We start from the raw sequence: 104,147 nt of genomic DNA, 5'->3' as shown, positions 1-104,147 counted from the left end.
GGATGTAGGGTATTACGCTCTGGCGGCCCGAACCACTCTAACCCTGCTGTGTTCATCGCGTTCTTGAGCAAGATCGAACTAGTCGCTAGCTAACCCCCGAGTACTCACCCTCTGAGCTTAGGCGGGTGCATTCCGCCACCCGGCTGTGGTTTGCCACACCACGACAGGTAGGAAAGACCAATCGGTACCACAGAGGCTGCCACGCTGACGCAAGGTGGCAGCTCCTTTAGTACCGGTTGTTCTTTCCAACCGGTACCAATGAGCTTTCACTATTTTGCCCAAATCCAGTTTTGTTTGTTTTATTTATTACTGTTTATTCTTTTATAATTGCTAAGTGCACTCGAGCTCTACAATACTATACGTTCATTGGTCGTATGTATGTGTTCATTTTCAGAGAATATCTGAAACTAACTAAAAGTGAAATGCGAACATATACTTAAGCTAATTAGATGAACTAATATATTTACAAATATACAAACATCAAGTCATCACGTTTAGAAATATTTACAAATGTACAAGTCATGTTTGTAGTCCAACTACTGGGCCGCCCAGGAGTTCGATGGAAGTCCTCTATGGATGTCACTGTCGTGATAGAACTCGCCTCTAGGATCCAGGATCTTGTTCAAAATGAATCCAGCGAGCTGCTCGCACACGGCGTTGATCCGATCAGTAGAGTAACATTCATCCCTCATTTGAGACATCTATCATTTAGAAAAAAGGACTGATATATTAACATCATGTGCGTTAGTATAATTATGAAAATATACTAGTGAACGGTTTGGACGTACTCTCATGTCCTCCGTAGTAGGCTTCCCGCGTGGAGTCATGATGTGCAAGTAGTCGCATACGTATTACCCGCACCAATCAGTTTCTTGTTGTTGTCTCGCACACTTAAGAAGAAACAAATAAATTACTCAATTTAGAACAATTTGGGATTACTTAACTAGACAAATCTTTGTGAATCAACATACCGGATAATCCATTTTAACGTTCAGTTCGGGCCTCCACTGACCACGTCCTTTTTTTTCCAAACCCTGCGCTCAAAGTTAAGTTTGATATTCAGAAATTGTTATTAACAGAAAAAAGATTTGATTGTGCAAACTGAACTTACCTGTTCAAGGGGTCCAACAACAATCAAGCAAAAAATTTGCTGCCATATATATTACTCCTTTTGTTTCAAATTGTAGGTTGTTTTTAAAAAAATTAAATATATAGTTTTTGTTATGTATCTAGACATATGTATATCTAGCTACGTATATAGAAAAATTATGTATCTATTTTGCCAAAACGTATGATCTATAATTTGGAACAGAGGGAGTACTACCAAATAAAATGCAAACACATCGCAACTATTTTCCAATCTGTACATAGTTATTTCAGAGAGCAGCAATATCATACTTGAAATGCAAAAGCTCTTCTTTTCTTTTCTGAAAGTAATGAACCGGCAGAGCAACGGAATTTGCAGCTATTATTACGTTACCAGCTACAATGCTACCGGTATTTGCAGCATTAACACCAAAGAGCTATATATGCTGGGTAGCAATTAAATCAACCAAGCACCTATAAACACCTTGCATATATGCTCATGAATAATACTTTAGAAAATTTCTTTTGAGGACCTACCTCCAAGGTAGAGCTAGATATAGCCATACAACCATAGCCAGATACAGAGCACACCAATTCTTAAACTAATAAGCTTTATTGCATCAAAAGCCAGCGATCTTTCAAATCATTCCTATGTATATTTAATATAAGTACCAAATGGATCAGAGTCAAGGACGGATCAATGAGATCAGCCAGTATGGTTTCGGGGGGGGGGGGGGGGGGGGGGGGAGCGGAATCTGATTCTCCTGGTTCATTCAGACACTTAACTAATAATCCCTCCTGAGCACTTCATCATCTTGATCTGTTGGTCTCCAAGAAGAACCAATTAGCACGAAAGCGATCGGATTGTTGACTCTCAAACACCTGACCAACCCCGGCCCATTACCATTTCATCATTACAAAACCACACCAATAACCCCCAAGCGATGCAGATTGGATTATGTGGCGCCCACACCATACAGTAGCTTAGTGCAGTACACTTTGCCGGTGGCTGGCAGTGTGTGACAAGAGCGTACAGAATTCAGTTCTATTACCTGTTGCCTAGGATCGAGCCTGCACGTACGCGCATATACGATACAGATCATCATCATGCGAGATGCAAGACACGCATACATCATGAGCTACCACGCGATTGGGATCACATCAGCTCGCCGTCGCCGTGCGGGCCGTAGAGGAACGTCGGCGGCGAGAAGACGGAGTAGCTGTTGTCGATCAGCTGCGCCGCGAAGCTGTCCTCGTCGTCGTCGTAAGCCGCCGGCACCGACGACGAGGCATGCGCCGCGCCGGCGGCCGAGGCGGCGTCCGACGACGGGGTGCTGACGGGGCTGATGGGCAGCGCGCCCGCCTTGCGGCCCCACCGGGCTGCCCCCGCTGCTGTCGTCGGCGCGTCGACCGCGGCGCTGCCGCTGCCGCTGCCGCTGCCGCTGTACTTGTACGGGTCGGCATGGCGGCCGGTGAGCTCCTGCACCAGCGCGCGGAAGCCCGCCTCGCTGGTCGTCACCCGCATGGGGTTGCCGATGTACACCACCTTGATCGGCGGCTTCTTCTTCCCGCCGCCGCCACCTGCAGCAGCCTTCCCCTTGCGCTTGCCCGGCGAGCTGCTGCTGGCCGCCGCGCCCTGGTGGGCATTGCCCTTGGAGCCGTACCGCTTCCTGGGAATCCCGTCCATGGCCGGCCGATCTACGGATCAGAGAACCGAGCTGATCAGGCGGGCTACTGGCGAGGAGCCGAGGAGGCGAGCTCTGTCCGGTGGTGCAGGTGCACAGGGGATGGTGGAATGTTGATGGTGATGTGGCGAGCGAGGAACGGGGAGTATATAAGATGGTGGATGAGTTTCCCGATTTAGTAGCCATGAAAGGACAACAGGAACGGAAGAATTAGCGAGTATCGTACGGTGCAAAGGGGGTGTTTAGAGACGGTGGCTCTCTGGTTTGGGAGCTAAGTGAAACTCCCTATGCACTGGGAATACAACTGGTATCCATGTGGAGTGGGGGACTGGGGAGGAGATGGAGGGAATTGGCTAAGTCTACCCTGAGCAACTCTTTTAGTTTTTAAAATGAATTTGAAGGAAATATAACATCCGGTCTCTATCAGCAATAAGACACCATGGCATCAAGGGTACAACTTAATCAAAGAAGACGGATACTAAAATTGACTTGCGTAAGAAGACACCTATTTGGTCCATAGATCAACTTGAAACACAGTTCAAGATCCATATGTAGCAGCAGCAACGTACTCATGATGATATACTCCACCCGTTCCAAAATGTGTTGCCAGTCAGTTTCATCCAAAGTCAAAATTTTCTTTAACTTTTTAATTCATTGAAAGTATCCAATATCTAATTAGTTCCTCAAATCCACCATGAAATATATCTGGAGAACATATATATTCTTATCATAGAATATAAATGTTAATACATACATTTTTCATAAACTCAAGCAAAATTTTTGAACTTAGACTAAAATTAATGATCTAACGTCTTGGAATTGAGCGAGTATTAGTTCGTCGTAGTCGTCGAGCTAAGTCGTCGCTGAGCTCGTGGAGTGCTTTAGGGTGAGCCAGGGAATTTAGCGGTGAGAGCAAGGGGCATCTGATGCGAATTAACACGGCAGGATACAAGAAACGGGAACAAAGGCATGCGGGAGCGACCCCATTGCACTGAATACACTATGCGGCCCACGGACACGTGGACCGCCCCCATAGGGTCTCAGCACGCCCGTCGTCAGCATCGGGGCCCGCGCTGACGCTGGAGTGCAACCTATCGGCACCGGCTCTTTTTGTCACCGCCCGCCACCGCTTACCCGCGCATCTGTACTCGCCCTCCCCTGCAACTGACAGGTGGGGCCGACTCCGACGTGGCCTCCACGGATTGGGGTCCCGGTGGAGGGCGATCGGGACTGAACGGCCAAGCCCAAAGAGCAGACCGGATTTACCCGGGCCCGCCGGGCAAGCGCCTAGTGGGGCGCTGTGCTGTGAAGGCGTGCACTGCCGATACGCGGCGACAGGACAACCGACTCGCGGCACAAGCAAATGGAAGGTCAGTTCGTGGATAATTGTTATGAGGTTCAAATATCTTCACCAACAATATTTTTGAAAATACTACTCTTTATTAAAATCGATACATAATTTTATGGTACAGTTATCAAAACTGAGAAGTGGTTTGAGTTTCATAGGTGAAACTCCTCTTTCATCCGATAAAATTCCCTCCTCCTCCTTTGCTATATCAGCAAAATTGATGATGTGGCATATGTATAATTTAATGATATGAAATTCTCCATAAAACCTCCCATGGAGACTAGCCTAATTAAAATAAAATATAGCCTTTTTTCCTTTTAGATCAGGGAGGACACCATGCCACCAAACTCTGTGGTTTGCTTTCTAACTTTATCCTAAAATGTAACAACTTTTAGATTTCGTCAAATATAAATATTTCTACAATTTTAACTAATGATACTTAAAGAATAATTATTATAAAATAGAAAAAGTTGTTTCATTATGAATAAACTAATATTATTCTATATTGTTAGTTTTTGTGTTTTTTACCGCCTACAATTAAATAAAGTTTAAAAGATCAGACTTGAAGAAAAGCTAAAAATAGTTAGTGTTTTATTCCTTTTTGCAGCGCTGTCTCTCCAAAAGGGTGGATGGCAGCTCTTGTAATTGGTCTTATTCAAGCGAAGAGACACGGACGTTATTTTAAAATAGGAGGATTTTTCGGTATTGATACACGTTGATAACCTTCCATTTAGTAGCACCTTAGGATGGCATAACCTTAACGTTAATGACGAGGTTCAAAAGAGAAAAGGCTTGCGGTGGATACCTAGGCACCCAGAGACGAGGAAGGGCGTAGCAAGCGACGAAATGCTTCGGGGAGTTGAAAATAAACATAGATCCGGAGATTCCCAAATAGGTCAATTTTTTGAACTACCTGCTGAATCTATGAGCAGGCAAGAGACAACCTGGCGAACTGAAACATCTTAGTAGCTAGAGGAAAAAAAGCAAAAGTGATTCCCGTAGTAGCGGCGAGCAAAATGGGAGCAGCCTAAACTGTGAAAACGGGGTTGTGGGAGAGCAATACAAGCGTTGTGGTGCTAGGCGATGCGGTTGAGTGCCGCACCCTAGATGGCTAAAGTCCAATAGCCGAAAGAGCATCTCCAGCAGTTCCCCAATCCCCAATTCAACTACCATATTGGGAGAGTAAATAAGAAACTAGTGCTGTAGAAGTCTCTCAAACCTTTCCCTTTTCCAATAATTATTGGGACATCCCAACAATTCACCTCATCTCTCCCTGAATAAAGGGGGGAGTGGTGACTCTCCCAATAAAGTAGTTGGATCGGGAGAAGATTATTAGGAGACTACAAAAGTAACTTCTTTAATAATCCTAAAACTGCTATTGGGACATCCCACAATACCAGTTATTAGGAAAAGATTATTGGGAAGCTGCTGGAGATGCTCTATGTATCAATACCGAACAATCCTCCTAAGGAGCTCTTTCCCAAAAACTTGTGTTTCGTCTTTCTAAATAAAGCTAGGCTAAAATATAACAAGAATTTATATTCTTTATTTGCAACGGAAGCATTTGTCAAATTCCTGCATGCTTATACAGTACTTCCTTCGTCCTGAAATGTAAGGCATTCTGAGAGTGTTTTACTGTGTCCAGATTCATAGAATGTTCAATGAATCTGGACATACAGTTTGTCTAGATTCAGAGAATGTTCAATGAATCTGGTAAAATGCCAGGATGCCTTACATTTCAGGACGGAGGGAGTATATCACATAGAGTAGTTAATTAAAATGGCTATGCCACGTAGTTAGTAAAGTGACTAAATAGTTATTGTGATAGAAAGGGACTAATTAACTGGTAGCAGCGAAATCATGCACCCAATCTTGGTTATATGTGATATTTTGCAATGAGAGGTTCGGCTATAACAAAACAAGATTCTTTTATCCATAATGCAGAAATTTTAGACCCTGTTTCTCATGTCTGCAATTAAGGAACTGGCTGCCATAAATTTAGCCACAACCTATTGACGTCTCTTTACCATTTTGATGAATAATTGTTCGGCTGACTGTGGCTGGTGGCTGGTGCTGATTTGTTGTGAGAAAAATACTGCTGGCTGGCTGGTTGCTGATAGCTGGTACTGATTTGGTGTGAGAGAAAAATACTGTTGGCTGGTTGGCTGATAAGCCAGTCGAACAGGGTTGTCAGGATATGTTGGTGTGAGAGAAAAACACTATTGACTGGTTGGCTGATAAGCCAGACAGAGTTGCAAGGATATATGGCGACTTTGCTACGGTACTCCTATTACCACCTAGAAGGTAAGACCCGAAATCAATCACAGCCATCTATGTTTGAAATAAATAAATATTAAAGTAATTAGAATAATTAATGGGAAAACGTAAATCACGGAATCATGCAGCTCCTCACGCGTAGAGAAACAGAAACACCGGCAATCTCGGATCGCAGCAACCAGGCGTCCTCCTCCTGACGCACGGAGAGAGAAAAATACCACCTATCACGTGTCACCATGTGCATAATGCAACTAGTTTTTTTAAGTAATGTGCATAATGCAACTATCAATTACATAGAAATATTGTACATATCATGTCATTATAATGTCTCGCTCAAGGTGCAACGATCACTTATCTGAAAAAAATTTGATTGTACCTAATCACGATGTCACCTAATGTCACGTTGCCATGTTTTTGCGTCATTAGGTAAAACAAAAATGTCACGTTGACAGTATGTCAACGTTACATCACGTTTTTAAAAAAAACAAAGGGGAAAACATGTCACGTCACTTGGTGAGGGGAAAAAATTCAGTTAGATCTAATAGAAGATATTTTTAGCTATTTTTCTCGTTTCATAACACAAAAATTATATTCAACATATTACCTCGAGGTAATATGCAATAATAATCATCCAGATCTATCTAAATGGACGGTCTACACTCATTTCGGAGTACTAGGGAATTGCCCAAACCGGTATATATAATTACACCGTTGGCAAAAGTTTCCATCAAGCATTCATTCGACTTTCTATAATGGTGGAAAAATTGAAAGAAGAAGCAAAGTAGTAGGGATGTACACAATTGTGAAGTTTGGACCACGATGCAGTCATATATCATAGCCATAGAGAGCGACAATAATTGATGATCTGTCACTGTCAGCACACAGCCGTCACCATCCAAATGGAGCAATGCAACCATGGTAGAAAGCTAATGCGAAGATTTACAACTGGCTTAACCTGCAATCCAAAGGTTCCGGGCCCATCCAAATGTAGCCATCATGCTTCATGCATACTACTAGATCCAAACTTTTTTTTAATGAAAATATGACTGGAGCCCTGCAGCAGTTCATTCATTGTTGCGCCATCTCCGTCTGAGCGGCGATTTGTCTTCCGGCTCCTTAACGCGGTGACGAGACCAATACATCAGCCATGGCGTGCAATAACGAGGAACACCAGCATTATGATTTAGTATTGAATTTCATCATTTACAAAATTTAGTATTTCGTCAACAATGTAACAAAGGAATGAAACCCAAGACGTACTTCAGTATATGAGATTTTCTTAATTTCATATTTATATGCAAAATTACTCATAGATTTATTACTCATAGATTTATTACTCATAGATTTATGCATTATGTTGAAGTAGAAATACATAATTGCGAGAAGCTTGTAGAAGATTAGAGAGTATGCATGAACCATGGTTACCATGCTTCATAGTGAAATATGGAATACTCTAGAAATTAAATATTTGTATGGCTAGATAAGTATGAGAAAAATTTTAGAGTTAGATATTTGTAAAGAAGTGTGTACAAGATGGCACATGGCAAAACCATATGAGCCATGGAGTCCTATAAATAGGGGTATTCCCCTCCCCTCTTATTATACCATGGCATAAGAGTAGGAGATGACAAGGTTGTCATGTAGTATAGTAGTGTCATGATAGGGTAGCAACACATCTAAGTGATGGATGCAACACATGCTTTTATGATCTAGATAAATTTGTTGGATAATGAATATGATAATAATATAATCGATTTAGATTTAACTAGTTTTTTGGCATTAATATTCTCAAACTTTTTTTCGTAAGTACATTTACCTTTATGCTAATAAATAATTAGGTGGAGGTTGCTGGAAGCTGACAAGGGCATATGAGGTACATTGGTTACATCAAAAATAAAAAAAACATTTCTAGGACTTAGCAAAATGAAAGACGATCAAAAAGTGTGTACAAGGCTACAAGATTTTTGTTGAGTACATGAGAAAGAAAAGAGCATTTACTTTCTTCCTAGACCACTTACGATTCAGTGCTAGTTCATTATAGCATTGATTGTGTTCCAGACCTAGGGTTATCTTTGTAGTCTGTATGAAACTAAGATTCATATTTCCTGCATGCCGTATATTAATGTGGATTATTCTAAAATGGCAACTGAAACCAGTCAATAAATAGATTCACACTATTTGTTGAGTGTAGTTGCTGATCTCACTTCATCAATACATCATCTTATGCAAATAAAGTAACAATGGTCACAGAAGTACCTACATAATTTTTCTTTTCTTGAAAACAAGTATAAATTCACCTCAGGTATAACGGCAACTGAAGCAGTCAAAGCTAGATCATCTTATTACTTTAAGTAAAGGCACAAATAGGTTTATGTGACGAACCAGCATCGGAACCAATCGTTGGATGGTCACTATTTTTGAACATCTCAGAATCTTTGTATAAAGGATGCTGCCATCATGACAGTTTCTTGTGATTTATAAATGCTTGGAACCATCTTTTGAACATATTCTTATTTAAGAGTCATCATTTAGCTTGTTTTTTAAAAAAAAATGTAAACTCAGCAGTTGTAGTGTTTACAAGGAGGGGGAGGGGGGTATTGGGTGCTATAGAAAAACTGTATGGATGTTAAGTGATTCCATTATTACTCATTGAATCTTACCAGCTAACTTTATTGTAGACCCCCTGCATTGATCAAGAAACTATATCTTCAAGATGGACTTTGAAGGACCTTTGGTACTAAGTAAACTTATAAGTATTTTTCTGCTATAGGATATCAAAGATTTTCTGCTGATCACATTAGTTTTATTGCAGTAGTTGCACTCCACTGATGTTGAAGAAATAATAAAGGTAAAGTTGAGCCCTACTATGGATCATTTCAAGATCAGCAAATCACTTGGTAAGATCTTTTGATATGTATGTATACATTGTTAGATCAAAACAATTTGCAATCACTCTTAGCCTCTTACAAATGAAATTTGTGATATTTGTAACAGGTGAAGGAGCCATTGTCAAAGTATATCAATTTGCTTATGAGGTTGGTTGCACCAATGATCAGTATGCGGTGAAAATTAGGGAATTAAAGAAAAGTGATGACATTGATGCATATAATAACAAGGAGCCTAGGTTTGTGAGTTTTGACCTTCTCATCCAAAGTTATTCTTCTTTAGTATGACAGTTTCTATGTTTTCACATTCTAGGGAGGTCCTTATAATGTCTTGCTTTAAAGAACCCAGCATTGTTACATTTTACTAGGTACGTTTAATTGTTCATGCATTTCTACAAGTCTGTTTGATACACTAGTTTCTAGGTGTTAACTGCTAAAGATTGCTAAAGTATCATGTTGACACATTTATTTAGACATGGACAGCGAAGAACTAATATGTAATTGAACTGGATGAAGGTAGAGACAAATATCTAGAAGCCAGAGAGGAACAATCAGATGATTCTGAGTCTGGTCTACATGAACCAATACATTTGATTATCCAAATGGAAACCTGTATGAGGCAGAGTGGTTTATATACACATATATTTGGCTAAGGGTCGGGAGTTATATTGATCTTCTTAAGAATTTAAATAGTTTACTCTATATCAATTGTTTAATGCTTGTTCAAATCAGTTATTCACAAGCTGATGCACTTGGCTGTATACTCGTGCCTAAATGAAGATTGTTGTTTTCATACAAGTAGTATTGCTAAGTCCCCATTTTGCAAAAATAGCTACACAGTTCTCCAATTGGTGAAGTGCTCTACAACCTTTACTAACGAGAATATCAGATACTACTACCTCCATTTGTTAACTAGCCAACATCAAATAAAAAGACATGTGTTTTTTTATTGAGTAAAGTCTATTTTTGGCCATCCAACTCTTGCCTCGGTTTGGTTTTGGCCATTGAACTCCAAAACCGGGTATCTTCGACCACTCAACTATGAAAACCATTCATTTTTTACCATCGGGTTGTTTTGGTGGGTGGTTTTGCTGACGTGGACGCCACGTGGCAGTGGGCCCACTTGTCAGCGTTACCCCTCTATCTTCTCTCTATCTCCCTCTTTCTCTCTCCTGTTTCATCTCTCCTCTCTCCTCACTCCTCCCTGCTCGCCGCCTCCTTGCTCACCGCCGCTGCTCGTCCCCTCCCTCCTCCTCTCTCTCCGCGCCTCCGGCGGCCCTCCGCCCCCTCCCTCACTCTCCGCCCTCCCTGCTCCCATCAAGCGGCTCGAGGTCCCCGCACACGAGTCCCCTGCCCCCGACCCCGTGACTCCAGCGGCCGCCGCCATCTGTCGCGCTTTCACCGGCAGCTCCAGCGACCAATGGGTCCCAGGCCCGTCTGTGCGTGTTGCGGGGCCGTCCCATCCACGCGCTCGCCATGCCGGCATCAGCACCGCCGCCGGGATCCTTCTGCTCTGCTCCAGACAAAGCCACGCCACCACTCTGCTTCCGCCGTCGCGCGCCGCCTTCCCTGCCAAATTCGCCACCACCACGCCATTGTCTGTCGATTCCTTCGGTGGACAGCTCCACCACGACCCCGCATTGCTTCCCCGCCAGTCATCCTGGCTCGTTGACCGATGGGAGGAACCGGCGGCGGCAAGACAGGAGTTCTTCGGCCGGGAGGGTGAGTGAGCTGCGCCTCCACAGGCAGGCGAGCTCCACGCTAGTCGCGCGTGGGCGAGCGCCTCCTCCCGACGGCCATGGGCGAGCAGCGGAGATCGACGTGGGCGCGGTGCGGCGACGGAAGCGAGCGGTGCGGAGGCGGAGCCCCGCGCGCCGGCGGAGCGGATCGAGCAGCGCAGGGGAGCCTCCTGCCAGGCCCAGTGCTGGGACTCCGGCGGGCAGGCAGCGTGGATCCGCTCCGCCCTCCATCGGACTGGGCGCGAGGCAGGGGAGGCCGAGCCGCCAGCGCCGCCGTGACCCACTTCTACCGCCCAGCCAGCCGCCCGCCCTAGCTCCGGTCTCCCGCCCCAGCTTCAGTCTCCCACCACCGGCCGCCCCACCGGCCGCCCGCCCGCCGGCCGTCTGAAGGGAGGAGGGAGGAGGTTTGCAGCGGCGGCGAGCAAGGAGGCGGCGAGCAGGGAGGAGGGAGAGGAGAGACGAAACAGGAGAGAGAAAGAGGGAGATAGAGAGAAGAGAGAGGGGGTAACACTGACAAGTGGGCCCCACTGCCACGTGGCGTCCATGTCAGCAAAACCACCCATCAAAACAGCCCGATGGTCAAAAATGAATGGTTTTCATAGTTGAGTGGTCAAAGATACCCGGTTTTGGAGTTCAATGGCCAAAACCAAACCGAGGCAAGAGTTGGATGGCCAAAAATAGACTTTACTCTTTTTTATTCATCTTGATCTTAGATTCTTGAAAATACTGGTGGCTATGTAGAACGTGTATTTTTCTTCATGAATGAATGACATAGCATATTAAATTTTATTTGCAGGACTATCAAGGATATTTCACCTATTGGTAAACGTGAAATAAATATGGAAAAGACATGGACACTTTTTGAGAAAATAACTGAAGCTGTTGAATGTATACACCAAAAGGGTGTTATGCATCGGGACTTGAAACCAGGCAACATTTTTTATTGGACAAAGTGGAGAAGTAAAGATTGGTGATTTTGGACATAATTGTTGGGCAGATAGTTACATTGATGGCAAAGAAGGGACACCAGGCCATGGTACCAATGTATATGATGCACCAAAATTTTATTCGGGACAGATTACATACAAGGTATATTCATTTTGACTTACAGGCAATCTGTTAAAACTACAACAACTTTTTCTCACATGCAACTAATAGTTGTCCTTAATTTAGGTGGATGTTTATAGCCTTGGTATCATATATCTGGAAAATTTTCATCCTTTTGGAAGTGGTTTTTAGAGAGCCAAGGTTTTCTACAACGTGAAATTGGTTACATATCCAAACGATTGGGTCGGTGAAACAGTGCTACGGGAAAAAATGACTGCCTTATGCCCCTCAGATTGGCCCTGTTTGTTTTGCGCCACAACTTCTAGCGCTCCAAGAGAATCTTGCATGCATGAAGTACTAAATGAAGTCTATTTGCAAAACCTCTTCACGGATGGGTGTAACTTTACGCGACGAATCTAATGACAGTAATTAATCCATAATTAGCTACATTAATGCTACAATAATCATCCTCTGATCATGCGGTCAAAGACTTCATTAGATTTGTCTCGTGAAGTAGTGTAGGGGTTGTGGAGTTAGTTTTATATACTGACTTTATTTAATATATTTAATTAGCGGTCGAAATTGTGCTAATGACTAGCGTAGCACAAACCAAACAGGGCCATTGTGCATCGGTGAATGATTTATTGGTAACTACTCTAATCTGAACCTTATTTTAGTATTTAGTTGCTTTCGAAGCATTGCAACCAAATGCAACATAAATCAAATATTTTTTTAGTTGAAGCTAGAGAAGTGCATCAAATATTACCTTTTATCAATAAATAAAAGAAACTACTCTCCCCATTCCAAAATGTAGATCACTGTTGACTTTTTTTTACTACTTTGCATGCTTGTTTTATGCAAAAAAAATTATGTAACTATTACTTATTTTGTTACGACATTTTTCTCATCAGAGGTATTTAAGGATAACTCATATTTGTATTTATTTGCCCTAATTTTTCAATAGGATGGATGGTCAAAGTTAAATTCAATAACTTAACAGTGTTGCCGGTGGAGTACAAGAATTAACCAGAAACCTACTGAAGCAAAAAAAAAACTCTCTCTACAAATATTGTGCAGTCAAATCAGTTGTAATTTTTTTCTCACATTTGGTTATTATCCACAATCCCTGCTCAAACCTTTCCTTATTTGGCATCATCCATAAGATCTGGTTATCATTATGATGGAAAACAACAAAAGATGTAAGCATCCATTATGTGATAGTGCGCCAATAATCAACCAGGATTTGGCAGCACATGCCCCCTTGCTTTTGAATCATTCATGTTTAGCTGCTCTTTTCATTCAGAATTTTGAGAAATCGATTTCAGGTTTGCCATTTTCTCTTTTTGTTTACTATCAATAGTTACCTGATCCAAATTTTCCGTGTTTGATCTTAGACATAGCATCCGCTCATAAAAAAAATATAACTAGGACTTAAGTAATAAAAATGGTAAAACTTGATGGCTCCTGTCGTGAGCCTTTATTTTAGAACACAAACACATTGACCTGTAATGAATAAAAACTTTCTTTAATCCGTTTCAACGACATTTGGTTACCCCCCCCCCCCCCAACCCCCCAAGCTCTAGGCCTCATAATTGATTTTCTGTAGCATCTCATTGAATGTATAAGCGGCCTATCAAGTACGCAGGGGTTAATTTCTGTTTTTTTTCCTCAGGAGTACATCGCTGAAAGGCGGAACTTCTGATGGTCTGCACAGGAATCATCCAGCAAATGCAAGTATCCTAAGCAAAGGGAATTCTTATTCCCTGGGAAGGAGCGAAAAAAAGCTTAGGTTTAGAGCCATTAAAGCAACTAAATGGCGAGAAACAAGTGGTTGACTTAAGAAAAACACTTGGCCAAATTCTTATTCCCTAAAAAATGGATAATTATGTTTTCTTCTGTAGAAGGATGAGTTACTCAGGTACCTCTCAACGAGGTTTTGCATTGCCCCCCCCCCCCCCCCCAGTCTCTAAATCTGACCATGATCTTGTTGGTGCCAGTTGGGGTATTGTGCGCATTCGTTTCATTTTGGGTGTTAGATTGTGCCCTCCAAACATATCAATATTGAGCTTTGAGCTATTAAGGGCGCGTTTAGTTCCCCATCCAAAAAATTTTGGATGTCAAATCAGCACTTTGACCGGATGTCGGGAGGACTTTTCGGACACTAATTAAAAAACTAATTTCAGAACTCACTTGGAAACCACGAGACGAATCTTTTGAGGCCTTTGACCGCGTCATTAGCACATGTGGGGTACTGTAGCACTTATGGCTAATCATGCACTAATTAGGCTTAAAAGATTCGTCTCGTCATGTACATCGAAACTGTGTAATTAGTTTTGTTATTTAATTACATTTAGTGCTTCATACATGTGTTTAAAGGGCAGGTGAAAATTTTTGGGTGAAAATTTTTGGGAACTAAACGGGCCCTAAACAATAGGAAATGGATGCCCTACCGTAAAAGCTTAAAGGCAACTGGCGAGCCTCTTAGTGTCTTACAGTTTTTCCTCCTAACACATTTGTAAATAAACACCAATGGTACTGGTAATTAAAAATTCGGAGTGATCCACACCTCTGTAGGTTGAAGGTTGATCCACCCCTTAGTATCACAACAAAAGGGAAGAGCATGACCAAACTTTCTTCATTTCAAGTCGTACATTCTCACGCCTCCCCAACCACAATGCAATCGATTAAACCATTGACACGTTTGTGTCACCCAAGGAGCACAAAAATAGATACACTGAGCCTTTGGGCCAGGAAAATTCTTGATGGGTAAACATGACGAGTGATTCAGCCCAAGGAACAGAGCATGATCCACCAAATCCTTCCTTGATACCTTCTTGCATCCATCTGGATCAACCTTGCAAATTTGGAACCTAATACCATCCGGGTAGCCACCTACGAGAATAGCTGAGACCCGCAGGAGATCGCCCCATGGTGTAGGCACCAAATGCCTAGTAAGGATAGGTCCTACATGGTGTCTTGCGGCAACCACTACCTCCTTTGTTGGGTAATACTCCATCTATAGTTCGGACAAAGGAGTCCTTCAATCAGGTATAGTAGTTATCTATCCAAAGAAGTTTTTTTTTTCCACATTTTCTCAAAGAAATCTGGAATCGAATCCACTCTGACACGCACCTTTCCAAATGAAGAAACCCATGGTTTGGGGCAAGATCGAGAGTGTCAGAATTAGAGATCTTCTGGAACCGAGCACAGGTAAAAACACATAATACAATGGCTAAAAGGCCTCAAAGTTTCAGAAACCGATCTCGTCACGCAACTGATGTTATGAGCGACGTAAACGTTGATAAACTGGGATTTTTTTTTATAAGGTCATGCTATAGTCCAACTGGTTGGAAAAACAACCAAAATCTGGGCTGTCATAGATCTTACGGCTCCAGCATCACCTTCTTCCCCCGTCCGCTCCTGCCTCCACCCGCCTCCGCCATTCCCAGCGTCCTCCCCCCCAGCCTCCGCCAACGCCGCCGGATTCGCCACCGCCGCCCGCAAGCACCGCTAGGCCGCCCTACCTCCCCCGGACCTCCTTCTCTAAGCCCATAGGTGACAATCCATTCCAGCAACCCCCTTCCCTAGCCCCATCGCCTTGTCCCCCTTCAGACAAAATCGGTTGAACAGAAACAAGATTGAACCAATTGAAACAAAGTAAATATGTTTTCTATATTATATACAACGAGAACGTCTACAGTATAACATTTTTAGAAGGTGACATGTGAGATTCTACGAAACAAATACATCTTTACTGCAAAAGGAGACACTAATAAACACTCAGTTTTGCAAGGGACGAAAAATCTGATTTAATCACTACATCTTTCTGCAATTGATTGCAAGGTCAAGGCAGACTTACTGAGGGCAACCTAGGAGAACTCGTCACTTAGGGAGGAATCGGATCCAGGAGGCGAATCTGGAAGGGTTCCTCCCATACCCATCAGCTAGGAAGGGAGTAAAGAGCCAAATATGGTTGGTTCTCCTCTACATATACAATCACGAATCCTCTCTCCTCCGGTCCGTGGTGGCTGCGAGCAAGAGCAATCGGCAACTCGAGAGAGCACTGCTTGGGTTCTTGGCCAACAAGAGGGAAAATCATCGGCCGATTGGTTCGTCAGATCTTCCCCTAGTAATTTCTCCTCCCCTCCCCTCCCCTAGTAACATGTGGGCTTCTAGGCTTCTTTGAGCCGGGGTGGGAGAACGAGTCTTTCCATCCCACATTAGCCGCTTGGCCCGAATTTGACTGGTACAGCACAGTGGATAGCCGTGGTCCAGCGCAGTCACGTTGCCCCTGCGATTCAGTTGTCTCCCCAAATAATCCGAGGCCATGCCATGCGGCTGCTGATTTAATTTGTCCGGATGATAGCCTACCTGATGAGAGCCCGAGACCTGCAATAATTTTCGCAAACAGTAGGATCGACGAGACGACAAGGACCATGACACCATATGGGCACCGTATCCTATGGAAACCAGAGTTTTGGTGGAAACTTTGGAAACTCCAACAAAAGCCACTGGATCTCCATCCGAGGGCAGCGGAGAGATCTAGGAAATTTTTGCATCTGGCCGCCCGCCACTTCCCCCACCGTGCGTGCATTTTTTGCACATTCCCCCTCCGTCCGTCCGTGAGCCTCCGTCCGTTCCCCTCCGTCACGCGGATCCATGCGCCGGGAGTCGGATCCCCTCCGAGGTCCTTCCTTCGGTCGCCGCCGCCGGCCTCGATCTGGGTCGTCGCCGGCCTCCCTTGAGGCGCCGCCGCCCTCGGGTCGCCTCCGCCGGACTCGACTGCGCCGCCGCCCTCCACTGCACAGCCTGCCTTCGTCGCCGCCATGGGGTCGCCCCTGCCCTCCACTCGCCGCTGCCCTGGGGTCGCCGCCGCCCTCGTCCCAAGGTTCACCGCGGCCCAACAGCATTGTCGCCTGGCATTGGAGCTGCGCCGCCACGGCCAGGAGGACGGTCGGTCAAGCGAGCCGAGCAGGAGCAGGATTGTAGCTTCGCCCATTTTCTGTGGAGGATCCCATTTTCTGTGAACTGAATTGTGATGGATGGTAGCCTATTTTCTGAAATTTTGTATTGACAGAGTGACCATGTACAAAGATTTCATTTGAAAGGATTTAGATTGAATTGTAATCTATCATCTGAAAATATGTAATGCAATTGTGTTCTGTCATTTGATAATGAGTTTGACTAATTGCAAACCAGATTCTTGCTTGTGGTGACACTTTGATACAGGTTCTGATTGACTATCAGTTTCATGTATTGTCAAATATTGATGGCAAACATGTCTCAAACTAGGATATTGCAAGTTTCCAGATTCTGTAAAGGATCATTGCAGGTTTCATTGCAGGTTTCAGAAATTATATTGAAACAATTTGGTGTGCATAACAGCAGTTGGGGGTACTACCCAAAGGAGTCATGCAAGCGTGGCTTGATCATGTCTAGTTTTTGCAGCCTCTGATATTTGTCCATCAGGTATGTTGACAAGCTCTGAGTGACCATAAGGAGCTGCTATATGTGCTGGATTAGATGCTTGCATTTTCGTTGGTTCTCCAACTCTTTGCAATATGTGCTGAGTGACCATCATGGCCGGCCTCCAACTCCAACCGGCGCCCAGTCATGATGCCGGTGGCCGGTGCTTGACAATCAGGTGATAGAGTACAATTTGACAGGTTCATGGTTGATTCATTGTTGTATAATTCTTTGAAAATGTAGTCTTCTACCTGAATGCAATCTGACAGGTTAATCACAGAGTTCTATTGCTTGCAACATATTAACATATCAACATATTCACAGAGTTCCCTTTCAGGTTAATCACAGAATTGAAGAACTGAACGACTGAACGACTGAAGAACTGAACATGGCTTCTCAATTCATCACATTTTCACGACAAGCCTGATATTGTGGGAAGATAAACAATACATGACAATTTCACGTGAAACATTCAGTCCATCATAGTATCTACCTTGAGCAGCCTCATTCAATCAGTGACTGGCCTGCTGGAACTGTCACATGATCATGGCCATGAACAGAAGAAGATGGTCAGCATTTTTGCTTTGCTGTCCAGCAATGCAGGAGGGAAGAAAAACTGAATCTTGCTTAACAGTAGTAAAAGAACAGCTGTATATCGGTGTCCAACAGTACAGTGATAAGGGTCATAATGAATGTTTAAAAACATTCGGCAAACAGTATATTGCTTAACAGAAGAAGAAAAAAAAGAGCCCAGCAACACATAAAAGAAAGGCAAACCATCCACCTAGCACCAATAAGGTTACAGGAAACTAAAAAATCAGCCAACCACATTGTTTGGGCAATTGCGTGCATCATGATCAGCTACTTGCTTACATTTCCTACACTTGCGCTTCTTCTTAACCTTACTTCCACTTCCGGTCTTAGGCTCCTTGCTCTTCTAATTCTTTTGGATCTCCCTTTCGACCTGATATCGTTTGGTGGATGTATATCGACTTCAGTTGGAATTCTATTACCTAGGAAAGATTCATATTCATCCTGTTTATCAACTCTCGTAGCAGGCGTGATCTTCTGGAGAGGTTCTACTAGGTTCGATAAACTCGAATATAAAAAGTCCATCCCTTGTTCAGAGTTCTTGGCCATTTGGATAAGGTCTTCAAACTTGCGCGATTCTGAAATCTTTTTCCGCATTGCCACCTCCCTAGGATCCTTTGGCTTTTCATCCAGTAGGTTACCTTCATGATCATAGAATAGTTCCCTGTAAAATTGAAGAGGTCATTAAGACTGATAGTATAAAATATAAAAGGGGCTGTACATAAGGGAAAAAATACAATACACACCTTTTACATCTTGTCTCCCATCTCTTCAAAATATAACTTGATGGTACCTCATTTTGCTTCTCGGCGCGAAGCACTTGTATGATATGCCGACACGGGATGCCATAGGACTCATATAATTTACAGGAGCACCTACCGAACATGTTTGTCTTGTTCATCTGAACAACTCGCTCTTTTCCAGATAGGCTACTGATGGTGAAACATTTTATATCTTCACACTCTTCAATACCTTGAACAATGCAATGGTCTCTTGCAACTACGATTTGTTCCTGAAATTTACTAAAGACTTCATGTGTATATATCACACTACATTGCTTCTCCATGGGCCATGGTGTCATCATTTTAGGAGTGGTGTGAAGACTTACATTGTCGGCTTTCAACTCCTCTTGGCGCTGGCACTCCAAAGCTGTGTCAAACCTTAGCCAGAACTCAACAAAGCTCAACTTCCTATGAATGAAACCAACTTGATTAATATTTCATCACTTGAACAATAATACCTCTTGAACAATAATACCTCTTCCTTTTTTTCCCAGATTCATCACTTGCATTTGGTACGTTCTCCTTTCTATACCCTTCCCTTGAACAATAATACCTCTTGATTAATATTTCCTCATTTCCCTTCTTGTGCTGACCAACACGAACGGAGAAACCAACTTCATGTGCATACGACTTGTAGAATTCCTCCACATCTTTGAGTGTATCAAAGATCATTCCAAGTTTTGGCTTCAAATGTTCTTTGGGATTTGTGTTGCTTTTGTCACTTGTACAAGAGACCTACGGAAGTGATAAATTGTATGAACTCATAATAAAATCACTCGATGCCATGAAGAGAACAGTTGAGGAACTTACTGCTATACTCAAGTGTTGTGGTGTGCTTGGACGGTCAGGGTGGGCTTCAACTCCGGCGTCGACGTTGATGCCATCATGATCATCCACTGTAGGCATGCATGCATATTAGCAATTATCAGATTAATTTTGAACAAAAAAATAATGCCGGCATGAATGGCTGCCACTACCAACGCCGAAGTTCACGTGGCTGCCGGGCGCAGGCTCCATGGCGGACGGCCGCTCCATGGCGGCGAGGAGCTCCATGGCGGACGGGCGGCTTTGAATGATGGGAGCGTCGAGAGCAGCGCTGTTAGGTGGATGGCTCCATGTCTGTTGGGCGGCGACGAGGCAGTCGGAGCTGGCGCCTTCTCCCGAAGACGCAGCTCCCAACTCCATCGCGTTGCCGGCGGCCGGCGGTTCCATGGCCGACGGCAAGACCACGGGCCGTGCGAGAATGGACGTTCTGATGATAGACATAGTAGAGGCTGCAATTGACAAGTGCTAGTCAGTTGTATACTGGAGAAATCTCATCAGCTCGTTCAGATGAAGTTTGTTATAAGGAGCAGTGGTTAGTTGAACTGATTGTTGAGAATTGAGATGGTCCAACTGACCTTCAGCTTGGGCTTCAGAGACTCGACAGCAGCCTTTGTGCTGCTATTTGCAGCTTGCTGAAAGAGGGATCCGAAGAACCAGGATTAGAATGTTAGAAGATAGATAAATACAGTCTGAGATCTGACGATGCCGTGCCTGAATATTGGTGTGAGGATATTTTTGCTCTGTTCTTGTCTTACCTTGCCGAGCACCCAGTCTGCTGAATCGAAGTACGCGCGCTCGTGGTCCTGCATTAGCAAGCAAGAACGCGGTGATGAAATGATCAAAGCTGCCAGGTAGATTGCTTGTTGCTTCTACAGATTGTACTGCAGTACTAGTGATGAACTACACTGTCCGTACCTTGGATATCAAAGGCTTCTTGGGCGCAATTCCTCCGTACTTCTTCTCAACACATGCCTGCAAAATCATACGTTCAAGGCATCAGAAACTCATGAGCAGAGCCTGCACAGAATGGGATGCCGCACAGAATATGCGTAACCGGCGGCTCCCAACTCCATCGCGTTGCCGGCGGCCGGCGGTTCCATGGCCGACGGCAAGACCACGGGCGGCGGCGACCCGTGCGTACCTAGGGCTCGCGCGGACGTACGTGCCCAGGAACCGAGCTTCGATCGTTTTCGATCGGTACCAAACGGAGGGCGACGGACGGCACGTCACCAAACGGAGGGCGACGGAGGGAGGCGGCGGCCCGACACCGGCGGCGGCGGCTCGACGCCGGCGGCGGTGACCCGAGGCAGGCGGTGGCGGACTGAGGGAGGCGGCGAGCCGAGGGAGGCATTGGAGGGCGGAGATGTTGTCGCCTGTCGAGTCCGCCGGCGGAAGACGCCAGGCAGATGCGATCGCCCAGTCGCGTGGAGGAAACGGTGACGGAACGGAAGGAGACGGAACGCTCGTGACGGCGCGTGGGTTACGGACGCAGGGGGGATTTTGCAAAACACAAAGGGAACGGTTGGGGGAGCTGCGGGCGCCTGGATGAAAAAAGTCCCCAGCTCTGTCCACTGCCCTCGGATGGGGATCCAGTGGCCTCCGTTGGAGTTTCCAAAGTTTCCACCGGTATCTTGGTTTCCATAGGATACGGTGCACTTCTATTTTATATATACACCCGAGTAACATACACACGACAGAACAAATTCGACACCCAACCGATTGGCATTTCACTTCCCATGTATCAGAGCAGTGTGTGTCTATTTAGAGAATGCATGCGTTTGTTGCTTCTCGATCGGTTCCAAATATATCCGTTGACGACCGCCGCCGTGCACGCCTCGATCGTACGGCTGTCACAGGACGACGTCGCGCCGCTTCCTGGGGTTGGACGGCTGATCCGGGTCCCCTTTCCTCATCATCGCCGCGAACTCGGTGTAGTTGATCCGCCCGTCCTGCACATATATTATTTCAGTGGGAGCCCATCCGTCAGGCAGCTAGCAGATGATGAGCCATATGCATGCATGCATGCATACAAGTCCGATATATATAGGGCTATCCTGGGGCGGCTTAAATTATCATTACGTTGTCGGCGTCGACCTCGGCCACGATCTCCTTGATGTCCCGGCCGTCGAGGAGCCCCTTCTCCCTGAGGGCCTGCTCCAGCTCCTCCATGGTGATGTACCCGCTGTTGTCCTTGTCGAAGTACTGGAACGCGGTGTAGAGGTGCTCGTCCCGGCCCATCCGGTTCATGTGCATCGTCGCCGTGATGAACTCCTCGTAGTCGATCGTCCCGTTCCCGTCGGCGTCGGCCTGCCACAAATCAACGCGCGATTCAGGGCTCGCTCGCTGCGGGGGATGCTATTGCTAGCTGGGATTCATGGCGCTCCGCTCTCCTAGCTTACAGCGTCCATGAGCTGCTGGACTTCGGCCTCGCTGAGCTTGGTGCCCTTGTTGGCCAGCCCTCGCCGGAGCTCGTCCACGGTTATCGTGCCGCTGTTGTCGCAGTCCATGCTCTTGAACATCTCCTTGAGACCCCTGATCTCCTCCTCCGACAGGCATCCGGCGATAACCTGACAAATAAAATTGAGCCCATCCCACCATGATCAATTGAGCATCCTCCCAGATTTTCAGACTACTGACAGGGGGGGGGGGGGGGGGGGGGGAACCAACACGCACCCGTAGCGCCGCCTTCTTGAACTGGTTCATAGCTCTGAACTGCTTGAGCCGACCGAGGACAGCGTTATCCAGCGGCGTGTCGGGCGCCTCGCCATCCTCCTTGATCCACGGATGATCTGAAACATCAAACAGATACAGTTTCAGTATAGCAAAAGGCACCGGCCACCTGTACATACAGTACAACTACAAATTTAGCTTCGTATCTGCAACGTGTTCATCTCATCACAAATAAAGTGGAACACTCACTGAGGACGTCGTATGCAGAAATCCGCTGTTTGGGGTCAGGGTTGAGCATCTTCCTGACGAGGTCCTTGGCGCCATGCGAGATGCGCGGCCACGGGTCGCTGGTGAAGTCAACCTGCCCTCTCAGGATGGCATTGAAGATACCGTGCTCCGATTCTGTGCCGCCCGGCATCATGCATTGATGGTTCAGGCAATGCGATCGAGCAAGTTCATGCGTGAACCGTTTGCTAAAAAAGCTCGATGAATTGAAGCAAGATAGGATAGCTTGCCTGCCCAGAAGGGCGGAACGCCGCACAGCAGGATGTAGACGATGACGCCGACGCTCCAGATGTCGGCCTCCGGCCCGTAGCTCCGCTTCAGCACCTCCGGCGCGATGTAGTAGGCGCTGCCGACGATGTCCCTGAACACCTCCCCTGCAGCAGCAGCAGCAGCCGTGCAAAGTTTATTTTAATCTGAAGCAAATGCAATTCTGACAGACACCGTTGGCTCTTTATTAGTCAACTCAAAGCTTGCTTGAGAAACGGGAGCAAGAATTGACGAACCTTCTTTGAAGAAGACGGAGAGACCGAAGTCGGTGGCCTTGAGCGGCGCGTTCTCGTCCTTGCTAACGAGGAGGAAGTTCTCGGGCTTGAGATCCCGGTGGATGACGCCCATGGTGTGGCAGGTGTGGACGATCTCGACGATGGTGCGGAGCAGCGACGCGGCGGCGCGCTCGGTGTAGTGGCCCTTGGCGATGATCCGGTCGAAGAGCTCCCCGCCGGCGCAGAGCTCCATGACGAGGTGCACCGAGCTCTTGTCCTCGTAGGCGCCCTTGAGCTCCACGACGCCGGGCTGGCCGGAGAGGTGGTACATGATCTGCACCTCGCGGCGCACGTCCTCGATGTCCTCCTTGGTGGAGAGCTTGCGCTTGCTGATGGTCTTGCACGCGAACTTCTCCCCCGTGGCCTTGTGCGTGCACAGCGACGTGACGCCGAACTGCCCGCGCCCGAGCTCCTTGCCGATGCTGTAGGTGCTCTTGACGTCCTCCATCGGCCGCCCCAGCACGGGGCCGACGGGCGCCGGGGGCTTGGCGGGCGTGGGCGCCGTGGTCGCCGAGACCCCGCCGGCGGCCAGCGGGCCCCCGCTGGAGCCGCCCCCGGGGCGGCTGGACCCCGCGGAGGCGTCCGGCGGCGCGGGCTCCGCTGACGACGACCCCCCGCAGCAGCAGTTGCCCATGTCGGCCGGCGCCGGCGGCGAGGGGGCACGCGCGCCGGGGACGCGGACGCGCAGCGAACCGGGGAGATTGTCCCGTCCGGGTGGGCGACGGGGGAACCTAGCTTTTCCGGGAGGGGCCGGCGCGAGGGGTGGCTGGGCTGGCCATGAAAGGGAAGGCCGGGAGGGAATGGCGGGAAGGTAACGGCTGCTTGGTTTGGCTTCGGTTGCCTTCTCTTTGCTCAACACAGAAAAACAACAGAAGCTTCCGTGGGCACTGGGCCCACGGGATATCTTGCTGTGCTGGCCCTCACGTCGCACACACCTTGGGTTGGGCCGCCGGCGCTATCAATGCCGCCGCCGGCGTGGACGAGACCACGCGCAGGGATGCACGACCCGAGGCAGCAGAACTGCTTGGCGCGCCGTGCAGGTGCGCGGCATTCTTGCCACGCTTCGTTCGTTGCATCCCCATTGCATCTACCCGTCCACCCACCGGTGCGTGCTCCATCCGACCCCTTCGCCATTGCCTGGTGCTCGATAGCTTTGAGTAGCCGTGGACTCTGCGAGTGCGAACGCTCCCTCAATCAGGCTGCGGCTCCTGCGAACTTTCAGTGGACAGATTCCTCAAGATTCTCGGTTTGCGTCAGGCCCAGCAAACTCTTGGTACCTAATCCACACGTCCCCGTTTCAGCCCTGTTAGATGATTAGGATAAAAGTTTCAGAGGCACATGCTGCTATCCCACTATGCTACGGCGTGGACGACGTAGCTGTTCATCGAGGACTGCAACACGCTCGCTGTGGAGGGGAAAGAACTTTTGCCACTGCCTGCACATTTTTGTGATAGAGTTGCATTCATGGTGGTCACTGAAGGCGTGTTTTGGACGTCGGACACGTATGGCAGGCCTAGAGATATTACTAGGGAATATATGTTCTACGCAGTGTGCAGTGTGCAGTGTGCTACTTATATACCATTTGTACAGACTACAGAGGCTTCAGATTTCACAAGTTACAAGCTGCGCATACCCCATCTAACTCGCTCGGTTTTCTGGCATCGAGCAGTCTGCAAATCCGTTCTGAAGACATTACCAACCGAACACAGGTATGCTGCTAGATTGTCAATTCGCCCGTGCAACCAGGTTTTGAGTTTTTTTTTCCCCTGAGCAAGTAGGTGTAATGTGCAGCTTGGTTGGCATTCTGTTCTCTTCAGAGTCCTTGTTCAATCCAGCCAACTAATCCCCTTCAGTCACTAGTAAGAGTAAGTTGTCCCTGTTATATTCTGACCGTATCTGGTGAATTGGTGACTATTCCAAGTTTCAAGAATGAGATACAATGGCTGCATTAGACGTTTATATGGTTCAAATTTATAGATTTTTCAATCTATTCTTTGCATTGGAAGTACTGCAGCCTGCAGCACCTGAAGTTAGCTTCAGTCAGAAGTACAGCTAAGTGGAGCACAACCAAATCTAGCAGCTTGAGTTACAACAACAGGAAACTCTCAGATCTTGGAAGAGTCTGAGATGGCTTATGCAAGCCCTGGGACTGATACATCAACGGATCTAGATACCGACGAGAAGAATCAAATGGTACTTACCGTTCTGAAAACATTTTTTTTGTAAAATTTTGTAGATGGCCACTGACTTACTAATGTGAATGTTACCTTTCATTGTGAGACACACCATAAGTTTGACACGAGTAGAACTTGAAAGGTTTGTGATAATTATATCTTTTGAAATTTCAGTGCATCATTCCTAAATAAAAAACCACCTGATGGTTTTTTTCTCTATTCTGATGCTATTACAGTATCCATTAGTGGAAGCGAGTTACTCCGATTCTTGGTATATCCTGATCTTGTTTACTTATCAGTTGGAACTAGGACAGCTTGCTTCCCTTGCAGCTTCTGGTTCTGGTGACAAATCAAAGGACAAGCTTGGTCAAAAGGTATTTAAACTCTACATGCTCACTGAAGGGATCATCTGTTACATCACATACTTCTCTTTTTACTGAGTTAATTGTAGGCACTTCGTCGTCTGGCCCAAAACCGTGAAGCGGCTAGGAAAAGCCGTCTAAGAAAGAAGGTAATTTCATGTACCTGATGATGGATCTCATTAGTATTTTCCTTGTGCATAAGGAATGCTCTGGAACTAAACTATTTATCCATTTCTTCATTCTCAGGCATATGTCGAGCAACTTGAGAATAGCAGGCTGAAACTTGCTCAACTGGAGCAGGAGCTCCAGCGTGCTCGCCAACAGGTATGTCTGCCATCTTTTGGTTTTTGGAATCAACATAAATCTGCAGCACCTGTTGGCCAAACTGATTTTTTCAACATTTCCCTGCTTGTTCAGGGCATTTTTATTCCTACTCCGGGGGACAAGCCTCATTCAACTAGTGAAAATGGTAACCTACTATTTCTTTGGTGTCAGATGCTCAGGTCACACTGTACAGTATCTTGAATTAAACCGTTATTCGTATTTCTAGGAGCTTTGGCTTTTGACACGGACTATGCACGATGGCAAGAGGATCACAACAAGCAGATAAACGAATTGAGGGGTGCACTCAACGCGCATGCCGGTGATGATGATCTTCGGCGCATTGTTGATAGCGTCATGGCACACTACGGCGAAGCTTTCAGGCTTAAGGGTGTAGCAGCCAAGGCAGATGCTTTCCACGTGCTGTCAGGAATGTGGAAGACCCCTGTTGAGAGGTGTTTCCTGTGGTTAGGTGAATTTCGACCGTCAGAGCTTCTTAAGGTTTGTGGCCTGTCACTTGCTCCTGTTGTGTCGATGTACTTGTCTCAAAGCTGAAAGACTTTCAGGTCTCTGTTCTTACACTGATGCCTTTTTCTTTTCACCGCAGCTGCTTGCAAGTCGTCTGGAACCCCTTACTGAACAGCAGCTTGCAAGCATATGCAACCTGCAGCAGTCCTCGCAGAAAGCTGAAGAAGATCTTTCTCTGGGGGTGAAAGCACTGCAACAGTCGGTCGCGGAAACCCTTGCATCAGGATCCCTCTGTCCCGCAGGTTCCTCTGGTAATGCTGCAGACTGCTCGGAGCAGATGGCAGTGGCGATTGGGAAGCTTGGCACTCTAGAAAACTTCCTACAGGAGGTGCAGCTTCTGCAAACCATGGAACTTGTTCCTTCACTTTATCTTGTTTCTCGCTGATTAATGTGTTGTAGTAATTGGTAAATTTACACAATCATCTCTTTTTTTTTTGTTTTTTGGAAACAAGATTAACGCTCGGCATTTGCAGGCTGATAATCTGCGGCTCCAGACTCTGCAGCAAATGCAGCGTGTGTTGACCACCCGCCAATCTGCACGGGCGCTGCTTGCGATCAGCGACTATTTCTCCCGGCTGCGCGTTCTGAGTTCTCTCTGGATTGCCCGTCCCCGGGAATGAGTTCAGCTGGCTCATCAAGTATTCGACATCTTCAATAAATCTTTCTTGTGAAACAGGAATTTAGTCATTCCTTTCCCCGTGTACCAACTACGTAAAACGGGAACGTATATCAACAGTAGATGTGCATGTTCGTACTTGGTGATGCCTTGATGTGCATGTTGTGGATCTTGCTCTCTCTAGCAAAGCGTGTGATTTTGATCGTCATTTCAGTTCACCGTTTCATTGTTGCATAGACCCAGCAAATATAGTGGACGAGTAAAAAGATGGAACAGTTGGATACTGAACATCAAGAAAAACAACCAGTAATTGTCAACCACGGTTTTATTACCACTGCAAAAACACGATAATCTAAGTTCAGAAAGAAGAGGAACTACATAAGAGACGCTGCACTGCTGCTACTGCTGCACAATACAAAACTTCAGTGGAGTGAATAAACTCAGAGTACATCACATTGAAGTAGCAAATCCGCTGGAGCTGAACCCTATATCCGTTTCAGAACCTTCTCAGCAGCCTCGATGGTTTTCTCAATATCCTGGGAGGTGTGCGCCAAGCTGGTGAAACCCGCCTCGAACTGGGAGGGGGCCAGGTAGACACCCTCTTCCAGCATGCCCCGGTAAAACCTTCCGAACTTCTCGGTGTCACTCTTCTTGGCATCCCCAAAGTTGTGAACTGGTCCGCCAGTGAAGAATACGCCAAACATTCCTCTGATGTGTCCTCCACACATCTCATGCCCTGTTTTGGCACCAGCATCCAGTATCCCATGGACGAGGTCACCAGTGATCTTGTCCAAGTATTCGTAAGTGCCGGGCTCTGTCAGACGCTTGAGGGTGTGAATTCCAGCAGTCATGGCAAGTGGGTTTCCACTGAGAGTTCCTGCTTGGTACATCGGCCCTGCTGGGGCGACCATCTCCATGATGTACCTCCTCCCACCATAAGCGCCAACAGGGAGGCCTCCACCAATAATCTTACCCATGGTTGTCACGTCAGGGGTGATCCCAAAGTACTCTTGAGCCCCACCATAAGCCAAACGGAAACCAGTCATCACTTCATCAAAGACCAGGAGTGCACCATTCTGTTTGGTCAAGTCGCGGAGGGCATTGAGGAAACCAGGTTGTGGCGGAATGAAGCCAGCATTGCCAACAACTGGCTCAAGGAAGACAGCAGCAATCTCCCCTTTGTTGTCCTCGAACAATTTCTTCACCGCCTCAGCATCATTGTATGGTGCAGTTAGAGTCTCGTAGGTTGCTCCCTTGGGGACTCCAGGGGAGTCTGGGAGACCAAGGGTAGCAACACCACTGCCAGCTTTGACAAGGAAGGAGTCAGCATGGCCATGGTAGCAGCCCTCAAACTTGATAATCTTCTCTCTCCCAGTGTACGCACGTACAAGGCGGAGTGCTCCCATGCAGGCTTCTGTCCCTGAATTGACAAAGCGAACCATTTCGATACTTGGTACAGCAGATATGACCATCTCAGCCAATACATTCTCCAGCACACATGGAGCACCAAAGCTAGTTCCTTTCTTCAGAGTTTCAATCAATGCAGCATTCACCTGAATCAACAAGATATAATTATGATGATTTTGATTTAGCTCTGTCAATTCTCAAGCAAACTTATATCAAATGTTACTGCATAAAGTATATTTTTCCCCCCAATATTCAGTGGTTCAAAAATCATGCTATAAGTTGACAAATATTTGAATGTGAAGTAAATTCATAATGTTTTACCAGTCTGGTGGACAAAATTTGACTACAAAAATTAGATGCATGTAAAGCTCCATTGGTACATTCATAAGTGGGATGGAGGGTAGTCAAACTACTCCAATTAAGTACTATAGCAAATAGAAGCAAGTTTCTCTATCATAAAACACACACTCTTGCATAGGAAACACAGAAGCAAACTGACAGATTAACTAGCAAAAGAATTATAATGAAAATATTTCATACATCTCACGTAACACGTTTACACAGATTATCAATGCCATACCTTATCATCTGCATGACCGATGATTGCAGGACCCCAGGAACCAACATAATCAATATATTCATTCCCATCCACATCCCACATACGAGAACCCTTTACAGAGTCAAAAACTATAGGTTGCCCACCAACAGATTTGAAGGCACGGACTGGCGAATTAACACCTCCAGGCATCAACTCCTGAGATACAGTGAAACATCAATTAGTAAAACATCCGGAACCATGGGAAGAAATGACGACAAACTGACTGAGATCTCAAATGGTGAAAGATCCTAAAACTGGTCCAGGTGCTTGTAGAATCTGACAACTCATGATAATGTTATATCCAATCAGGGTTGTACTCACATCTATCAGTGCGGTTTACCAACTTCTGATCCAAGATCTAAATGATGACTCGAAAAGGAATGGCTACTAACTGCACAAAACTACATCTTTCAAAAAAAAAAAAACCTGCACAAAACTATGCTATTATTTAGACAGCTTTGACACATTAAAGTAATGGGTGCGGCACCTAAGCAATTCTATCCCAGCGTAATTGCTTACAGCGATCATTCCATCCGCATGAGTGTGTCATGTGTCAATTTGGTCCAGGAGCGTAGTTGACCTTGCTAACAGCTCACAATGTCGGCCCAATTCCCCAATCCAGACCTTCTCCAGCCCCCGGTTTCCATGTTCCAACCCATCTTTGACAATCCACCTCTAATTGCGTTACCAGCACTCCATGGGCGGAAATAAATAAAGAAAAGGAAAATCAAAACCAATCGGCCCCAAACCCACAATTTCCACAGGCGAACCATTCCCAAAGCTGGCCGCAAGCGCATGTCTCTTTCTCCAGAATTCACACCTCAAAACAGGCCACAAGGCTCTCCCAAACGAAAGGGAACCCGGGCCGACGGCATTAAGGAATCCGCAAATCGAAATAGTCGGAGAGGACGGTACCTTGGCGGCGTTGAAGATCTGCTCCGACTTCTGCACCGTGTACGCCTTCTCGCCCTTCTCGACGGATATCGCGGCCCGCACGACCGGCACCCGGGCGCGGCGGCCGGCCGGGGCCCTCCTCAGCGTGGCCGGCCGGGCCGAGATCCCGGACGCCACAGCGGCGGCTGCTGCTCCGGCCATGCTCGTGCTGGGGCTCTCACCTCTCGCGCGAGGCCGGTCGGAGGGGGAGCAGATAGATGAGGAGGGGGATAAGAAATTGTGGAGGGGTTTGGTGTGATTGGGTCTTAAAAGCTCACGCGGGCCCACCAAAACCACGACCTCGTCTCTGTTTTTCTTTTTCCTTTTGATAGGAAAGAGCAAGGGGGCTGCTTGTGTTTACCTGCCTGTGCCGAAATTTTATCCCACATCGCTTTGCGAGCACGGGGGCAGCGGGTTGTTTAGGCTACGTTTGGTTTTTAAAGTTTCAGGTTCCTTCACATTGCACGTTTAAACATCAATTAAAGTGCTAAATATAGATCTATTACAAATTTAATTTTTATAAGTCACGACTTAATCACGAGACAAATCTATTAAGACTAATTAATCCATAATTTATCTACTAATTTCTAAGCAGCCATCTGCTAATCGCACATTAATTATACTTAATAGATTCGTCTTGAGTCTTAATTGCAACTTATGCAATTATTTTTATATTAAATTGACATTTGAACATTCGAATTCACATCCGAACATCCGATGTAACATTTACTTAAAAAACCAAACGAGGCCTTAAAGGCGGGCTCGTGGGCTGTCGCTTCGCCTGGGCGTTTGAGTTGATGTACAACCCATTTACAACGCTAAGATTAAGAATGTCAATAGAATGAATTTGTATTGGATGGAGTGTCTGGGCACCCAAACTCGAAATCTGAAAAAAAAAATCCAAATCCATCCTGACTACCGATTCGGATGAAAATCCATCCCCAAAATCAAAACATGCAGATTGCCAAAACCTGATTGGATATGCAAAATCATTTTATATGGCAACATAGTAAGAGCAATAAGTACTTCCTATAAAATACATAATATATATAATATTCACATGTATAAACAATAAGCAATAAATTATAAATAATTTTCTAAGTTAACTTAGAATAAATTTAATAGTTTTAAGTAAACAAAGTTATTATTAAATATACTATAAAATATAAATTTTATTTCAAACTATTATCCATTGAATATCCACATATGAAAAACCCAACTCGAAAACCGAATCCGATAGGTTTCAGAGCCCCAAACCAGAAAACCATGGATAAAAATCATCCCTGAACCCAAACCGTTAGATCCGAAATCTGTAGATATTCAACCTGAACCCAAACTACTGCCATCCTAAGATACAGCTGCATTCCACTTGCAATGTAAGAGGAAAAACATTTTTTTGTTGAAATTTGTACTTCTCTGTTGACATGTGCTATTAGGCCTATTTTCTTTTAGAGAATACCTAGAAAAGCTACGTAAGAAGAAAATATATTGTTTAGTTTTTATAACGCCAGTCAGAGGCGCACGCACACCTCGACCAAAACTAAGGACTATATGGCACTAAGATACAACCTAAGAACTCGCGGGCCATGTGCCGTTAGGCATAATAGCTCTCTTTTTCTTGCATAGCAGGAAAAAAAAACTGGAGAATACTTGGAAGTGCTTAATATCTGTATTCAATACATGTTTTTCCCCTTCAGTACTTCAGTAGGAACTAAACTGCATTTTTAATGGAAATTAGAATGAGATGTAGAAGAACTCATGCGGCATTTGTCAAATGAGGAACATAAAGCCAAATCCATAGCAGAACAGAGAGATTTACTACAATCTACTGCGTTTATTCGAGCAACTGTACTGTTAAATTGTTAAAGCAGCAGTGTGTGAGCTATTTCCCTGTAAATGCTCAGAACAGGAGAAGCCGACCCCCCCCCCCCCCCCCCCCCCCCCCCAAACACACACAAAAACATAGAAGACAAGCAGGTGTGAACATGAAGCGTGGTAGGCAAGTGTAACAAAGCACGCTGCACGCACACCATCAGGTAGTTATCCACTGTGCTGAGACTTCTGTGCACTTGATGAAATCAATGATATAAGTGCTGAGCAGCTGTATCCGGATCAAGATTTTCCATCTAATAATATCCGGCCGTGGAGCATGCTTGACTAGTCACAGTATAAATCTTACATGTTCCTTTCATTACTGGTCCTTCCAGGAAGTTGCCAGGAGCCCACGATTGATTCCTTGCTTGAGTACATATGAGTAAGCGCAATTATACATGACCACTTGTCCCCTTCTGCATGGCTGCACAAAGTCAGCAATTATAGTTACGGTGCTTAAGAAACAGATATTGGAGTAAATAAAATATACCAAACAACTCAAATGAATTGTGGAAATCATAAAAATACATGTATTGCAGGATCATTTTTATGAAATAAACCTTTCCGATATATCTTGGCTGTCTGGTCGAATTGAGTGTAATATTAACAGACGTCACCAATTAGATATAAGTTTTTTCTATAACCTATTTGCCAGCTGTTTCAACAGCATGGCAAAAGAGAAACAGATTTATATTGGTTAAATTCTATTGGCACTCTGGCAGCAAGGGCAACGACTTCAGAGTCAATGGTATTGGAATATACTCTGGCAGAGTAAAGGAACGACTTCAGTATTCCCCATTTGCTTCTCGAAGTGTGCCCTCCAGCCTCCTCATGAGTATTCCCCATTTGCTTCTCTAGGAGAGAGACAGTAGACAACCAAAGAAACTATGCCGATCGGAGAAGCTGTGCTGTCTGCCTTCATGCAAGCACTTTTTGATAAAGTGATTGCAGCTGCTATTAGTGAGCTGAAATTCCCTCGAGACGTCACGGAGGAGCTGCAGATCCTATCAAGCAGCCTGTCGACAATTCAAGCACATGTTGAAGATGCTGAGGAGCGACAGCTGAAGGATAAGGTCTCACGAAGCTGGCTAGCCAAGCTCAAGGAAGTTGCATATGAGATGGATGATTTGCTTGATGAATATGCAGCTGAGGCCCTCCAGTCCAAACTAGAAGGCCCATCCAACCATGACCGTCTGAAAAAGGTTAGGAGCTGTATCTGCTGCTTTTCGTTGGACAATTGTTTACTTAACCACAAGATAGTGAAGCAAATAAGGAAGATCGAGGAGAAGCTTGATAGGCTTGTCAAAGAAAGGCAGATTTCTGGTCCAAACATGATCAGTGGCACTGACAGGCAAGAGATAAGAGAGAGGCCCAAGACAAGCTCACTCATCGATGACTCAAGTGTGTTTGGAAGAGAAGAAGATAAAGAGGCAATTGTGAAGATGTTGCTGGCTCCTAATAACTCGAACCATGCCAACTTTTCCATTCTTCCCATAGTGGGTATGGGGGGGCTAGGAAAGACAACTCTAACACAGCTTGTCTACAATGATGCAAGAGTAAAGGAGCATTTCCAGTTACAGGTGTGGTTATGTGTTTCTGAAAATTTTGATGAGATGAAACTTACAAAGGAAACCATTGAATCAGTTGCAAGTGGGTTCTCATCAGCCACGACGAATATGAACTTGCTTCAAGAAGATCTCTCAAGAAAGCTGCAAGGTAAAAGATTCCTTCTAGTCCTTGATGATGTATGGAATGAGGACCCTGAAAAATGGGATAGATATCGCTGTGCTCTAGTTACTGGGGAAAAGGGAAGCAGGATTATAGTTACCACACGAAACAAAACTGTTGGGAAATTGATGGGTGGGATGATTCCTTACCACCTGAAGCAGTTATCAGACAACGATTGCTGGAAGTTATTCAAGAACCATGCATTTGTAGATGGTGACTCCAGTGCACACCCAAATTTAGAAATAATAGGCAAGGAAATTGTGAAGAAGTTGAAAGGTCTACCGCTAGCTGCTAAAGCAATAGGCAGTTTACTATGTGCCAGGGATGTGGAGGAAGAATGGAAGAGCATATTAAAGAGTGAAATATGGGAATTACCATCAGACAAGAACAATATATTGCCAGCTCTGAGATTGAGTTACAGTCATTTGCCAGCCATATTGAGAAGATGTTTTGCATTTTGTTCCGCATTTCCCAAAGATTATGTGTTTGAGAAACGAAGGCTGGTCCAGATCTGGATAGGCCTTGGGTACATTCAGCCTCAAGGAAGGAGAACGATGGAAGAAATTGGGGGTGGCTACTTCGATGAATTGCTAAGCAGGTCCTTCTTCCAAAATCAGAAGATTGGGTATGTGATGCATGATGCCATGCATGACCTAGCACAGTCTGTTTCTATTGATGAATGCCTAAGACTGGATGATCTACACAGCAGCAACCCTGCAAGAAACGCCAGGCACCTATCTTTCTCTTGTGACAATAGAAGCTGGACCTCATTTGAAGCTTTCCTTGGATTTAAGAGAGCACGCACACTTCTACTACTAAATGGGTATAAATCGATGACAAGCCCTATCCCCAGTGATCTGTTCCTCAAGTTAAAGTACCTTCATGTGCTTGACTTGAACCGAAGAGACATTACTGAGCTGCCAGATTCTATTGGGAATTTAAAATTGCTTCGATATTTGAATCTTTCAGGCACCGGAATAACAATGTTACCTTTATCAATTGGTAGGCTCTTCAACTTGCAAACACTAAAGTTGAAAAACTGCCATGCACTGGACTACCTCCCAAAGAGCATAACCAATCTTGTAAATCTTCGATGGCTAGAAGCAGGAACAGAGTTGATTACTGGCATAGCTGGAATAGGGAATTTGACTTGCCTTCAAGAGTTGGAGGAATTTGTTGTCCGTAAGGACAAAGGATACACAATCAGTGAGCTGAAGCCAATGAAGAGGATCACAGGACATATTTGCATTAAGAATCTTGAGAGTGTGGCTAGTGCGGAAGAGGCAAATGAAGCTCTGCTAAGTGAAAAGACATACATCAATGTTCTCCATCTTGTATGGTCTCATAGGAGACGCTTGACTTCGGAAGAAGCAGAAAGAGACATAGAAATACTTGAACACCTCAGACCACATCATGACCTCAATGAGTTGACAGTCAAGGCATTTGCTGGCTTCTACTTTCCAGATTGGTTAAGTAGTCTTACTCACTTGCAAAGTATCCACCTGTCTGACTGTATGAACTGTTCGAATCTACCAGCGCTTGGAGTGCTGCCTCTACTCAAGTTTTTAGACATTGGGGGTTTTCATGCCATTATTCAAATCAACCAAGAGTTTTCAGGGACCAGTGAAGCTAAGAATTTTCCATCACTCAAGGAACTCATATTTGAGGATATGCCTAATCTCAAAAGGTGGGTTTCAGTGCAGCACGGTCAATTGCTTCCGTCACTCACAGAACTTGTAGTGTTTGACTGCCCGCTTCTAATGGAATTCCCATCCCTCCCATCGACATTAGTGAAACTCAAAATTTCTGAAACAGGGTTCACTGTTCTTCCTGACATACATACTCCAAGCTCTCGATTTGCATCGTCATTGGCATGTCTACACATTGATCAGTGTCCAAATCTTACATCCTTAGATCAAGGTCTGCTTAGCCAGAAATTACTGGGTCTTGAGGAATTAACAATTGCCGACTGTCCAGAGCTAAGTCACCTGCCAGTTGAAGGATTCAGATCCCTAACTGCTCTTAAGTGTATTAACATTTATGATTGTCCAAAACTGGCACCATCACAACAGCATAGCTTGCTGCCCTGCACGCTTGAAGATCTTCGCATCAGCTCATGCTCCAATCTAATTGAGCCTCTTCTTCGAGAGATTAATGAGATATCATTGACAAACCTTGTCATCACTGACTGTACCAGCCTTCATAATTTTCCAGTAAAGCTACCTGCAACTCTGCAAAAACTGGAGATCTTCCATTGTTGTAATCTAAGCACCTTGCCTCTTGGTCTAGAAGAAGCATCATGTTTAGCAGCTATGACAATTTTGAATTGTCCTCTTATACCATGCTTGCCAGGACAGGGCCTCCCACAATCATTGAAAGAATTGTACATCAAAGAATGCCCGATGCTAACAGAGAGTTGCCAAGAAAATGGCGGAGAAGACTGGCCTAAAATTGCACATGTACCAACCATTGAAATAGATGATAGCACCACACCCAGCTGGAGTATAAGAAAAAGATTATTGTGAATGCCTGATAGCAACACAACAGAAAGGTAAGGCCTACATGACTGTTTTGCATATGTATGTCTTGTCAACCAACTGTGAACAGTGCTCAAATTTATCCTTGGGAAGCACTTTTGCATGTTAGTACATACTGACCTTTAAATGAATTTTATATCTCAGGCCACCAGCAGCAAGGAATATACTAACTAGAAACCCATACTAAACATCAGTAGCAATGGATATATGTGACTTTTGCATTTGAGGAAAAAGCAACAGATTAAAATTGGAATTAGTTATAGACAACCCCAGTACAACAAGTAAACTAATATGAACCAAACAAGGAGAATATTGTTTACTTCTTCTCTCATTAAAAATGTAGTGTTTGATGTTCTAAATAAGCTTCCTGTCGACACACATATTACTTTACATCATCAACGATAGCCAATTCATATCCTCTCTGTAAACAAAAAATAATATTTCAAATGTGTTACAAATAAGTTGACCATGCTTGCATGTATGCCGGCAAGTTTACAGAATATACTGTCCTGAGAACTAACAAATTTATCAAAATATTGATGAAAGTATACCACAATTGAGTATTAATATTACTGCAGCTCCCTGTTGAATATGCACGAATAGTCTCAAAAGGATTAAATTTCAGATATATTTGTCTTTTTTCTCAGGTAAGGACTCTGTGAATTCTATTTGGACAATGTTGATGCTTGAAGACTGAAGAACATTATATGTTCCATTTGCTACCGTCATACAGTACCCTAATGTGCAAAATTAGATGTACTTCAGCCAATTTTTTTGGAAAAGTACATTAGGAAGCTTCAGAAACCGAAATGAAGAAGACGATACTGGCAGCAGGCAGACGTTTCAGTTTCTTTCCGTTTGTGTAACTGCATCCAAAAATTGGGAATCTGCGCTTCTGATAGAATTCATTACGGCTATCACGTCAATAGCAACTTTTTATGGTTATCCAACTACTCCAATAGGCCACAGCAGTTTTCAACAGTTAATGGACCGTCAGAAGTTTTGTCATGGAAATCAGTTTTATTGCCCGTTGCCCTTGAAGGAAACTGACGCATCTAATTTCAGTAATTAGAATTTAGCACTGTATATAATCTGAAAAGCAAAGGCGACCGATTCCTCGTGGTCATCCCATAGCAACTATGGCTATGCTTGGAGGGGAAAAAACTGAGCAAGGCGGAGTGCATCCAACAGCTCCAACAAAAATAATGCATCGCTCGGGAGGAGGAGGAGGCCAATGGAGACCCTGGGTCTCCTCCCTACGAATCAACAAAACTGCGAATCCGCGACTAGCGAGGAAAAAAGATCGGAAAACTCACCTTCTCAAAACCGAAGGGCGCGTTGCAGATTTGCTGCCCTTCTTACTCTATCATCCGAAGGCGGCGAGCGAGTGGCGATGCACGCCGAAGCGGCTACGGGACTGGCTGGGCATCGCCGCAATGCCGCATCGGAGCGACGGTGTTATTCTTTTTTAACAGAAAAGGGTTTCCCCATATCTGGTAGAAACTGCAACCTCGTGAAAACTACAAAAAATTCATCTAAATTCATTAAAAAAATCACATATATAGATGATATGATGATACACAATCTTATAAAATATTTTGTCCAAACTCGACTTCATTTGTGAGATATAAAAATAATAAATTTCTAACTAATCATCTTGACAGTTTTCTGACTTAAAAATTGTTATTTTTATATCTCACAAACGGAGTCGAGTTTGGACAAGATATTTTACAAGGTTGTGTATCATCATATCATCTATATGTGTGATTTTTTTGATGAATTTAGACGATATTTTTGTCGTGGTTTGCACGGATTTTCACGAAAATTATGGTTTTCACTAGATATGTTCCCATTTATTTATAAACTTAAATCTTTCTCATCACATGCTACTTGTTTCAGTAATCAAAAGCGCTTCTCTGCTGCTAGTATAATGGTGCCTTCTTTTATTTACTTTTTTTTTTATCAGTGATGTGGCCACATGACAAACGCACAGCCTGATCCTATCACGACTGTCTATCTCCTCGATCTTAGCTACTACCATTGGCTAGTAGTAGTAACATATTTTTTATCTGCCAGCTCTTGCAGTAATGATGTCCACTGTACAGTTCAATTGACTCAATTGTTATTTTGTTAGCTTCCCTACTTTATGATCCTTTTGGTCGTTTGTTGCTACTATATTTAATTTTGTCGTCTATTACATGGCCACATGTCTCCATGGTCTATTTTCTGTTGGGAAACAATCAATCCAAGTTTCTTGCTTTTTGGAAGCTGGATCTCCATAGTGTAGAGCAAAAGATTCTGTTCAGAATTTCAGCAACATATGTTCATGTTCAACTATGATGAGCTTACTATACCAATTACGGCCTGATCGATATTGTCGTGGTTACTGATCTGCTTGTGGTGTTAATTTTTTTTGAGCTTATGGTGTTAATTGTGAGGTACGGTAATGTTTTGTAGCAATATCGGCAACAAACCTTTGAAATAATTTTAAGGACCCTCTATGGGCAAGAACAGGGAGGTATGAAGATTGCGAAAAAGGGTTAGGTTGGACATGCAGTGGCCTTGTGTTTGCATTGGGTCTGCGGACATGCACGTTCAGACATCACCAGTAGGCAGTAGGTGATGGACAGTCTCCAGACTCCACCGAGGATGAAGAAACTTGCGGTGCTTACTCTTGCTCTTAACCTCCAACTATGTGATCCTCATCGTTGGCCCAACTCGACCCCCCTCTCATCATGATCACTGCAGGCCAGGTGATAGTCTAATATACTGCAAAGTCTAGAATTATCTTGTTTATTTTGACTAATAATAATATAATCGTGAAGGTGCTTTTAGAATTTTGGTAATATAATAAGATATATGTGTGGTAAAACATGTTAATTATTTGTGTAGCTAGTATTCTATAGGTATGCACGATACGTAGCTTGATATACAAAACGATGAATATATTTATATTTATAAATAGAAATATATTTTAATGGTATTGGTGGGTAATTTATAAATATGTATATGTGCATTTTAGGCTAATTTTTGTAATAACAGTGTTGAGTAATTTTATTTTTTTTGTTTTTTTTCGATTAACATGAGAATTTCTAGATTTTAAGAGCGAACATAAAGACTGTATTTGTTAGTTAAATAATAAAATAATAGATGGAAAGAAACTTAAGTTCACAATTCGGATCCAGACGTATCCGAGGCGCAGCCGCTGCTAGTGTTTTCTTTGCTTTTTGTTTTTTTTTTTTGAAAGGGACTGTGACTGATCGATGCAGAGCGCGCGACCCCACTTCCTTACCATTTTGCTTCCGGCCCTCACGTACAAGCTGTTTGACGAAATTTTGTGCGTCCATTAATATAAATTTATCAATCATTTGCATTGTACGCTGATTATATAAACAGACTAAAGATTAGCTGTGTAGATATCACGGGAGCTAAGCTAACGTGTGAAGCCCCAAGCAAATCAAGAGAACATGCAGGGTACGCATGCACGTGAATGGTGTGTGTGAAGCCCATGCTACTATACGTATATGCAGGGCCGACGTGTACGTACGAGAGGCTGTGTGCACCTGTTCATACTTGGCACGATAAGTGGATGAACCGCCATGTGGCCGGGCCCACGCGGCAGCCGGCGCAATTTAGAAGATTCCAGAAGCATCAAGTCGACCCCCTGAACTCTCTCGCGGTGACAACGGCGCCTCCGCGCATTGGCTTGTAACAAGATATGAGAAGCGTTTGTTGGCTGCTCATGCACGTGTACAAGGGGGTTTTCTGGGACAGGCCCACGATGCAGTGAAGTCGGGCGGCCTTGAGCCTAGGATGCTTATCTACTCCGTTCTGCACGCGAGGGGCCGGGGGGATAAGCACGCCAGCGGATTTCTCTCAACAGAACGGGCGGCGGCTGATGGCAAATCTAGCGAAAGCCTCATCTGAACCCGGCCTATATAAAGGCACCTACCCCTCCGTGCTCCAGGTTCCGGAGGGGAGGGAGTCAAGAAGGCAGGTGCGAGGGAAGCCAAGGAGATCACGTCTGCCTGTGTCTTCATCTTCCTCGCCGCCGTCGCCTTCATCCACACCACGCCGGCGGCGACCTCGTCAACCTCGTCGACGCCAAACAGAGGCCGAGAAGCGAGTCAAGGGAGCCGGGGAAGAAACCATGGCGCCTCGCTTCGTCTTCGGAAGCGCCGCAGGTTAACCTTCTATCCTCTCCCAATTCTTCTACATTTTTGCATGCACACACACGTCCACTGGCGTTCGCTGGGTCGTCATCCATCCATGTCGCCGAAGAAGTGTTGTACGAGCACGTGATGGAGACGCCGAGCAGATGATGAAGCCTGAAGGTCCGGCCAGCGACGACACCACACCAAGCCCGGCTGCCGGCCGACGCTGGCGCCACTACCGGCGATGACACCACCCAGCATCGTCAAGCCCGGCTGCCGACTAACGACGACGGCGCCGCGAGTACACTGAGATGGCCGGCGACGACGACACCTCGGTACGACTCCGAGCCCGGCTACAGGCGACGACACCCCGGTACGACTCCGAGCCCGGCTGCCGACTGATGACGGGGTCGAGTTGCCGCCGCCTCCGATGGCACCGTGAGGACACTGAAGCGCCGAGCGACGAAGCCGGTGTTGCGCCACGAGGCCGGCATGGAGCCGCCACCGACGTCGCCGCTAGGACGCCATGGCAAACCGTGGCGACGAGGGCGCCGGTGATGACGTCAGGCTGCCGTGTCATGTTGAAGGACACGCGTGGAGCCGAGAAGCCGAGGCCCACATGCAAGCCCAGGCACACGCCGTCACCGTGCAAGTGCACCTGTAGAGAAGCAAGCAAGATACAGTGCCATGCAAGCACGTGCTCCACCAAAGAACAAGCTGCATTGCAAGATTCAAGTGCCCTGCGGATGGGAATTTTCCCGCAGAACTACTTTGCCTACGATCTGCTGCCACGACTCTTCATCAACTCCGTCCAGCTCGCCGACTCTGCATCGACTACCCACCTCTACTACGACTACGACGCCGTCCGAGACCGACGAGGCCGGACGACCTAGGCGGGCGCCGCTGATGTCCCAGCGACGCTACACCGGCTCATGGACACCGACGAGGTCATGGATGATGCCGACGCCCACCTCTACACCACCACCATCATCATGCATGGAGAACGTGAAGCGAAGACCGAAGACGACGACTACAGCAGCTTAATCGGAGGTGCTCCGGCAAGCTAGTCTTGCGGAGGTAATTAACCGGGAGCTTTCCGAGGCCCCGGGAACTAGAAGACCACTTTCGCCCAAGTTAGATTTGCCCAACGGCAGGCTATGGAGCGCGCACATATGTATGGGAACCTGTATTTGTATTTTATAAAAATATGAATAAAACTTGTGTTCCCGTCTCTTGTTTCTTTTGTGTATTTTCTATATACACTGCACGCCCGCATCTTCTTTATTTTCCACGCAGAGGAAATCTTGTGTGATTTTTCTCTCAAAACACAAGCTAGCCCGCGCAGGTGATTATGAACCTTCTCCATAAAAAATATTTTATTGTTTTCGTACCGTCTTGATTTTGAATATTGATTGTACCATTATGCTCTACTCAACAAAACAAATAAATCTAGATCTCATTTACATATATTTTGAAGATGTTTATGTTGATACCAAGTTATTATTTGTCATACATATAAGTTGCTACAGAAAAGATAAGATACACATAAATAGCTACACATATTAGATTAAAAAAAGTAAATTGCACCCTAAGTCCCCAAATTTGCTCTGAAATTTTTGACTGGCCCCTGACTCTCAAATCGTGCATCTAGCTTCCTAAACTATGGTAAGTGCTATCTGAGAAGTCTCAAAATGGGGATCCGAGCGCTCGGGCGGCTTGTGCCTCCACATGCAGAGCAGCCGGTCACGGTTCGAGCGCTGCTCGGCCGTGATTTCCACCGGGAACAGTAGGTTCCCTATTTAACATCTGCAGCCTCTCACGCGTGGAGCCACAGAGGGAGAACGACGTGCCCGTCGTCTACGGCGCCATGGATGGTTCCGGTGATCTCTTCAAGGACGCGGTCTTCCAGTCTGAATGTAGTTGTAGGTTTGTTTGAGTACTCGTAGTGTGTGGGGTGTGTGCGTGCGTGAGGTGTGTGTAGTAGTACTTGAATAGATGCTACAACTGTACCCAGATGAGAGGCAGTAAAAAAAAAAAGAAGTCTCAAAATGCGTCGTACCCAGGCTTACACACATCAACACACACGCACGCACCGCGGCACTCAGGTGCGGGACGGAGGCTCGAACCCCCGCCGGTACGCTACCACCGGACCAGAGGCCCGTCCGCAACAAACAGACTTAAAACAGCAACATAAGCGACGACCTGACTTCTGAATATTTTACATTTAAACCCTCAAAAAAGAAAAACTTAAAAAGTCTAGCGGGCGTGAACCTGAAGCGTGCTAAGCGAGTGTAACCAAGCACGAACCTTCATCCATCACGTATCGCAGAGAAACCGGTTCCAATCCACTGAGCGGAGACTTGTGTGCGCCTGACGATTCCGTCAATGATACCAACTGTTGAGCAGCGTGTGGCCAGATCTGCTTTTCAAGACTTCCCGTCCAATACCGGCCCTCCATGGTTGACTAATGACAGTAGAAGGATATATATAGTCCAACATGTTCCTTTCGTTGGTGTTTCCAGGAAGTTTGCCAGGATGATTCCTTCACTTGAGTTCATACGAGGAAGCAAAATTATGCACGACAGCAAGATTGTCCACCAGTGCGCTTGGCTGCATAAGTCGTCAATACTTGCAGTGCTTGAAACAAAAATATCGGAGTGAGATATATCAAACAACTCAAATGAACTATACAAGTCAGAGAAACACATGTATTGGATGGATCACTTTTATGAAATATAAAACCGGGCCCTAATGTCGTGGTTGAATTGAGTGCAATATTAAAATCCGTCAACAATCAGAAAATACTTTGTAGAACATGATTGCCAGCTGTTGCATTAGCATGACAAAAAAAAACAATATCAGATTTCTGGTTAAGTACTGGCAGTCTGGTACCAAGAGCAACGACTTCTGAGTCAATGGTAGAGAAATAATTAAGTGTGTTCTCAAGCCCCCTCCCTCACGAGTTTCCCCATTTGCATCACTAGGAGAGAGACGGTAGACAACCAAAGAGGGAAATAACTATGCCGATCGGAGAAGCTGTGCTGTCTGCCTTCATGCAGGTACTTTTTGAGAAAGTGATTGCAGCTGGTATTGGTGAGCTGAAATTCCCTCCAGACGTCAAGGAGGAGCTGCAGAACCTATCGAGCAGCCTGTCGACAATTCAAGCTCATGTTGAAGATGCCGAGGAGCGGCACCTGAAGGATAAGGCCGCACGCAGCTGGCTTTCCAAGCTCAAGGAAGTCGCATATGAGATGGATGACTTGCTTGATGAATATGCAGCTGAGGCCCTCCAGTCCAAACTAGAAGGTCCATCCAACCATGACCATCTGAAGAAGGTTAGGAGCTGTTTCTCCTGCTTTTGGTTGGATAATTGTTTATTTAACCGCAAGATAGTGCAGCAAATAAGGAAGATCGAGGAGAAGCTTGATAGGCTTGTCAAAGAAAGTCAGATTTTTGGTTCGAACATAATTAGTGGGACTGAAAGGCAGGAGATTAAAGAGAGACCCAAGACAAGTTCAATGATTGATGACTCCAGTGTGTTTGGAAGGGAAAAAGATAAAGAAAACATCGTGAAGATGTTGCTGACTCCTAATAACTCAAATCATGCCAGCCTTTCCATTCTTCCCATAGTGGGTATGGGAGGACTAGGAAAGACCACTCTAACACAGCTTGTCTACAATGATGCAAGAGTAAAGGAACACTTCCATTTAAGGTTGTGGTTGTGTGTTTCTGAAAATTTTGATGAGATGAAGCTTACAAAGGAAACAATTGAATCGGTTGCGAGTGGGTTCTCATCTGCCACAACAAACATGAACTTGCTTCAAGAAGACCTCTCAAAAAAGCTTCAAGGTAAAAGATTTCTTCTAGTCCTTGATGATGTATGGAATGAGGATCCTGAAAAATGGGACAGGTATCGCTGTGCTTTACTTACTGGAGAAAAGGGAAGCAGGATTGTAGTTACAACACGAAACAACGATGTGGGCAAACTAATGGGCGGAATGACTCCTTATCATCTAAAGCAGCTATCAGACAATGATTGCTGGCAGTTGTTCAAGAACCATGCATTTGTTGATGGTGACTCCAGTGCATACCCACAATTGGAAATAATAGGCAAGGACATCGTGAAGAAGCTGAAAGGCTTGCCACTAGCTGCAAAAGCAATAGGCAGTTTATTATGTACCAGGTACATAGAGGATGATTGGAAAAACATATTACACAGTGAAATATGGGAACTGCCATCAGATAAGAACAGTATACTGCCAGCTCTCAGATTGAGTTACAGTCATTTGCCTGCCATACTGAAGCAATGTTTTGCATTTTGTTCAGTCTTCCCCAAAGATTATGTGTTTGAGAGAGGGAGATTAGTTCAGATCTGGATGGCCCTTGGGTTCATTCAGGCTCAAGGAAGGAGAAGGTTGGAAGACATTGGGGGTAGCTATTTTGATGAATTACTAAGCAGGTCCTTCTTCCAACACCACAAAGATGGATATGTGATGCATGATGCCATGCATGACCTAGCCCAGTCTGCCTCCATCGATGAATGCATAAGGCTTGAGGACCCTCCAAGAAGCCCTGTAAGAAGTGCTAGGCATCTGTCATTCTCTTGTCACAATAGAAGTTGGACTTCATTTGAAGCTTTTCTTGAATTTAAGAGAGCTCGTACACTTCTACTGCTAAATGGATATAAATCGACGACAAGTTCTATCCCCAAAGATATGTTCTGCAAGCTAAAATACCTCCACGTGCTTGATTTGCACCGGCGAGACATTACTGAGTTGCCAGAGTCTGTTGGAAATTTAAAAATGCTTCGATATTTGAATCTTTCTGGCACTGGCATAACAAGGCTGCCCTCATCCATTGGTAGACTCTTCAACTTGCAAACACTAAAGTTGCAACACTGTCATGTGTTAGATTACCTGCCAGAGAGCATAACCAATCTTGTAAATCTGCGATGGCTAGAAGCAAGAACAGAATTGATAGCTGGCATAGCAGGAATAGGGAACTTGGTCTGCCTTCAACATTTGGAAGAATTTGTTGTCCGTAAGGACAAAGGATACAAGATCAGTGAATTGAAAGAGATGCAGGGGATCGCTGGACATATTTGTATCAAGAATCTCGAGAATGTGGCTAGTGTGGAAGAGGCAAATGACGCTTCGCTAAGCAAGAAGTCATACATCAACACTCTGCATCTTGTATGGTCTGATAGGAGGCGCTTGACTTCAAAAAAAGCAGATAAGGACATGCAGATACTTGAATACCTCCAACCACATCATGAACTCAGTGAGCTTACAGTCAAGGCCTTTGCAGGCTTCTACTTTCCAAATTGGTTAAGTAGACTCACTCACTTGCAAACCATCCACCTGTCTGACTGTACAAACTGTTCGGTTCTACCAGCGCTTGGAGTGCTGCCCTTACTCAAATTTTTAGATATTGGGGGCTTCCATGGCATTGTTCAGATCAACCAAGAATTTTCAGGAACCAGTGGAATTAAGGGATTTCCATCACTGAAGGAGCTTGCATTTGAAGATATGTCTAATCTAGAAACGTGGACTTCTGTTCAAGACGGTCAGTTGCTTCCAACGCTCACAGAACTTGCGGTGATTGACTGTCCACTACTAGCAGAATTCCCATCTTTCCCATCATCAGTAGTGAAGCTCAAAATTTCTGAAACAGGATTCACTATTCTTCCAGAAATACACACTCCAAGCTCTCAATTTCCACCATCATTGGCATGCCTACAGATTCATCAGTGCCCAAACCTTACATCCTTAGAGCATGGACTGCTTTGCCAGAAATTATTGGCGCTCCAGCAATTAGTCATCACAGGCTGTCCAGAATTAACTGACTTGCCAGCTGAAGGATTCAGAGGCCTGACTGCTCTTAAGAGCATTCATATTTATGATTGTCCAAAGCTGGAACCACCCCGACAGCATAGCTTGCTGCCCTCCATCCTTGAAGATCTGCGCATCAGTTCATGCTCCAATCTAATTAATCCTCTTCTTCAAGAGTTTGATGATATCTCTTCATTGACAAATCTCGCCATCACTGATTGTGCCAGCCTTCACTATTTTCCAGTAAAGCTCCCTGCCACTCTGCAAAAGTTGGAGATATTCCATTGCAGCAACCTGAGATACTTGCCTCCTGGCCTAGAAGAAGCATCATGTTTAATAGCTATTACCATATTGAAATGTCCTCTTATACCATGCTTGCCAGAACAGGCCCTCCCACAATCACTGAAAGAGTTGTACATCAAAGAATGCCCGCTGCTAACGAAGAGTTGCCAGGGAGAAGATTGGCATAAAATTGCTCATGTACCAACCATAGAGATTGAAGATGATAGTATGACGATTGAATGGATCATAAGAAGAAGATTATCCTGAATGCATCATGACAATATGACTGAGGTACGAACTAGATGCATATTCTGCTTCTGTTCTGTACATATAACAGCGAACTAAAACCTATCCTTGGCAGGCGCTTATATACTCACTTTTTGTGGACCATGCACATGCTGCAAAGGCGTGAATGGGCCAACAATTGCTTCCGTGCATTGCGCGAAAGGAACTTGGAAACAGCTTTCCACCTTTGTGTGGAGCGCCCAGTCACAAGAACAATCTGGGAGGTGATCGGGAACTAGGCAGATTGCAATTGTTTCAAGCCAAGTTCCTGGGAGACGTACTCATGCATTATTGACTGGTTCCGCAATGTCATAGGAAGAACCAAAACCGGAGCGCATTCGCTGGCAATTCTCATCATTTGGAGTGGTTGGAAGGAGCGAAACAAGAGAATTTTCAGATGGCAAGAAATCTCCATACAAGCCTTAGTGGGAGGGATCCAGGATGAAGTGAGGAATTGGTGCTCAGCGGGCGACAAATTGCTTAGGCCCCTAATCGTAAAGCCCATTAGTGAGTAATCAATTACTTTCATTTGCCCAGCTTTGTGGTCTGCAAGGCAAGGACTTCATTACGCTCCTTGCGCATGTAATTCTATCTTCTCCTTATTAATATATGCTGGCGAGATTATGTCCGGGTCTTACTAAAAAAACTTCGTCTATTTGTCATGTTAGCACATACTTAAGTTTGTATGCATTTTATCTGTCACGCCACAAGCAGTAAAAACAATTCTATAAACCAGTATCAGCAGCATTGTAGTACATGCAAACAACGACACAACTGGAGAAATAGCCATTTACAGTATAACACCACTACTAACATGAAAGCATAATGTTTAATGTTTTGAAAAGTTCCCTGGTCAGCAACTGTTTAGTTCAGGCTAAATCATATCTTCTCAGGAAACAAACAAAAAAAAAGATTTTTAACTATGTTACAAGCAAATTGTTCATGCATGCATGCCTAGCAACAACTTTACAGAGTATACTATATTACTATCCAGGGTAGTAACATATTTGTCTAAAAATATTTATAAAAAAAACATATTTTTCTAAATATCTGGTACTTGAATATTGAAGCTATTAGCTAATTGCAGCTCTCTGTTGAATATGTAAGATCTGTCTAAAAAGGATTTAGAATTCTCATTTGTATACCTTCTTTTCTTTATTTACATATAACCATTTGGACTCTGAATGTCTATACGACAATGCTGATGTATTGTTATAGGCCGCCAGACTGGAATTTATATTGCAAAAATGAGAGCAAGTTTGCAAGAAAGCAGAAATTAAAGGGTGGACAGCAAACAACGAGTTATCGACCAGTATATGTTCGGACTACACTTATCCTGAAATTTCCACCTATTTTCTCTTCTTCCTTCAGATTTCAGAACCGCAGAATTTCAAAAAAGATATCGCCTGGTACTCAGCTAGTCAAATGTCATTGCAACTTTGAAGAGCTAGCCATTACCCAAAATTTTGTTGGAAAAATCCATTTTACTCCCCGCGTTTACCAAATTCATTACCCCAATCCCCTTGATGATAACGAGCACATATAAGTGCAAAATTTGCCATACAGAGATATTTTTACCACTACTATAATTTAACTGGGGAGGGGGAGGGAGGATTCTTTACCTATAATCTGAGAAGAGAAAATAAAGGTGATCGAATCGTGATCCTCCGGTCCTCCCCAAAGCAACAGGGACCTGTGTGTGGCAGCCAGTAGAACAAAAAAAAAAAAGAACCCTTATCTCTCGTAGGAAGGCATCGGAGATCAGGGTCTCCCTACGAATCAGCAAGTCGCAAATCCCCGAGGATGGGATGGGGTGGGTAGGGTACCCGACGAACTCACCGTCTCCAAAGCGAAAGGCGCCTTGCATTGGTCGCACTTCTTTCTCTCTCATCCTCCCGGAGCTCCAGTCTGCGGCGGCGACCGGCCAGAGCGGCAGAGCCCGGTGACGCGGGCCGAAACGGCTGCGGCCCGCGGGGCGGCGGGTTTGTTTAGATACCAAAATTTTAGGTCAAAAAATATCACATACATATGCATGAACTATTAAATAAAATTTATTCATAAAACTTTTTGTATGTATGGGCTATAAATCGCGAGATGAATTTAATGAGTCTACTTAATTCATAATTTGCAACATGGATGCTACAATAATTATCCGCTAATTATGCATTAATTATGAATTAATTAGTCTCATTCGATTCGTCTCGCGATTTACAATCCATCTGTGCAAAAATTTTTGTAAATAGGCTTTATTTACAAATTAGCAAAATTCTCTTTCAAATTTTTTTTGCCAAAATGATCTAAACACACTACGCCACGCGAGACGAGGAGTGTTGCTTGTGGGCCGCCCCTCTCAACATGTACTCCCACATTCTTTTTATCTTTACCAGGTGAGTGAACTCTTGCCCAATCAACAAATTTGTATTTAAACTTCATGATTGAGAATGAAAAAATTAATAATTCAAAAAAACTTAAATTACTCCCCTCAACTATAGTCAAAGTCCGAATAACCTCCTAAATTATGTTTGGTTAATTTTACAACCCAAATTATGTTTTTTTTTCAAATTACCCCTAATACAATTTGTCTTTTTTCATTTTTCCATGCATAGGTGGAGTTATAAGTTGAAATTTTACAAGATGATAATACACATCATAACACATGTTAGGAAAAATACAACATAATTTTCTATCATTATTTTGATAGGTTAATATATTTAATAATAAATTAATCATTGGAATTCCAAATTATGAACAATAATGATGTGCATTGTGATGTCCACTACTACCCTGCAAAATTTGAAATTAGGATTCAATTTGTGTAGGGTGAAATGAATTAAATAGCATAATTTAGGGGTTAAATTGAACCAAATTATAGTTTAGGGGGTTATTCACACTTTAGCAATACTTGAAGGGAAATTGGACTTTCTTCTTCTTGATATAACAATCTATGAGATACACTACTCCCAGTACCATAAACAAATTGTATACATGAAAATAGTATTTTCTAACTTGTTTCTTCCTCCCATAGATTTTGCACGTTATTGGTTCTGAAAGTTTCATATCAGGCAGAGTATGTTCTTCCTCCATCAATTTAGCACTATGGCTGAAATTTGAAAAAATTGGCAAATTTTTTGTTTAGACCTGCAGCAGGCTTATCAGTTTATATAACAGGATAGCTTTATAGGATATAACACAACGTGATATGACACATATCTAAATCCACATTTGACAGTGTAAGGATATGGGAACATGGCAACAATTGAACCTAAACTTGTGAACAAAAATACTTTATTGATGCTTATATTTTACTCTCTTATTTTTGTCTCAACTAATGGACCTTTGTACATACGGTTACCTTCTAAACACGAGGAACCAAGAAAAGCATTGAAAATGGCATAAGCATTGGCCAAGAAACAAAGATATTTGCACCAAGAGTTTCACCCGAGTAAAAAGCAGAGGACAGTGGAACTATTGCCTCTTTGATCTTGTCTATGACAGCTTCCATGACTGAATTCCTCGTCAAGTGTTAACCAGAGAAAAGAATTAGTACACTTGCAATCAAGAGGATCTGCATCCTTGTGACACAAATTTGGACATACATACATACAACACTTTGAGATGTGCAAAGAAAGAAGAAGAGATACACCAGAGAAGAAATGTGATAGCATAAATAATCACGCGTAATTGATAGATATATTGATGTAAACTAATTACATATATATAGGTCGGCAGCCAGGGTAATCCTCCTCTGGAGGTTACAGACTGGGCCCACACGTGATCACACTAGGCTTAGGCGCAGTCTAGGTGTGCCGATCAATATAGCAGCTGGCTATCCATATTTGCTAACACAATGGTTTTCCTTCCGGTATGCAGGATATAGCAGTTGTCTCTACAGACTCACAAACTTTGCCTTGTAATCAGTAACATGAACTATGATCCATGCCAATGATGCATCTCAATAAGTGAAAAACATGACTTTACTATATGTGAAAAAATGAAGAAATTGAGTGAAAGAACAAATTTATTCTCCTTAGCAAATGGCTAACTACTTAAATAAAAATTTTATACTGATTGTAATTTTCAGATGACTCTTATACTTATGTTTCACAGAGCCCAAAAAGGCAAAGACGACTCTTATACTTATGTTTCACAAAGCCCAAAAAGGCAAAATAAGAGAAATCATAGAGCCCACACATATCTTGTTAATACAATCAGAATCGAATAGACAGGGAGGACTTCACAGTAATGAACCAATGCAGGAACAAAGAGAGATGATAATGCAGCATAAGCTCTTACTCAAGTAATTAACATGGGCAGAGAAACAAAATTGGTGCAGGTTGGACACAATGAATCTGACTTCCCATCTTCCAGTAGATACTGCCATGTTGCTGCCGGCTCCCTAAGATGGGCAGGTGGCCACAACCTTACTGATGTTTATGTTTTGTTCTAGCTTGTCGAGCAGCATCTCCAAAGTTTCTAGCCTCATAATAGTTCGTGAAATTATGTGGCTATTGTCAGTGAAATCTCTGTACAGCGACCTATTTTGTACTGTGGCGATTCAGACTTCAAGTCCAAAATAACAACTTCTAAAGCCACTATAGCTAACTCAGTGTTCAGTACAGTGGATTTTAGTTACCAGTAATAGGAGAATGGCATTATTAGATTCAAGTCAGATGGTAACCATACAATTTAGCATGACAATAAAAGGAGTGCAGATGATCAAGTAGGCAATGACATCCTTGATAGATGGTAGATGAATAATTTGTCTGGACCTAAATGTGTATCTAGCTAAAAATTTTGCGGACCGTAACACTATATAAACTCATTTGTTTCTGAGCATTTGCACATTCACCCTTATGTAATGATAATAACTAAAGTATCACTCAATCTAAGTTTTGCAACCATTCTAGTCCCAACCTGTGTTTTGTGCCATAGACAATATAGATCAACTAGGACAATTAATACACGCGCTCCGCTGCGTGAGTTCCACTGAATTTAAAGAAAGATAGCACAAAAGAAAAAAAAATGAAAAGGGAAAATAAAAACTGCTCCAGCTCAATTCCATCGAAAAAAATTCAGCCCAGGTCCACCGGCCGCCGCCGCCAACGGCCGGATCCGCCGCCCGCGCGCCTCCTCCTCGACGCCGCCGGCTAGATCCACCACTGTCCAGATCCGTCTCCTGCACGCCGAGTTCCGCCAGGGCGGAGGCCTGCGGCGACCGGGATGGAGCGGGGGGAGGGAGAGGGGACGGGGGCGGGGACCTCGACGGACGGCGGAGCGGACCAGATTCACGGCCGGCACGCCGCGGGTCGGATACCCCGCCGGCGGTAGGGCGGAGCGGACGGCGGGGGTCGCAGGGTCGGCGACGGGGGGCGGCGGGGGGGCGGGGGGTGTCGAGAGGTGGGGAACCCAAGACAGGGCGGTGGCCAAGGGAGGCGACCGGCGGCGGCGGAGGAGGGCGAGGGTGGAGGAGGGCGAGGCGCAGAGGGCGGCGACCTGCGGCGGGGGCGGAGGGCAGCGGTGCGGCGGTGGGGGCGCTAGGGTTGGGGTTAGGGGAGGGGGCGGGGGAGGGTGCGCGGGGGTGGGAGGGGTGTCGCGATGACAGATTTTTTGCAAAAAAATATGGACGACGGGTTTGATTAAACACAAACTGAAGGGTCTACTTGCAAAAAAACTAAAGAGCGGCCTGGATGGACCTCCTGCGACGGATCTGACGGTCCGCGTCGGGCGTTCCCTCCAGTGGCTCCACGCATCGCTCCCGAGGGAAAGGAGCGCGGAGAGGGCTCCCTCTCCACACTGTATAGAAGTTAGAGTATAGGCAAATGCTTAAGTGTAACTAAAAATCCACTAAAGCTGAACCGTGATTGAATGCACACCTAGATTCATGAAGATCAAGTTTGGTCCTCTCGAGACTGCCCGATGGATTTCTAAAAATGAAACCTACTGCCAGGAACCAAATGTATATGCAGTTATTCATGGGAAAATTAAGGGACTAAGTGCATCATAAATGGTTTCCACCGAAAATGAGCAAATGTCTCTGCACTCATTTAACAAAATTATGATAAAACATGTAATTTCAGCTCTACTAATTTATGCACCTGATTTGTAAGTCCAATGGAAAAGATTCTTGAATATGTGATCATGTTTACTACACCACCTCCTCTTAGCTCAAAATAATCATATTATGCACTCTGAGGCTTCATGCTAATAATGTCTAGGTGTAATCCTTATTTGCTAAGGCTGATATGATATCTTAATAATTTTCAAGTTCAACTCTTAATCAGTTGTCCTTGCTAATACATTATGATCCTTATTTCGGAAACAATCTACTTGCTCATCTGGTTGCATTTGTGATGAGCTACAAAACTGGAAAATCAAGGAACTCTTGTTGAATCACCTCCAAGAAGTAGAGATCACTAAGTTTAGGGGATCCAAACATGAAGTTAACTTTGTGAAGCAGAGCCTTATGCAGAGCTACAGATGTAACTACAGGCAAGCAATAGACTTCGATTCTACCTGTTCAAGTTGCAAAATATCGAAACTCAAGTTAAAAAAAACTACACCAGAATCAATGCTAGTATTGGTGCCATTGAAAAAGGACCAGTCATGGGTCAAGGCTTTGCTGACTTGTGCACACAAAGTTTTGGCGGTGAGGATGTTACCGCTGGAGAAATGAAAAAGTGGGTTTTGGTGATCAAATGACAATCTAGTTGAAGTTCTAATATTTATTAAGCATGAGCGCAGATTATATTTGTAAAGGATGATTGGTGACCCCTCCAAATTTGAAGAAAAAAGGACGTGCGGCTCTTTACTCAAATAAGTGAAGTTTTAATTTTGTTTCTGTTTTGGTTTTGAGTATAGGATGCCGTATTATCATGGGGATCTCAAGTGTGTGTTCTGCAGGTGTTTCAAAGCTCAATAGTTTCCTAACTCATCCAAAATCACTTTGCACTTAAACATGTTGAGTAGATGTTAACAACTCTTAAGTAACTATTTTAGATCGTCAAATCCTTCATAAATGCATAAAAGGTGAACATCAACCTAGTGGTAGGGGTTTATTACTAACCATTTCCAAAAGTGTTAGTAAATATTTGTACGCAGGCGTAATAGGGGAGAAAACAAACCTCAAGAGCATGGAAATACACTCCTCAATCCGAGCCAAAAGGCGTCGACCAATCAGAGCGCGTCATTCAGCCTCACATGGATCCATGGGCCCACCAGAGCATGCTACCAACTTAGGACAGTGTGGAATCAGGCATAACCAATCTAAGGGTCCACCTATCACCCCAGCCGAAGATGAGCTTGGTCGGAGCCAACAATCGGTTGGCCGACCAAAGTTCAGCTCCACCGACCTTCCCCTTGCATGTGGCAACTCTACATTGGCTCTCCATGTCGGCTCCAAGTGACTCCACTCCAATCCTCGGCCGAGCAACCCATGGCACCCATCTATAAATATGAGATAGGGGGCTCAAATGAGACACACCACCAAGTGTTACAAACCAGCCAAGAGAGGCTTAAGGCCTTGATTAGCTCATGCTACGAGTAGGGAGAGAGTAAGGGGGTAGTTTGGGAGAAGTGCCGGGGTGTCGGTGCTCTTCTCTCAGCTTGTACCTCTATGGATGCGGCTACATTCTTCAGTGCTAAGTAAGCATTCGTGGTTCCTATTTATAGTGTTATACTTGTTGTAGTATATGCTAGCTAGTAGTGCTTGCAGTTGCGTGAGTTCAGTTCTTGTACTCGTGGGTAATTGACTCCGTATTTATATGGAGTGTTGTAGTTTGTGACGCGGTTTCAAATGTAGTTAGACTGCAGTAGTAATCAATAGCGTAGATGTGGTGTATAGGCTAGGGGTTATTCTTTGTTTGCCTTATATCTCATAGTTTGTTAGAGGTAGGCCGTAGATGGTGACAACCGTATTGGTCCTCTGTGATCTGTTGGCTAGAGTCACCTAACAGACTAGGTGTAAGCCGGTGCTCAAAGCAAATTGTGCCCGAGAGATCGACTGTTAATTCATCTATAGTGCTATCTTAGGAATCCTTTCTACCCTTTCCATCTATCTTGGTGTGTCCTTGGATCGACTAGAACAAGAGTTTGTGCACACACATTCCCTTGGATTCAATAACCCTTGGAATACTTTGAGGTGAAAGGTACAACAATGTCCGTGCACTTGAGGATTCATTTGCTATCGATCAAATACTCAACAAACTTTCTGACGCCGTTGTCAGAGAATGGTTGTGTATCTCTCTTTTTAGCTAGTCGTCCTTGTATATTTTGCTTTTCTTTTCTGCTACCTCTACCCCAGCTATCATGGAGTAGCTATCCTTTCCACGGCTCTCTACCCCAAGGGGCGAGTTCAACGAGTCACCACCATCCATTTCATTTGGCTATGAACTCCGATCCAACCTTCTCACTTTGGTTTGGGAGCTTTCCTTCTCTAGGTTAAGTAGCGAGAACCCAGAGCACCATCTGTGGGAGTTCGAGCAACTTTGTTCGCACTTTGCCTCTGCAAGCATGACACAAGATGTCATCAGATGGAAGTTGTTCCCTTTCTCTCTTAAAGGGAAGGCTGAGCAATGGTACACGCCTGCTGCAGGCGAGGCAAATGGAAGCTAGGACCACATCAGAAGGAGATTCTCTATTTATTTCTTTCGGTGGAATGATAAGGAAACTTTAGGCGCAGTATGGGCTAGATATTCACTTTTAGTAAAATCTGACCCTACCCGGTCGACACTCCATCCTTTGGTGCTACACAACTTTTACAATACTCTCAATAAGGGTTTCGCTGATTATCTCGACTCCATCACTGGAGGAGGACCCTATTTAAGTTCCCAACTAAAGTTAATAAAATTCTAGATTATATTACCAAGTATACCTCCTTGTCAGCCGAGTTTGATACTCTCCGAGAGGAGTATGAGTCAACCCATGAGAATTTTCTAGTAGCTGAAGCTATTCCTTTACCTTTTCCACATCTTCAGATTCAGTCATAGAAATGGAATCCAACATCAGCTGAAACTCTCAATGTTAATATTGATGGTGCTTTCTTGTTGGAGGAAAAATCTGGTGGATGGGGATTCATTTTAAGAGATAAGAATGGGGTTTTAGTAATCGCCGGTGCAGGGAGATTAGATTCAGCTCCTTGTGCTGAAGCTCTAGCTTGCCTGGCGACTTTAATAGCTATGTCGGCTCAAGGGATGACAAGAATTCAGCTGGAAAGTGACTCGTCTAACTTAGTTTCTGCCCTGAAGTCAAGTGCCTTTGATCAATCACCGGCACCAGCTAGTGTTTTGCTTAGGGAGGCAAGACAACTGATCCAATTAGATTTTGTTGATGCTGAGGTTTTGTTTACCCCATTCTTGTAATTTATGTGCACATGGGTTAGCTCGCATGAGTTTGAGTTGTGACTCAGATCAACCGTGTGTTTGGTTTGATCTACTCCCAGAGTTTGTAATCTCTTTAACTGCTTGCGATTTTTTCTAAGCTCCAAGCTGGCAATGAATAAAGCGAGCAGTTTTAGTTAAAAAAAACTTCCCCAAATATTCACTCTCCCTCTCCCACTCCACTTTAGAGCACATCTTTGACTTAGATTTGAGTGGAACTTTTGAGCTCATGAGCATTAACTCCATCCTTTGAGCTTTGAAGTCATCAATCAGCATCACTTGGATTTTTACTCTAGGAGCTTATTGGGCTCCTAGATGGTCAGGTGTCACCGTTGAGCATCCAACTTGTGTGGATAGCCTTGGCAAGTTTGTATCATCCATCCTCATGTAGGATTTCATAGTAAGCATCTCAATCTTGATCTTTGTGTGTCGGTACTTTTACCGCTCGCCTATCTTGGGATGCCCTAAGGTAGGAGATTGTTGGGAGCAGATCGCCGAATCTGGAACTTGAAGGTAAATGCTAGGACACAAGACACAAATTTAGACAGGTTCGGGCCGCCGGAATAGCATAATACCCTACGTCCTGTGTGGTGGTTTGGTATATTGCACCCTGCGCTGGGGTGTTGTGCTTTGTTGAGCTATTGGTTCGTCTTCTGCCAATCTAGGTACCCGACCCTACTTTATATAGTCCAGGGGGTGGAATTCTAATCGGTTTATAAGGTAGGAGTCCTAGGAGGGTTACAGAGTAGAGTCCTAGGAGGAGTCCGGTTTCTTCCTTCCTTGTGTGTATTCGGAATCTTCCTCACATCTATGCGGTGTACACAGTCCCATGGGCCCGGGTCTGACATTGTGGTCGGTTGGGACAGGTAGCTCTGTGGGGACCTCAATGGAGATGTAGCTTCCTTTTGTGTAGTGAACTTTGGATCTAAATCTTGTGTCTCACTTTGTTCTTCATGTTTATATACTTGTTCTTGTTGACATGTGGGCGTTCTAGCCCGATCTACTTGTTGAGAGTGTTTTGAGTGTAGGTTGTCTACGGATCTATAAGCTTACATCTCTACAAGGCTATGATAACTCTTAGATTCAACTTTCATTGGTTATATTTGCGTGATAATTCAAATCTGTTTTTGCAAACCAGCTGAACCTGTTCAGAGAGGCTGAACCTATTGTAACTAGGTTGAGCCAACTTGAACCGGCTGAGCTGGTTTTCTACTGTCCGCTGCTTTTTGTTAAATTTTTTAGGAATGCGTATTCACCCCCTCTCTACATCAGGACCTTTCAACAAGCCATCCTAAAAAATCAGCCACAATTTGCAAGCATCTCCTTTTGTACTGTCAATGTACCTAGACCCATGTATACCATAATTTTCCAGCTCGCGCTGGTTGCATCACGCGCCTGGTTTAGCGCTGATGCAGCTAGGGCGCTAAATGACAATTCTAGATCTTTGGTGAGCATACGAGTTCTTGCGTTGTCGACACAACAAGAATCGGCCCGGGGTGCAATAACATAGTGTTTATATCATATATGCAATCTTAGATCGTGGAAAGGCATATGCATATTTGTATATTGCGATATGAAAATGCCAAACATTAAAAGGTGGTCTTCTTTGGGCTCCAAAAATGATATCGATTTTGTATAGATGCTAATCTAAGTGCACCCTATTTAGCTTCGAATCGACATCATAGCTATTACATATTTGAAATGAAAGTTCTTAAAGATATTTTTATACTTTCAATTAAGTTGTTTGGCTTCAACATGATTGATGAGGACATGACATCCATGGATACGGTCATGGTTGGAGAATGGCATGGAGTCCTACAAGGCCATCTAGGGTGTCCAAATCAAGAAGGAGGCCCGAGATTGATTCGGTTCGAGTCTCCAAGGTGGAGGCCCAAAGAAACTAAAGTTCGAGTCCATCTCGGAGTCCAGAAGCAGCTGTCACTAAAATCGACTCCCAGGCCGCAAACGGAGTCCGTTTTGGATGTTATTTATATGGATGGGAAGATAATTTCAAGGATCTTTTAATGGCACTAGTTTGAGGACCAAATTTGTACAGAGTTGACGGGAATCATCGAAACAAGTGAATGTCCAGAATCTGTCAGGCTGCCGCGACACAATCTTTTGAGCCGTTCTCCCGTGTATCGTCTTGGAGCCCATAGGGGCGTTTACAGGGGATCATCCATGACCTAACCTCATATATTCATTAGCCACTGCCACTTTAGGGTTCGAGTTGTGTTTGAGTTTAGTTTTCCATCGAGAAATTAAATCGTTCATTGTAACTGTGTCGATTAGTCCTTTTACAGTGATCCAGGGCCCCCTGTTCTTGTTCTTCACGACTGTGTCGATTAGTTCCTTCGTGCTAATAGCTTGAACCTCTTCAATTCAGATTCACTTCATATATATTCGCAATTTCATATTGCATCTTTACTGTGTCCTTGCTTGTGTTCTTCGATTCGCTTGCAGGATCATCAATCGAGTGCGCTTGGTTCATTCTCGTTGGAGCAACGGTGTAACGGTTGTGGGTTTTGAATCCTCGCTGATTAGAAGCCTTGATCGTGAGTTGAGTGTTCCACAAATCGAACTTATCATACCTCTCAGAAGATCGCCGCCCGCGACTCTATCAATTGGTATCAGATTTGATCGGGTTTTCTGTGAGGTATATTGCTGTTTTCCCCTCTTTAGATTAGTTTTGTTTCAGTACCTAAAGTCCACAAAAATCCCTAAAAAAATTGTTTTCCCTGTCCTATAACCCCTTTGTGTCGTTGCAATTTTTCTTTTCAGATTACTTTTCTGAATTTTAGTCCCTCACGTGTGTCTTTGTGTTGTTGTGTCTAGGTCGATTGATTCTAGATTGAGTGAAGTCCTGATCCTTGTATTGCATCAGACCAGATCGGTTTTTGATATGTGCACATGAACATATTGTTTTACTCACATATTTGCTTGTGCATAAATAAATCTATGACTGCTTATTGCTTGCTGTTTCTCTACGGCACATAATTCGCTGAGTGTGCTGCTGAACCGTGAGATTTAAATTGCTCATGTGTGCAGATCTTTTGTTCCTAGAACTTGTAATTCATATTATCATGCTGCAGTTCTGAATTACACAAAAAAGAGAGTAAAATGTACTGGTACCTAAACTATTACGTGGGTACCAGATAGGTACTCCAACTCATAAACGTAACAGATAGGTACTCAAACTATTTTGTAGGTACCAGATAGGTGCTCCAACCCAAAAACATAACAGTTAAGTACTCAATCTGTTTAGTCAGCTAGCATGCTGCTGTGTGACGTCCGAGCGAGTGCGTTTAATGTCGAGCGCATACGAAATGAAATCATGCATGCGACAATAGTAAACGGTGGTGGCATCTAATTCCTATTGATTCATGCATGCTGGTCGAAAATAATAAAAGGCACTGGCACTTTTTACAACAGCATTGCAGGAACCGTGTCAGGCTAGTGTTATTAAAAATTCATAATATTCAGCCGTGATGCAAGAATATTTAGGCAAGTAAATTGTGCAGTTTTTTTTCTAAACTATTAATCTGGTGAAGCACACGAATGAAAAACAAACCCTATATGAGATAAAAAACAGTTACTAACTCCACCTGATTCTAGATGAGGAAATCTTTATTATTAATATTATAAATTTGTCCATAAATAATTCCAGACAAGCCCTTGCACAATAATCTCAGGATGAGGAATTGCCTTGTTATTATCATTTTATTTATCGATGAGGAAAAAAATACCACCACCGTTTGCTACTGCCGCATGCATGATTTCATTTCTTTTGCGCTCGACATTAAACGGACATCATGCAGCAGCATGCTAGCTGACATGTGATCAACATAAATAAACTAAGTACTTGATTGTTACGTTTCTGAGTTGGAGTACCTATCTGGTACCCACAGAATAGTTTAAGTACCTGGCTGTTACGTTTCTGAGTTAGAGTACATATCTAGTACCCATAGAATAGTTTGAGTACATGTCTGTTACGTTTCCGAGTTGAAGTACCTATCTGATACCCAAGTAATAGTTTAGGTAACCAGGGTGCATTTTACTCAAAGAAAAACATAGAGAGAAAGGAAAAGGCAAAGAGGTGCTAAAAGTCGCATCTAAAAAAAAGAAGGAAGAGAAGAGAAATTTCAGAATTGCATTGGATCCTTTCAGTCCTTGGTTTAGTCCTATCATCTTTGCTTGCTTGAACTAGGTCTCAAACGAGTTTAGGCTGGCAATATAGACTAGTTTGGGACTACTTTTTAGACTTGCAATTTCTGAATTAATTAGTTGCTAATCCTTGCTACAAAATATTGTGTCTATCCAAGCTCCACATCCTTCTAATCAGTACAGGTTCACCTTACAATTGTTACACTCAAGTGACAATGGTATCACAACCCACCACCGTTTGCATCACCTGTTGCTTTGGTAAGAACACTTGCAAGCGCGTGGTAAGACGCTTGAGAGTTGAGTGCCTTGTTTCCTTGTCCACATAGTAGATTATAGGAAAATATACACTTGTGTGTTTTCTTGTTTGCTACTAACAATGACAGGTTACAACACTCATGGGTACGAGACAACAAAGATGCATGATACACGCTATGGCTGCTACACCTTCTGCAGGTCATTCTATTCTTTCTTATCCACCCACTTATGATGGTATTGGTACTAATGAGTATATTGAGTGGGAAGTTGCAATTGATAATATTTTTTCACAATGTCGAATGTGGGAACATAGAAAAATTAAGAATGCCAGTAGTGTTTTAACAGATAATGCATTAGTTTGGTGGGATAATTTGTATGAATTGATAAATCTAGATCCTGGAATGACATGAAAACTCTTATGCGAGAAACTTTTGTTCATATATCTAGTTGTGAGGATAAAGAAGATTCTTTAGAGGAGGACAACCATGTGGTACCTCTTGTTTTGTCTAAACTTTTGCAGGACATTCGTCCATATATGGTTGAGGACAAGCCTGACATGCTCATTGCTTCATGTGAAAATTCTGAAACTTCATCTCATGATTCACCTTCTTTTCCCACTGCCAAGGACAACAATGGCAATGTTCTTAGTGCTACATTCACGGAAGGTGAGAGTTCTCTTGATGTACTGAAGTGTTCCACCAATCATGCTATGGTAGAGCAAATATTAGTGGAACCCTCGCTCGACACTTGTGCTGAAAATCGATATTTTCTTCACATTGCTAGTGATGCTGATGAGCTAAAATTGTTGTCTTCTTTAAATACTTTGGGCTACATTGATTTTGATGTTTCGTGTAACCTTAGTTATTTGAAGGAGAAACTTTTTGCATATGTTGATCTGCCATGTTTATCTCACCATACATATCATGTTATTGGTAGATATAACAACATTGGGCAATACATGATACATCGAGTTTATATTTGTGCAAATCTGAATTCTCCTTTTGTTGCACACAATTGTGATCCAATAGAGGACTGTACTAGCAATAATCTTGCCATGCAATGTTCCTCTAATTTTTCTTTAACAACACAAGTTAAATTCAAAGAATGGGAGCATATGTTTCTTGTTAGTACTAATCTTTTGCAGGATAGTATTGAAAAGGATGGTGTGCATCATGATCACGGAACATACAAGTTTGCTAACATCTATAATAGGGAACACATCCAAACCAACTGCATATATGGTCATGTTTCATCTCAAAGTGTCAGTTTCCATTATTTTGGCCACCCGTTTTGCTCTCGTGATGTGCAGCATCAGTTCCAAACACAATCAACGCCGAGGACGACTTTTCGTCAAGAAGTGAAGGATGATAAGGACATGACATCCATGGATACGGTCATGGTTGGAGAATGGCATGGAGTCCTACATGGCCATCTAGGGTGTCCAAATCAAGAAGGAGGCCTGAGGTTGATTCGGTTCGAGTCTCCAAGGTGGAGGCCCAAAGAAACTAAAGTTCCAGTCCATCTTGGAGTCTAGGAGCAGTCTGCACCAAAATCGACACCCAGGCAGCAAACGGAGTCCATTTTGGATGCTATTTATATGGATGGGAAGATAATTTCTACGAGCTTCCAATGGCATTGGTTTGAGGCCCAAATTTGTTCGGAGTCGACTGGAATCGTCGAAACAAATGAACGTCCAGAATCTGTCAGGCTGCCGCGACACAATCTTTTGGGTCGTTTACCCATGTATCGTCTTGGAGCCCATAGGGGCATTTCCAGGGGGGTCATCCATGACCTAACCCTCATATATTCATTAGCTGCTGCCACTTTAGGGTTCGGGTTGTTTGAGTTTAGTTTTGCACTGAGAAATGTAATCATTCATTGTAACTATGTCGATTATAGTCCTTTTACAGTGATCCAGGGCTCCTGTTCTTGTTCTTCGCGACTGTGTCGATTAGTCCTTTTGTGCTAAGAGCTTGAACATCTTCAATTCAGATTCACTTCATATATATTCGCAATTTTAGATTGCATCTTTACCGTGTTCTTGCTTGTGTTCTTCGATTCGCTTGCAGGATCATTAATCGAGTGTGCTTGGTTGATTCTCGTTGGAGTAGCGGTGTAATGGTTGTGGGTTTCGAATCCTCACTGATTAGAAGCCTTGTTCGTGAGTTGAGTGTTCCACAACTCGAACTTATCATACCTCTCGGAAGATCGCCGCCCGCGACTCTATCAATGATTTTCCTACAATTCAGAAAAACACCTAAATTCATGAATTGAAGAGTGTTTTATGGACAAAATTACAATACTTAAATGCAAGTTTCTTCACAAGACACGTGTTTAAATTAAGTTCTTAACTTGAAATCAAATTCAAATGCTTGCACCAATACTGAAAAAATAAAACAGAATATTTTATATCCTCATGGATGACCCATTTAGGATTTGGAGTCCTTAGAGCATCTCCAGCAATAGCCTCCAAATCACAGCCCTCATATAGTTTTTGGGGGCTGGTCCCCATCTCATACCTTCCAAATAATACATCCAACTCCAGCACAAACCCTCATATATGAGCCCTCATCCAAGTCTAGAGGGGCTGGTGAGTGGGGCCCACGGATGGAGGGCTCCCTAGAGACCCCAGGCCTAGGGGGTGGAGGGGGAGATTTGGAGGCCTCCCTAGTTTAGGGACTCAAGTAGAGGGCCTGCTGGAGTTGTTTTTCTTGATTTCACCCTTCAAATTTGAGGTAGGGGATTTGATAGAGGGTCTGCTGGAGTTGCTCTTACAACTCAGCACTCCCGGGCCGGAGCTCAACACAAGGCTATGGCGGCAGCATCCAACAGGTCGGATCCTTGTTTTCTTTTTCTATTTTCTCTTAAATTTTGCGTGTTCAATATCAACTTTGCTTCTGAATTTTTCTAAATTCAGTCTCCAATTCTTTCTGTAATTTTCATTGATTTTTGTCTCTTATGCTTTTTGTTTTCCAAAATCCAGAGTTTTCGCTTGTCTTTTTTCTTTCTTAAAGTATGATTATATAGTTGTACTTGTTTAAGCTAATATTTTGTGTTAATTCATATGTTTGTTTATATAATTTTGTTAGACAATTAGTCTGTATAAATTTTGTTTTATGTGAAGAATCCTCACTCTAGTTTAAAATGGTAATTTGTGTTCTGTTTTGCAGATTTGTTTACCTGAAATAATGTTTTTGAATTACTTCTTTATATTTTTAACGGGAAACTTCGTACAGCCTGCATGATTGGTCCTCGAGGCAGTCTATCCTGGTATGCTGCGTGTAGTCCCGTAATCCCGTTAGACCTGCGAGCGCGTGCCGACTTGTCCACTTGCAGGAGGGCCCCTCATCGACTCATCGTACTTACACCACATGCATCCGCTAAAGAGGAAGGAAGCGCTAAAGTGGAAGGAAGCACCCCCTGCATGAGGGACGGGATAAGGTGCAGTCATAGTAGCAACTGCAACTTTAAAAGTCGCGGCAGCGATGCCGCCCAACTGTGATTCGACGGCTCCGTGTAAAAGAGTATTGTTCAACTTCTTCCTTTCTCCCACGCAGCAGATGCTGTTTGATTGATTTTGCTGCAGATTCTAGAGGCCCAGCTCAGATTGCCTCCCGCTCCCCAGTGGCATCGCCGGCGGCAGCAGTGTTAGCGCAGCAGGAAGCCGCCGACCGCGCCGGCCCCGAGATCGAGCAAGGACGACGTTGCGCCAGCCATCGCCACCAACAGCTCCCGCCTCGCGGCGTTCCTGGCCTTGACATCGCTCGAGCCCAAGCCGCGTGCTCGCGCTTCGCAGCCGCCGGCGCAGGCCGCGCCTTCCTCGTCCCCCGCCGCCATGGCGACTCGGAGCCCCGCGCGCGACCACGGCCGCCACCAGCACTACTCCGACTTCTCCGACCCCACCTCCCCGAGCGCCAAAATCCAGCGCCGCTCGCCTGTGCCCCCAAAGGGGCCGTCCTACACCCACAGGACCAACCTCCATGCCGCCTCGCCCCTCCCGCCGCGCTCCGGCGCCGGCATCGGGGCCTCCGACGCGCACCACAGTGGCGGTGCCCTCCCCCACCACCACAGGTATGGTCCTTGTCGGTAGAGAGGAGAATAGCGTGGGAGAAAGAAAGAAGACAAATACTCTTTCACACGGACCCGTCGGATCATATTTGGGTGGCATCGGTACGACTGCACCTGATCCCGGTCCCTGCATGAGCACTGAGGTTGCCTTTGTGGGGCAGGCAAGCAGCCATGAACGGCCTTCTCCCACTAATATTCCTGCTCCTCCCCGCGACAACCAATGCGGACGACCTTGGGTACTACATCACCGGCGCCTGTTCGAACAACATGAACTACACGCGCGGCAGCGCGTTCCAGGCCAACCACGACGCGATCCTCTCCTCCCTCCCCGCCGCCGCGGCCGCGTCCTCCGGGTTCGCCGAGAACGTCACCGGCGCCGCGCCCGACCTGGCGTACAGCCTCGCGCAGTGCCGCGGCGACGCCAGCGCCTCGGAATGCCGCTCGTGCCTCGACGGCGCGGTGCGGGACATGGCCGCCTTGTGCCCTGTCCAGAAGAGCGCCGTGCTCATCTACGAAGGCTGCCTGCTCCGGCTCTCCAACGCGAGCTTCTTCGGCCGGGTCAAGACGTCGCGCACCACGTACGTGTGCAGCTCGCACAAGGCGTCGTCGCCGGACTTCAATTCGTCGCTCGGCGCGCTGATGAGCGGCCTCGCCGAGAAGGCGTACGGCTCCCCGCGCATGTTCGCGGTCGGCGCCGTCAACCACACGCCCTACGAGAAGATCCACGGCATGGCCCGGTGCACGCAGGACCTCAGCCGCGACGACTGCCACAGCTGCCTCGCCAAGGCCGTCAGGATAATCCCGGACTGCTGCCCCGGGAGATCGGGCGGCCGGATCTTCTTCTGGAGCAGCTCCATCCGGTACGAGGTGGGCCCTTTCTACAACATCCAGCTCGCCGAGGCGGCCATGTCCCCGTCGCCGGCGCCGGCGCCGGCGCCGGGAGGCGGGCCACTCTTCAACGGCGGCGACCACTACCCCGTCCCACGTTGCAAAGGTCAGTCAACCTCTCGCTCTCGGTCCTCTGCGGTCTTCCCACCCTTCAGTCCCTAGCGTTGACTAAGGCCTAATTGTTTTTTTTTCAGTTTAAAGTCATAAGTCTCGTCACATCACATATTTAAATACTGATTAGGAGTACTAAATATAGATTTATTATAAAACTAATTTCATAAGTCATGCTATAATCATCAGAGACGAATCTATTAAGCCTAATTAGTTCATAATTTGACCACTAATGACTACAGTAACCATCTTACTATTACTAATTGGAGGCTTCTTTGGAGTCTTCACGTGAAGCCACCTAGGATCCTACATGGACACTCTGAAAAAATAGAGAAATCCTATAAATTCTCACAAAAATCAGAAACATCCGGCCATCAATCCAACAACTTTGGATCTGTTATTTTTTCTAATAAATTACCCACCTCTGCTATTATGAAAATAGACTAAAGTAACTCCCTAAACATGTATCTAAATTACCCACCTATGCCATTATAAAAAATCTAAAATAACCCCCTAATCTTTGTGTAAATTACCCATCTATGCCATTATAAAAATAATACAAATACTTCCCTAAATTTGCATATAAATTATCCAATTGTGTCATTATTACTACAAGTTAAATTACTCATAAATCTGAATCTAAATTATATAATTACAATAATATATTAAAGTGCACCAATATAAATTTCTAAAATTACTATTTCTATCATTATTAATATATTATTTATATAAAAATACTACCCAAGATATATGTCACCATATATTCATGTATGATGGAAGAGATAAGAACACCAATTCACAAACAAAATAGTTCAACTAAACATATATTGAATACATATGGAGGTCACAAAATGAAATCTATTGTAACTAAATAATAAAAATATATATTTTAGAGTATGTGTTAGAATATTTAATAGATGAAAAGGGCGTGAGATGAATAATTATAATTATTAATTTTATTTTTATATTAATTCTAATTAGCCCGTGCGGTAGCACGGGTTGACAGACTAGTCCACTAAATATGCATTATTATACTTAATAAATTCATCTAGATCCCTAATTGCAACTTATGCAATTAATTTTATATTAAGTTGGCATCCGAATATTCGAATTAATATCCGAACATTCGATGTGACATCTATAAAAAAAAACCAAACGAGACCAATCGTTGGGTACTCTACCAATATGAACTTGACCTTGGGTACTCACGCGGCGATCCACAATCGTGCACGCAGCATTTTCATATTACAGTCCAAATGATGATGAATGATATTCAAAGAATCTGAAACAATTTAGGCTGTGTTTAGTTCGCGGAAAAATTAGATTTTGGTACTGTAGCATATTTTGTTGTTATTTGGCAATTAATATCTAATTATAGACCAATTAGGTTTAAAAAATTTGTCTCGGAAACAGTTAAACTGTGTAATTAGTTATTTTTTCAACTACATTTAATACTCCATACATGTGTCCGAAGATTCGATGGTTGTAAATTTTATTTTCCACTACGGCAGGTTCAGGGAGCAGCCGCACGGTCAGGAACACAGCTCTCCTTGTCTCAATTCCTGTTGCTATATCGCTGCTGCTGCTGCTGCTGCTTCTGCTTGTTACTGTCTGTATTTGCAAGAACAAAAAAGTACACAAGCATGTGCTGATTGCAAGAGACGGTAAGTGCTGAAGCAACGTCATCAGCATATCTGAAGAACAATATGACGCAGCCTTCAGGCTTGAATCTTCCATTTCCTATTGTAAACAGGATATGGAGATGATGAAGAAATGAGAAGTTCAGGCCCGCTCCAGTACGATTTGAGCACTCTGCGAGCTGCCACTGACAACTTTTCAGAAGAAAATAAGATCGGGAAAGGCGGGTTTGGGCCAGTCTACAAAGTGCTCTTAATCCTCGCTCTAGCCTGGAAATTGATAGAGTATACTGCTTACATGCCTAACAGTCTCTCTCACGAGACGTATGATGGTCTGACTGACCTCAACGTTCTTCAGGGTACGCTAGGAAATGGGCAGGAAATTGCAGTGAAGAAATGGTCCAAAAGCTCACAGCAAGGGCATGACGAGATGAAGAATGAGGTCGTCCTGATTGCAAAGCTCCAGCACAGGAACTTGGTGCGCCTACTCGGCTTCTGCATCGAGGAAGGAGAGAAGCTCCTTGTCTACGAGTTTCTCAGCAACAAGAGCCTCGATAAATTCATTTTCGGTGAATGAATCAGATGGACACAATCCTACCATCATCTCGAGTCAATCGGTCATTTTGTTTGCTAAGTGAAGTACACCATACTTTTCAGGTCCTGCAAGTCAACAGGAGCTTTTTTTTTTAGATTAAGGAAAGTTTCGGCCTTGAACACTCTCAAAAGAGAGTGTCTACAGCCAAAAGAGGGGTCGGACCCTCGAGTTACAAGAGTTCCTAGACTCTAAACCTCAAACGAGGAATTTCACGAAAACAATAAAAACTAAAGAACAAAGAAAAAAAACTAGAAGGCTAAGTTTCAATCTTCTTCTTCGTTCCTGCTTTAACCTCAACATCGTGCTTGTTACTCTTTAGGTAAACCTCCACCTTTGGGATCTCCATAAGCGACGCCTCCAACGAGGAAGCGACACCGAAGGCACCGTTGTCGCCAGTTCAGAAAACTGAACACGGTTTTCACCGAGAGTCCCGATTGACGAAGAGGCGAGGAAACGGCGCCCATAGACATCGTCATCATCAGTTGTCAAGCTAGGCTTTCGCCAAAAATCCTCCCGCCCCCCTGCCAAGTAGAAGGTTACCGCGGTGGCGGCAACTAGAGCGGAGTACGACATCCCCTTGGCCGCCGTTGCTCAGGGCGAGGCTCTGGAGCGCCGACCACCGCCATGAAGCAGGTCGCCGCCGGTCTTGAGATGCCCAAGATGCAGGCGGGCACTGGGCAGTGAAGGATCATCCGCCGCCGCCACCATGGCCAACCGGGGAAGGAGGACTGGGCGAATCCTAACCTTGCCGCCGTCCTCCCCACGCTGCAGGGCCCCGGATCCGGGCGGGCGGAACTCCGCTGCCCGCCGCCACCGCCACCATGGCCAACCGGGGAAGGAGGACATGGCGAAACCTAGCCCCGCCGCCATCCTCCCCATGCCGCGGGGCCCCGGAACTGGGCGGGACGGAACTCCGCCGACGCCGCAGCCTAGTCCGCCCGCCGCCGCCGCAGCCCCATCCGCCCGCCGCCGCCGCCAAGACTCACCGGAGGAGGAGGCTCGAATGGAGTCTAGCTCCGCCGCCGCCCTCCTCACACTTGCTTGGACCCCGGCTCCGCGACGAGCGTCGGCGAGGACAAGGAGGATCCGGCCGGCGTGGCGGCGGGCCTCCCATCCCGAGCACGACGAAGCGAGCCCCGCCACCGCCTTCCTCGCACCCGCGCGGACTTCCGGCGGAGCGCTCGAGCGGTGGCGAGGGTAGGAACGGGGAGGTGGCCGGCCGCCGACGGCGGCTAGGGTTTTTGCCCGAGCCGCCCCGAGAAGGCAGCGCGGGCGTCGATTCCTGGTCAAAAAAAGATGGAGCCTTTGGACTAGTACAAGTCAACAGGAGCTAAGCTGGGGGCAGAGGAAAAAAGATCATCGAAGGGATCGGCAGAGGGCTAATGTACCTTCACAAAGATTCAAGGCTCAAGGTCATCCACCGCGATCTCAAGGCCGGCAACATCTTGCTTGATGTGGGCATGAACCCTAAGATCTCGGACTTTGGCTTGGCAAAGTCGTTTAGCATCCACACGAGCCAAGCAAACACGAAACACATTGCTGGAACTTAGTAAGTTTAATCAACAAAAAAAACTTAGTGAGTTTGGTGCCTCCGAGTTCCTTTTGGTTTCTACTCTAGCACAAGTGCCACTGTAACACCCGGTTTATAAAAGGACATAAACCGAACAATCATATACGTGCCAGGATCAAGTCACACCTATATACAACAGAATGAACAATATATCACAGCACATATCACGTAAAAAGATATAATAAAGCGAGTACGGAAGTTATTTATTATATTAATGACAAAATGTCTGATACAGCGGAAGCGAAGTACAAATACGATAAAACTCTCCGTAGCTAAGCAGGGCGCCACAGGAACGTCGACTGGGAGACGAATACCTAGAAGTCCTCGTAGTCCTGGTAGCGCTGAGCGAACTCCCTCGCGTCGGCAGGAACTGAGCAGCAGTAGAGTATCCAAGAGGAAAAAGTAGAGAAGAGGCAAGGGTGAGTACACAACTTGTACTCAACAAGTATAACACAAACTATGAGGCTCTAGGTTGGCTGACTGACTGCATTAGCTTTTAAGTCTTGGCAGAATTTTATTAAAACTATTTACTACAAGTTGGTGAATTACCATTAACACAGTTACATAGTAATTAATCAAAATTAATCATGTTACTACTGAGAACCAAACCAAAACTACCAAGGTAACCCCGAGAGGCACCCCCCTCGTCGGAAGGAGATAACCCCTCTAATCAAAAGGAGGATCTGGGCCGCTCATAACCGTGAGCACGGCTAGTATACCAGTTTTACACTCTGCAGAGGTTGCACATCTTTACCCACAAGTCGTGAGCTACGCTAGTTGTTCATCACACTTTCTTAGGTGAGATGACTAGCAAACTCACTACGAGGCCGTTACAAAGGACACGTTGGTAAGGCGTAACCGCTAAGGAATTAGGCTCCGCAACGATGGTAACCACCTCGAGGGGTACGCAGACCAAGCCTCGTAGCCTGGCCACCATTGAAGCTCACCACCCCCCATGCCCCGTCGGTAAGTTACTCCCGAACCAAAATGACCTAATTAGTAAGCCAAGACCGTCCCATTCCAGTCTTGTGGTAGCGCTGTTGTCCCAGGTTGTCGCTCTATGAACCGGTCCTTATGGAGAGTGGCCAACCAGGCAGTAAGCACCTTGCTGGCCCCCTAAACCATGTTTCTAACAAAACCAATTTTAATGAGAAGTGAGCCGCTCAAGCCACACAGAGGGCCACTCTCAGAATTAAGTTGCATATACCATTACTCAAATTAATTAAAAAGGACCAAGTGTGATAGCGCGACACCTAGCACAACTAACCAAAATGCAACCCAAGGTAATTATATAAAGGATAAATGTGGCTAGGAAATCCTTATAGGCATACAGTATTAAAATGCAGTATGAAAGTGTATTTAAAAGTGATAGGTTGTTCATGTTGTACTTGCCTTCCTCAAACTGTTCCTGCTGCTCGAACTGCTCAGAAGATGGCTCCTGGTACTGGTACTGGGGCTCCTCCGGTAGCTCAACGTCTACTCACGAACACACGGCCAAAAACAAGGCACACAATAAGCATACAAGAAAACACTAACAAAAGCTAAGGAACAGTACATCAATACATAAAAACAACACACTAAACTAATCTAAAACTATTCTACGCATTACAACGATTCCGTGGACATAAAGAACGCCTAAAACGGAGCTAAAACGTAAAATCTAGGCCAAAAACAAGTTCCAGGGACTTATTTGTAAGAAAACTGGAGTTCCAGGGGGTTTCTGGGCAAAACCGAGGACTAAAATGTAATTAATGGTTAGATCTAGGGTCTAACACACAAAAACTATAGGTCTGGACGGCAGGTTTGATTTCTGGAAAGCTTGGGGAGGTTTGTGCAAAATTTTAGGCCTAACTGGAATTACTTTTGAACTGGATGGACTGCGGGTTGATTTCAAAGAAAGGCGAGGGCTCTTTAGCAAAAGTGACAGGCCGAAAGGGTACGGGTGGATCTCAGCCGTTGGATCACAATCCGGTGGCTCAGATCTGATCTTGACGCGATCTGATCTCGTCCGCAGAAAACAAATCGCACGGCCAGGCTCGAGCGGGTGCGCGGGGCAGCGGCGGAGCTCGCCGGAGCTCTGCTCCGCGGCGGCGAGCTCGCCGGAGCAGGCCGTTCGACCGTTACAGGGGCTCGTTTGGGTCACGGTCTGGTGCAAAAGGACGAGCGAAACACGTGTGATCCACTGGGCCCTCGTGCGTGGGTCGGGGATGGCCGGAGCGTGGGGCTCGGCGGTGGAGGCGGCGCTGCGGCAACGGGCTCACCGGAGTCGGGCGTTCCCATCCCGGGGTGGCCTACGGGCTCTAGAGTCTAGCGCAACAGAGAGAGGGGATCGGGGTTTGGCTCACCGAGGCTCGAATCGTGCAGTGCCGGCGTGCAGGGGCGCCGACGTTGATGGAGGGCGGCGGCGTGCACGTCGGAGCACGGGAACGGGCGCTGCAGCAGTCGGAGCAGAGGGCAGCGGCTCGGGGAAGATCCGGGCGTCGAGGTGGAGCCGGCGCGCTGCTCGGCCGGGGGCTCCGGCGTGGCCGCGGCGGCGCGGGCTCTGCTCCGGGCGGAGCAAGGCGAATCTCGGGCTAGGGTTTGGGGCGGCGTTGCGAGATGGGGGTTGGGGTTCCAGAGGCGCGGGGCGCTATATATAGGGCGGCTCAGGCGATCCTGGGCGTGCGCGCCCAGGGAACAAATCACGGCGAGATCCCCGGCCGATTTCTGTTGCGCGAGCGGTAGACGCGGGAGGAAGAGGGCGAAGCTGACGTGTGGGTCCGGGAGCGTAGCGAGAGGAGTAGGGCACGGGCAGGCGAGCGCGCTGGGCGAACGGGGCGTGTGTGAGCGCGCTGTCGTACGGGCCCAGGTGAAAGGGAATTGGCGCTGGCGCTCGCAGCAGGACGCGGGGTGCTCGCTGATCGATGGGGCCAAGCGAGCAGGGGTGGTGTCGCATCCGCGCGGGCGTTTGGACTCGCTGGCGGGTGGACCCGAGGTGCGTCGTCGCGCGGAGCGCGGGGCGGGACTGATCGGCGTGCGGGCCGAAGCGGGGTAGACCCGGGGCGCGCGCGAGTTGCTGGGCTTGCGGGGCGAGCTGGAGCAGGCCAGGGAAGGAGGCCAAGGTGCTGGGCCAAGGCGCTTGGGCTGGGTTCGCTGCGGGAAAACGGGACGTGGGCCGGACGCGTGGAGCTTGCCTGGGCTGACGGTTTGGGCTAGGAAGAAGGTTTGCGGGTTGGGCTGCTGGACTGAAGGCAAGGAGAGGGAGAGGAAAAGCTGGGCTGGGTTGCTAGGTTTGGTTGGTTTCAGAGTTTCTATTTTCTGGTTTTCCTTTCTCCTTTTCCTTTCCTATTTCTATTCCTTTTCAAACTCAACTATTTGAATTCAAACTCAAATTTGAATTCAAACTCTATGCACTCAACCAAATAAAAAGAATGCACCAGCATGAAATGCACAAACATGTTGAACTAAGATAAATTTTATTTACTTTATGAAGCAAAAATAAATTATAAATGCAAGGCATTAAATCCTAGAAAATTAAATAAAACCAATTAAATTTATTATTAAATGCTGAAATTTAAATTAGGGTGTTACAAATTCTACCCCCTTACAGGAATCTCGTCCCGAGATTCTGGGCCGGCTAGCAAAGAGAAAAAGGATGGGATTAAGTTCTACTCATGCTTGAGTCAGATTCTCATACCCATATGTCTTGAGTTGGACACACGTTGCACCTCATGCTCCATCTGCTTTCCTGACGAGGTCTGGACCTTTATCATTCTTTTGGTAGGTTGCATCTCAAGTTTGTTTCGAGCTGACCAGTCTTGACCAAGAATGATGTTGATCCCTGTTGACTCCATTACAATAAGGTTCTCAGGGAAGGTTGCCTCGCCTATCCTTATGCTGACTCGAGGACATAAGTAACTGGAGATCTGTTCTTTTCCTGATGATTTGACGACCATTCTCTTCTTCATGGGCAGCTTTAATATTCCATGCTTAGCAGCAAACTGAGTGTTGATGAATGAGTGTGTAGCACGAGGATCTATCAACACTGAGGCTAGAAATGAGTTGGCTAGAAGCATACCAAGAATGACTGGACTATTATCCCGAATGGTTTCTGCTGACACATGGTGAACTCTACCCTAGAGGTACTCTTTTGGTCCCTTCTCGGATTGCTCATGCTTCGTACGATCACTGCTCACTGGTATCACATGTTGATCATTATGGGCATCCTCCTTGGAGCAGTTCTCGGAAATAAGGTGGGTCTCATCACCACTGGTATGCGGAACTGGAGAAAGGTCCTGGACTGGTGCTACCGGTGACAGGCGCTTCTGTGGACAACTTTTGGCATAATGACCTTTTTGTCCGCATTTGTAGCATTTGCGGTGGAGGTGAATGACGCTACTTGGTTGACCTCCCTGTGAACTTAACCTCACATCTTGCATTACTTCTGTTGCTTGCCTTTTGGACTCCTTGCGGCCACGTGGCTGAATCACCTTCATAGTGATAGTCAACCCATCAACATAATCATAGAGAGCTTGATTCTCAACCTGTGTATCTCTAGAGCACTTAGGATCCTTTCTCTTCTGGATGGTCTGTAGCTCTTCGACCGATGGACCGTCGAGGAAAAGGGAATCCTCTGCTAGCTGCTCCTGATGAGACCTCTTCCTCTTTGTACTGGAGAACAACCTCTGGTTCCTCCTAGTTGTGGCTTCATCTTCAGTCGCACGAACTTGACGACAAGGAACGCCATAGAATTGGCAACACGGGCAAGTTTTCTCACCATCACCCATTGCACTGTCTCCAAGGTCTTTTTGTTCTACCGACATCTGAGCTGGGGCAAAGAGGAAACACAGATTGGTAAGGTCAAGGAAGAGAGAAAAACTCCAGATAGGTGTTACATAAATCCGGGAAAAAGGAACTATAGCATAACTCTTCTGTCTCATCTGAGAGATTCTCAAATTCTCCAGCGCTATCTGTAGGCCGGGGTGTCACATCCCTACCCCCTTACAGAAACTGACGTCCTCGTTGGTGAATCTCTGGATATCACCTTCTCTTCGCGCTATCCTTCTTCTCGACGAGTAAGATAGAAGAAACCCAAAGCATGATAAGGTAGAGAGGATAGAGTGGATGGTTTTACCCACCAACGATCTAACTCATTTTATTAATTAATTAACTTTAACTTAAGACTGATTTTCTTTAAACAAATTTAACTACTAAACTATGCAATCAACCAAAGATCCAAATCAAACATTTGCATAATATCAAACATTCAAAAGTTCATACTTTAGTCGAGTTTAACACACAACTCGACTAACACAACGCGTTGCAGAACGTTCTATCGTGCTGAGGTCAGGGAACCCTAGACTGAAAAGGGTCGGTGAGATACTTCAGGGCCAAAGCTACGGAAACTAATTCTATAGAGAAAAATCAAGGGAAGACGAGTAAGAAATTCAGGATTCAAGGAGTATAATAGCAAAATAGTTTCAGCCGACAAGGCTGAGAGAGAAGAAGACTTAAAACTCGACCAGTTTTATCTAGGCTTCGTCCTACAGTCGATATGGCTCTAATTTAAATTTCAACATTTAATAATAAATTCAATTGGTTTTATTTAATTTTCTAGGATTTAATGCCTTGCATTTATAATTTATTTTTGCTTCATAAAGTAAATAAAATTTATCTTAGTTTGTAACACCCGGTTTATAAAAGGACATAAACCGAGCAATCATATACGTGCCAGGATCAAGTCACACCTATATACAATAGAATGAACAGTATATCATAGCACATATCACGTAAAAAGATATAATAAAACGAATACGAATGTTATTTATTACATTAATGACAAAAATGTCTGATACAGCGGAAGCGAAGTACAAATACGATAAAAACTCTCCGAAGCTGACCAGGGCGCCACAGGGACGTCGACTGGGAGACGAACGCCTAGAAGTCCTCGTAGTCCTGGTAGCGCTGAGCGAACTCCCTCGTGTCGGCAGGAACTGAGCAGCAGTAGCGTATCCAAGAGGAAAAATTAGAGAAGAGGCAAGAGTGAGTACACAACTTGTACTCAACAAGTACAACACAAACTATGAGGCTCTAAGGTTGGCTTACTCATCTGCATTAGCTTTTAAGTCTTGGCAAAATTTTATTAAAGCTATTTACTACAAGTTGAAGAATTACCATAAACCCAGTTACATAGTAATTAGTCGAATTTAATCATGATACTACTGAGAACCAAACCGAACCAAGCCACCCGGGGAAACCTGCCTCATCAAAGGAAGATAACCCCACTAATCAAAAGGAGGATCTGGGCCGCTCATGACCGTGAGCACGGCTAGTATACCAGTTTTACACTCTGCAGAGGTTGCACATCTTTACCCACAAGTCGTGAGCTACGCTAGTTGTTCATCACACTTCCTTAGGTGAGATGACTAGCAAACTCACTACGAGGCCGTTACAAAGGACACGTTGGTAAGGTGTAACCGCTAAGGATTCATGCAATGCAACGATGGTACCCACCTCGAGGGGTACGCAGACCAAGCCTCATAGCCTGGGTACCATTGAAGCTCGACTCCCCTCTTGCCCCGTCGGTAAGTTACTCCCAAACCAAAATGGCCTAATTAGTAAGCCAAGACCGTCTCATTCCAGTCTTGTGGTAGCGCTGTTGTCCCAGGTTGTCGCTTTATGAACCGGTCCTTATGGAGAGTGGCCAACCAGGCAGTAAGCACCGTGCTGGCCCCCTAAACCATGTTTCTAACAAAACCAATTTTAATGAGAAGTGAGCCACTCAAGCCACACAGAGGGCCACTCTCAGAATTAAGTTGCATATACCATTAATCAAATTAATTAAAAAGGGCCAAGTGTGTTATAGCGCGGCACCTAGCACAACTAACCAAAATGCAACCCAAAGGATATCTATAAAGGATATAAAGAGGCTAGGAAAGTCCTTATAGGCATACAGTATTAAAATGCAGTATGAAATTGTATTTAAAAGTGATAGGTTATTCATGTTATACTTGCCTTCCTCAAACTGTTCCTGCTGCTCAAACTGCTCAGAAGATGGCTCCTGGTACTGGTACTGGGGCTCCTCAGATGGATCAACGTCTACTCACGAACACATGGCCAAAAACAAGGCACAACAATAAGCATACAAGCAAACACTAACAAAAGCTAAGAAACAGTACATCAATACATAAAAATAGCACACTAAACTAGTCTAAAGCTATTCTACGCGTTACAACGATCGCGTGGACATAAAGAACGCCTAAAACAGAGCTAGAACGTGAAATCTAGAGCTAAAACAAGATCCAGGGACCTATTTGTAAGAAAACTGGAGTTCCAGGGGGTTTTTGGGCAAAACCGAGGACTAAAATGTAATTAAACCTTAGTTCTAAGGGCTAGCGTGCAAAAACACAGGGCATGGACTGCGGGTTCAAAAGCTGGAAAGATCAGGGGGGTACGTGTAAAAATCTAGGCCAAACCGCAATTACTTTTATACTGCCACGGAGTGCGGGTTTATTTCGGATAAAAGTGGGGTCTCTTTTGCAAAAAGGCGGGTGCTGACTGTTCTTTCCCCTCAGTTGACTCGGGCCGGTTTGTTTCGGGTCGTTCGATCGAGATCTACCGGCTCAGGGCAAAGGGTGCGCGGAGCGGTGGCGGAACACCGCCGGAGCAGAGGTCCGCGGCGACGAGCTCGCCGGAGCTGGCCGTTCGGCCGCTACAGGGGCTCGTTTGAGTCGTGGTCTGGTGCAAAAGGATGACCGCAACACGTGTGATCCACTGGGCCCTCGTGCGGGGGTCGGGGATGGCCGGAGCGTGGGGCTCGGCGGTGGAGGCGGCTCGGCGTGGCGGTGCTCACTGGAGCACGAGGGTTCTGGCCACTGGAACAGCCTACGGTCCTAAGGTCTAGCGCAAAAACAACAAGGAGGCGGGACGAAGTTTACCAAGGGCGCGGGGCGGTCGGAGTTGCAACGGAATGACGTCGGCGGCGAGGTCGTGCGGAGGCGCTGGGCGAAGCTTCGCGGTCCGGGTGCGGGGGCGCTCCTCCGAGCTTAGGATCCCCTCGAAGAGATGCGGAGACGTACTATGGAGATGTAGAGGTGGTCAGGCAAGCCGGGGAGCCACCGGCGGCGAGAAATTGCACGGCGGCCGAAACTTCTCAACAGTGGCAGAGAAGGGGAGGCGCACGCGGAGGGGTTGGAGAAGGACACCTCGGGGCTTCTGGGTCCGATGGCCAGATGCAGCGGCCTCGGGCGGTGCTGGAGAACTGGGCAGCGCGGCCGGAGTGGCACGGGCGGTGGGGAAATTGAGGCGGCGGAGCACCTCTGCTCGTCGGGGAGATGGCAGCGGTGCTGCGCTAGGGTTTGAGGGTGGCCGCGAAGTGGGGATGAGGAGGTTTAGGGGTGCGGCTGCGGTTAAGAAGGGAAGGCCCGGGGATCTTGGCGCTTGGGCTCGGGATGGAAGGCCGGCGGTGATCGCGGCCAGGGATCTCGGGGCCGTTGCGCGAGCGCGAGGGATGCGGGGAAGACGGGCCTGCCAAGCAGGCCCGGACGGTCAGTGAGGGGAGGCCGACGTGCAGCGCGTGTGAGGGAGCGTCTGACGCGGTGTGTTGCTGGCGGGGTGGGGCCGGAGTTCAGCGGGTGAGCGGGCGAGCGCGGGCGCAACGCGGGGGCGTGGGGCGACACTGGCTCGCGGTGTGTTGCTGGCGAGCGGGACCCAGTGGCAAGCGGTGGGTAAGCACGTTGCGCTGCTAGGCTGAGCGGAGCCCGGGTGCAGGAGAGGGGGAGGCCGCGGCACTTGGGCCAAGCTGGGCCGGGGGAAAGAGGGAGAGAGCGGACCGGGCTGGGCCTGCGTGGGAAAAGGTGAAGCGCTGGGTCGGGTCGGGTTTCAAGCTGGGCTGGGTTTCCTTTGGGTTTTTCCTTTTCTATTCTCTATTCTATTTCTAATACAATCCACTCAAATTCTAATTGAATTCAAAACAAAATTTGAATTCAAACCCTATACACTCAACCAAATATAAGAGATGCTCCAGCATGAATGCAACAACAAGATTTAAACCTAGATAAAGTTTTAAATACTTGAGGAACAAAAATTAGATTAAATGCCATTCTAAACACAACAAACCTTGGAAAATTAAACAAAGCCAATTAAATTTATTATTAAATAGGAAAATTAAATTAGGGTGTTACAAATCCTACCACCTTACAGGAATCTCGTCCCGAGATTCTGGACTGGCTAGCAAAGAGATCAGGATAGGTCTTCATCAACTCCTCTTTCTTCTTCTGGCAAGTCCTCCGAAAAGACATCCGGGAATCCAGCCACCACGCGAGTACCATCCATGGGTCTAGCCTCCATCTGATGAAGAAAACCAGAAGGCTCTGTAGCACTGACTATCACCTCTCGGCCATTAGATGCTAACAAGTGAACTGCCCGATGAGCACAATCAATTCTGACTCCCCACTTGGCAAGAGTATCCATTTCAAGAATCACATCGATACCCTTGGTGTCTAGCACCCTCAGAGCAGTACTGAATGTTGCCTCCCTTATGGCTATACTGACTCGAGGGCTAACAATATGGGATCTCAACTCCCCTCCCGGTGAAGAGACTAGTAGATACTTCTTTAATGGGGTGGTAAAGAAACTATGCTGCTCAACATATGACTTGGTGATGAATGAATGAGTAGCACCAGTATCGAAAAGCACTGTAGCTGGATGGGAGTTGACCATGAACGTACCAATAACCACGTTAGGAGCCTCGGCCGCTGACTTGGCCGTCACGTGGTTCACTCTGCCCTGAAGCGGCGCCCTGGGCTGAGCTGGGCGCCCCTGCTGTCCCGCCTGCTGTGGAGCCGGTGAAAGGCGCTTCTGTGGATAACCTTTGGCATAATGACCTTTTTGTCCGCACTTGTAGCACTTGTGGTGGTGGTGAATGGCGCTACTTGGTTGACTTCCCTGTGAACTTAACATCGCATCTTGCATTATTTCTGCTGCCTGCTCTTTGGACTCCTTGTGACTGCGTGGCTGAATCACCTTCATAGTGATAGTCAACCCATCAACATAATCATGGAGAGCTTGATTCTCGACCTGTGTATCTTTAGAACACTTAGGATCCTTTCTCTTCTGGATGATTTGTAGCTCATCGACCGATGGGGAGTCAAGGAAAAGGGAATCATCTGCTAGCTGCTCTTGATAAGACCTCTTTCTCTTTGTACTGGAGAACAACCTCTGATTCCTTCTAGTTGTGGCTTCATCTTCAGTCACACGAGCTTGACGACAAGGAGCGCCATAGAATTGGCAACACGGACAAGCTTTCTCACCATCACCCATCGCACTGTCTCCAAGGTCTTTTTGTTCTGCCGACATCTGAGCTGGGATAAAAGGAAATACAGATTGGTAAGGTCAAGGAAGAGAGAAAAAACTCCATTATTTAAGGTTCTATCCTATTTAGACAACACTGCACAGGCATTACTGCTGATAACTTCCAGATAGGTGTTACATAAATCCGGGAGCAAGGAACTAGAGCATAACTCTTCGGTTTCGTCTGAGAGATTCTCAACTTCTCTTGTACTATCTGTAGATCGGGGTGTCACATCCCTACCCCCTTACAGAAACCGACGTCCCCGTCGGTGAATATCTGGATATCACCTCATCTTCACGCCATCCTTCTTCTCAACAAGCTAGACAGAAGCCCAAGGCACGATAAGGTAGAGAGGATAGAGTGGATGGTTTTACCCCCAACGATCTAAGTCATTTTATTAATTAATTAAGTTTAACTTAAAACTGATTTTCATTAAACAAATTTAAACTACTAAACTATGCAATCATTCAAAAATCCAACTCAAACATGTAGCATAATAAGAAACATACAATTTTCACAACTTAGCCGAGTTTAACATCCGACTCGACTAACCACAACACGTCGCAGAACGTGCTATCGTATTATTATAAAAGGGCCATCTAGCTTACACCTATGATGGTCCTATGATGGTCAGACGACTTACTCCAGGCCAGAATCTACGGAAACTATTCTATAGAGAAGATTCAAGGCAAGACGAGTAAAAATCTTGGAATTCAAGGAATATAATTGCAAAATAGTTTCAGTAGACAAGGCTGAGAGAGAAGAAGTCCTAAAACTCGACCAGTTCTATCTAGGCTTCGTCCTACAGTCGATACGGCTTTGATACCACTCTGTAACACCCGGTTTATAAAAGGACATAAACCGAGCAATCATATACGTGCCAGGATCAAGTCACACGTATATACAATAGAATGAACAATATATCATAGCACATATCACGTAAAAAGATATAATAAAATGAATACGAATGTTATTTATTACATTAATGACAAAAATGTCTAATACAGCGGAAGCGAAGTACAAATATGATAAAAACTCTCTGAAGCTGAGCAGGGCGCCACAGGGACGTCGACTGGGAGACGAACGCCTAGAAGTCCTCGTAGTCCTGGTAGTGCTGAGCGAACTCCCTCGTGTCGGCAGGAACTGAGCAGCAGTAGCGTATCCAAGAGGAAAAAGTAGAGAAGAGGCAAGAATGAGTACACAACTTGTACTCAACAAGTACAACACAAACTATGAGGCTCTAAGGTTGGCTGACTCATCTGCATTAGCTTTTAAGTCTTGGCAAAATTTTATTAAAGCTATTTACTACAAGTTGAAGAATTACCATAAACCCAGTTACATAGTAATTAGTCAAATTTAATCATGATACTACTGAGAACCAAACCGAACCAAGCCACACGGGGAAACCTGCCTCGTCAAAGGAAGATAACCCCACTAATCAAAAGGAGGATCTGGGCCGCTCATGACCGTGAGCACGGCTAGTATACCAGTTTTACACTCTGCAGATGTTGCACATCTTTACCCACAAGTCGTGAGCTACGCTAGTTGTTCATCACACTTCCTTAGGTGAGATGACTAGCAAACTCACTACGAGGCCGTTACAAAGGACATGTTGGTAAGGTGTAACCGCTAAGGATTCAGGCAATGCAACGATGGTACCCACCTCGAGGGGTACGCAGACCAAGCCTCGTAGCCTGGGCACCATTGAAGCTCGACTCCCCTCTTGCCCCGTCGATAAGTTACTCCCAAACCAAAATGGCCTAATTAGTAAGCCAAGACCGTCCCATTCCAGTCATGTGGTAGCGCTGTTGTCCCAGGTTGTCGTTCTATGAACCGGTCCTTATGGAGAGTGGCCAACCAGGCAGTAAGCACCGTGCTGGCCCCCTAAACCATGTTTCTAACAAAACCAATTTTAATGAGAAGTGAGCCACTCAAGCCACACAGAGGGCCACTCTCAGAATTAAGTTGCATATACCATTAATCAAATTAATTAAAAAGGGCCAAGTGTGTTATAGCGCGGCACCTAGCACAACTAACCAAAATGCAACCCAAAGGATATATATAAAGGATATAAAGTGGCTAGGAAAGTCCTTATAGGCATACAGTATTAAAATGCAGTATGAAATTGTATTTAAAAGTGATAGGTTATTCATGTTATACTTGCCTTCCTCAAACTGTTCCTGCTGCTCAAACTGCTCAGAAGATGGCTCCTGGTATTGGTACTGGGGCTCCTCAGATGGATCAACGTCTACTCACGAACACATGGCAGAAAACAAGGCACAACAATAAGCATACAAGCAAACACTAACAAAAGCTAAGAAACAGTACATCAATACATAAAAATAGCATTTGTAAGAAAACTGGAAACATCAATGGCAAAAGCTAAACTAGTCTAAAGCTATTCTACGCGTTACAACGATCGCGTGGACATAAAGAACGCCTAAAACGAAGCTAGAACGTGAAATCTAGAGCTAAAACAAGATCCAGGGACCTATTTGTAAGACAACTGGAGTTCCAGGGGCTTTCTGGGCAAAACCGATGACTAAAATGTAATTAAACCTTAGTTCTAAGGGCTAGCGTGCAAAAACACAGGGCATGGACTGCGGGTTCAAAAACTGGAAAGATCAGGGGGGTACGTGTAAAAATCTGGGCCAAACCGCAATTACTTTTCCCTTACTTGGGTCAGTTGGATCCATGCCACTCCAATTTTCCCTTACTTTTATACTGCCACTGAGTGCGGGTTTATTTCAGATAAAAGTGGGGTCTCTTTTGCAAAAAGGCGGGCGCTGACCGTTCTTTCCCCTCAGTTGACTCGGGCCGGTTTGTTTCGGGTCGTTCGATCGAGATCTACCGGCTCAGGGCAAAGGGTGCGCGGAGCGGTGGCGGAACACCGCCGGAGCAGAGCTCCGCGGCGGCGAGCTCGCCGGAGCTGGCCGTTCGGCCGCTACTGGGGCTCGTTTGGGTCATGGTCTGGTGCAAAAGTACGACCGCAACACGTGTGATCCACTGGGCCCTCGTGCGGGGGTCGGGGATGGCCGGAGCGTGGGGCTCGCCGGTGGAGGCGGCTCGGCGTGGCGGTGCTCGCCGGAGCACGAGGGTTCTGGCCACTGGAACAGCCTACGGTCCTAAGGTCTAGCGCAAAAACAACAGGGAGGCGGGACGAAGTTTACCAAGGGCGCGGGGCGGTCGGAGTTGCAACGGAGTGACGTCGGCGGCGAGGTCGTGCGGAGGCGCTGGGCGAAGCTTCGCGGTCCGGGTGCGGGGGCGCTCCTCCAAGCTTAGGATCCCCTCGAAGAGATGCAGAGACGTACTACGGAGATGTAGAGGTGGTCAGGCAAGCCGGGGAGCCACCGGCGGCGAGAAATTGCACGGCGGCCGAAACTTCTCACCAGCGGCAGAGAAGGGGAGGCGCACGCGGAGGGGTTGGAGAAGGACACCTCGGGGCTTCTGGGTCCGATGGCCAGATGCAGCGGCCTCGGGTGGTGCTGGAGAACTGGGCAGCGCGGCCGGAGTGGCACGGGCGGTGGGGAAATTGAGGCGGCGGAGCACCTCTGCTCGTCGGGGAGATGGCGGCGGTGCTGCGCTAGGGTTTGAGGGTGGCCGCGGAGTGGGGATGAGGAGGTCCAGGGGTGCGGCTGCGGTTAAGAAGGGAAGGCCCGGGGATCTTGGCGCTTGGGCTCGGGATGGAAGGCCGGCGGTGATCGCGGCTAGGGATCTCGGGGCCGTTGCACGAGCGCGAGGCATGCGGGGAAGACGGGCCTGCCAAGCGGGCCCGGATGGTCAGTGAGGGGAGGCCGACGTGCAGCGCGTGTGAGGGAGCGTCTGACACGGTGTGTTGCTGGCGGGGTGGGGCCGGAGTTCAGTGGGTGAGCGGGCGAGCGCGGGCGCAACGCGGGGGCGCGGGGCGACACTGGCTCGGGGTGTGTCGCTGGCGAGCGGGACCCAGTGGCAAGCGGTGGGTAAGCACGTTGCGCTGCTAGGCTGAGCGGAGCCCGGGTGCAGGAGAGGGGGAGGCCGCGGCGCTTGGGCCAAGCTGGGCCGGGGGAAAGAGGGAGAGAGCGGACCGGGCTGGGCCCGCGTGGGAAAAGGTGAAGCACTGGGTCGGGCTGGGTTTCAAGCTGGGCTGGGTTTCCTTTGGGTTTTTCCTTTTCTATTCTCTATTCTATTTCTAATACAACCCACTCAAATTCTAATTGAATTCAAAACAAAATTTGAATTCAAACCCTATACACTCAACCAAATAAAAGAGATGCTCCAGCATGAATGCAACAACAAGATTTAAACCTAGATAAAGTTTTAAATACTTGAGGAACAAAAATTAGATTAAATGCCATTCTAAACACAACAAACCTTGGAAAATTAAACAAAGCCAATTAAATTTATTATTAAATAGGAAAATTAAATTAGGGTGTTACATAGTTCAACATGTTTGTGCTTTTCATGCTGGTGCATTCTTTTTATTTGGTTGAGTGCATAGAGTTTGAATTCAAATTTGAGTTTGAATTCAAATAGTTGAGTTTGAAAAGGAATAGAAATAGGAAAGGAAAAGGAGAAAGGAAAACCAGAAAATAGAAACTCTGAAACCAACCGAACCCAGCAACCCAGCCCAGCTTTTCCTCTCCCTCTCCTTGCCTTCAGACCAGCAGCCCAACCCGCAAACCTTCTTCCTAGCCCAAACCGTCAGCCCAGGCAAGCTCCACGCGTCCAGCCCACGTCCCGTTTTCCCGCAGCGAACCCAGCCCAAGCGCCTTGGCCCAGCACCTTGGCCTCCTTCCCTGGCCTACTCCAGCTCGCCCCGCAAGCCCAGCAACTCGCGCGCGCCCCGGGTCTACCCCGCTTCGGCCCGCACGCCGATCAGTCCCGCCCCGCGCTTCGCGCGACGACGCACCTCGGGTCCACCCGCCAGCGACTCCAAACGCCCGCGCGGACGCGACACCACCCCTGCTCGCTTGGCCCCACCGATCAGCGAGCACCCCGCGTCCCGCTGCGAGCGCCAGCGCCAACGTCCTTTCACCTGGGCTCGCATGACAGCGCGCTCGCACGCGCCCTGTTCGCCCAGCGCGCTCGCCCGCCCGCGCCCCACTCCTCTCGCTGCTCTCCCGGACCCACACGTCAGCTTCGCCCTCTTCCTCCCGCGTCTTCCGCTCGCGCAACAGAAATCGGCCGGGGATCTCGCCGTGATTTGTTCCCTGGGCGCGCATGTAACACCCTGGGTGTCTGCACAGTAATTAAATAGGTGTCTGCACAGTAATTGTGTATGTTTGCTATGCATCATGTGCTTGAATTGCTTAAAAAGGATCTTTTTGTAATTATAAAAGGCTATATGTGTAATTATGATTTTATGCATGGTCCTTTCTTTAGTTATTTCTGAATATAGCTTTTGTGGAGGGTGTTTTTGCAAAAATTCAATGCATTTAATGCATGGCAGCAAATTTTACTTGTAAGTCTATGTTTGAAGTGAATTTGCTTTGAAAAAGACAAAATTCCTAGAATTCAAAATCCGTTCAATGTTTTTAATTTTAGCTCTTGAATCTTTGGTCAAATAAATTTTTGCACAACATAAAAGTTGTAGATCTTGAAAAGTTGAACAACTTTCATGTTGGGCACTTTTTCATTTGAGCCCTAGTTTAAAAGTTATCGCTGGTTTACAGTTTAGTCCCTGGAATTTTTGGAAATTTCAAAACGACCCTTATCCCCATCTCCCACCTCCCTGCTCTGCTTCTCGTCGCCGTCCACCGACAGCGCCGCCCGCCGGCGCCTTCCCGGCCATTTCGGCCATTAATTCGCCGCGCGCTGGCACCCACGCGTCGCGGACGACCTCCTCCACCGCCCTCTAGCCTCGCGCTGGCCCTCTTCTTCCCGTGCCACGCGCCCCGCCGCTTCCAGAGCCGCCTAGGCGGCCGCCACCTTGCCGTCGCCGTGGACAGCTCCCGCCGCACCCTTCTAGCGAGCGTCTGAGTGCTACAAGAACCCCAGGACTCGATTTCGTGCGTTCCTTTGCCCTCTCCTCGCTCTCACACCGCAGAACGCCGCCGCCGCCCTGCTCGAAACCCCGGCGAGCTCACCCCCGCCGCGGAGCCGCCTCACCGCCGCTCCTCCGACCGCGCTAACCCCCTAGCAAGCTCCGCCGTGAGCCCGCGCAACTCCCAGGCCACTTCCCCTCGCCCAATCCTTACCGGAGCACCCTCGCCGTCGCTTGCCTCCGCCGCCGAGCCACCCTGCTCCGTCGAGCCGCCGCCTCCGAGCCCCTCCCCGCACCCCAAGACCACCCTTTTTTTTGCGACTGCACCCCAAGACCACCCAGTGGTGCGTCTTGAACCTGTGAAGCTCCCACACCCCTCTAACCTCGCCGCCGGTGAGCCCCTCGCCGGGAAATGGCCGGTCAAACCCCGCCTCCCCTCTCTGACCCGGCTAGGGACGTCGGTGTTTGAATTTGAAAAACATCAGGGGGTTATCTGCGTAGTCAGTGACACATTTGAATAGTGCTATAGGGACTTGTTTGTAATAGTTTGCTGTGATCTTTGAAATTCAATATCAATTCGTAGAAAATTCGTAAAATAGCAAATCTTGATGTTTTGGAATCCTCTTGAAGATCTCTATGCAGTAGAACCATAATATGTTAGGCTTTAGTTGCAAGTTTTTGCTGTAGAATTTAATTTGTGTTACTAGTGCTTAAATATTAGTTGTTTTCATCTTTTTCTTAACTACTGTATAAGGCCATGTCTTGCAGTGAAACTTTTATGGTAGTTCATTCTTGTAACACTTGTTTTGCTATAAAAATTTCATGATCAGTTCTTTGGTGTAGCTATTTATTTGATTTAATTTTTGTTTAGTAGACTTTAATTATGGTAAATAGTTTCTGTTCATAATAAATCATGAATTTATTTCTGCATGCTATTTCTGAGTAGCTTAGTTTGTCCAGGAAGTTTGAGCATCAGTTCATGACTAGAACAGGAGCTAAATTTGAATCTTGCTAAACTGATGTATGTTTTGTTTATTTTCTCAGAATTAATTATTTATAGATAAAATCATGAAAAATTAACAGTTGCTAGTTCTTTTCTGTGTCAACCTCCTGTTAAATTTTGAGGTTCATCTTTGTTATAATTTGACTAGTATAATTCAAACTTTTTCTAGGTGTTGTCTGAATGAATGAATTGTTGTGATTAAATGGCTACATGTCTTGGCATGATTTTTACAGGGTAGCTTAATCTGTTCATGTTCTGTTTAGGGTAATTTTTGGTAAATTAATTACTGTTTGTACTTTGAGTTATATGTTTATTTGCAAACATGGAAGTAATTGCTATGGGAATCCAACCCCACTTGTTCATGAAGTTAGTCAACTTCTTTTGTGCTGTTGATCCTGATGCCTTGTGTAGTTAAATTTGTTATTTAACTACTCTATAAACGATTGCCCATGTATGTTTATAATGTTGTTCTTGCATTACATGTAGACACGACTACTTTGTCGGACGGGACATACGCGCTGATCCCGGAGTCTGACGGAGGTGATCCAGAAGTCCAAGTGAACGCCGCTGAACTAACTGAAGCCCCGGACCAAAGTTCGGAAGAGCCTAGGGCTGAAATAGTTAGCAACTACCGAGAAGGCAAGCCCCGGACATAACCTATACTTCAAATTAATATCATTTACTGTATTACTTACTTGTGCATTTACAGTTCTTAGGATTTGAATTGAAACCCTAGATGCATGATCCTAGGAACCTATGTACTGAACACTAGACTTGAGTTCGACTACTTGCTAAGCTTATAGGACCGGTAAAAGTCGAGTGATTGCCTGTCACTCGCGAGCTTTATAGGAATTGCCTGTTTACTTTCTGTTAACAATATAAGGACGACGGACGGGGTTGTGATCGATATCATAACTTCATGTGAGACCCCGTCTGTGTTAATGAACTTGCTAAGGCCGCGGTGTGTGGTAGCGTTGGTTAAGTCTTTGAAAGTACTAGCCACATGCCGTCAATATGGTACGCGGCAAGCCTAGTAGCCGATTGGACCGGGGAGTGGATATACCTCCCACTCTCTCTTAGGGATAGGTTTTATTTTATGTTGCGCAACACTACGACTTCTAGGGACAAGGTTCGGCCTTGGAGCCCTGTAGTCGGGGAGAGTGGCACTATCCACAAGCCGAAAAGAAAGGTCAACGGTTGTTTGGAAACGACCCGACGGTGTTCCAGACGTGTGTGCTAGGTTTATCCTTGCAAGGTTGAATTTCGATTCAGAATCGTCCGCCTCTCACGATGAAATGAGACTGCTTGATCTCTTTGCCACATAGAGTAATAAGAGCAACAATATTTTTATCAATCTTGATGTTTGCTTAGTTTTCTACCATGGTTGAATAGTAGCTGCTTACATAGAATGGTTAATCAACTAGAATTTTTAAAGCTAAAACTTGAAAGTAAGGACATACTCTTTATTGCTTTTCAGCAAAGAAAAACCAGAGCCTCACAAAAACCTTACATAGTCTAGCTAAAGTGGGCTACTTATACCCGTTGGCGGTTAAGTCTTGCTGAGTATTAGAATACTCAGCCTTGCTGTTGAACTCTCTTTCAGGTATGAGTTTTGAGGATCAGATCGCTAGCTTGACCTACCCTTGCTCGTTGCCTCCTGGCTGGTCCGTAGAATGGGATACGTCTTCGACCGGCAATGACCTCGACGAGTGATACCATGCTTGGGCTAGCCTGGTGTCCTTTTGCGACGTGTTGTAGCCGTCGTGTTTTATCTTCCGCTGTTTTAAACTCTGAACTTAAGTTATGGTTTGTATAACTGTTTTAATACGTTTGGTCTTGTATTAATGTTTTAGAACCAGTTTGTAATAACGTTTATGCCTGTGATGTAAAAGATTGTGGTTGTAATATCTCTGGACTCGCCTTCGTGCGGGGTATGCTTGTTCGATCCGAGAACCGGTGGTTGTATCGGGACGTTACCCGACAGACCAAGAATTGTTCCGTTTGAAGTGTGTTTGTGCTGATGTAGCCTGTATTGTGATGGCCTGCGCACTTGAGCCGGGATAATTTAGGCGGTTCTGCCACAGCTGGTATCAGAGCTGCAAGCATACACCAGAGGTGTTGGAACCTTAAAAATCGTTTTCCGTATAAAACGGAACAACAAAGGATTTCGAAAAACTACGTTGGATTCGTTAAGAGTTGTGCATAGAACGTAAAGTCCTAGGGAATTTACGGGAATTACTAGGTGGCTATTTGTGTATAGTTTATGTTATTTGACTTCCAACACTTTACATTTTTGTCAAACCATACTCACAAGTAACTCTTAATTCCTGTAACGACGCACCTACGTTGAGATAAGATGGTAAGGATCCTCAGTCAGCTGAGGGAGTCTGACCTTCCCGTCGGTGATGCGAGCCGAACGCTGCCCTCAAGCAGTGGCTTACTTGAGGTGCTTCCAATATATCGATGATTAGTTGACTATATTGGAAGTAAAGTGTGCTCAGTCAGCGCTCCGGAGCAGAGCTCGCGCCACCGCGGCCACACCACTCCGCCACGCTGGAGCCCCCGGCCGAGCAGCGCTCCGTCTCCACCTCGACGCCCGGATCTTCCCCGAGCCGCTGCCCTCTGGTCCGACCGCTGTAGCGCCCGTTCCCGTGCTCCGACGCGCACGCCGCCGCCCTCCATCAACGCCGGCGCCCCTACACGCCGGCACTACTCGATTCGAGCCTCGGTGAGCCAAACCCCGATCCCCTCTCTCTGTTGCGCTAGACTCTAGAGCCCGTAGGCCACCCCGAGACGGGAACGCCCGACTCCGATGAGCCCGTTGCCGCAGCGCCGCCTCCACCGCCGAGCCCCACGCTCCGGCCATCCCGGACCCACGCACGAGGGCCCAGTGGATCACACGTGTTTTGCTCGTCCTTTTGCACCAGACCGTGACCCAAACGAGCCCCTATAACGGTCGAACGGCCTGCTCCGGCGAGCTCGCCGCCGTGGAGCAGAGCTCCGGCGAGCTCCGCCGCCGCCCCGCGCACCCGCTCGAGCCTGGCCGTGCGATCTGTTTTCTGCGGACGAGATCAGATCGCGTCCAGATCAGATCTGAGCCACCGGATTGTGATCCAACGGCTGAGATCCACCCGTACCCTTTCGGCCTGTCACTTTTGCTAAAGATCCCTCGCCTTTCTTTGAAATCAACCCGCAGTCCGTCCAGTTCAAAAGTAATTCCAGTTAGGCCCAAAATTTTGCACAAACCCCCCCAAGCTTTCCAGAAATCGAACCCGTCGTCCAGACCTGTAGTTTTTGCGAGTTAGACCCTAGATCTAACCGTTAATTACATTTTAGTCCTCGGTTTTGCCCAGAAACCCCCTGGAACTCCAGTTTTGTTACAAATAAGTCCCTGGAACTTGTTTTTGGCCTAGATTTTGCGTTTTAGCTCCGTTTTAGGCGTTCTTTATGTCCACAGAATCGTTGTAACGCGTAGAATAGTTTTAGACTAGTTTAGTGTGCTATTTTTATGTATTGATGCACTGTTCCTTAGCTTTTGTTAGTGTTTTCTTGTATGCTTATTGTGTGCCTTGTTTTTGGCCGTGTGTTCGTGAGTAGACGTTGAGCTACCGGAGGAGCCCCAGTACCAGTACCAGGAGCCATCTTTTGAGTAGTTCGAGCAGCAGGAACAGTTTGAGGAAGGAAAATATAACATGAACAACCTATCACTTTTAAATACACTTTCATACTTCATTTTAATACTGTATGCCTATAAGGATTTCCTAGCCACATTTATCCTTTATATAATTACCTTGGGTTGCATTTTGGTTAGTTGTGCTAGGTGCCGCGCTATAACATACTTGGTCCTTTTTAATTAATTTGAGTAATGGTATATGCAACTTAATTCTGAGAGTGGCCCTCTGTGTGGCTTGATATGTGCTGTGATATATTGTTCATTCTGTTGTATATACGTGTGACTTGATCCTGGCACATATATGATTGCTCGGTTACAGCCACTCCCTAATACAATTTCCATCATCAATAGCAAAGGTTCTTTTTTTAGTAAAATGCACCAGAGGTCCATCAATTTGTAGAAAAGTGTCACTTAGCTCCATCAACTTCAAAATTCCATTTCTGGGTCCATAAACTTGTAATTTGTGTCACTTAGGTCCACGAACTCTGAAAGTTCATTTCTAAGTCTATAAACTTGTAATTTGTGTCACCTAGATCCATACGCCTCTACCTAACCTTCATGCACTGATATTGCACCAACATGAATCTACACGATTCCCACACATTGCTGGACTTTCGTCAGAATGGTGAAATTTAAGCCCCAATTTCTAATCAAGTGCATAGGGAGGGGAGAGGGAGGGATGAAAGACTTATTTTGGAGGTTATTGACATGTATTGGGATTCAAAGGGGGCTTCCGGACTGCCATTGGTTAGTTCTGGAGCTTATATCCAGATATAACTCCGTAATATGGATGGAGAGTAGGGGGTGATTGCTTTGGAAAGATGGAGGTTATAGAGGGACTCAACAATATGCATACCATGGTAGAGGATATTATATCCTCCATGACGTGGGTGGTCGGATATGGTGGTGCAAGTTGTTTTGATGAAAAATCTTGTGACGATGTTAGACTTGGGTCAACCCAAAATGGTTCTCGATGAGGGGTTGAAAGATGTTCATGGACAGCTATATCAAGACAACCTTTATGGATCTATAGCCACACGATTACTCATAGATGAAGTTCATGAATCTAAAAATGCACTTTCGGAGTTTATGGACCTAAGTGATACAAATTACAAGTTTATGGATCTAAAAATGCATTTTCATAGTTTATGGACCTAGGTGACATGAATTACACGTTGATGGATCTAAAAATATACTTTTGGAGTTTGTGGACCTAAATAGCACACCCTTACAAGTTGGTGGACCTCTGGTGTATTTTACTTTTTTTTACCATCTAGTCGTATCACCTGACAATCTGACATGTCATGTCGTCTTCGAGATGTTGAGAACCACATCTTTTCTGCCAAGTCAGACGTTTTCAGCTACGGCGTCCTTGTCCTGGAGATCATCACTGGCAAGCGTGTTCTTGAAGATCTCGTAGAATCTGTAAGTTGTAGCATTTGAAGTTACAGTTTGAGCTAACGTAATAGCAGCTTACTGCAAATCTGCAACATGGAGATCGAGTTTTAATTCTGGTCATGCATTGGCGCCGCCTGGCCGGGCAAGGGCAGGTCTGGAAGCACTGGAAGCGTGGGAGCGTGGCCCAGCTACTCGGCGGCTACCCGGCCGACGAGCCGGGCAAGCAGGACATGCTAAGGCGCATCCACATCGGGCTGCTCTGCATCCAGGATGATCCGCAACTCCGGCCAAGCATGGCGTCCGTTCTCCAAATGCTCAGACACCGCATCGTGGCCATGTCGCCGCCAATCAAGCCTGCCTTCGTGATCCCTAGACCTGGAGAGAGGGCGAGGGCGACCGCTCCAGAGCCGTTGATCAATGAAGCTTCTGCCTCCGACTTGGAGCCGCGTTGATTGTTGGATCACGATGTGGATTGATGTGTGCAGCTTTTTCTCGTTGAATCCACACCATAAAAATCAGTTGCTGGCGTCTTGACTGGGCAAAAATGGCCCCGTTTGATTTCTCTAGAATTGCCTAGAAGTGGTACTTTTCATCACTTTGACCGCTAATTAGGAGTACTAGTCTGTCAACTCGTGCTCCCGCACGGGCTAATTAGAATTAATATAAAACTAAGATCAATAATTATAATTATCCTTCTCATGCCCTTTTCATCTATTAAATATTCTGATACATACTTATCAGTGTCCTGACCCGGCGGTCCGGCACCAACTAGTAAAATGCTGCGTGATCCCTCACCCTGGATGGTTGATGAAAGAGGTAACACAGGAACGCAAGGGTTTATCCTGGTTTCGGCCGCGGGGCCGTACGTCCAGCAAGGGTGTGCGAGTGCACTGTACTATCTTGCACCGGGGGTGCTTGTAGTAGGGGTACAAGCGAGGCGAGAGAGGGAGAAAAGCTCCCAAGTCTCTGCTACAGGAGGTGATTGAGGCAAGTGCCAATATCGGGGTTCAAGAGAGCGGGTGTGCGTGTTCTGTGAGTTACGTGTGTGTGAATGATGAGATCGTGTAGAAGATGGTGCCCGCCTCCCCTTTTATAGACACAAGGAGGGGTTGAGTACAGTACGGGGAGATCTAAAGCCGTTGTCTTCTCCCCGAATCAGGGGTGCGCAGTGGGTGACTACTGTAGAAAGTACACTGTGGGGCACTGAAGAGCATGGCGCCGGGCGTGGCAGTTGTCCTGGGCGACATCCTGATCTCGCGGAGATCGCGCTGGCGTCCTGGCAGCTCGAGCGTTTTGCATGGTGGATCCTGTAGAGGGTACTGTCCCGTGCGCTTGATGTGGCGGCGTTCCGAGGGTCCTGCAGGCGGGGGTCTTGATCTGGTCAAGGCCCGGGCCGCGTTCGAGGGTCGCATCCATGCCGGTCGAGGGTTCCGCAGTGGAGAAAGTATGTGGAGTAGGCAGCACAGTGGAGGGAGCAGCGCCGAGCATGTCCGCACAGTGCGTCATAGGTTCCCACAGTGTTGCTACAGCGCCGGGGATGGTGGAGCAGTGACCGGAGTTGGCGGACGGGACTCCGGGCACTGTTGATGTGCAGAGTGGCGACCTGACGCCGTCTAACCGGGTGCTTCAGCGGAGTTATTGGCATTTAATGCCTACGTACGGAGGGCGGGTGAGCGGATGGGCCGTTTGTCCTTTCCATCAATGGGTGGTCTCGAGCAAGACGGAGTTGATCCGCTTTCCCGAGGGTAGGCTCGCTACCCTCGAGCGAGGTGGAGACATGGGGTGCTGTCGAGGGTCTCGGCGGGGAGCCCTCGAGCGAGGCGGAGATTGCTCCGCAGGTTCGAGGAGAGTGCGAATGGGCTGTACTGTAGAGCCAGGTCATGGATTGAGCTTCTTTGAGTCTTTCCTTTCCTTCGGATTGGAAGGAGACTGTTGGCCTTCGTGAGCCCGTTTGCCTAACATGTGTTTTGTGTTTTAAGGGCGATTGGGTCCCCTGATTAGGGTGCCCCTAATTATGGCACCCGATAGTAGCCCCCGAGCCTTTGTAGGGATGAGCATCAGCCCTACAGAGGCTTGATCCCTCGAGGGCGTGACTCGGGTGCTAACCGTGGGGATCTTAGTTTGCCCTGGGTGTGATGGTGCCCCGGCGAGTGTTGTTGGAGGAGATTAGACCAAGATCGAGGTTCGTTGTTGGAGAAGCAGTGGGGAGGTCGCTCCGAGTTGTCTATGAAGATCATAGTCGCCTCGAGCACTATGGTGTTGCCGTTGGGGGCATCGCCATCGCGCTGATGGGAGAGTCCGAGCTAGTCTGCGGAGGATTTCGATCATTGAATGTGTGAAGTTTCCTACGTGGGGGTGCGTCAGTGCACCCGCGGGTGTAGCCCCCGAGGCCTTGGAGGAGTTCTTGCACTCGTCCAAGAGCTATAAACGTCGCCCTGCATGGTTAATTGATTGAAGTGACTGCCCAGCTTCCTTTTCAGCTGGCTTCGGCATTCCTTTCAGCCGGCCTCGGCGTTTTTCGTGTTGGCGCGGTGGTCAGCGATTCTGTTGAGCAATCCAGCAGGCGCGCGTAAGCGCGGGAGGTGCGTTAAACACGTGGGATTTCACAATCGTCGATAGGCAATTCATTCGAGGGTGCGGTCTGTGCCGTGGTGTGCAAGGAGCCCCCGAACCCTAGCCTGCGTGAAGGCGTTTTGGAGACCCTCGTCGCCCTTCCGCAGGGAGGAGGGGCGAAGTGTGCCATGCTACCCATGCCCGGGCCGCGAGCCATGGTCGCTTTGGTGAGCTGTTAGCGGGTGGTTGAAGTGGACGTCCGTGCCCCGTTCAAAAAGGGTCGGCTTGCAGTCCAGGGACACATCGCATAAAGCACTCGTAAAGGTTCGCTAGGTGGGGCTCGGACCCTTTCGATAGGGTCTGAGGACTCGATGCTCTCCCTCGATGGGATCCCCCTGCTAGGCACCTTCGACCGGCCTTGAACACTGCGTGGGATGTCTCGAACTCCGTGTTCGAGGGTAGCTTGTATGGCACGTCCATGCAGTCGATGACTCCAGCGATCTGGGGCGCCTGTCGAACTCTCGACGGGCCGGGCTTCGAACCCTTGATCAGTACGGCCTTGGAATCGAATTCCTTCGACGGTAAGGAATCGCCGGAGGGAATATTCTGTAACGGTTCCCTAAACGGCACAAAGTTGCCGGTCGCGCGTGGGTCTCCCGCCGATCGTGGGTGACGTGGCCCAGTACACGCGGTGCAGTGCGGGCGCGCCTTTTCAGGTGGTTGCCTCGGGTAGGCGGAGAGGCGTGGGTGGTGGCTGGCGGATGGGATGGCGCTACAGTCCCGCCGCACCCCGTCAATTACCGTGCCGTAATTATTGCCGAGCGCGCGCGTGGGAGCCTCCATGGTCATGGGGCATGGTTGTCGGCGGCAGTGAATCCGCCCGTCGTGGTGGATAAAAGTGAGGAAGTGTAACACCCTAATTTAAATTCTAGCATTTAATAATAAATTTAATTAGTTTGTTTAATTTTTCTAGGATTTATTTTGCTTAGTCTGGCATTTAATCTAAATTTTTGTTCTATAAGTAATTAAAATTTATCATAGGTTTAAATTTTGTTGTTGCATTCATGCTGGTGCATGGTTTTGTTTTATTTGTTTGTATAGGAGTTTGAATTCAAATTCATTTGAATTCAAATAATTTTGAGTTAAGAGGAAAGGAACCCAAAACCCAACCCAACAACCCAAACCGCAGCCCACCTCTCCCTTCCCCGCGGCCCACTTCCTTTCTCCCGAGCCCAGCCCGGTCCGCCTCCTCCTCTCTTTCCATTTTTTTTCCTGCACCGGCCCACTTTTCCCCAGCACCCTCTCCAGCGGCTCAGCCCAGCCCTTCCTCGCGCGCGGCCCAGCAAGCGCGCACGCCCCGAGCCCAAGCCAGCGCGCCCACCCCGTCTGCCTGCACCCGGGCCCCGCTCGCCTGCATCACGCAGCAGCCCAGCGACTCACTCAGCCGCACGCCCGCGCGACCCCGCGTTCCCTGACAGCCCGGACCCACAGGTCAGAAGCTCCTTCCCCCTTTCCTTTCCGGCTTCGCGCAACCGTTGCCCGAGATCACCGGCGAGGCCGCCGGGATCTTTATCCCACAGCTCCACGCCGAGATTCTCGGCCTCTCCCTTTAAACCCACCCGACGGACCCCCCTGCACCCTATCCACCCTAGAGCGCCGCCTTCCCCCCTCGCTCCACACCGCTCTGCCGCGTAAGGTCCTCTGCGCCGCCACGGACCGGCCACACCGCGCCCTTCCAGCCCTCAACAACCACCGCAACAGCCTCGCCGCGCGCCCAGGACCGCCACCGAAGCTCCCCGCCCCGACTCCAATCCGACCACGCCGGAATTGCGCCAAGAACCGAACGCCGGTGAGTAGCTCCGCCGTTCGATTTCTCGCCACCGGCGATCCCCGACCTCCCCTGACCCTTGGAACCCCCTCGCAGTTCGACGTCGAAGCCTCGCGAGGGATCCAGGAACCCGGAAACGCCCTGCAGCGCCTCGTCACCGAGTTCCGCCCGTGCGCCGCCGCCGGTCCACGACGTCGACGCTGCTGCACGTCCTTCCTGCTCGAACCCGAGCCCTGGTGAGCATCAGTGCCTACTCCTGCTCCCATTACGCTAGATAAGGTAGCCTGTAACCCAGCCTAGTGACCGGAACATCGTGCGCCGGTGCTCCGCCACCGCGCACGCCATAGCCCCGCCGTGGTGGAACCCCCGCAGTCTCTCCCAGCCCCACGCCGGCCAGGTTTCGGTGTGCCCTTGCTTTGCGCACGTGCATGAATCCCTTTCACCCAGTTTTCCGCACGAGCGCAACCCAAACGCCCTGCGCCGGCGAGCACGGCCATCGCAGAGCCGCTTAGCCGCGTTCCCGCACCACCATGTACCCTGTAGCCCCACACCAGTGGTCCCAGTGGTTTACGCATGCCACTCCCATGCTCCTAGGCCAAACCGCTGCGTGAATCGAGCCCCGGAGCACCATATTAGGCCAAGTCCGGCGAGGAATCGACGAGCGCCGCCGCGGAAACCTCAAGTCCAGCGACTCGCGCCGCCGCCCGCGCGCCCAAACGCCCTAAACCGCCCGATCCGAAACTGACGCGTGAGATTAGATCCTGATCGGGATAGGTCCGGATCGTTGGATCTAGATCCGACGGTCCATATGCGAGGATACCGTTTCGGCCTGGAGCTTTGTTAAAGACCCCCTATCTTTCTTAGATTTAACCCGCGGTCCATCTATATAGAAAACAAATTGCAGTGAGGCCCAGGTTTTAACGCGTAGCCCCCTGAGTTTCTTTAAAATAGTACCCGCAGTCCAGACCCTGCATTTTTGCGAGTTAGACCCTGAAGCTTTAGTTTAATTATGTTTAGGCCCTCGGTTTTAGCAGAAAAGTCCCTGGAACCCTGTTTTTATTACAAATAAGCCCCTGAACCTTGTTTTTAGCCTAGAAAATGCGTTTTAGCTCCGTTTTTAGCGTTCTTTATATCCACGCGATCGTTGTAACGCGTAGAATAGTTTTAGACTAGTTTAGTGTGCTGTTTTTATGTATTGATGTACTGTTTCTTAGTTTTTATTAGTGTTTGCTTGTATGCTTATTATTGTGCATTGTTTTGGCCATGTGTTCGTGAGTAGACGTTGATCCATCTGAGGAGCCCCAGTACCAGTACCAGGAGCAACCGTCTTCGGAGTAGTTTGAGCAGCAGCCAGAGCAGTACGAGGAAGGCAAGTATAACATGAACAACCTATCACCTTTAAATACATTTTCATCCTGCATCTTAATACTGTATGCCTATAAGGACTTTCCTAGCCACTTTTTATCCTTTATATATACACCTTTGGGTTGCATTTTGGTTAGTTGTGCTAGGTTGCTGCGCTTTTACACACTCTGGTCCTTTTTAATTAATTTGACTAATGGTTTACTTGAACTTAATTCTGAGAGTGGCACTCTGTGTGGATGAGTGGCTCACGTCTCGTTAAAAGATGGTTTTTGTAGAAACATGGTTTAGGGGGCCAGCACGGTGCTTAGTGCTTGGTTGGCCACTCTCCATAAGGACCGGTTCATAGAGCGACAACCTGGGACAACAGCGCTACCACAAGGCTAGAATGGGATAGACTTGGCTTACTAATTAGGTCTTTTTGGTTTGGAGTAACTTACCTGCGGGGCAAGAGTAGTAAGCTTCAATGGTCCCTGCTCCTCCGGCTTGGTCTGTGCTTGGATTGCGCTCCTGTGCTTGTACCCCCGGAGGTGGGCCCCATCGTCGCTGACCTAACTCTCGCGGTTACGCCTTACCAACGAGATTCTTTGTAACGGCCTCGTAGTGAGTCTCTAGTCATCTCACCTAAGGAAGTGTGATGAACCTCTAGCGTAGCTCACGACTTGTGGGTAAAGATGTGCAACCTCTGCAGAGTGTAAAACTGGTATACTAGCCGTGCTCACGGTTATGAGCGGCCCAGATCCTCCTTTTGATTAGTGGGGTTAGCCCCTTCCGACGAGGGGGTGCCTCTCGGGGTTATCTTGGTGGCTTGGTTTTGGTTTGGTTTCTCAGTAGTAACATGTTTAATCTTGATTAATTACTATGTAACTGGGTTTATGGTAATTCATCAACTCGTAGTAAATAGCTTTAATAAAATTTTGCCAAGACTTAAAAGCTAATGCAGTCAGTCAGCCAGCCTAGAGCCTCATAGTTTGTGTTATACTTGTTGAGAACAAGTTGTGTACTCACTCTTGCCTCTTCTCTACTTTTTCCTCTTGGCTACGCTACTGCTGCTCAGTTCCTGCCGACACGAGGGAGTTCGTTCAGCGCTACCAGGACTATGAGGACTTCTAGGTGTTCGTCTCCCAGTCGACGTCCCTGTGGCGCCCTGCTTCAGCTTCGGAGAGCTTTATTCGTATTTGTACTTCGCTTCCGCTGTATCAGACATTCTTGTCATTATTGTAATAAATAACATTCGTATTTGTTTTATTATATCTTTTTACGTGATATGTGCTATGATATACTGTTCATTCTGTTGTATATATGTGTGACTTGATCCTGGCACGTATATGATTGCTCGGTTTATGTTCTTTTATAAACCGGGTGTTACAGGAAGGGGGAATCAATTGGTCTCACCTGGCCATTTTGCTCTCGCCTCCCCTGCATCCAGAGCCCAGAGCCGAGAGTGTGAGGAGGAAGAAGAAGAGGAGAGAGTGCACCTTAGCCATCATTTGAGCTTGTTTCCCGTGCTCCCGGCCTATTCAAAGCGATGGCGCAGATCGAGGAGCCGCTGCCGTGGGGGAGATCCTCCACCACCGAGGCGGTCTTGGAGGGGCTGGTCGCCGAGAGGCTCTTTCCGCTGAACATCAATCCATCGCGGCCGGTGTGGATCGCTCCGCGGCCGGAGGAGATCAAGCTGAATCCCCCAAGCGGCTACATCGTGAGCCTCGTGCGGCTTCATGAGCAGGAGTTTGGCGTCCCCATCGGGCGCTTTGTAACTACTACGGGGGTGCAGCTGCACAACTTCGGCCCCAACTCCATCTTGCAGGCGGCGGTCTTCGTCGCCCTCTGCGAGGGTTACCTGGGGATAGAAGCGCACTGGGATCTGTGGATCCATCTGTTCTGCGGCGAGCTCTACATCGACAACGTCCAGGGCCAGCCAAAGAGATATGCCCACGCCGGTGGTCTCATGCTCCACTTGCGCACGCAGCGGGCGAACTTGTACATCTCCTGCAAGATGACCATGAACAACACCGGGTGGTCCCGAGGACGGTTCTACCTGCGTAATGACGACCAGCGGCTCCCGGCGTTCACCAACAAGGTGCTCCAGAAGAGGCCAGAAAAGTGGAATTGGGGGGTGTCCCCGCAAAGCAGCAGGACATGCTCGAGGTGTTCACCAACGCGCTGCAGTACCTGGCGAAGAAAGGGCTGACGGCGGCTACCGTCATCGCGAATTTCCGTCGGCAGAGGGTGATCCCTCTCGTGGAGAGGAGGCTGCCGATCTTCGAGCTCACCCCCGAAGCCGTAACCGAGGGTTCGAGGATGTTGAACGACCTGCTCTCCCATGATGCCACGGCCCGGAGGGCGAGGAGCGCGGTGGTGAACTTCCCCTCCAACCCCAAGGATCTCTGGAAGATCAAGATGCGCCCCCAAGAAGGGGTACATCACTCTGGTGAGTTTGGTTTCCGATTGTTGTCAATTTTGTGCTGTTTCTTCCCTTGCCTCCTGCTCCTGATTCAGTCGCGTGTGCAGGGACTGAGCCACAAAGGCTACATCTCGAAGCCCCCGACTCCGGAGGCTCGCAAAGCCAACCGCCTTTACGGGGAGGCGGTGAAGAAGAAGAAGGACGCGGCGAAAGAGGCCGCCGCCAGGAAGAGGGAGAGGAAGGAGAAGCACGATAAGGCATGCAAGATAGCGCAAATGGAGGGTGCCCCATGGCCGCCCACGCCCGAGTCCACCGAGGAGGAGGATTCCTCGTCCTATGGGCTCAATTTCTCGGAGTCCGATGACTTCGAGGTGGTGACGGGTGCGAGTCCCCCGCCGGCCCATCGAGGGGCTGGCGACGAGGGCTCGTCAATGGCGCTGGGGAGGCGAGGCTCGCGCTAGGGTCACTGGTGGGGGTGCCCGTGGCAAGGATGGAGCGGAGGTCGCCCACGCCTGCGGCGGGGCAGAGGTCGCCCGTGCCGGCCGTGGGCAGCAAATCGCCAGCGCCAGCGACATTGCAGAGGTTGCCCTCGCCGGCGACGGGTAGGCGGACTCCCGCGCCCGCGGCGTCGACTGGTAGCGGGGGGTCCACGGCAAGCGCAGAAACACCCGCACGGATAGACCCGAGGCTTCAGGCCGATCCGAGGGCGACGACCTCAGGCCAGTCGTCGGGAGGCGTCAGCGTGCCACGAGCCCGGAGGAGTGGCACGGGCAAACGCAGCATGAGCGCCCGGTCAGAGTAAGTGATCTTGACTTTCTTCTTCGCATTCGTTTACCCGACTCTCCAATCCCGCTGGCTTCAGCATTTTTGTCCCCGTCTGCCCTTCTACAGGGCCACCACCAAGGATGCGGCCTGCTTCATGCTGACCAAGGCCCTCAAGACCGGGGCGCACGCAATGCCGCATTCGGCGCCGCAGCCCCCGACCGGAGGGGACCCGGCCCTAGAGGCGGAGGCCGCAAAGCTAAGAGAGGCGGTGGCTCGGGGGGTCCTGTCGGCCCAAGAGCCCCGAGCACGGGAGGGCAAAAATGACGCCGGCCAGAGCGGCGCTGCGACGGCCGCACGGGCCGACGCCGATCCGCGCCGCCCGGACGGATGTCGAAGCTGACGAGGGCGGAGCGGGCAGCGTCGCCCAGCCGGAAGTAGGAGGAGGAGCTGGTGGGGAAGCGCAGGAGTTCCCCGCCAGCCAAAGGGAGGGGGAGACCCTCACCCTCGAGCCCTCGAGGGCTGGGGTCGAGGGGGTCGCGGATGTGGAGTCGGCGCCAAGGGCACCGGTGGTGGAAGAGACCCGCATCCCGGACCCGCGAGGGCTGGGAACGAGGGTGCTGCTGCAGCGGCGACGGCGCAAACGGCACCGAATAGCATGGAGCTAGTGGTGGAGCTACCGCTAAGCAGCGATGAGTACGGGGATTCGAGGGACATCGATCCTGCTGCTACGAGCAGTACCGCCGTTCGGATTGCCGAGTTTATTTCGGCCTCTGAGGACATCCTCGGCGCAGGGACGTCCGAGGGGCCCGGTCATGGGGCCAACTATGCGATCATTCAGTCCGGGGTCCCCTCGGAATTTCTTCGCAATGAGCAGGAGGAGGAGCAGGCTTGGAAGGCACAGTACGACGTCGGCACTCAGATCCAAAATGCCCTCGACCGCGCCTTCCAGGTCCATCCGAAGACGGATTTCCGTATCAACAAGGTAAATACTTTCCCCTGGGAATTGCTCATTTTTTATCTTGTTCTTGTGCTTTCCATTCATGCTCCCCCGCTTGCAGCGGCTGAGGGAAATCTCGCGCAACAAAAGCGCTGAGCTGGCCCGGTTGTACTCCCAGGTACGCTGGCTTGGGCAGTACAATGCCAGTTTGGTCGTTCGGACGATCGAGTCCAACACCTTTGGTGACCGACCTGGGGGTGCGCCAGCGTGCGTTGGAGGAGGAGCTGGCACAGACTGCCAACGAGCGCGACGCCCAGAGGGCTGCGGTGGAGCGGAAGGCCCAAGAGGTCGAGGCGCAGGCTGCCGAGCCGCAGCGGAAGGAGGCCGAGCTCCAGGGCAAGGAGGCCGAGCTCCAACGCGAGAAGGCGACCGTTGCCGCACTCTCTGCGACCCTCACTGAGAGGGATGCCACCCTTGCTAAGTAAGAGGTGGCCGCTCGGAGCGTGGAGGCTGCCCTCAAGGAGAAGGACTCCTTGTCCACACTCCAGGAGCAGGCGAACGCCGTGCAAACTCGGCTGGAGGAGGCGCAAGGAGACATCAGAGGTGAGGCGAGTGTATGAGGTTTTTGCTTAAGTCGATTCTCAATTTGCCTGAGGCTTATCTTTATTTCCTCGTTCAGAGCTGAAGAAAGTGGTGGCGGACGAGACCACGGCGAAGGAGGCTGTCCATGGCGCGCTCACGGCGGTACAAACTGAGTACGTAGACCTGGAGCAGACCGTTGTGGCCGTATGCCAGGAGCTCGAGGGGGAGGGGCTTTATCTGGTAACTCGGCGGCCAGCCGCGTGTGATCGCTAGGCGGTCAGGTGGCCGAGCACATCAAAAGCACCTTCCGCCTCGGCGTTCAATGGGCCCTCGTTGTGGCCTCGATGCACTACGATATGGACCTCGAGAGGGTGTCGTCGGGGTACGTTGTCACGTCCGGCATTGGTGTGGACGCCGCGTCGGCTGCCATGGATGACGCTGATGCCACCATCGAGGTGTTTGCCACTGTCTTGGCCAGAAAGCACGAAGATGACATCCCCCCCCCATAGCCGAATTCGACGGCGTTGAAGATCCACAGGGGCGGGAAGGCAAACTGTAGGAGGTCTGGGCCTCGAAGCCCATGTAAATAAGTTAGTATTTTATCGTAGCTGTTTCTGAGCAAAAAAAAACTGGTTATTGTATATCGACAGTGTGGCCGATCGAGGCCTTGTGCGTTCGAGCCCTCGTTTTTTCTACTTTACTTCTGTGTTCTCGTATGCGTCTTAGATAAGTTTTGACAATGAAGTTTGCGTTCACATACGGCCTAGGCATAGGGAGGTGAGTGGGGATGCCGTATCCCAGAGGCGTAGGCGGTCCCACGGCTCGGCCGATCCCGTTCCGTAGTCGTTTATGCCTTGCGTCTACCTTTCTAAGTATGCGAGAAACTTAGATACGGAAAATTTTTGAAAAAACATTGGCAATTATGTGAATTGTCTGTGAGACTCTTTACTTGTATGGTTATTCTAAAGCTGTTCCTAGTCGGAGTTCATGTGAGGACACACATGGATATTAGACTAGCACATATATTAGTTGATGACTATGTTTCACAAGTCATGGACATGTAGATGTCAAACTAATAATGTGGGCTCATGTGGGACATGAGTCTGAACTGACCCAACACGAGATGATGACTTCTCATTACACAATATGTACGCTGTGTCTTAAGACCTGAGATCGTCGTTTGTACTCAAGATGTGAACTGACTTACTTAGGAGCCATCAAACGCTGCACCGTAATAGGGTAGTCATAAAGGTGGCTTTCGGGTCTGTCAAGAAGCATGTTGTGAGACATAGTCGGTCAAGATGGGATTTGCCCCTCTCTACAAGAGAGAGATATCTCTGGGCCCCTCGAGTGATTCGGATCAGGAAATGCATGGCCATGCTGGGGTTAAGAGTTAACCAAGTATTCCGAATCACAGGATCGAGAAAGAGTGGTCGGCTTTAAACTAGACCAAATATCGTGAGGCAAAGGGAACATCATGTATATGATATTGTGGCGGCTCGTCTGATATGATCTTTGTGTGCGTATAGGAGTTGACATGTCTTGCTAGAGGCCACTGTCTACTATTGGGCCGAGTAAGAGTACTCGGGCCATGTCTATTCACATATGAGCCCATAGGGTCACACACTTAAGGGAAAGAAGCCTGATAAGTATGAGATCCGAATTAGACTGGGCTTAGGTGCACTAATTGGCCTTTTCGGCCCAAAAGAGGGCGCCCAAGGTGGGGCCCAAGGCAGCCCACCTAAGGGGCTATATAAACAGAGGGAGGGGGCGCCTAAAAACCCTAGACCTTCTACTATTCATGGGTACTGTTCACGTGAACACTAACGCCG

General features: G+C 46.9%; 6 protein-coding genes, 3 long non-coding RNA genes and 2 pseudogenes across 10 annotated transcripts; 5 read left to right on the top strand and 6 right to left on the bottom strand.

Moving 5' to 3' along the window:
- Nucleotides 1-1,953: 1,953 nt before the first annotated feature.
- LOC120665085 lies at nt 1,954-3,083 on the bottom strand. Its single transcript, XM_039944516.1, has one exon. The coding sequence runs from the start codon at nt 2,771-2,773 to the stop codon at nt 2,243-2,245; it is 531 nt and encodes a 176-aa protein (XP_039800450.1). The 5' UTR covers nt 2,774-3,083; the 3' UTR covers nt 1,954-2,242.
- A 12,159-nt stretch (nt 3,084-15,242) lies between these two features.
- LOC120665090 lies at nt 15,243-16,347 on the bottom strand. The gene is made up of 2 exons (XR_005671101.1): nt 15,927-16,347; nt 15,243-15,673 (listed from the first exon to the last, which is right to left on the bottom strand). It is a non-coding gene; the product is annotated as an uncharacterized LOC120665090 (long non-coding RNA).
- Nucleotides 16,348-21,581: 5,234 nt separating this feature from the next.
- LOC120665080 (calcium-dependent protein kinase 14-like) lies at nt 21,582-23,862 on the bottom strand. Of its 2 annotated transcripts, none has more exons than XM_039944508.1 (7): nt 23,190-23,862; nt 22,917-23,060; nt 22,651-22,803; nt 22,405-22,520; nt 22,131-22,298; nt 21,811-22,086; nt 21,582-21,680 (listed from the first exon to the last, which is right to left on the bottom strand). In XM_039944508.1, the coding sequence occupies exons 1-7, from the start codon at nt 23,860-23,862 to the stop codon at nt 21,582-21,584; spliced, it is 1,629 nt and encodes a 542-aa protein (XP_039800442.1). The 2 variants fall into 2 exon arrangements, with proteins under 2 accessions (XP_039800442.1, XP_039800443.1); XM_039944509.1 differs by having other exon boundaries at nt 21,811-22,038.
- A 363-nt stretch (nt 23,863-24,225) lies between these two features.
- On the top strand, nt 24,226-27,352 carry LOC120667662 (annotated as a pseudogene).
- A 161-nt stretch (nt 27,353-27,513) lies between these two features.
- Nucleotides 27,514-30,406, bottom strand: LOC120665081 (glutamate-1-semialdehyde 2,1-aminomutase, chloroplastic-like). Its single transcript, XM_039944510.1, has 3 exons — nt 30,150-30,406; nt 29,217-29,390; nt 27,514-28,782 (listed from the first exon to the last, which is right to left on the bottom strand). The coding sequence occupies exons 1-3, from the start codon at nt 30,327-30,329 to the stop codon at nt 27,715-27,717; spliced, it is 1,422 nt and encodes a 473-aa protein (XP_039800444.1). The 5' UTR covers nt 30,330-30,406; the 3' UTR covers nt 27,514-27,714.
- A 1,814-nt stretch (nt 30,407-32,220) lies between these two features.
- Nucleotides 32,221-37,778, bottom strand: LOC120665079. Its single transcript, XR_005671099.1, has 2 exons — nt 37,621-37,778; nt 32,221-32,463 (listed from the first exon to the last, which is right to left on the bottom strand). It is a non-coding gene; the product is annotated as an uncharacterized LOC120665079 (long non-coding RNA).
- Nucleotides 32,783-37,318, top strand: LOC120665078 (putative disease resistance protein RGA3). The gene is made up of 2 exons (XM_039944507.1): nt 32,783-36,318; nt 36,952-37,318. The coding sequence occupies exon 1, from the start codon at nt 32,927-32,929 to the stop codon at nt 36,290-36,292; it is 3,366 nt and encodes a 1,121-aa protein (XP_039800441.1). The 5' UTR covers nt 32,783-32,926; the 3' UTR covers nt 36,293-36,318; nt 36,952-37,318.
- A 4,707-nt stretch (nt 37,779-42,485) lies between the features above and the next one.
- On the bottom strand, nt 42,486-48,837 carry LOC120665077. The gene is made up of 3 exons (XR_005671098.1): nt 48,696-48,837; nt 48,479-48,549; nt 42,486-43,095 (listed from the first exon to the last, which is right to left on the bottom strand). It is a non-coding gene; the product is annotated as an uncharacterized LOC120665077 (long non-coding RNA).
- Nucleotides 43,183-47,484, top strand: LOC120665076 (putative disease resistance protein RGA3). Its single transcript, XM_039944505.1, has 2 exons — nt 43,183-46,862; nt 46,933-47,484. Exon 1 carries the CDS (start codon nt 43,479-43,481, stop codon nt 46,836-46,838), a length of 3,360 nt encoding a protein of 1,119 aa, XP_039800439.1. The 5' UTR covers nt 43,183-43,478; the 3' UTR covers nt 46,839-46,862; nt 46,933-47,484.
- A 15,647-nt stretch (nt 48,838-64,484) lies between the features above and the next one.
- Nucleotides 64,485-65,804, top strand: LOC120667661 (cysteine-rich repeat secretory protein 38-like). Its single transcript, XM_039947691.1, has 3 exons — nt 64,485-64,720; nt 64,879-65,711; nt 65,800-65,804. Exons 1-3 carry the CDS (start codon nt 64,485-64,487, stop codon nt 65,802-65,804), a joined length of 1,074 nt encoding a protein of 357 aa, XP_039803625.1.
- A 1,537-nt stretch (nt 65,805-67,341) lies between these two features.
- Nucleotides 67,342-69,498, top strand: LOC120667658 (annotated as a pseudogene).
- Nucleotides 69,499-104,147: the final 34,649 nt, after the last annotated feature.

Source organism: Panicum virgatum, chromosome 3N (genome assembly GCF_016808335.1).
Source record: "Panicum virgatum strain AP13 chromosome 3N, P.virgatum_v5, whole genome shotgun sequence".
In the NCBI taxonomy this organism is placed as follows: domain Eukaryota; kingdom Viridiplantae; phylum Streptophyta; class Magnoliopsida; order Poales; family Poaceae; genus Panicum; species Panicum virgatum.
The sequence above is the reverse complement of the archived record's forward strand: the minus strand, read 5'-3'. Positions and strand labels throughout refer to the sequence as shown.

Coding starts and splice junctions, on each gene's coding strand:
- LOC120665078 (XM_039944507.1), top strand. CDS start 32,927: ATGCCGATCGGAGAAGCTGTGCTGTCTGCCTTCATGCAAGCACTTTTT.
- LOC120665080 (XM_039944508.1), bottom strand. CDS start 23,862: ATGGGCAACTGCTGCTGCGGGGGGTCGTCGTCAGCGGAGCCCGCGCCG. Junction 22,087..22,130: donor TCCAGCAGCTCATGGACGCT/GTAAGCTAGGAG, acceptor AGCTAGCAATAG/CATCCCCCGCAGCGAGCGAG. Junction 21,681..21,810: donor CCGAGGTCGACGCCGACAAC/GTAATGATAATT, acceptor ATATATGTGCAG/GACGGGCGGATCAACTACAC.
- LOC120665085 (XM_039944516.1), bottom strand. CDS start 2,773: ATGGACGGGATTCCCAGGAAGCGGTACGGCTCCAAGGGCAATGCCCAC.
- LOC120665076 (XM_039944505.1), top strand. CDS start 43,479: ATGCCGATCGGAGAAGCTGTGCTGTCTGCCTTCATGCAGGTACTTTTT.
- LOC120665081 (XM_039944510.1), bottom strand. CDS start 30,329: ATGGCCGGAGCAGCAGCCGCCGCTGTGGCGTCCGGGATCTCGGCCCGG. Junction 29,391..30,149: donor AGATCTTCAACGCCGCCAAG/GTACCGTCCTCT, acceptor ACTGTATCTCAG/GAGTTGATGCCTGGAGGTGT. Junction 28,783..29,216: donor TCGGTCATGCAGATGATAAG/GTATGGCATTGA, acceptor TTGTTGATTCAG/GTGAATGCTGCATTGATTGA.
- LOC120667661 (XM_039947691.1), top strand. CDS start 64,485: ATGGCGACTCGGAGCCCCGCGCGCGACCACGGCCGCCACCAGCACTAC. Junction 64,721..64,878: donor GCCCTCCCCCACCACCACAG/GTATGGTCCTTG, acceptor TTTGTGGGGCAG/GCAAGCAGCCATGAACGGCC.